This window comes from Carassius auratus, chromosome 41, assembly GCF_003368295.1.
Source record: "Carassius auratus strain Wakin chromosome 41, ASM336829v1, whole genome shotgun sequence".
Lineage (NCBI taxonomy): Eukaryota > Metazoa > Chordata > Actinopteri > Cypriniformes > Cyprinidae > Carassius > Carassius auratus.
This window is the reverse complement of record NC_039283.1, coordinates 8,264,774-8,408,952: the sequence shown is the minus strand read 5'-3', so window position 1 is coordinate 8,408,952 and position 144,179 is coordinate 8,264,774. Positions and strand designations below refer to the sequence as shown.

The following is a 144,179-nucleotide window of genomic DNA, read 5'->3' as shown; positions in this document are numbered from 1 at the left end:
TGCTGAAGGAGAGAGAGAATGCATGACAGGGAAGAAGACTTCAAAGTGACACGACTCTGTCTTCACTGGCCCATTAAAAACGAGTTGGGAGCTTGATTTCACATGAGATGTGTAAGGTGCCATCACAAAGATGCTTTTTAGTATACGCAGTGGGAATAGTGAGAGTCTGTGGGAGAGAGAAAGCGTGGGCTTGTGTGTTATTGCTGATGGTGCTTTTACATTTTGGGAATGTTGCAAAGACCATTTACAAAGGAAATGTGGTGAGCGAGAGAGAGGAGAACCATATGAGACATAGATTTAGAGATTGTGATGGAAAACCCCCAAATTACCCAGACACAATAGAGCATTCAACCACACGATAAATCAGGAGAGCTTTTCCCTTATAACGTCATAACTCAGACTTTTCACAGAATTGTGAGATATAAACTCGCAATTACGATTTATAAAGTCAAAATTGTGAGATATATGAGATAAAAACTCGCAATTCTGTTTTTTTTTTTTAAACAATGATTTATAAAGTCAGAATTGTAAGAAAAAAAAAATACCCCCCCCCCCCCCCCCTTAAAATTGGACTTATATCACGCTATTTGGACTTTATATCACACAACTCTAAGAAAAAAAGTCAGAATTGAGAGAAATAAACTCGCAATTGCGAGAAAAAGTTAGAATTCTGATTTTGTTATATCGCAGTTCTGACTTTATATCTCAGAATTCTGACTTCATAAATCGTAATTTGGAGTTTATATCTCAGAATTCTGTGAAAAAGTCGCAATAACCTTTTTTTTTTTTTTTGTGACAGAAACGGGCTTCCATGGTTTCCTAAATGTAGTCGTAAGTCTGTAGACATAATTACTGATAAATTCTGTGTCAGTGGGAATTGACGTACACTGTAAAAAAAAAAATGTATGGACACTTCCGTCAACATTAAAGTGCAAAATTAACATTTTCTTCTGCATCATAAACAGAAAATCCGTTATGCTGAGGTGTCAAAAAAATTATAGCATAGGCCTGTCTTTTGTAGCAAATAAATCCAGCGCAATATATAAATTGAACATGGTTTATTTTTACCTCATGTAAAAATTTAAAAGTGCGTTCAGTAGCTTGTATTTGCCTCAAACAGGTGCAGACAAAAAGATTATGACATCAATTAATTTAACAATATGTAAAGCACCACTGAACATGCTTGTATTGTAGAACACTTTCTAGTTTTAAACAGCAACAGGCAGAAGAAAGAAAACATTTACAGGTTTCTTGTAAAGCGTTTGAAAATAAAGAACAAAGATTCATCCACCCATGCCTGAAATTTCAATGTTAAACTAAGAGAACTATACAATCTAAATTAAGCGCAGTGCTCCAAGAGTTTGTGTGACTTTAGTTTCTCTTGCCATGTGCCAGTTTGAGGCACATGGCAAAAAAAACAACAACAACTCAAATTGTACATGGATTCTAGAAGTTGTTTAAACATGAGTCTTGGAAGTGTAGGTTCCCTTCATCTGAACCTTTGACCCTCATTCAGGATTTCTTCACAGATAGACTGTAAATGATCAAAAATTAAATTAATGAAAGTAAAGTCCACGTGCAGAGCAGATTGATATTGAATTATGAAGTTCCAGTTCAAAGATTGCTTATAAAATGATAAACTTGCATTTCCAGTGGTCTCCAATTGCATCGGTCACGTGATCTTGTCAACAGTGTTTATATGATATAGAGATAGTTCACCCAAAAATGAAAATTGTCATTAATTACTCACCCTCATGTCGTTCCATCTTCAGAAAACAAATTAAGATATCTCTGATGAAATCTGAGAGCTCTCTGACCCACGGTGAATGTGTGTGGTGCTGTTGATGTAGACCCCGCATGCACTGCACCTTGTTTACAGGCAAATTAATGCACACCCATCCGTAGTGGTACTCTCGTTAATGGTGGCAGACTCTCCCAGGAGAGAAATCATTGAATAAAGTTGTTATTTTTGTTTATTTTGCACATAAAAAGTATTCTCGTAGCTTCATAAAATTACAGTTGAACCAGTGATGTCACATGGACTATTTTAACGATGTCCTTATACACACTAAAAAATGCTGTGTGTGTGCACTTGGATGGGTTAAATGCAGAGCACCAATTCCGGATATGGGTTACCATACTTGGCAAATAATACGACTTTCAAATAAAATTAAACATAACATATAATAATTTATTTCGAAAAATTATAAAATCAAGTAATAATAATAAAAATATACCAGCTGCTGGACCTACTGATGATCGATAAAATAAAAAAAAGTGTTTTACTCATTACAAAAAACAGTTTTTAAGGAGGAGAAAGTGTGCAGAAGAAACTATTAAGGACTTGTGTTACAAAAACTCTCAAATATGAGCAGAGGGCTTTGGGTAGTAGATGTCATATACAAAGAAAAGTTTGAAATACAGATCAACTGCTTGTAGTATCGTCTTCTGTTCCATCGCCTCCCTGTTTAAAATAATAGTTTTCCTTATCACCAAGCTCCAGGACATGTGGATTCTGGCTTGTCTCATGATTCAAGTGCAGCACTAATTAGTGCCAACCTTAAAAGAATAATAAAAAAAAAAAAAAAAGTTCAGTTAACATGCATTGTGATGATATTTCATTGATACACTCACTTTACAAATGAGTGAATTTAAATGAGTTAAAAGATATAGCAAATTTAAATTGGTTAAAGTGATAATTCACCCATAAATTAAAATTCTGTCATCATTTTTTTATTTATATATATATATATATATATATCTTTTTGGAACGATTTGTATTGTACAACGTGTGTCTTATACAAAATAAATAAAGGTGACTTGATTTCACAGGGCACTTTAATTTTAAGTGTTGCTTTTACTTACAGGTTGAATGTCAGGAAGGGTTTTAAAGACAATTTCTGCACAAATGCCTTTAAATGACAAAAGTACAGAGAAAGCACAAGTAAAAAAAATAATAAAAAAAAAACACTAAGCTTACAGTTAAAATTTTAAAAAGAGACAGATTAAACCAGTTTTCACTCCCTCCAGAAAATTTGTGGCAATATTTGTGGCTAATGTGAGTAAATTTTACCACCCTTTACCCTTTGACTGATTTGGAATTGTAGGGAGGAGCAAAAGTACACTGTAAATGAATGCAACAATACACTTATTTCACCTCATTTGTCTTTTTTCATAATTTTTGGAAGTCAAAAACTTATGTATCATTAATTTAAATAGGTTACTTACCTTGAAATGTTTCCATTAACAGGCAGAAATTCTATTGTTGCAATTTTTCCCTCATGAAAAAGTCCATTGTCTAAAACATAAGTATAAACACATTTAGTACAACACATTTAAAACACACATCAATCAATCTAGCTTCATAAGAGAAATTGCTGTAATTCTAGGGTATTCTGATAGATGCATAACAATATTCAATATGAATAAACCATAAAAACACTATTACTGTACAATTAATTAGTGCTGGTGCGCTAAGATGAATATGGCTTCTGTTTCAAACTTTCACATTTCACCAGACATTTTTATCAACTTTAAGTAATACTTGTCTAAAAAGTTTTGCAGCTAATCTTTTGCTGGCGAACAAACAGTAATAGGATTCCTCTCTGGGGGAAACAAACGGACTAAAGGGAATAAAAACTTTTATAATGTATAAAAAAAATATAATTAACGTATCAGACACCTTATTTAATGTTATACAGTTATATGCATCATACGATTATATTAACAGTTACTTACCCTTCATAATCAGGCAGGCTGCCACTGATGTCCGCGCTGAGTCGCTGACTGGACCGTTAAAATTTGAAACGGAGTGAAGCGGGAAACATATTTAACCCAACAGTTGGGTTATAACTAAAAATAACAACAAATTTTAAGATAACTCAACACAATGACCCAATATTTGTAACCCAACGGTTGGGTTAAAAAAACAACCCAACATTTTTTTATTGTGTACTACGTTTTTTATACCTTTATCGTGGTAGGGCTATTGCTGTCTATGGAGGATCAGAAAACTCTCAGATTCCATCAAAAAAAAATTACAATACAACTTCAATAATAAAGTCAACTGAATAAACGACTCACTTACTATTTTTTGTCAGTGTTGAACATCTCTAATGGTGAATAAATATGGAAGCATATGGGTATCAAAATTCAGTTTGAAATATACAAAAATGGCAATGCAATACATAAAATGGTAATGTAGTTCTGTATTTTAAATGACATTTTACCATACATGTGTCCAAAATTTTGTTCAAAATAAAAATCATGTTATATAACTTACGTTTGCCCTTTTCTACATGTTTTTAAATGTAAATTAAAAACATTTTAATACTTTGTAAGTTGAAAAAATTTAATGTATTACCCAAATTGATTAGATATTTTTAACATGTCCAAGCAAAAACTGTAACAATTTAACACTCCGTGATGACTTTAGTTTAAATCAATGTGGAAAGCCTTTGGTTGACGGTGAATATTGACATATTGTGCATCTTTTTCCCAAGCCCCGCCTTGATATAGCCTAATGATTGACAGGTCAGGACATGTTACATTGACTTTATATTCATTGCAAGGTATTAAATGAAAACGCAATTGAAACATCTCATAAGTAAGTGTCAATGCATTTAAGAAGAATAAAAAAAAAATTTAAACCACTATTTTGCTACCCTTGTGCTACCACCAATGCATTCTGAAATTCTCACTGCATTTTGCTACAATTATCAACTATGTAAACTATATAATATATATTTGAATTTCCATTTTGCACTAAACATCGCACATATGTATGGAAAAATGTAAAATTAAATACAGAAATACATTGCCATTTTGCCCATTATATTTCTAAATTGATTTTTGATATGCATAGGCTTTCAGAAATTAAAACTGTTAATAAATAAAACAGAATACAAACCCATGATAAGAATGCAGGGGGTGCTTGGGATGAACAGTACAGCAATCAGCAATTACGACCTATCCTTAGAAAAGAAAAGAAACACCATGAACTGCTGTCCCTTTAAAACATGACTCACATGGACGGACATCTGACACATCCCAACTCTTTACATCAGTCAAGACTTTTTAACTTTTTAAATTAACCATTTAACTTAATAGTCATTTTGACAATGTGTGCTTTTGTCTGTTTAAGTGTGAGAGAGAAATAGACGTGCTCCTGGCGCACTGTATGAAGCGGCTTTCTCTGCGCATGCAAAACATGTGTGCATTCACAGACAGCGTGTCAGTATTGTTAAATAATTAACTTATCGTGTGTGTGTGTGTGTGTGTGTTTAACATAAACAAGCCAATAAAATGTCTAAATCTACCTCATTTGACATAAAATGTGTTATCCTTGAAGAACTGTCCAAAGTCAGATCTTCACCTAGTTAATGTACATAATCTTGTTTAAATAAAATAAAATAAAAAAAGTCATAATGCTGTCTTCTTTTCTTGACAATAACTCTGCCAGCTCCTGTTGAAGGCATACAGCTCTCTAAACACAATTGTACAGCACTTCAGATTTAATGTTATAACAGCTGCTTAACATCACCTCAGTAATGTTGATATGCCGGATGCTTTATGACACACTCTTTAACAAATACACCGCATCAACAACAATTAAGTTAATAAACTTTTATTTACACAACTGAAAGTGAACACTGTAGCAAGTAACGTTACTTTCACATCGAGTAACGTTATGATGTGACAGTATGCTAAAAATGTTGAATGATACAGCTCCGACATTCATTTGTCAAACAAGCCAGGCAGCAACTAAGTTAACGTTTACATTTAACAAAATGTTCATTCAAAACAGAATGGTTCACCAAACCTGAAATCCAACTTTAAAGTGAATGTTTGACCGAGACTATCTCCAGGAATAATGGAGCTTGCTCAAAGTATTGTTTTCGCGCTGATTGTCAACTGAGCTTCTTGTTGCCACAATACAAGGCATAATGAAAAAAATACGGAAAAACACCTGTAAAAAGAAAATACAGGAAATTCCTTTCAGTTATTATGGTATATTTTACTTTATTTTTACAGACTTTTTTTCACAGTGTATACTGACCAGAGATTCATTTTGTCTGATAATATTGCAGCAATCAAGTCATGTGCGTTTTCTATCAGTGGTCAAACTTCAGTTTGGGGACAAATTCTCACTATTAATTATGACTTTTGCCTCAATAAACTCCTAATTTGCTGTTTATTAATAGTTAGTAAGGTAGTTGTTAAGGTTAGGTATGGAGAAGGATTAAGGGATCAAAATTATGGTCATACAGAATAAGGTATTTACAGTACATATGTTTTAAATGTACTGATAAACAGCCAAAATGTTATTAATATGCATGCTAATAAAATGTAGTAAATAGTGACAACTGGTCCATAAACTAAAGTGTTACCCTGTCAGCTATTTGTGACCAGAACTTACAATGCCAAATGCGCAGATTAATCACTCTTTTGATTTAATAGCTCCAACAGGTTTGCAAAAGGGTCTGGAATTGTTTGCAGTTGAGTTGGATTCATTCAGACAGTTCACACATGCACTGAAATAGTAAAAGGATATTTTATAAGACAGAAAACATTTAAATTATTTTTTTTTAAAAGCTAAAGAAGGCAAGAGTATAAAAATATGGGAACACCTTTTTGATGAGGAGCCTGTACCGAGTACTGATGAAATGCTAGAAAATTCTGAATCAGACCTGAGACATAAAAGTCTTGGGAGTGAATTATTTTGACTTGGGTGAGTAAGCAACCACCAAGCAGTGGCCCAGCACCCATCCAGAACGCCTTAGCAGCTGCAGAACAATGTGCTAAAAGCAATCCTGAACACTAGAGAAACCAGAGAGCCATTTTCATTCATGTCAGCAGCAGGTCATTGGCTGCCATGTGACACCCTCAGAACCTGCAATATGCAATCTGCCATCTTTGCTAATGGGCACATTTGTTTTGAGCCAATCACCTGAGCTATAAATGCCACAAGAATGCATTCTGTTCCAAGCCCTTCAAGAACAACTATGGTGTTAGTGTATGAGCTGCCATCAAAGACAGCAGGGAAAAATATCAATTTCATACTTTCAATAGCCATCCGTATTTAACTTGGCTACTGGTAAAACATCTATTATCATAAAACATTCAGAATTTCATCAGAATGCACATTTTTGAATTCACACTAGCATTGGCATTGCTATGCTTAAGCCCTGAATATCTTTACTGTATCCAGCAAATATTTTATTTTATTATTATTAATTACATAAGATTTTGATTTTGCAACAGGTTTTTCACAGATTCGCCATGGTGACCAACAGAAAGCTGCTTGGTGTATAAGTGACCACAGTCAGCTGTGCTTTTTGCATTGCTATACTACTGACAATAGACAGTTTTTTTTTCACATCATTATACAGTGTACACCTGACTACGAAAAGCCTGAAAAGACAAACGCCTTGTGTTTTGAAGTTTGGCTGAATTAATTTTTGGGACCTTTGGGATTTTTTTCATTTTATTTTTTTCTATATTATGATTACAGATTTAAAAGGGGGGGGGGGGGGTTGAAATGCTATTTCATGCATACTGAGTTTTTTACACTGTTAAAGAGTTGGATTCCCATGCTAAACATGGACAAAGTTTCAAAAATTAAGTTGTACGTTTGTTCCGGTTGGTCACAAGTTTCGGAAAGTTTTTTTTCGAGTATGGGTCTGTGTGACGTTAGATGGAGCGGTCCCAGACATTCACAGAGCACAGAGCACAGACATTCACTGATCAGAGCGAGAGTGAAATTTCACAAAAGAAGTGTGTTTTTGGTTGCCAGGGCAAGACAACCCTGCAAAAAAAACAGCATTAAGGGACCAGTGGATGGAGTTTATTTTTACAGAGCATCAACAGAGTTGTTCAAGTGTTTTTGTTTGTTCCCTGCATTTTGAAGATGCTTGTTTTACAAACAAGGCCCAGTTTGACGCCGGATTTGCGTATCGTTTATTACTTAAGGATAATGCAGTCCCAACGAAAAAGGGTCACGATCGTGTGTTGGAACCGCAGGCGGTGAGTAAAACTGCTTCAAATATCTCTGTGTTGTTAACTTAGCTATCGGCATGTAAGCACATCCAGTAAACAACATGCGATGTAGGCATAAAACTGCACTTTCCGAATGTACACCTTAAAAAAAAAAAAAAAGAAAAAGACGACATAAAGTGGAACTTAGTCATTTTCCAAAACCGCTAAGCAAAAATATACAGTTTCAATACATACCACATAGAGACGTCCTGCTGTAGTCGTTGATGCTGCTGCTCTTGTTCGATTTCAGCCTCTGGATCTGATTCTGGATCATAAATATACGCTAAATCTGACTGTTAGCCATGGTTTGTTTTGGATGATGTTTTTTTCTTCACGGTAATGTCACAGCTTCCAAATGCTCTCAACGCAAAAGCCTACTCACGCTTGTGATTCTTTAGCTCCGCCCACACGTCACGCCTCTAGCCACTCGTGTTTTTCCGGGAAAAAACGGTACAGACTATCTTTCTCTTATAAATATAATAAAACTAAAGACTTTTTGGAGTTATGAAGGATGCAGTACTACTCTATAGGTACTCAAGATTAACAGGATATTGAGTGAAAACGAGCATTTCACCCCCCCTTTAACATTTAATGTCTATACAATTGTATTTCCCAGTGGTTTGTAAAAATTTTGTTTCAACGGCTTTCTGATATCTGCAGGCTATTTTCTGTTGTCATTATGACAAAGAATTGTATTAATCTTTTGTATTTTTAAATTGCAATAATAATTATTTATTACAGTAACTGACCCTAAAACCCAGTGCCCAGATTGATGTAGTTATGACATCTACCAGCAGGGGCTAACGGCCCAAACCAGCATCCCTATGACCTGCTTTTTTGGGAACTTTGGTGAGAGCAAGGAGAACACTTTGGCCATTTGGACCACACTTAGTAAAAGGGGCATTTTCTCTTTATTTAGAATTTGGGAATTTGGATTTGAGCCATTGGAATAAAAATCATGTGGCTCTTTCTTTGTTTGAAAGTCACTCTAAAGCCCAAGTAAACGCTTAACCTATTAATTTATCTAATGTAGTTTACTAAATCATTGCTTACAATTTTTGGAGCGAAATAGCGCAGACACTGGACAAGTATGAAACTTTCTAATGCACATGTGTCAACCTACTTTGGGCTGTCAGGCAACCAAGAAACTGCATAGACCTTAGTTGGGGTAGCGGCATATTTCATTTTTGACAGGAATTAATGATAGAAGTACAGTTTTTAATGGAGATTACAATTGTTTATTTCAGTGTATGTTTTAATTGTTCCTTTATACAGTGCCTGCCACAGTAAAGACTGTAAGTAAATCCATCCCTCACAGCCTCATTTTTATCCATGTTTAAGTTCATTATGGCATCTATACTGATTAATGTCAGTAGCAATGCATTTAAAACCAAATAGCAGTGCCTTGACAACCACAACACTACAGCAAGTTTATAGAGATGCGGTCACATGGCAAAATGTCCATTGTCTATCGTCAAAAGTTTAGCGATGTATGAAGCACAGCTCACAAGGAATTCACTTTCAAGCCAAACAGCTTTCTTGTGATCAATGAGGCGAATCGGCATGAACTTGAACTCATTGAAAAATTTGTGTAAGGAAATCTTTCACCCTTGTGTGAAATTCCCATTCGCATAAAAAGACTTGTAAGTGATAATTTGTCGAACAATGATATATGTGACAGCACCTAAAGGTAACATGCACAAGCACGCACAACTCAGAATGTCTTGTGAAACAAGAATAATACACTCAAATTTATTCTTTATTGTTCCGTTTGATAAATTATTTTATTTTTTTATTCCTAGTCAATAATAATAATGGTAATGTCAGGAAGACATGCTGAAAAGTCATACATATGTTGGCTCTTTCTTTGCCCCTTCTTTCTCTTCCCGTTATATTTGGTGTCTTTTTGCCAGTTGCTTTTGTCGCGTCAACACGAGGGTTCAGGTTTCCTCTGTTTCATCACAGTACAGAGACATTCACTTGATATTTGTGGCTTAGTGCTTATACAGGCCCTGCTGCCTTCTGTGCAGGATTAGGGGCCGGTTGTCAGACACACGTCTTGGAATAACAAAGAGGGCAGCGTGTGGGGTCACTGGAGCAGTTTGGGTTGCTGTACCCTCTGTAAGGCCAGGTGTCACTGAAAATCCCAGCACCACAGTAGGGGTCATGCTGTCATGTGTTTAAACAGAGGCCAGCACAGCCATGTCCAAAATCTGAGGAAGGTGAGGGGTAAGTGTCTAGATCCCTCCCTGACCCTTAGAACTACTGCCACAGACAGCTGTTACAGGAGACACTAGGTTTTTCTTTTAAGGGCGGTGGAGTGTCTCTGGTGTCTAAACAGGTTGTGTTTACTGGGTGTTCTGGCATTAGCACCTACGGCCTCTAAGAGTCTGTATTGTGGTTGAAGTTATGACAGCGAGAAAACATAAACGGCTTTAAAAATGTATTGATACAGCAGCTTTAAAAATAAAAAGAGACATTTCAAAGTGGTCTGGTGAATTGGAAATTAGTTTTATTGTGGAAAGTGTAAATTATGGCCGCTCCTTGTGTTCACTATCTGGTTTGTTTATGATTCAACAAACACAGGGCCACATTTATAATTGCCAAATGTCCTTTTTGCTCATCTTTGTTTGTGCTTATGGTGAAAGTGTCTGGGTGGGGGTGTATGAGCTGTTCATATTTTTAGAATGATTGAAGTACATACTTTTTCTTCTTATGAACTCAGTTTGGCATGTTCATAGGTTATAAGAGTGCAGTTTTAGCCTTGGGGAGCACAGCCATAAGTCTGAATGTGTGTGTGTGCTGCAGTTTTAGCCGGCGGGTTAAAGAGACAGGACAGAACAGGTGTTTCTCATGTTTGAGTGAAGAGTTCTTAGCGTTAAACAAAAGGGAAAGTTGCATCCTTACAACACATGAGAACATTTCACAAGAATTATAGTGTCAAATACTTCTGTACTGCATATGAAAGTGACATTTTGAGTGCATACTGCGATTGTGTTCTCTGTAAAGGACACATTTGGCACAAGGCACTTTATAAGGCTAGCACCTTATGGAATGGCCTTTGTGCCAGGAGTGTGTCTATGATGCCTACAAATGCTGCCTAGATAGGCAGCTCACTGGGGTTCGGAATAAAACATTTTACTACAAAAATTAAAGGGGTAGTTTACATGAGAAAAAAAATAATATTCTGTCATTATTTTTTCACCCTAATGTCAGACCCATATAAACCTGTAAACACTGGTCACTGCGCATATATATATATATACCACATAAAATATGGTAATTGAAGCTCAGTCGTGCAAACCTCATTGGTTAATGTGCAAGGTCCCGTTTTTCGCGCTTTTTTGAAGCTTTGATTGTGTTTACAGTGTGCAATATAACATGTGTTCATGTTTCACGTGTAAAAAAACACAGTATTTTTCACACAATTCACCTATCTGTATACCGCTGTTTTCACTGTCACAAAAATGGGCTGATGACTTCCTTGTTCTATAAAGTCTTTCCTTCAGAAATACGTATCGAGTTCTGATTGGGCCAGCGGTTCCTGTGTTGTGATTCGACAGCTCAGCGCACGTGGCCCTCCTGGAAACGCGATTGGACTAGTTGTGGAGTAGTTTTGAGAAGCAAGTGGGCAGGAGCATGTGCTGGAGATGTGCTTATAATCACAGGAGCGTTTTTACTAACGAGATGCACATGAAAATCGCATTCGTTTTTTTGCACACAGCCCTAACATCTAGTTAACAAAGCTACAGCGTTGCCCTTTGTGTAATAAGTTACAGAAACTGTTAAACGCACCAACTTAAATAATAAAATACACTTACCGGCTGTGGGTCCATAAACAACGGCTTCTCCAGACAAAGAGGGAACTGCTCCATCTTTCAAGAATAATCTTTTTGCGAATCCGGCATTAAACTGATTAAGGAAGTTATCCTCAGCAAGCTGTCCTCAGCAAAATGTGCTGCACATAGTTTTACATGTGGATTATAATTTTCGGGAACTGAGTTAAACATAAATTGTAACCATTAATCTCCGAGTACAGCATCCCTGGAAAGTCCAAACAAAGATGAATGAATCCGAGATGAAAATTTCAACGACATGGCAAACACAAACCAGCTCTTCCTTCTTCTCCGTCGGAGTGCAAAAAGACCACGCCCCCTTTTTGTGAATTCATGTGGGCGGAGGTCAGTCTAAAAACTGTTTTAGTGACATCATTGCTGCAGGAACTAGAGGGCTGTAGTCCAAACAAGTCGTTTTTTGTAGGATAATTCTGTTAAATAAAATATCTTGCTTGGCATTGAACTTTGAGCTTTGGAATTTTACAGATATTATTTATACTCTAACAACAACATTACACACTAACTAAAGTTTAAAACATGGGATCACGAAGATGGGGACCTTTAAGCATGAACGTTTTGTTTGCATTGACTTTCAATTAATATATATATATATATTAGGGCCGGGACTCGAGTAAAAAAATTTATCTAATTAATTAGATGCTTTGTAATTAATTAATCAAAATTAATCGCATTTTAATCGCATATAAATATTTGACCTGAGAACAGTGAGAAGTATTTTTTTCACATGGATTTATAGTATACCATTGATTAACGACTAAATGCATAAACTTAAGCAACAAAATATTGTTTATTTTTGTTCAACCAAGTCTAGCAGACCAGTGCATTTTTTGCCATTAAGTGTAGCAATAGCATATTTAGAAACAATTTAGAAATAGTATATTTCAGATATTCAGGTAGCTTATAGGTGCTGGAACCTTCTGTAAACAGTTTTGTAAGTAAAACACAATACTGTCAAGTACATTCAGAACATTGGATACCCTGACTATTAGAAAACATCTCTCTGTTGCTTCAGAGGCCATAACATACTCAAGGAACTCTCAATAACCTTGGCCAAAACAATAAAGAGTTCAACATAAAGTGCCAGTTGCACCAACAAAATAATACATAGTTCAACATAAAGTGTGAAGTCCATGCTAGCTGCAGTATGTTTTGCGTTGAGGTGATACTTGAGGCTCGATGTGCTGCGGTGATATGCGAATGCACCACCCCACCTTTAATAAAATCCACCCTTCGGGGAACCTTCATCCTCGAGTCGTGACCTTCTTCACCCCGCCACACTGGTGGAGAATGCGGGCAGGACAGTAAAGAGGACATCGACGACCCATCCCCACACGTTGTTTCTACTGTTGGACTGGTTTGGTTTATTTTTCTTTGTTTTTTTCCCTCCCAGCTCCTTGTCTCACGCATCTTCTCTGGTTCCCCACGTGGCACTCCTCCCCCGATGATGAAAGAACTGCTGAAGCACTTCACCAAGGTGAGCATCTGCCAGAAGCAAATTATGGAGCACATGGCCTCCCGGCAAGGGGAAAACGAGCGTGAGCTGGACGCGCTCCGTCTCGCCGCTGCCCCCGAAATCCACTACCTGACTCCCACATCCAGGCTATGCAGCTATTTCCAAAGATGTCAGTGCACGATGACGTAACGATGTATCTCCAGATGTTCGAGACCCAAGGAGGAATAGGCATGCATTGTTGCCCCACTGCTTGCGGGAGAGGCTCAATGGGAGAGGCTCAATGAGCATACTTAGCGCTTCCCCTGGAACAAAGCACCTCCTACAAGGACCTACGGAAGGAGATCCTGGGCCAGATGGGGCTATCTTCAATCAATGCCGCCCAACTCTTCAATGAGTGGACCTTTGACCCGCAGCCGACCTGTGCTTAAGCCGCTAGCCTCTCCCGTTTTGCCCAGCACTGGTTACTGGGCGGGGGTTCCACCATACACCACGTAGCTGAGCGTGTTGTGGCCGATCGCCTCTTGCGGGCCCTTCCCCGCCCTTCGGGGTCCGAGAGATCCCTCAAGCCTCCACAGGCTTTACGCCATTCGAGCTGCTCTTCGGCCGACAACCCCGCAGTATGCTTGACATTGCCTGAGAGGCCTGGGAACAACAGCTGGTGGTACACTGCACCACCGTAGAACACGTGCGCGAGATGCCCAACTCTCGGCCGCCCAGAAGTCAGATCTGCAACACCTGGTCAGTCAGTTTCCGGATGTGTTCTCCCTCCAGCCTGGGCGGACACACGTCTTCGAACACGACCTCTGCACACCACTGGGGACCATCGTCCTGCAGCAGCCCTACCATGTCCCGGAGGCTCTGTGACATGCCATCGAGGAAGAGGTACAGGAGATGCTGAGGTTTGGGGTAATTGAACCATCACGCAGCCCATGGTCCAGCCCCATCGTCATGGTTCCAAAGCCTGACGGCAACCTCCGCTTCTGTAACGACTTCCGCCACCTGAACAAAGTCTCCGAATTTGACTGCTACATAATGCCCCATGTCAACGGGTTTTTTGGACCGCTTGGGAAGGGCCCAGTTAATCTCAACCCTCGACCTCACCAAGGGCTACTGGCAGGTCCCCTTAATGGTACAGGCCAAACCAAAGACGCCCTTCTTTACCCCAAGAGGCCTACCTCGATGATGTTGTCATCCATTCAGAGAATTGGGAGGACTATATCGAGCAGCTGCGGAGGGTGCTGATTGAACTACTCCGGGCTGGCCTGAACGCCAACCCCCGGAAGTGTCATCTGGCCCTCGTCGAAGCGAAGTACCTGGGGTACCAGGTAGGTCTCGGCCTCATCAGACTGCAAGAGAAGAATGTGGCAGCTATCCTCTCCGTGCCGCGGGCCACCTCCAAGACGCAGGTACAGGCTTTTTTTGGGGGGGTTGGCGGGGTACTACCACTGCTTTATCCCTAACTTCTCCTCCTTAGCTTCTCCCCTGAAAGACCTGACCAGGAAGGGGCAGCCGGAGAAGGTCCGGTGGGCCCCCGAGACAGAAGCGGCGTTCCACCGGATAAGGGCAGCCCTCACAATGGAGCCGGTCCTCTGAGCCCCCAACTTCAACCGCCCTTTCCTGCTGCAGACGGATGCATCCGACACTGGGTTGGGAGCCGTCCTATCGCAGGGCCACGATGGTGAGTAACACCTGATGATATTCATAAGCCGAAAGCTGACCCCTGCGGAGCAACGGTACGCCACGGTGGAGAGGGAAGCGCTGGCAGTCAAGTGGGCAGTCTTGGAGCTCAGGTATTACCTTCTCGGCCGCCACTTCACCCTCATAACCGACCACACTCCCCTACAGTGGATGGCCTGGGCAAAGGAGATGAATGCCAGGGTGACACGGTGGTTTCTTGCGCTCCAGGACTTCAACTTTACTGTGCAACACCGAGCGGGAATGGCCAACGCCGACGGACTCCTCCCGGATTTGGCCAGCTTTCGAAGGTCTGTCAGGGTCCACTCCCCAGCCTCCCCCAATCTCCCCGCTTCTCCATAGGAGCAGGACAACGCTTGGGGGGGGGGGGTGACACATGTCCCGAGCTCTCGTCAGCATCGCCCTGGAAACACAGCAGGCTCATCACGGGCTGAGCGGCCACACCTGCGCCCCATCAAACTCTGGTTAATTAAACCCGGCAAACGAACGCAGAGGTGAGAGATGTCTCCGCAAGACTCGGCTAACCCTTTCTTTCCTTGTGCCTACAGAGAGTAGCGTGTGACCGCCAGCCCCATCGCACACGGGACAGCACAGACAAACACTGCACCAGCACACCACTGTCGAGGAAGCCGAGCACCAAGCCGCCTCACATCAACGCCAGTTCACCACCCCGCCTTTAATAAAATCCACCCTTCGGGCAACTTACCTTCATCCTCGTGTCGTGTCCTTCTTTACCCCACCACACTATATATATATATATATATATATATATATATATACTCTCTGTATATATATATATATGTATCTTCTGCCCATGTGTGGATTCTCTGAGCCCCTGTCCTCAAATAAAGATCTTGTTCTTCAGATACAATGCAAGTGTGTAGTGTGTAGTGTGTAGTGTGTTGTGTAACGGTGCCCTGCTAGTGTCCTGTTTACACAGTGGGACACAAGCGCTCGTAAATAAGGAGAAGTGGCCTTGCAAGATGAAAGCTACAGTCTGTTGTCTGTTCCCTGCCAACCTCTTATTAAAAGCCTTTTACATGTAAGCAGTCCAGCTTGTAAAACACAAAGCATACCCTTGCCTTTTAATTTGACCTGTTTTCCCCTCATACTAACTTACTTGCTTTTGTTCTTTCCTGATATTTGTAATGTTTGCTCATGGTAAGGTGCAGCAGGCCCTTGCTGGTATGCAAGTTAAAAGAGGGTTTTTAGACATGTATTAGTGGGGGTAATCATGTCCATAGATTATTAAACATCCTACTGAGTATAAACTGTTTTTGTGAGAATTTTCTTCTGCTACTTGATAATCATCTGACAAATTTGCTAAGAAAATCACTGATACTTGGTGAACAGGTTTTTGAAAGTAAAGAAAATAAACTGTTTTGCATCTTGACTTTTTCACATGGTAAATTTGGTATGGGAAGAATCGTTTTTCCTCAGCTTTATGCAAAAGAGCCTTCTGCTACTGTCATATATCAAAAAGAAATTATGAATAATGAATATAATATAATCATGTGATAATAATCTATGTCGTTTCTTATGTTTATGTCAGAAGACAAGGCAAACTTGTGTGTAAAGAAAGAACAATTTCCGTTATCTCTCTATGTGTGTGTGGGTTTTTTTTATGCAAATGAAACTGTGAATGAAAGTCAGCAAGATGAGTTGTCAAATATTTTATTCCAATATTCTCACAGTGCCTTGAAGTGTTCGTACTTTTCATAAATTCATACTTTTAGTCAATACCAAACCATTCATTATTTATTTCAATTCATTTAAGTTTTATTTTCCAATATATCATTTTCTTCTGTGGAACATCAAATTTGTGTGTGTTCCACAATTTGCTACAGGTTTGAAATGACATGAAAGTCAGTAAATGATAAGGAAATTAGATAATTAGCATTTTGAGGGAAATTTCTATAACATTCCTTTCCTCTCCTTTTTGTCAAAGCATACAACATAGAAATATAAATAACAAAGGCTACTTACTTACTTAAAGTTTATTAACTATGAGGACATGGATGTCTGTTGTTTTTATGTAAAACTAATGATAATGATCACAACTCTTACCCTTAATGAAAATAGATATCCTAAAGGGAGTTTTGGTCAGATGTAGGAAACTTCTGGAGACAGATAAAGTAAACCTCCATGCACACACACACACACACACACACACACACACACACACACACACACACACACACACACACACACACACTACTAGGACTCAATAGGTTGTGTTTATGTGTATGTTTGACCTATATAAGCATGAAAGGGAAAGCATTGATTGGAGTTCACCTGCCCTGACCCATAACAGAAATCACCTTTCCTCATGAAAGCACTCAGTTTTCAGGCCTGGGGCCGAGGGACGTTCTTTGAAGTGACACTCTAGCTGTGTATGTTTGTTGCAGGGAGAGAGTGAGAAAGGTAATACATGAGAACACACAAAAAAATACATTCTTACATTCTTTCTAAAAGAACAATAAAACGTTTAGGTAAATGTCTTGTCACAAGGTGTATGTGAGTGTGTTGTGTGTGTGTGTGTGTGTGTGTGTGGGAGGTTTAGGGCCCTTTTGTTACGGGCTAATGAATGTGCTTTGTGTGTGGTGGTAGTAATCTGAGTATTTCACACTCTCACACAGGATTGTTTTGCAGAGGAAAATGGAGGTTCTTCCTCCACGTGACCCAGGGTTCACAGATTTCCTCTGATGTGTGTGGCACAATGCATGTGTCTGCCGTGAGTTCAGCCTTTTGCTCAGGCGTGATTAGCGTGATTAGTCAGTAATAGAGACACATCAGGGTAAGGACACATCACACCTGTCCTGAGGACAAGTGATCAGTTATATCAACTCTAAACTTCCAGGCTGACATCTTTCTCCTAGTGTCTGTCTCCTCCGGATGTGCTGATAGGGATGAAGGAGATAGATGGATGAGGGTCAGGAGAATGAAAGAAAGAAGGAAGTGTGTTTCTTTGCTGACAGAAGAGTGATGCACAAACTGAAAGGAGTGGACAACATATCCACAAAATGTGTTTGCATGATTGTTTTAAGTTTTAGTATTGTAGTTATTAGTAGATTTTTTTTAGTTTCAGGTAATAAAGCTGAATCATCCAGAATAAAAAATAAAACACATGTGCAGAGTTGTTTTTGTTAATATATTGAAAGCATTATTATTTAAGTTAATGTTGTGGTGCAATTGTTCAAGAACCAAATAGAAATGAAAAATTACAAAAAAAAAAAAAAATTATTCGCAGCAAATGAAGACATTTGCTTAAATCAGATTTTTCTTCAAAGTCAAGATCTCAGTATGAGCTCAAACATTTTGAGAACAATTTATTTCATTTGAGGATTTACTTGAAACATTTTTACTCCAATTTTGCTAGTAAATTTCACAAATAACTACAAAAAACTGCAAGTAATATATTAAATGTATGATTTGAAATTAATACAATTAATTAAATGGATACTTACTAAAATAGTAGAGATTTTTTTGTAAAACTCCAATAATCTTTGTTTTATGTACTTTTCTCTCTCTCTCTCTCTCTCTCTCTCTCTCTATATATATATATATATATATATATATATATATATATATATATATATATATATATATATATCAACAATTACCTTGATTTCTGTCTTTTTTGTTCAAAACTGATAATTTTAGAAACTTCTTAGACAAATCTGTCAGTGAAATTACTGGGTACTTTTTTAGCTTTAAACATGAAACCACTGAGAAATAAAACTATCCTTTGAAAAGTACAGTTAAACATGTTTTTGTCATTGTTCATGGTGATTCAAAAAAAGAAAAGCTTATATCTGAGCGCAAGTTTCTTGAGTGTGTGTGCAGTAGCTAAGTGTGTGTTAGTCGTCATGCAGAGATGAGTGTGTGTTCTGCTCTTATCTTAATGGAATCTGAGGGTGGCTGTTTGTTTAGCTGAGGGCTGGGGTGTGGTAGACTCTATTACAGGGCCTTTGTCATGTTAACCCGCGGCTCAGCGCTCAGCTCCCCGCTGGGCCGCAGCTCTTTTGTGTGCACTACACTCTCAGCGGGGCTGTCTACACTGCACGGCAGGGGCAGGCTGGGGGCCGTCGTGCCCCTGCGTCAGGCCCAGGGTCTTGTGTGCTCTGCGGGGTCCCTCTGATTAGCAGCCCCTCGACCTGCCTCTGTCCCCTGGCTCTGAGCTTCCGTGTCCCTCCTTTAGTACTCAGCCCATCCATCACACGCCCTGTTTATCCTCAGATCTCCCTCTCTCTCCTGCCGATCGAATGTGTGAGGTCACTCCGTATGGAGAGCGAGAGCTGTTCTCAGACTAATTTGAGCGATTTAGGGATAAGGATTTGTGTTTGGCTGGATGATGTGCCATTTGGTGCACCCCAATCCCCATTTTAATTCGGTCTGCTTAATAAAGCACAACCAAAACCCTTCAGGATTTGAAGAAGAAACTTTATGGTCTTCTTCACAACTGAGACGGCATATATACTCTAAAACCAAAAGAAAGATTGAACATTTATTTTATTTAAGGAAATAGTTCTTTTAACATTTTTAAATTCCAATTTTATTTTCAGTAGTTTGTTTTAGAATATTTAAATACATTTAACCCTCCAAATTATTTTTTCTATAAATTTGTTACATTTTTTCTTTGCGCAAAACATTCTCATTACTTTGATGCAAATAATAATTATAATAATAGTAATAATACAATGTTTAAAGTATTTATTCATCATGGTAGTATTTGTTGTACAGCAGTTGTTTATACTCAATAAATAAATAAAAACACTATAATACATTAATGATAACTTGATGAGATTCAGCAGTGAAATTGAATTCAAAAGTATTGAAAAGTGAAACAATGGAAAACATTACAATATTTTAGGGGGGAAATATGTTTCATTTTATTGAAAACTATGTCCTGTTACGATGCAAAAATTATTATATAAAAAAAAATATATATTTATTTATTTTTTATTTATTGTTTTTAGTTTGATTTGAATCATTTGACCTTGACATGTTTTTGTGAAATTCGTTCATTGTTAAATCCATTGAAAATGACAAATTATGATGCACCAGTTGCACAGATAAGGCCGCCTTATCATTCTGAGGTCGCATTGCTTTCTCTTTCAACTTTGAATTGGAACAGAATACACAGATAGTGTGTGTGAATAGAACAGCTTAAACCTGTCTCATGGTGTCTATGACTGGAGTAACTGTGTTTGTGAATAAACTTATTTTGCTCTGATGAATAATGTGTTGCGGTGATTATAATGAGAGGTGTGGTCTTAAGCCGGGCTGGACTGCGGGCCAGATTTGAGGGGGATTTGAGTGGCTGCAGACACTAAAACATATGTCTCTCTAGAGGAGGTAACAATGCTAATTTAAGAACAGTAGCCCATTCCTCGTAAGAGCCCTTTATGATGACCCACAAGCAAGGGACACAGTCAATAAGCCGAGAGAAAGGACTGAAATTAGAAAGAGAGGGAGAGACTATGTTAACAAGTTTCGTCTCAAGGGTAAAAACACCACATTTATTAATGTTTCTTATTATAAGCTTATATTTTCTCATGGGTAAATATCAGGATCAGCATGAGATGAGTAATCAGGCTAATAGTCATAATCAGTCATTTTAATTGAAATTATGAGTTTAAAATGATTAAGGGAAAATATGTCCATATACAAAAATACACATTATACACAAAAATACTTTTCTGGGATAATTTGATAAAATTTTATTTAATAAACATAAATGATGATTGCTATACATAAGATTAAAATAATATTTTTATTCATTTGCTAGGAAACAGTTTTACAAAGAAAAGTGCTGTGGACTTTTGTGTGTTTGTTTAATTGTGGCCAGTTCCCCATAGATACTTACTTCGTACTACATCTCCTAAGACGCTATGGGAAAACTCCTTTTTCTCTGAATACTGAAGCCAGTGAATTAAAAACGAACTAATGGCTTGGCAGCGGATCTTCATGAGCCTATAGTGGCAGAGCCTGCCAAAATGGGCGGGGCAGCTGGCTTTATTAGCGGGCACTTTGCCATAGGATCCTCAAATCTTCGTAAGATCTTCACTCTACGAGAGAAGACCTACTTCCTACCCCTTCTACACTCTTCAGCCACCTTCAGCGTCTGCAGCAGCTGTGGTCTTCTCAGTCCCCTAACGCTATCGGCTGATTCTTACAAGAGCAAATTTCTGAGAAATTTCCGGCACTGTTTCAAATGCTGTGCCGCTACTCTCACTCGTGCAGGGCTCCCCTGCACGTCACTGATGATCACAGCGAGACTTACTGAGATGGAATGTCCTCATTGCGAGGATATGGGCCTCACTTCTCTTGGCTCGCAGATAGCTTTCTTTTCAGAAAGCGACTCCACCCCTAGCACTCTCCCATGCTTTCATTCTCCTGGAAGCCTGTGAGGAAAAAGTAGTAGGGCAGAGGATCTCTGTGCTCGATGACGAGTGAGCCCATGCCGGCTGAGCCCTCACATGCCTTACTCTCGCCACGCAGAGAGGCTACCCCTGTCATCTTATCTCACTCAGACCAGCATCGTTCAGTGTGAGCAAATGTGACGCCATGGACGACAGTGGATCTCTGGCTGCTTCTGGTGTGGAGGAGCTGTCTGGCCCCTCTTCGTCCGCCCTCACAATGAGTGATGACACTGAAGAAAAGGAGTATAACAGACTGCCTCCCCTGGATGATTCAATGGCCGCACATCTCTGCCTGATCCTGGCCACTGGCTGGAAAGCAGCGACTGTCCACCTGTCCAAGCCAGACATGCTATCTCGGAGTGAATGCTCCACCCACATACCATTCAGAGAATCTGGGAGATCTTCAAAAAGACAGAGGTTGACCTTTTCGCCTCAGAAGGCAACTCTCACTGCCCAATTTACTTTTCAAAGGACATGGATCCTCCGTTACGCTTTTCCCTCCGATCACTCTGATCCCACAGGTAATCATGCAAATCATTGAACAGAAACACAAGATTTTGTGCTCTTTCGGTGCTTCCTCCTTTGGATGAGGACCAAGAGCTGAATTTTAAGAACTCTAGATGCTGCATTTAAGTTGCAGTAGCCCTTTATTGTCACTAGTCACAAGTACCAGCGAAATTAGCCATTAACCTGTCCATACATACATACATACAATATGACAAGGGGTTAGACAGGACAGGAAGACAGGGGACTGAGGAAGAAATATAGCATAACATTAGGGAAGCGAGGAGAAAAAACAACAACAACCAGTGTATGCTCCTTTGGGAGTACAGTGTGAGAACAGGAAAAAAAAAACCTCAGCAACAAAAGCACATAATCAATACAAACACATGACTTTGCAGCTGGGGATGGAAATTGGGGGGTCTTGTCCATTCGACATTACAGCGCTGGCCACAGACCCGCTTCTCAGACTGGCAGTACAAAGCGGTGAAGGTGAGGGATGGGGTGGGGGTGAATGCATAACTATATATGTGTACATGTGTGTGTATGTATGTATGTAAGAGTTTGTGTATTTGTAAGCCTGGAGAGTTACAATTCAATCTAGGTGCCTCAATCCGCAGATTGTGATAGCGTCACAGCAAGTTGCCATGGAGACAGCCTTGATCAGGCCCAGACAGAGTGAACAATCAACAGGTGTCTGGGAAGAGGGGGGAGGAACGCAAGAGCCTCTGGCTGCAGTGCCCATCCAGGGGAGTTATTATTCCAACTGGCCAAGGACAGTGCTGGTAAAGGGAGCTGAAAGAAGATAAGATTCAAATTGTTTGGTCTTGGGGCAAGTAGCCGCATTCCAATTTAACGGTCACTCTCTTTGTCCATTCTGGTCTCCAAATCCCTCCATTTTCTCCAATTTCCTTTCCAAAGCCTTGAGCTTCTTCATGATGTTATACGTATTGCGGTTAATAGTCTCATGCTCAGTGCTGACCGCTCTGCCCACTGCTTCAGTCATGACGGGCAGCCTTTTGAGGCTTTGGCCAGCTGTTTGCATTTTCTGAACTTTTTCGATAACCCAGGGCAAAGCCTAATCCAATCAGCAGAAGACCTGTTATCATGGTTCCGATAGGTAGATATCTTCAATGCCCTCCATGGAAAGAGCCGCCAGAAACACGACCCATCACCTCTCCCATGCATCCATCATCTAGCCAGCTGTGGGCAGTCAGGTTCCCCCAAACCCAAGCTTCTCGTCGAGAAGATGATGTAATATGCTTTGAGAGACCAGTCGATCAAATCCATGGTTTTCAGTTTTGGAGAGCAGTGCAGAGAGAGTCTCTCAGAGACAATAAATGAGAAGAGAGAGAGAAAGCAGGGAAGGCAAGGTTAGGAGAGGGAGAGAAATGCGCCCGCCTCCATTGAGAGCAAAGAAGAAGAGCTTTTTGGACGATGCAGATGTACTTCCACTAATGCCAACAAAGTTTTCTAAGCACTAATAGAGAGATATAAAAAATTACAATCAGGTCATTTGTAACTCTAATGAGAGCAATCTCAGTACTATGATACAGTATTAATCCTGACTGGAAATCCTCACAGATACCATTTTTTTCTCTAAGAAGGAATACAATTATAAAAGGATAAGGAAAAGGATACTACCTTTTCTAGTAGTTTGGACATAAAAAGGAGAATTGAGATCGGTCTGTAATTAACTAGTTTTTTGGGGTCAATTTGTGTTTTTTTTTATCAGAAGCTTAATAACAGCCAGTTTGAAGGTTTTGGGAACATATCCTAATGTAAATGACAAATTAATAATAGTCAAAAGGGGATCTATGACTTCTGAAAGTACCTCTTTTAGGAGCTTAGATGGATAGGGTCTAACATACATGTTGGTTTAGAAAAAGTTTATACAGTTCTTTCTCTCCTATAGTAGACAATTAATGGAATTGTTCTTCAGGGGATCTATAGCACACTTTCTGATGTGATACTGTAGCTGACAGATGCATGCATGGATGCAGTTTTATCTCCGATAGTATCGATCTTGGAAGAAAAATAGTTCATAAAGTCTTTACTGCTGTGCTTTTGGGAAATATCATCATCAGGTTGATGCTTTATTTTTCATTAATTTAGCCACTGTGTTGAATAGAATCCAGGGGGTATGTTTGTTTTCTTCTTAAATAGACTAAAAGTAATCATATCTAGTGGTTTTAATGCTTTTCTGTAGGATAGGGTACTTTCCTGCCAAGCAATATGAAATACCTCTAGTTTTGTTTTCCTCCAGCTGTGCTCCATTCTCCAGACTGCTCTTCTTTAGGGTATGAGTGTGCTCATTATACCACAGTGTCAGACTCTTTTCCTTATTCTTCCTTAAGGATAAAGGAGCAACCGAATCTAAAATGCTAGAAAAGGGAGTAAAAGTACATAGTTTCTGTTACATCATCAAGTTGTCTTGAAAACGTCCATGAGTTCTTCCTCATAGTACTTCCCAGAAACTGGTGGCAGCTCACCCTCAGCTGCAGGAGTGTGGGCAGTTGAGCTAAGCCCTTGATCTCCACCAAAACTCCCTCGGGAATGGATGATGTTGCCGGCTCATGCACTTGGTCAGACAATCCGAGAGGCTCTGGATCCAGGGCGACAATAGGCTCAGTAGAAGTTAAGTGAAGTGACATTCAGCCAAGTATGGTGACCCATACTCAGAATTTGTGCTCTGCATTTAACCCATCCAAAGTGCACACACACAGCAGTGAACACACACACACACACACACACTGTGAACATACATCCGGAGCAGTGGGCAGCCATTTATGCAGCTGGCCCGAGATTCGAACCCACAACCCTTGGGGTTAGGAGTCAAACTCTGTAACCAGTAGGCCATGACTTCCCCACAGTAGTGGTGATGTGCGCTGGCTCACATGTTGCAGCAGGCTCAGGCTCTCTGTCTGCGGTGGGCTCTGGCTCCGTGCAGGATGACAGCTGGCTGGTCTCTGATTTGGGAGTGGGGTGGAGATGTCCTCACCAGCGGGGCAGATGGAGAAGTATAGTCCATTATTCTCCAGCACCCACACAACACATGCCGTGAAGTTGTCCCAAGGACCAAAAAAGGGGTGAAAACTGTAACTGCAGTGGGTCCATTCTTCTGTTATGATTTGGTGAAGTACAAATGTACAAGGATGAAGGAGATCAACAAAAAGATATTTTAACTATAATATTCAGGAGACAGATAAATAAATCCATATTAGATCAAGGGATGACCATTAATGAGAATGGACAAAATACCAAACAGGAAGAAGACATTAAATAAAGCAGCTGACGAGGGGAAAACAGGTGGAGGGAGTTAACTAATCATGACTAATGAGCAAATTAACCAAAAACCATAGAAACAAACAAGGCAGGAGAAAGGGAATCACAGAAAACTTAACCAAAACAGATCATAACAATATGAAGTTTGCACAAGACTAGATAGATTATGATCTGAGATATCATCACTTGGCTGCATATTTTTAACGCCATTATTATCTATTCTCTGTGACAATATTTAATCTAGAGTATGAATTCGACAGTGAGTAGGTCCTGAGATGTGTTGTCTAACCCCAATATAGTTAAAAATTTCTATGAATGCTGACCCCAATACATATTTTTCACTAAAAACATGGATATTAAATTCACCAACAATTAAAACTTTATCTGCAGCCAGTACCAACTCGGATAGAAAATCAGAAAATTCTCTATGGTGCCCTGGTGGCCTGTATACAGTAGCCAGTACAAACATCACAGGGGATTTACCATTAAAACTTGTTTCTCTGGATAATGTTATGTGAAGCACCATTTCTTTAAATGAGTTATGCTCTGATAAATACTGAAATTTTTTTATAAATCATAGCAACATCTCCCCTTTGACCTTTTGGACACAGCTCGTGTTTATACAAGTAATCATGTGGGGTAGACTCATTTTATTTGTTGAACATCAACTAAATCAGACAGAACTGAATTTATAATGGTAAATTTGATAAAAGTGTTAACTGTGTTAAACATATTAAAAGAGTGAAGAAATACAAACAAAATCAATGAAGTTGTAAAATAAAATAGATAGCATAACTCAAATCTGCAGAGCGAAATGAGACAGAAGGAAAAAATGAGACACAAGGAAAACATTTGTTTCAATACTTCTGTGTTCTCTTGTAAAAGTATTGAATTCCCCTCAGACACTTTACATTTTCTCTCCAAACACTTGCAGACTCTCAAAAGCATTGCGTGCGCCTGGACTGAAACATATTTTATCTCCCACATCATATTATTTCCATCACAAACATTTTTTTTTTTTTTTTTCCCAGGGAAATCAAAAGTTTTGCAAGAGAATGCAAAAGCACTGAAATTATAATTTCTAGCATTTGTAAATCGCTTCTGAAACTCTAATGAATACACATCTAGGACGTTTTTTTCAAAGCCTCTATAGTTTGTCCATTTAAGTTGTTTTTTGGGCTGTAAAGAGATCCCATTTATAATTTATATATATATATATATATATATATATATATATATATATATATATATATATATATATGTGTGTGTGTGTGTATATATATAGATATATAGTTATATATATATATATATATATATATATATATATATATATATATATTTATATATATATATATATATATATATATATATATATATATATATATATATATATAGATATATAGTTATATATCTATATATATATATATATATATATATATATATATATATATATATATATAGTGTTTTTTTGTTTTTTTTACAGACAGCCTTGAACACTTTGACCCTAAAATGTCTATAACATTGTTTATTCTTGTAATCTGTGCATGGAGTCATTAGGAAAGCAGGCAGGGTCAGTTTGGGCTCAGTGGCAGTGGAATATTAACTCATTCTTCTGGCGTGTAATTGCACCAGACTTCCACTGTTGAATGGGTGGAGTTCATTGTCTTTGTTTGTCTCGCTCTGGGCATCTGCTTTCGCTGCAGTGTTTTACTCTTTTACAACTTCTGTGGTATTTACAGTGGAGCCACTCAATGCATTCACCACATTCGCTTTGCCACTCTCACCCCTCTTATCTTCCCTCTCTTTGTTTAAGCATTGATTTCAACATTTCTGTTTCTCTCTCACTCTCTTTTTTTCTCACTGTTTCTCTCTTCAGGGCAGGCATTTGGATTTATGGGAGCTGCTCTGTGCCCTGCTGGGCCAACAGCTTGCCCCAGTCTATGTCCACCTTGTCCCCCAGGCCTGCAATTGTCTTTCACTAATTGGACAGAAACTTTGATGCTCCGATCTACTATGGACAACGTAACCCATCCATTGTTCATCCGTCAATCAATACATCCATCAACGAGTAATCCAGCAATCAATCACTCCAGCTACTCACATTCACTCACAGTAGAGACAAACTATAATTTTCTGTCTGGCATTTCATAAGTGGGATGTTTTGCATAGTGGTCTGCTCACATTGAGAATCTTGCTCGTCCAGTGCTACAAATATATAATTAGAGTTTTCTCTTTCAAAGCGCAGACATCCTGGCTACACAGAGTGCTGGAACTATCAGGACAAACTCTTTCACAGTATCGTGTTAGATGTTTCCTGTGTGATTTCCAGTCTTTTTATTTAGAATTTTACTGCCAGTTTATTGAAGGAATACTTCACTCCAAAATGTAAATTCTGGGTAAAACTTTGACACTCACAATCTCACAATGAGACATTGTTAAACATATTGTATGTTCACGCTACATTGTGTCGTTTTGTTACAGATTTTTTTGCGCTGAATATTAATTTGAAGGAATTTTCCATCTTTTTTTTTCAGGTGTTTACCTGTATTTTGAATTTAACACTCCATTGTATTGTGTTTTATAGATAACAGAAATGCACATAAAATTAACAGATAATTTCCCAGTATTGAACAGCCAGTAATTTTTGTTATTTTGTGGATTTATTTCTTACATTGTACTGACTATAGTATTTAAAGGGGGGGTGAAATGCTCTTTTTCACTCAATATCCTGTTAATCTTGAGTACCTATAAAGTAGTACTGCATCCTTCATAACTCCAAAAAGTCTTTAGTTTTATCATATTTATAAGAGAAAGATAGTCTGTACCGTTTTTTCCCGGAAAACACGACCGCCTGGAGGTGTGACGTGTGGGCGGAGCTAAAGAATCAGGAGCGTGAGTAGGCTTTTGCATTGAGAGCATTTGGAAGCTGTGACATTACCATGAGGAAAAAAACATCCAAAACAAACCATGGCTAACAGTCAGATTCAGCCGTATATTTATGATCCAGAATCAGATCCAGAGGCTGAAATTTAACAAGAGCAGCATCAACAACGACTACAGCAGGACGTCTCTATTTGGTATGTATTGAAACTGTATATATTTGCTTGGCGGTTTTGGAAAATGACTAAGTTCCACTTTATGTCGTCTTTTTTTTTTTTTTTTTTTTTAGCTGTACATGTGGAAAGTGCAGTTTGATGACAACATCGCATGTTGTTTACTTGATGTGCTTACGCGTCGATAGCTAAGTTAACAACACAGAGATATTTGAAGCAGTTTTACTCACCGCCTGCGGTTCCAACACACGATCGTGACTCTTTTTCGTTGGGACTGCATTATCCTTAAGAAATTAACGATGTGCAAATCCGGCGTCAAACTGGGCCTTGTTTGTAAAACAAGCATCTTCGAAATGCATGGAACAAACACAAACACTTGCACAACTCCGTTGATGCTCTGTAAAAATAAACTCCATCCACTGGTCCCTTAATGCTGTTTTTTTTTTTTTTTTTTGGTAGTCTGTGCAGGGTTGTCTTGCCCTGGCAACCAAAAACACACTTCGTTTGTGACATTTCGGTCTCTCGCTCTGGTCAGTGAATGTCTGTGCTCTGCTATACGGGAGCGCGCGCTCTTCCGGCAGACGTGCCCTCAGGACCCATATAAGGAAATTCCGCTCCATCTAACGTCACACAGAGCCATACTCGAAAAAAAACTTTCCGAAACTTGTGACAGACCGGAAGGAGTATTTTTGGAATAAAAATACTCCTTCAAATGTACAACTTAATTTTTGAAACTTTGTCCATGTTTAGCATGGGAATCCAACTCTTTAACAGTGTAAAAACTCAGTAGAACTCAAAAATTAAATAATATCAGCAAAAATTAAATGCATTAATGAGAATGAGATGCATTCATTAAATAATCAGTTTATTTATTATTTGCATTGAAATAGTATAAATAAAAAAAAAAAATAAAAAAAATAAACAAAAATTAAACATCCATTCAAGGTTTATGCTATAACGGCGAGGGTCAGTAAATAAGAATTTTCATTTTTGTGTTAACCTTGGTTCCTGAAAGTATTGTTCACTGGAAATCTTCACAACATCCAACCTTAACAAATCAGCACAGCATCGTGGACACACTTGAGTTCAATTGAGAAATAGCATTGCACTTTTTAGATCCGGTGGCATCGGTTAAAACAGCTCACAGGAGGGAAAGATTGCCATTAATAAAGAACGTTGCATTTTTGGGAAGAAAGTAAGCCATGAAATGACATAAATAATGAAATAAATTGCATTTTTAAGTGAACGATTCCTTAGAATTAGACATAGATAAAAATGGAATCACACCACTTCCCCTTTGACCTCTCAGTCTGATGCAATGTGGACAGGAAATGCCAGAACAAGCAACAAGTGATAGATATAATCACAGGAGGACATAAACAACAAGCGTGGGAACAAGACGACAAAAGTCTCTCAACCTCATAGAAAGTTGGTAATGATGGTGACTCATTCCTGGCACACCCTTTTCCAAGAATCTTCACTGTTTGCTGTGTCTTTAATGATGCTGCCCCCACCATCAACCCCGTCCTCCTCTACGTCCCACCCCAAACCTCTACCTCTCCAGCTCCGGGCCCTCGGGTGCGCCTCCAGGCCCCTGCTCGACAAACGGCCTTTTCTGATGTATTTTGAGTTGTCACACCAGCCCCCATTTATCTTCTCCTCTCCTTCCTCCAGTTGATCCATTAATTTGGGATTTGTTTGTAGAACAGGCCCTGTTCATTTCCTATTCTATGCAAACAAAATGTCATTCATTGAAATTAGAGATGAAAGGAAGGCACGTTAATAAATTACCCTTCTTTCTTTCAGAGATAAACCACATTTTTACATACATCATAAATCATTAAACAAATCTGTCCAGGTGAATCCTATAAAGAAGAATACAAATTGAAAAAGAAAGACAACCGAAGGATATTTTTAGGACCATTTCGAATATTTGAATCTTATTATTTAATGGCAGCTAAGCACATTCCACATTGAAATAAATTACTATCAACTACACAACTGTAAAACTTTCATTGTTACTTTTTGTATTTTTTATTTTTGTATTTTTTAATTTTATTTTGTATTAAATGTATATATACTGTATATATATATAAATATATTTATAATATATATATATATATATATATATATATATATATATATATATATATATATATATATATATATATATATTACAGAAATTTTTTTTTTTTTTTTTTTTTTTTTTACAGTGTGTTTTATCCACAAATGCAGAACACCAAAAACAGATACACTGACATACACACTTCATGCTCTGTGGGTGTTCAGGTCAATAGGTTCTAATGGATGATGTAACTGGCTTTAACACGGCTCATGCTCACGATTCTCTCTCTCCCCCTTAGCAGCTTAGCGGAGATCTCTTTTTCAATCCAACCGTACCTCATGACAATGAGGGGCCACATGGGGCCAGCCGGAGCATATGGGTCTTTTTACGTAATAACTCATCCATTCTTTAGTTTCTTGTGATTAAGCTCAATTCTGCGACACAGGTCCTTCATATTTCTATTAATATTTGGTATGATTTTAAGTGGAACCCACTGTATTTTGTCATTGTAAAAGTCTAATAGCGTCTTCAGGCTAGATTTAAATGTTAACCAATCAGAATCCTAACTAGACAGTTATTATCAAGTTTAACTGGTTAATCTCCATTTCCATTTGTTTTTAGAAAAATCATCAGCTACATTTCTTAGGGAAGTTTGCTAACGTGTGTGGCAGTACAGTGGAAATGCAAAACAAGGCAAAGGGTTTCCAGGGGTGCAGATGACCTCATGTGTCAGGTCATGTGACCTCTATAACCTTCCAAGCACATTAACCCTAAAACCCAACACAGACCTGGTGACTGTTTCTCTCACACTAATCCACACATGAGGTCCATGTCCCTAAAAGTTTGGTTCAAATACAGTGAGCTTCTTGTGCATCTCTTTCCCCTTCATAAGACGTATGCACACTCACACTAACTCACATGTGTGTTGTGTGGAGACAGATCGGCGCTGGGGAAGGTTAGGGTGTTTCAGAGGTGATGTTACTCAGATGAGTTTTAATCAGGGAAGGCCTTGTCCTGGACAAATTTGTGGCCCCTCGTCCTAATTCATCTCTCAGACTCCATCCTTGAGTTGTCTCTTGCTCTAATGAAAAGGTTCACTCCAACTGAAGGTCAACAAGACTCGCCTCATCACTCTCTCCTCCCCTCTCCTCTCCTTTCTTTCGCTAAAATGTTATTTTCTCATTTCTGTCTTAAATGCACAAACCCGTTTTTGAGGCTTATCCTGCCATTAAAGGGTTAGTTTAGTGGAATAAGAGACATTCATGAGCAAGTTCATTCGTTTAGCACATTTCCCAAATACCACTAGTTTCACTTTCACTTTGAATACATTTGTTTAGATTAGGCATTTATAATAATTCCACTTTAATATGTGTTTGTTGTATACTTTATTTTATATTCCTGTTCTAATGTAACAATAAAATGTGACTTATCTGTGTTTTGTGTTTTATCTGAACAATGCAATTTCGATTCATCAGCTTATTTTTTTAATAATGCGGTAACTGAAATAGATGGAACAAATTAGTATACCTTTGCCATGATTTAACTGCAATGAAGGGACAAACCATGGCTATTAATTTGTAAGTAGCCTAATGTAAAATTAATTTGTATGTGATATCTATTTACTTATTCTTTGTATTTTATGTAGGGCTTTGTAGATTTGAGATGTGCAGTGGAGGGATTTTCAGTGAATAACAAGCAAAATGTAGTTTTGGTGCACACAAAAAATGTATTGTAAATAACGGGTCATTAATATTGCAATACGTTGTGCTTTTATGATTCATTTCAAATTTGAACTGCCCAGTGATTGTTTGCTTTAGTTGTATAGAAAAGAGATTGCACAGTTTTCAGGAAGATAACTTCAAGCAACATTAAATGAGTAAATAGTGACAGTTTTCATTTTTGTATGAACTATTGATCATGCTTGGTATAATTCTTATTAATGGTAATTGTTATTTTATCGAAGAGAAGAGAAGAGAAGAGAAGAGAAGAGAGATTTCCCCAGAGTTCAATATTTGCTTGATGAACTCCTTAGGGGAGCGATACAGCATCACTAGGGTTCCTCCCACACACACACACACACACACACACACACACGCACACATTAGTCAATATGGCCGTGATAACTGCGGCCCCCATCTGTTGCAGGCTAATCAGACTTCAGCCCCCCTCACAGTGAGATGACTTTATCAATTAGGGGTAACCAACAGTTGTCAGAATGCAAATAAGGACTGGCATCAGAGTTGTTTGTATGTGTACAGTATGTGTGTGATCCCTGGACGATTTTCTGGAGAATATGACACATTATAACACATTGCTGCTGTGAGAAGATTTTATTAGAGATTATATTCGTTTTGTCAAACCCTCCCCTTTTCAAATTCTTTACTGCCAGTGTGTGTGTGTGTGTGTGTGTGTGTTCAAATGTGTGTGTCTGACCTCCTCTTGACAGTGGGGATACTGATGAAACATTCATCAAGTCCTGCATCCGTCATGATGGCTTCAGAGTTTCTGTAAGGAGAACAGGGACAGGGCCAATGAACACACACATCACTGCAGAATGATGAATCCCTGTATGAAACGCAAACACACACACACACACACACACACACACACACACATGCTGCTGCTGATACAGTTGTTTGGCTTGTTTTAGAGTTTGCAGCTTTTACTAAGACTTGATTACCAACCAGAAGAACAATATGGTGAGTCACAGACACCCGCTGCACACACACACACACACACACATACACACACACACAATGTTATACACAGGTACATATATATGTGCATATGCACATACCAACAGAACTAGCTGCTACTGATTCCTCGAGCAGTTGTTGCTGGCACAGGTGTCGGTGATTCACGACTAAAAACACAACAGAAGTTTAAGCCAATGAGTTTTGAACTGTCAACATGTATCTCTGTCATCTTCTTTGGCCTTTTTCTGTTTCACCTTGAGTCGTGGATTTAGTTTCAGTTTTATTGGCTCTAAATTTGGTGTGAAGTGCTGCTGACCTCTGACCCATGAGGTAGGAATAGAGCAGCTGTCAGGGGTCAGGTATTGCAGCTCTATTGTCCCTGTGAGCTTCTGTCTGTGTGGTAGGCCAACACACTAGAGTGTTCACGCTATGCTAAAGTTTTTTCTTTTATTTTGAGATGATGTTCAACATTTTTCACAATATTCCAAATCGTAGTATTTTCCTTTAAAAAAAACACTGTCAGATATTAATACATGTGGTACTGAATGAATGCCATAGTCATATACCATCGTATTTAAGCACTGAATTACCCTGGTTCATATCCAAAACGCCATGGTAGTACAATAGATCTTTTCATACTTTTTTGATTAATAGATAATTCCCAATGACATTTTAATTCCTTAGACATTACCAATAGTTTCATAACCAAGGAAACAAATTCTTAGTTATGTTTTATTCAAATCTCAAACATTTTGCCTAAATATTTTGCCTTAACTTGAGAGGGTGTTATCATTGGTGCTTCTCCAAAAACACCTCACAGAAAAACCTTGGATCAAACATTTGCTGCAAATTCATTCAAATTAACTTGGAACATTATTCCACAAGTTAACCACAAGTGGCTCAACAGAACAGTGCAAGTTTATGGTATTTTGTGTGTGTGTGTGTGTGTGTGTGCGTGCGTGTGCGTGTGTGTGCGTGCATGTGTGCGTGTGTATAATGACATGGGTATGACACAGGTATTACAAGGAGAGGGTGACTCATGAGGACATAACCCATGTCCCCATTTTTCAAAACGCTTATAAATCTTTTTTTTTTTTTTTGGAGAAAGTAAAAATGCACAAAGTTTCCTGTGAGGGTTAGGGTTAGGTGTAGGGTTGGTGTAGGGCAATAGAATATACAGTTTGTACAGTATAAAAACCATTACGCCTATGCCTAAATTGTCCAGCAAAAAGCTTCAGTGGCAAACTTCTGTTAAAAATTAAGTTTGCTACTAAAACCTCCAGAGACGAACTTATGTTTGGTTTTCAAAAAGTCTGTAATATACCTTACGACAGATAAATAACTGATATACCAAACAGTCGATCAAATCGCCGTGTTGGTAAGCCTTGGTGTTATCCACCATTTTTTTGGTCAAACTTACTAAACATTGTGAAATGTACAGTATATTAAATTTATTTAGCAAATTCCCAACATTGTCATAAAAAGGTATGGGTATGATTAATAACATATTGCAAATTCTAGATATACTTTTTTGAAAAAGTATTGAAGCATTGCGTAGAACTATGTGTTAGACCACTTGAACAACTAAACTTAAACATTTTCAATGATTGTCCAAAAGATGTTTTTAGAAAGGGGAAAATTTTCATTTTACAATTTATTTTACACTTTTACACACCTTTAAATGAGACTATATACATGCAATCAGTTAACTAAAAAAAAAAGCACACATTAATTACCCCATTTTCATATGCAGAATGTGTCTGTTACACAATATTCAATATTTATGATTAGTCGACCATTCATCTTACTGAAAATTGGGTTGATTTCTTATTGTAAATTCACTGTTGTAAGGACAATTAATTTCAAAACTCTACTCAAATATATTCCGGTTTGTTCTGGCCATTCCAAACAATACCACCATTTTTTTCTTCTTTTTTTCATGAGATTATAAACAGCATTTGAAGGTAAAATCACCAGATCGTCATCGTTGCTCACATCAGTGAGCAAACCAACTCAAAACGGCAGTTTGTTTACTGAACATCGATCGAGGACGGACTTATAATCGCTGTCATAAGATCAGTTAACTGCAAAACTTGTTGTTATGATCCACAATAAAGTATATGATCTGCATTAGTGTACAGTATATTTGTGTATTTCCATGTGTGTTTTTATAATCTGAGCTCTGTAGTGATAACTAGAGGACATGCTAAATTGAAAGTTGATACCAACTGTGGGGTATAATGGTTAAAGAAAGAGAGCGGAGAAAGGAACTCTGTGCGTGCGCACGTGTGTGTGTGTGTGTGTGTGTGTGTAGCTTTCACTGCCAGTTATAAGTGTGTGTGAGGGATAGCAGCAGAGAGAGAGAGAGAGAGAGAGGATTGAAATGAAAAGATGAGAGCTGTGAGGGAGTTGAGTTACAGCACACAAGGACAGAAAAGAGAGAAAGAAAAACAATGGCGGTCGTTAAAAGGGAATGTGGCAAGTGTGTGGCAGACGCCCGCTGAACCGGTGACCCTCAGCTGCTGTGGAGCTGGCTGTCTGAGGGCCGCGGGGCGACAGGTGACGCTGCTTACGTTTGCCAGTTTGGGATGGCTGGAGTGGCTCAGGTTTCACACCAATTCACACAAAAGGATGGATCCACCACACACACACACACACACATACATGCGGGGTCACACTTTCTACAAGCATGGCAACACATGCTAAAAATATAAACATTCACATTAGAACGCGTATGCTGTGTTAATGTGCCACTGGTTTATGGATAGTAAAGCAGAATCACACTCACTTTCAACACCCACACACACACACACACACCATTGTTTGGCAGTCGTCCAGTGAATACTACAGCGTTTAGTGATAACATTATCACAAGTAGCTCTCGGCAGGGAAAACCAGAGGATGAATGACGTTTTATTACGCCAAAACATGCAGAGCCGTCAATCCACCGTATCTGTGTGTGTATTCATGTTGAGACACACCTACATGCTATTCTCCGAGAGTTTGACTCTTGGAAATGATGGCAGATAAGTGTGATTTCCAAATTGAAAAGTTCTTAAAAGAACCATTTTTCTAAGTGAAAAATACATGTTCATTATCTGTAAAACCCCCTTTTTTCACTATAAATATCCATTTAATTGAAAGGTTTTATGTGTGTTAAAGATGCCAATAAAGAACCTTTATTTTTGAGAGTTGTTATGTGTCTTTCTTTAATCAGGTCGTCCATTGAAGGATCTTGTCTTGTGCTCTGTGAGTCACGTTCTCAAGCCTCACTGTTACACGCAGCACACCCATATCACATCTGAGCATATAAAAACTCATGAAATATCTGTATTTCTGATCTTTAGGCTTTGAATCATCTCGGTGTGTGTTCTCTGTAACCATTTGCTCGAACTCTTGTGTGTTCCTCTTTGTGTTTGTCAATTTGAATCAATTTGTAAATTCAGCTGTCAGAGGCATTCTGCCACCCATCAGACACACACACACACACACCCTCGCTCTGACTGCCTGCCGGAGTGTGTCGGTCTGATGTTATTCTAGCGCGTAATGACTTTGTTCAGTGTGTGGGGCAGTTGTCGTCTGTGTGTGGGGTTCTGTGCTGCTTCTGACACTTTTCTCTCTGATTTCTCAAGTTCAGTTAGCTTCACTGACTTGGTTAAATGCTTTGCATTGCTAAAACTTTAGTAGCATTACATAAACACTTCCATTCAAAAGTATGGGGTCAGTATGTGTATTTTTTTTAAAAATCAGTACTTTTATACAGCGAGGATGCATATAATTTAAAAAAACTCCTCATTGGAATTCTGAAAATCCACAAAAGTGTTCACAAAAATATGAAACGACGCAACAGCACACTAAGAAAAGCCATAAAAATATGCTGCATTGTACCGTGTTAATATGAAGGAGCTTTCTGTAGTTAATTTTAAATTTTTGCAGGTAATTTACCCGTCATCAAATTTTGAATTACACATTTTATTGTGTTGTGTTTTAGGCTTAAAAAAGAAAAAAATTATTTGAAATAACCCCCCAACCACCCCACCCCCGCAAGCCTGGACATTTTATATATATACTGTATACACACACACACACACACACACACACACACACGTATATATATATTATTTCATCTTCTTCAGAATTTTAGTTTTACAGTGCCTTTTCAAAATGTATAATAAATAATACAATGAATATAAATGTTTCTTGAGCAGCATATCAGAATATAAGAATGATTTCTGAAGATCATGTGACACTGAAGGCTGGAGGAGTGATGCTGAAAATACAGCTTTGCATCAAACAAATAAATTACATTCTGAAATATATTCAAATAGAAAATCTAATACATTTTGATATTTGACAGTGTATATTTCACTATTATTTCTGTATATTGATCAAATAAATGCAACCTTACTCAACATAAAAAATGTAAATAAACTTTCAAAACCATTTTAAAAAATGTACAGACCCCAAACCTTTAAATGGTAGTGTACACACATATTTATAGATTAATTGTACAAAAACTGTATAGGTGACCCTAAAATTTAACTTATGCATATATTAGAATTATACATAACATTATATTTTTTCTTGGAACAATTCTCAGTATGCTGTAATGAGGTAAAATAAAGTAAATCTCCCCTGTGTTACGACGGTAAGTAAGGATAAGCAATGATACATACATCCAGTTCAGCTGTCAGGTCAAAGGTCACTTTGTTACAGCGTATTAGGTGGTTTATTCCTGATACTTTTGTTTCAGTAAAGAGATCTTTATAAGTGTGTGTTTGTGTGTATGTGACCACAAGCTTGCATTTCTTTCCTCATTTGATCAGGCTTTTGTGAATCACGTCGCTGTAGGTCTGAGCCGCTGACTCACGGGAGATAAAATGGGTGTGTTTTTGTTTTCTGAACTGGTTGCAGGATCAGAATCTGTGTGTTTTTGTCTCAGAGGTCAGACTTCCCTCTGTTCTTTGTTGTAAGGAGTTACATTAATGATTATAGGTTTTGCTCCCTTTGACTTCCTGTGTAATTAGGTTGCGGCTAAATCGCCACCAACCATCGGCGGGTGTGTGTGTGTGTGTGTGTGTAAGTCGTCATTTTGTCTCAGATGAGTGGCGTCACTGAGCTGTTCAGGTGAGGTGTGACTCATTCAGAGTCAGGTAGAAGGATGTGTTAAACACAGGGGAGCTGTCGCGTCCAGTCAAACAGTCTCCATGTGTTTGTCAAAGGCTGTCCTCCAACAAAGCAATCAACACTCAAACACACTTACGCTCATTTTCTTCTTTAACTACTGTGAATGCGAGTTCATGCACTGTTGTCCTCAGGTTTTAGAGTCCTGGGTGTGTGTTTGCTGTGTGTTTGACATTTTCCTCTTGTACTGTTATTGATTTTGTCAGGTTAATTGAGTTTTAAAGGGACAGTGATGATCTATGTCCTCCTGCAGGGCTTACGCTTGGGTTGTGGAGTGCCGCTGTAATTACAGGTCTGTTGTCAATTTTCAACAAATTGTGGGGATCGTAGTCGCTCTCTCTGACACATGCACGTTTATAGTCACGCATGCACACAAATGAAGACTTATGCACACACACAAACAGATATTTTTAGCTACTTGGTTATGTAGACTCTTACTAGACTCTAGAAAACTTTGGCAATCAAAAAAAACCTTGTTCAGACTGTCAGTCCAAGTCTGAGTATTTGTGTATCTGATTGTAATTTGATTTATTTGGTTTGCTGTCCAAACTGTATTGCAACTGCTCAGATTTTAGTCTTTGATGAGTTCATCGGCGTATTCGGTGCGACATTTAGGATATTTCAGCATTTCTAATTGTTTATCTGAATGAGGGTTGCTTCACTGCAGTGTTTCACAATTCCCATTTTATTGTGTCTGTGACAAGGAAATATATTTCTGAAAAATGTGGGTTCAGATCAAGGACAACGAAAGAAGTGGGCTATAAATGGGAGTCACCATTGCACTGTGTGTGTGTGTATCAATGAAATCTTTTTCTGCCATTGCCCGCTAGATGCTCATGATTTGGGGTGACCTGTCGGGTCATAAAGAGGGCATCCAGAGGTGGATGGTGGGGTAAATCAACACCCCACTGCTCCACGCAGCACTTAGAGAGACCCTCGCTGACCACCCTCAGCAGCTGATGGATAGCAGCTATCTGTCTTTATGGTGACATGAGAGTTCCTTTGCATGCCCTCTAAATATTTACTACACCGGCTCCAATCAAAGGACAATGTCACAAGAGCTCCATTGTGCCCATAGAGAGAGAGGATATTGAGTCCGGTTGAGGAACGAAAGGTCACTGATATCATATTAATTAGTTCCTCCTAATTCTGTTTTACAACCCCTAAATTCAAAGCTTGCAACTGTTATAAACACTTTCCCGTCGTAAAGAAAAATCAAAAGTGAGATCTCTAACATCTCAAAAATTTCTCCTAGACAGAAATGAGCTTACATTAAGATCAAATGGAGATTTTTGCTTGAGTGTCCTTCTTCTCAAACGTGTCTCCTTTAAAGTTTCAGAAGAGACACACTGTGCTCAGATTTGATGTTTAGGTAACCTCATGTCTGTCTAGCAGAAACATTAAAGAGACAAAGATGTGTCCGTGATTGGCTACACTGATCGACAATGCACAAAACACAATGAATTAAAAAACGATTTACAGAATACAAACCATAATGCACTGCATAGTTTTTTTTCAAAGAAATGCTATAATTACAGCTTTAACTGAGGGTGCTATTGATTTTGTTTGAGCGCTCTCTAACCCCGCAGTTGAACCGGGCAGGTACACTAGTGTTACATTTGTTAAAAAGAAAGTATTGATCTTATACTAAACATCTTGCCCTTTTAGAAATGTGCTGGATATACAATCGCTGCTATTGTGGAGGAGACATGGAGACGAAGGAGCACGGAAAGAGATATGAACAATTAACAAACCAAATATGGAAGTGCATGGAGCAGACAGAAACACACACACACACACACACACATAGCAGGAGAATTAGACATTCAATTCCTGATAAAGACAGATTGCACAGACTCGAAATTAAATGCACAGGGTACAAGGATAATAACTAGACACACCTGGAACAAATTAGAAACGATTAGGACAGGAACGGGAAGGACCAAATAAGGGCATGGAAACACATGGGGCGTAAAACACACAAAAAACAAGGAACAGAGTCTGACAGTAACCCTTGATATTCTGAAATGTTCAAATACTATTTTAATTACATAGTATTTACAATATTGGTAAAAGTTTACCGTTTCTCCTAAAATAAAATGGAAGACATCTTAAGACAAAGCTGATTATCTGACTGAGACATATAAGAGAATCAGCTCTTAGTGTCCTGAGTGTAGAGTCACCTGTCAGAGTCAGAGTCCTGTGGGCAGCACATCTGTGTGAAGGCACATCTGTACTGCAGATAACATGAGTTTGAGTCCAGCTAATGGTACTTTCCTGTTCCTTCCTCACCTGTCCAATCGTTTTCCGTCCCTCCTCCTACTGTCCTGACCATGAAAAGTGAAAAACACCAATGTGATCAAGAGAAAGAGCAACCTGTAAAACATTTTTATAATGGGTTCTTGAGAGAGAGTACAGCAAGACAATGAAGAGATCTCCCGTGTTTCTCTCAGTGCATTCTCATTTTGGATTTCTTTCGCTCAGATATTTTTCATGTCTCAGTTGTGTCTACTTTTATTTCTCCTAAAGAATTTGAGGAGAAACATCCTAGACACAGTTGATACTAAAATGAGAAGTACATGAGAATCACAACTAAGGCTCCTGAGTTTAGAAAGAGCAACCACTGAGCAATACATTTCTCCTATGGGTTCTTAAAAGGGCATAACATTTATTCAACTCTGCATGGAATTTCTTTATATATATATATATATATGTCAGACGTCAGAGTTCATGCCTCCAAAAGGTCTACTTTCCTCAATGACAGAAATGGTCAAAATTGTTTTTGAAAGAACAATCCATAATGATTCAGGCTTTTATAAAAGATCGGCAGGAGGAAGGTTTTACTGAATGGATGGAAATTTACCAGAAGAATTAACCAAATGAAACATTTGTCAAGCAGAACAATGCTGAAGACTGGTTCAAAACACACCTCTGCAGTGACTGATCACATTAAACAGTGCTTGTGCTCATGATTTGAATACAGCCAGAGTCCATTCATTGCCATCAAAACAGTAAACCTTGTGTTTTGCAATGTCAGATGATCCATGAGTGTGTGTGTGTGTGAGAGAGATATTATCATAAAAAAAAAAAAAAAAAAAAAAACAGAAACACATTACTCCAACGTGGAATCTGCTCGTTTACATTTCTTATGTTTTAATTCTATTTTATTATGATTTAATTTGTTAGCCATAGTTTTTTTATTACAATATTATAATCATAATTATTTTTATAACGTAATGCTGTTTTCTACATAAAAAATTAACACATTCATTTATCACTGTATAATTAGCATATGTTTTAACAAATTCAGTTATATTGGCTAATTAATTTGTTCTATGTTATTGAATAAATCCTTAATCAGCGAGTTGGTGATTTGACGTAGTAGATAGTGTGTTTGTATGTGTGTGTGTGTGTGTGTGTGTGTGTGTGTGATCTCTCAATAGGAGCCAACGGTGGTTTAAATGGACTCATTGTTCTGGCCACTCTGATGAAACGTGGCTCCTGGTTACACACACACACACACTGTCATATCCATCACTTGTTCCATCTATCACACTAACACACAACTCTGATCCCAAACACTCATCATATGTCATTTTAAGCTGATTAATGTGATCTACACTACTATCTACACCAGGAGAGTAACAGTAATACTAAACATGTGACATGCAAACAGTCACCATTTTGAAAGCAACACACGCAAGACACTTCAGAAGATAGTCAGGGACATCTGCTTGATTGCTTTGTGATATAATATAAAGGACATTAAGATTTTGCAGAATTCTGCTTTAACCACATAGTGTAGAACGTATTTGTGACACATGGTTGCTAAAATAAAACTCTCTAAAAATAAATCTAAAAATAAAACTGCTAAAATAAATCTGTCTGTCTGCAGTGCTTTAAAACCTTTATTGATATGTGACAATGAAAGCCATCATATTTGGTTATCATGGAGATTTGTCTCAAGGCACCTGATCCATATTAAATTAAATTAAAACTAAATGTATGCATTTAGCATATAACAAGTGATGTTTTTTTTCTCACACATGGATGTATTATTTGAACTACAATAACCAGGCAGTGACCCTGAATCCTTCAAATGTGTCATCTCATAATACTTCCAAAATTTATAATATATCTCAGTTATTATATTTATTTTAATTAATTCTGTTGCTTTTAATTTCTATTTTTAATAGCTTGCATACAGCATGTTCAATCAAAAAATAAAACATTAAATAAAAGGATCTGGAGTTTTGAGAATTCATTTTACATGTGCACATTGCAACACAAGCGCGCTCTGACTCCATGTCTCAGGTGGAGGTGTGCAGACAGCTTCTCCAAAGACTTGTGTGGCAGAGATCCAAACTAAATATTTCCCAACATTCGCATTCACAGCACTTCACACGGGGTGCTGATGGGCCAAAGGGCTTCCCTACTCACTGTATGAGTGTGTGTGTGTTTTCAGATAAACACTGAAGATAATGGCAGGTCTTTTTCTGATCATCTTTTGCTAATCAGATCTTATTAAAAGGTTAAATGGTTAAAAAGCATTTCCTCCTGAATGTTGATGAAGTCACTGGTGAGTAAAGAGAAGAGCATGTGTGCTTACAGTGTGTCTGACTTTGTTCATCCTACATACGTTTCTCTGTTGCTTTGATGGGGAAGTGTGTGATTGTGTATGTGTGTGTGTGTGTGTGTGTGTAAGGGGGTGGCCAGGAACAGTATGTCTGTTTCGTGTAAAGATCTTAGACGCAGAGAGGAGGGCATGTGTGTCGGTGGGGCAAACTCATTCAACATGAAGTGTATTATCAGCTCAGCAGAACGCTGCAGTTAATGCCTGTACCAATGTTTGTGTGTCTACAACAAACTCATTTCAGTCAACTACTGTCGGGAAAGATTTACATGCCATCATCACAACAATAAAAATGCTAGAATAACTATATATTATGTTTAATACATTATACCAGGTATTGATGATATTTTGTTGATTGTTTTCTCTGGAGCTGAATGGGAAGATAAATGCCTTCAACATTTGCTTTAGCTTGGATTTTGTTCTCCTGCTGAAATGTTTGCTTTCGTAATGTCTTCAGATAATCCTAATGAGGCTGATTTGGGTGGAGGTTTGTGTGTGTGTGTGTGTGTGTGTGTGTGTGTGTGAACAGAGATCTCTGAACTCTGTGTATATCTGTAGGATTAAAGCATCGCTATCATTCACCGACGTTTCTGGAAACCAACAGGTTAAACAAACAGATTTCCATTCATTATAAATGTACTTAAAGTATATATATATCTATTATTCATTTTATCAATGTGTCAAGTCAATAAACTGATCAAAGCCTAGACACATTTCTAATACTTAATTTCATTGGTTTTCTAATACATACTTTTGAATGGCTTCCTGAAATTATTCATATATAAATGTCATTAAATAAGTGAATGTGTAGTCTTATTTTTGTAATGATTCTTAATGCATGTTACATACATTCCTGACTGTTAAAACGGTTTAATGCACGTCTCACTTTATAAAGATATCTAGAATAACAGAATCAATTCTCCCCAGAGTTTAATGTTTTTATCCCTGGATTCTCTTGAAAGAAGTTTAATTTTCCGTTATCATTACCGTCAAATAAATGAATCAACTGCAATGATTACAATTTCCATGTAGCAACTGTATAAAGTCTAATAATCATTATAGAATGAACGATCTGATCTATATCCATTTACTCATTGTCAGTTACTGGAGCTGATTCATTTATTTTACTATTATTCATTTTTTCCATCTCTCTGAAAAGCAGTAACATTTCCCTGATTTCTGGTTCTTAGGTTCTACCCAAATGGCATGGCATGTAAGCAAACCCTCAATCCACTGTCGCTCTAATCCTGAAAATTGAATCATTAATATAAACAGTTTAATAACACATGTGCCACATTTAGCATGGTCCTCTCTGAGTTTAGATAGTCTCTGTCTGGTTACAGTATTAATCAGCACGCCGCCCCCTCTGCGGTGAACGTTGTAAGGAGACAGACATATCTCCAGATGGCTGGTTTGAGGAAGTGGAGTTGAAGCGGAGGGATTAGAGCTCTGTTGCCCCGTTCCCCCACATGAAAAGGGCTGGGAGGGGTGTCATCTGCGGAACGTGCGGCACACGTGCAGATCAGCTTCTCTGTGGCACGTGTGCACACACACACACACACACACACACATGCTCGAACCTTCAGACTTCAGACAGGCTTAATACGCCTTGCCTAATATTTCATTTGTGGTGGGATGTGCTTAGAATAACAGCCACACACACAAGCAGAGGAAACGTACACTAGATTTCTTTTAACTAAGTCATCACTCGATTTAGAGAGAACCCTGATTAAATGATTTAAAGGAATATAGCCCTGTTTACACTGTTTTAGAAGGACTGAGAGAAGTAAATTAGATTAAAAAAGCACATTGGTTTCACATATCAGTCTCTGGCTGCTGAGGACTAGCAGAAGATTGGATGTGGTCGTCAGCAACTCCTATGTTTGCGGCTTCAAGGATGTGAGCACTTACACTGCACAAATTTGTCATTCCTAATCTCCAATTGGAACATTTCTATTTGAGCTGCAAGAACTTTCTGCACTTCGTATCTTCCGTTTTTCTTCCTCTGCGGTGCGGGGATGTTATGAGCTGTCTGTAAAACTAACAGCTCTGTTGATGTTCCTCTGCCCGCTATTGTTTTCGCTGGTTTTCTTTCAGGCCACGTTAAACCCTTTATACAGACAGTATAAAGGTCCATTTGAATTCGACTTCAGAGATGAGAGAGTCCTCCCTGCCCCCTGGCCTCAGCTTGTCCAGAGAAAGAGAAGGTGTCTGATCAAGCCCTGGAGGGTTCAGCCCTTTTATGAGTTTGGAGTCTCTTAAAGTGGATCTAATTGGGGATGGCCTTGGCCGAGACCAACTCTCTTCTCTCGGATCCAGCTTTCTGGCAGGTCCCCGTTTCAGCTCTTTCGTTTGAAGGTGGATTTCAGTGTTTTGGTGCTGGTCCTTCCTGGACTTCTTATTGAGTGGGTTTCAGTGTAAACAGCTGTGGACCAGATTGGGGCGGGTTGTGGGCTGAGCGGGTTCTGGGCAGCCCTTGGGGCTACAACAATCTTCTGGGTAGTCTGCTGCCAGGAAATAGTAGGCTGCGACTGATGTGGTCAGCACTTTGTCACCAGCTGAATTTCGGGTGGGTGAGAGTGTTTTTGTGTGTAATGAGGGTTTTTGAGCATGTCTGCTGAGGGACAGGCAAGAATCCTTCAAGAATGTTTCATTACAACTTCATATCCACCTAGAGAAAGAGAAAAGTTTACAAGAGAACGTCTCTGATTTTAAGACTGATCAACATAAGATCCCAGAAAACAGGTTCCTATGAGTTTGTAGTAGCGTTCTTAAGAATTAATAATGTACCGGAGGGGGTAAGTATTGTGGGAAAGAGTGTAAAATGGGAGGTAAAAAAGGAACAGGGACGCCAGTCGGCTCCCAGTAAACGGCCTTAGTGATTGAGTCACCGTCACAGGACGTCCTTCCTTCACAGGATGAGAGCGAGGAAGACGCATAAACATGTTCACTTTCCTCTTCAAACAAGACTTCTGGGGCTTGGGCCAAAACAGTGTCGTGTGGTGCATCGCAATATTTCAAAGACTATTTTGGTCACTTTTTTCTCTTTCATGAGGGTCTGTGTTTGAATTGACTGAATTAAAATGGCACTAAAATAGAATATAATTAATAAAAAAGAAAATGCACACCGATTATAACTGATTTTAATAAGGATTGTTTAGAAAGTACATTTTATAGAAGTATATTTTAATAGAAAAATGCAACAAAAAAAAAAAAAAGGTGTCAAAAGAAAGTAAATGTAAAAGAATCTCAGAGATGCAGGGCGGTTAGTGCACACATTTGTTATTATTTGTTATTTTCTCTAATTATTTATCTTCAATAATGTGTGTGTGTGTGTGTGTAGCAGTGGAGTAATTCTAAGATCTATAGGCGGAGTCAGTAACACCAAGGTGGGAGGAGATAGTGGGCAGGGCCAAAGTGCCTTCAACAAGTCAAACATACATTCTCAGTCAGTCAGTCAATCTCAGGCAGTTGCAGGAGAAGTCACTTACCATCTGGACTAGCAGTGGGACAAGACAGGAGAACTGTGAGCTGCACCTGTCCCATACACACTCACAAACTCAGGGGAAAGATCACACACAGCCTCTATGTGTGGCTGGGACCAGAGCGTCCTGGTAAGTGACATTTCTGTTAACTGTATTTCTGTGTTTTTTTGTTTGTTCGTTTGTTTTTTTCTGGTAAAGCAGAGAATGCGTTTTACAATGGAACCAATTGTTTCTATTATTTCAGAAATGAAATATTTAGAGCTTATTTAGTTATTTAGCAGTTATTAATTATATGTGGTGCTACTGTTTTTTTGTTTTTGTTTTTTTGTGAGGTAGAAAAATAGTTTTATTGGTTATTCCTAGTTTCTAGGTGTTTTCATTTAAAATTCTTGACTGTGATAATTCAGACATTTCCATTTATTTCAGTTAATTAAAAAAATCGTAGAAATTTTTTTTTCTGTTATGTAATTCATAGAATTTTTTTTTGTATATTTAATAAGTGTACGTTTTTAGCTCGAATAAATGTAAACTATACATATTTTTTAAGTATTTTTTCCCTACTCAACATAAAATATAGTGTTATATTATGCATGTATATTTAGTATACATACATCTGATTTCCATGTTTGTTAATGAGGTGCTTTTTAGTTTCAATATGAGTTTTGGTTCTACAGCTGTCCTACACACACGATTCTTTCTAACAAAAAAACAAAACTGTTTTCTGATCTTCAAGAAAATTGTAAAATGTTAATTTAATAGACAATGCTCGGCTACAATTTATATTGATCAAAAATCTACTTTTTTTTTTTACAATCAAATTACAGCTTTGTTAATTTCACATTACTGTTTGTTTTGGAACATAAATTCTGAAATTATTAATTCTGTAAACTTTAATAAAATGAATTAAAACACTTTGCAATTATAAATACAAACAGTTTTAAATTAAGTTTTTAGTTTAATTGGAAATGTAGTTTTAAATTGAATTAAATTAAAACACTTTTAATCATCACTTTTAAGTGGTTTTAATAAAACAATCTCAAAAAAGTCCTGAAGAGGTAACTACATATTTTACCTTTTGAAGTTTGGTTGAAGTTGTGTTGGTTCGCTTTGCGTCAAAGTTTTTCCTCTTTTGTTTCTGTTTCTCACACACACATTCTCTGGGATGGATTGATGTGCTCTGCCACTGATTCCAATTTTAGCTACATTCAGATGTAGACGGACTTCCTTCCTCTGTTTTCCTCCATTTGTGACTATTTTTTCACTCAGAGAAGAAAACAGGGAGAGGGTAAGGCGCGTGTTGATAGACAGAAATGAAGAGTAGGACATGAGAAGAGAGATTGTGATCAGTTCTGACCTTATGAACGGCTCGGGACGGCTGTTGTCTTTAATTGACTTCTTTCTAGTTTTTAACGTGTAAACAATTAAGCTCTAATTTACTCAAAAATATTTCAATTCTAATTAATTATATTGTTTGGTATAAAAGAATATTTGTGCTTAGTTTGAAAGAAACTAGATCACTTATGTAGTTATGTAACCTTTTTACTTGGATTATGTTAAGTTCTCTTGTTCTCACAAGCCGTCATCATCTGATGAGACGACACATTTAATTCCAATTCTTTTTTTCTTTTCTCAGGCTGCTTCTCATCACAGCTCGGCCATGTTGACTACTGAGGGAGCACCCTACACCGTGGACAATGAGGAGCCCAAGATGGATGTAGAGGATGTAGATATGACAAAATGGACGGAGGACGAGTTCAAAGAGAAGTGCACGTACATTGTAAAGGACCATACGTGGGAGGGTCCTCAGGAGAAGCCAGAACTCACTCGGGCCGAGGCGTCCTTACCCAGAAACCTGGCCTTCAAACACCCAGCAGACTCTAAAGAGGTATGACATGACGCCCGGCATTACGCATGATGAACTCATGGCCTCGAGGCTTCCTTTTTGAAATGTGCCACAAGATTCATCAGGTTACAAACTGCAGTCCTGCATGCATGCCATCTGCTAATAATTGTTGTCTGCTCGTATGAATGTACTGACGGTAAATCTACAAACCCGCCTTAGAGTGTCACATTACCGAGAAGCGGGTTTAAGCAGAACTTTGGATGGTTGTGATTCTTGTTTAAACAGCGTGTCCATAAAGCTGCACCTACTGATCATATAACTGGTATTAATCTTCTTTATCAGTACTGTCAGGCCAGTTTTTAAACTTGTTTTGTTGACCCGTCTGCGTCCGTGCGCTTTATAATTTCTAGCTCACATTGTTTTACTCAGCTAACACAAACATCCATACATCAGAGCAGCACATGACAAGCTCCTCAAGCGCCCGAGTGCCATCTATCACACTTGTTTAATCTGCGGCAGACTGCCATGTCTGTGTCCGTGACAATCCACAAACACACTACTTTCCACCTTTCTAGCGCTAATGACGGCAGGAGCTTTGAAAGGGATTAGGGCTCTCTTGTTTTGAAAGTGTTTATAGATCAATGCGAACAGGGTTATAGATTTTTTCATCAGTCGCTCTGTCCGTCTTATCTCTTCCTGTGAGGAAAAAAGCGTGCCTCTTTTATGAGCACGTACTTATGAGGTGATAAAGAGTTGTTCAAGAAACACCTGAGGTTCTTCACCTGAGTGAAGTCATGTGTTTCGCAGACGGAGATTATGATGATGAGAGAGTATTGATGGAGAGATTATTTCATTTAAGTTCTTCAGATCTTCTGATAGAAGATCCAAACATATCTATTTAAAATATTCAATATTTTGTCTTTGATTTGAAAACTCCCATCTATGTTTAATACATTTACTTATTTGAATCGATTTTGCAGAATCAATTTAATCTAGAAAATCCTGTCTGGTCTAAAATATAGTGATATTTCTATCAAACAAATCACCTGTATGGTTCGGTGTTGTGAAGAGAGGTCAAGCTTCGGCGATCTCCTCAGAAGAAGTGTCTGTGTGGTTAATAAGAGGTGAAGCGGGACAAACCAAAAGTCTCTCTCGGCCTTAGGACACAACCTCGATGACCTTTAGCTTCCTGTAGCTATCAGGAGATGTGACGGGTGAAGAGAGGCATGGCTCCATGTCTTTCAAGTGCACACATCTGGCTGACTGTCAATTAATTACCCCTCACACACACACACACACACACACACACACACACACACTCCTTGTCTTGCTAATACTGTCAAGCTAATTTAATGATGCTTGCAAACTATTTTTCAGAAAATGATCAAATTGTGAACTGTACTGTAACCTACCTCTTTTTTTAACCACCTGTTTACCTACCTCTTTTTTTATTTTATTTTTTTAACCAGGTTATTGGTGTAGTCAGCAGAGAATACATTCCCAAAGGCACACGGTTTGGCCCCCTTGTGGGAGAAAGTTACACTGCAGAAAATGTCCCCAAAGATGCGAACAGGAAGTACTTCTGGCGGGTGAGTTGTTTGGTTTCAAAATCTTTTAATAAAGTAGGAGCGGACAAGAAAAAAATAAATACCAGGTCACTTCCTGTTCCACTGACTGACTTCCTGTGTGACATCATGGGCTAGATGGTTATGTAGAAGCAGTGAGTTTATATTCTCAGAGCGACCAGAAACTGCTGAGTAAAGATCTGCTGTTTTGGGAACTGCATTGCTGCCCTGGTGCTGAATGACTGAGAGAGCACTGATACGTTCCATCATCTTTATTTGACTGTGCAGCGCTCTGAGCGTGTGGGACAGGAAGTGCTGAATGACTCGAATGCAGTTCTGCTGCTGTGAATATATCTTAAGAATATTTCAGCTTTACAGATCATCTGTGTCACTGCAGTTATCCAATGAGTTTGACCAGTGAAAAAAGAGATCGCATTAACTGCTACTACAATTAAAACAAAACAATTCACTCTCACTCCTCTGTGACTCGCAGCTGGCGTCACGGAGAAAGTGCAAAGTCAACCCGCTCTGGTTTTGTGTTGACTTGTTTTCTGTCACTTCCATATTGTTGCCAAATCAAAGATCCCCAAGTGGAACAACTCTGGTCTTTACCTACAAGAAACAGAACTGATATCATTCTTTCCTGTGTTACTGTCAGTCCTTAACCATATGGTGCAGGGCAGGTGATTACATAGTCACCGGTTAGAGAAAAAGTGCTACAGGAAGTGTAGTGTCGACATTTCAGAGGGGAACCTTGTTTGTGACGTCTTGAAAGTGTTCCTGGAACTTGAAAGCTTAGTATAGACAACATACTAAGACAGGCGTCCCCCGACCACACTTTAGATGAGACCCAAGATTGCATTAGAGAGCTGGATGGAGATACTCTGAGTCTGTGAATATTAGTGTGGGGGCATTTGCTGACTCACTGTGAGACTTTAAAAGAGCAAACCCCATTCGTCTGTCTCAAAAACATGAGAACCTCACTAGAGGACTATAGAACACAATAGTTGGTAATTCGTAGTAATTGGTCTTAATATATATATATATATATTTTATTTTTTTTGTAGATATACTCAGATGGAGAGTTCCATCATTTTGTGGACGGACTGGACGAGGAGAAGAGTAACTGGATGCGTTATGTGAATCCAGCTCATTCCCAGCATGAACAGAACCTTGCTGCCTGCCAAAACGGCATGAACATCTATTTCTACACCGTGAAGGCCATTCCTGCTGATCAGGAACTATTGGTGTGGTACTGCCCTGAGTTTGCCCGCCGTCTCAACTACCCTGCCTCTGGAGAGATTATGATGCAAAAACTCAGTAAGTTCACAAAAATGCATATATTTGATGCCTCACTATTTGCCATAGACCTAAACACAGATATTTGTTCCTTGTTATCTCAGTTTAAGTCAAGAAAAACATGCATTTTCCACTATAGAGATGGACCCTGTAAGCATGGTGCAAACATACCAGCTTCTTACCTTTCATCTCTGTTAAGATCGGAGTTCTTTGAACTTTTCTCTGCTTTCTTCCACTACAATGTTTTTGTTCAGACTAATTACTAAGAATGGGAGTGTAATGTTGCAGCCATTGGTGTTTGAGAATGTCCTTTAAACATGAAGGTTTGTTTTGCCCAACATACGAAACCAGCAATAAAAGTCTCGAAGCTGAAAAAGACGAGACAGAGGGAAAGATTGATAAAGAGGTGAGGGGGGGATTATAGGTAGGTGAACAGGCCAGTCAGTGTGACTCCTCTCCCCAGAGTCATGCGCATACCCTGGGGGCCACTGGATGTAGCCGACCCCTTGAGCTCAACACTCACACATACACAAGTATATAATTACACCTAGTCAGTCATGTCTGCTGCCTTTCTACCTGCAGCCTTAGGAAGGAATAATAGCCACTGCATCTCAAAGCAGAACCTACAGAAACCTGGTGTCTGACTCACTGTAACAGAATGGGCTGATCTGACTGACACAACCTCCCACATGAAACTGATTTAGACACTGACCTTCTATTTCACTAGTCCTGTCTGGTGTAAAATGACGGCAACACCAACATGGATCTTGAGTCCTTTCATTCCTTTGCCTCATGAGGTGTGGGAGGAACCTCTTCATTTGTTTGCCACTTTAAGAGTAAAGAGAGGCTAGTAAGAGCACACAGGAGAGAGAGAGAGAGAGAGAGAGAGAGAGAGAGAGAGAAAAAAACTCCATTGACTAGTTGAACTTCCTGGCGGCAGGGCTTGTGCTGACAGATTGATATCTCTGTGATCGCCGACTGTTTGTTTTTGGCAAGCTCTCTAGGGAGGAACAGAACTCATACTATCTGTGGAAGAGAGGTGGGAGGGGAGAACTGATAACCTCTCGGTTTGTTTACACGTAGATGCCGGGACAGAAGGATAGGGGAGTAAAGAGTACAGATCTTCTTTTAAGGGATACTTATCATGCACACACTCACATTCACACTTGAATTCTACACAATTAAAGTTCAGTGAACAGGAAGCAGGAAGTTATTTAATTGTTTACATCCTTTTTAAAGAGATTAACAGTGAAGCATTTCAGATATATGGAAAAGTAATTTTCAAATTAGCTGCCCACCTTTCATCAAATGCGAGTGGGTGGAAGGGTCAGGGAGGTTTATGATGGGTCTATTTAGCCTAAATCTGATAAATGTATTACTCCATATATGTTTTATTCATATTTCACTCCTCATCTGATTTTTTTTATGTGAATTCTGTGAAACCTTTTAAGTTTGAGACTGTGCAGAAATTTGGGAACTCGTTTAAGATTAATCACTAAATAGAATCCATCCATGGTCTCTGTGGATTGTAAAAGGGAGGAGATCTAGACTTGAAGATCCCTATTAACAGGACGCCATCAGTCCCCCAACACCCACCCATGAACCCCATTAGATATTATCAGTGCATCCATCCCACCCTGGCCGGGGCGGCTGTCAGGCCTCACATCCTGTCTGTAGACCCTAACACAGGATAATTTATCAAACTGTCACACTAAGTGAACCACTGGGGTGCTTTGTTGAAATTTGGTTAAAGAAGAGCTGTATCCTCTGGGACAGTAGAACTGATGTGCCCCTTAAAATAACATTAACTGGAATTGGTCAGGGATTGCGATTGTGACAAGTAATGTATGTAAAACATATCACAAACAGACCTGTATCAATGAATGTGAATTAGTGAGTAAATGATTAACATATTGTTTTTATTGTGTGTAAACAGAGCAGAGCCTGATCGAAGCCACACAGCAAGCAACTGAAGTCAAGCACCCAGTGAAAAGAGAGCACAGTGTTTCAGAGATTTTGAAAGATGTACTGAAAGAACCCAGCAGACCACTTCCCACCCGTCCTTGCTGCCCCAGCAGCCCAGACCGACCTCTTTACCCGAGTGCTGTCTATCCACTCCGCCCTTCCCTAAATGGAGACTTTGTAAAGACAACCACAGTATTTGGCCTCCCAAACCGCTCACACAGACAGTGCACAGTGACACCCAGCCCTTCAGCACACAGCAGTCCGGAGAGCAGTCCAGAATGCAGTCCCAAACCAGCATCCCTTGATCCAAGAGACACCCTTCTCTCCTTCTCTCCAGCACTCTACAGTCGTGGCCTGAACCACTACCCAGGCTACTCACCAGCAGGCTCAATGCCATTTTACCCTAACCCGCACTACTCACGCTACCTCATGCCCCATTACCCTGTTAGTAGTTTAAGTGGGTCACATACTTTAGGTGGTATATTTCCACACATGTACCCCTTTTATAGCAGCATGGTACCTTCTCATGTTCCCTTCCCACATGGCATGCTTCCATCCGAGGGTAGTCGACAATTTCTTCTTCCACCTGACTCTCCGGTTCCCAAGGACATCCTGCTCCCAGCGGCCACTAGTGCCTTTTCTGCAGCCACTTCTCTGAAAGACAGACCAGTCCATGGTCATGGGCACCCTTACGCTCCCGCTGGTAGGTCTCCAACAGCCGGCTCTGCAGCCTCTACAGGACGTGTTCCTACCAAGCCTACCTCAGCAATTCTGAGTGGCAGCCGCTCAGATGATGAGGTGATCAATCTCAGCAAGATGAAACGAGGTTCCGCAGGATACAAAAGTCTAGATTACCCACTTAAGAAGCAGAATGGGAAGATCAAGTATGAGTGCAATGTCTGCACCAAGACTTTTGGTCAACTTTCTAATCTCAAGGTAAGCAAGAAAACCGTGTCTCCCTTTTAATGAAAAGCATATGTGTAGTACCCAGCTTACCTGTCTTTATTTTCAGGTGCACCTGCGAGTCCATAGTGGTGAACGACCCTTTAAGTGTCAGACCTGCAATAAAGGTTTCACTCAGCTGGCCCACCTGCAGAAACACTATTTGGTCCACACAGGAGAGAAACCCCACGAGTGCCAGGTAAATGATAACAACAATTTCAGTTATAACCAGTCATTTCCTTCTATGAGTACATTTGTAAGGTCTCTGCTCAAATAAGGATGAGATTCTAAAATTCTGCTTTCACCTCACAGGTGTGTCACAAGCGTTTCAGCAGCACTAGCAACTTGAAGACCCATCTGCGACTGCACTCTGGTGAAAAGCCTTACCAGTGCAAGATCTGCCCCGCCAAGTTTACACAGTTTGTCCACCTCAAGCTGCACAAACGGCTGCACACGCGAGAACATCCACACCAATGCCCGCATTGCCACCGCAACTACATCCACCTCAGCAGCCTGCGCCTCCACCTCAAAGGCTACTGCCTAGCAGTCTCTCCTTCTCCCAGCTGCAGCCTTGATGAACTCCACCGCGTCAACGAGGAAATTGAACACTTTGACATCAGCGATAATGCGGACAGACTGGAAGAAATGGAGGGGTTTGACGTGGAGAGCATGGTAGAGAAACAGATCTTTGGCCTGCTCTGGCAGGAGATGGATTTTAAGACGTCTTATCACAAAGGTAGCACTGGAGGAGACCTGCACCCCCCAGCACCTGCATTATCTACATATCGTCTGAACGAGCATGGCAGTGAGGCCTCTGTCATCAAGGTTCATTGCAGCAGCCCTATCCAGCTCCAACCTATCAAAGTTAAAAAGGAGACAGAGGAGGCCATGGAAACCTAGCCAGCTAGAGGCTTGCTGACTGTTTTCCTGACTAGCTGTCTAGGCCAGGTTATGGACAGCCACAAATATACATAATTCTTCTCGAAGAATCAGGCTATGTCCTTTATGTTCAGGGACTTCAGTACTCAGGGCTAAGACATTGATCCAGTTCACCAATGGTCCAGTATGTCCTACACAAATTAAAAAGACAATCATATTCTTTTATTAATATTATTATTATTGCTATTAATATTATTTGCTCTTCTTTGTGTTTATTTTAGTTTGTTAGGTAATCTATTTAATTTATTGTCGAACACGTCATCTTTCGCAACCAATACATGAAAATAATGTTTACAATGACTGGTTAATTTGTTGTAATTTACTGTTTTATATATTTTCTTTTACTATATTCTTTTGTTTATAGTAATTGTAAATAGTGTCCCAGTTGACTGTGATTTCACGTGTGACTGCAAAGAGCTCACCACATTCAGGTTTATTTTTAATGTGGGCTGAAGTCAGAGGTAGACCTTTTGTTGAAGGCATTTCTTTTTTCTTGTCTTTTTCTTTTTTTTTTTTTTTTTTTTACTATAGGAGAGGTCAGAGAATACATATCTATGTGTACATGTTTTACATAACATTTATAACCTTAATGTTGAGCTCTACACAATTTAATGAATACAAAAAGGGCATATTGTGTATTACCAACAACTGTTACCTCAAATGTCAGAGTGTTTGTGTGTGTGTGTGTGTGTGTGTATGGTGTGTGCTTGAATTGAGAGACGTCAGAGGCATATGTGATGTTTGTTTTGCTACTTGAAGAGGAAATCAAATGTCCCAATGTGCAGGTCTACATGTGGTCCAAAGAATAGCAGTCTGTCTAGTTGTCACACACAGGCTGTGAGACTGACACCGACTCTGCATTTTCTTACTTATGCGTGGCACATTACTAAAACCAAAATGATAAAGAAATGAGAATGTGGAAAAGATAACCAAAGTGGACTCTATCTTTAATTTTCAGAGATGTTTGCAAATGCAGTGTGTGTTTCTGCAACTGTCTGCTCTGCGGGTCTGTGATGATGTTTATGGACACTCCACATCACTTTGGCCTTTGTATGCACTGGTTCTTTTTTCTTATGTTTGTACTTTTTTCCTTGTTTTTTAATGCGATTTTGTCCAGCGGTATTACTAGGACAGTTTATCAGCAGCATGTGCTGTGAGGTAGTAGTATCTCATACACTTTCTGTCCTGAAGTATGACCAAAGTCTACACCTCATCTTCAGCTTTAAATTAAAGAAAGAAAGAAAAAAAAAAAGACTGTCTTTGTTTACATTCTGGATTATGTAGCTATTTAAGTACAGTTTTGACGAAATGTAAATTATAATATAAATCTTCACTGATCGAATACATTTTTGTCACTTGTGTGTTTTTTCATTATACATGTAAAACAGGGCTAAAGGCACATATGGCACAAAAACTCACCGCTGTACTTTCTAAAACATCTGATATTCATAATTCATGTGAAAATTTGATGGATTCTTGTAGCGATTGCAGGTAGCAGCATAGTCTTTCTGTGCTAATTTGATCTATTTTAAGTGTATTTATGTAGCAAATGAGAATTGTTACCATTAAAGAATACATTTTGAGGCAAATTCCTTTTTAAAGTTTGTTCAAGTTAATTTAACCAAGTTTTAATAACTGAAGAATATGTAAAAGTATGGTATTTGGGGTAAAACACTAGATATAGTAATGCTAGATATAGTGCGATAAAGTGTAAAAATGATATTTGGCAATTTATCAACCTTTAAACAATTTTCTTATCTTTTTTTTTTTTCATAATAACACTTCATAATGGCAATTATTTCCAGTAAATGTTTATTTATATAAGAAACTAGCTAAATAATTTTTTTAATGTATTTGCAATTAAGTGCAATATAAAACACCCACGAATAAATTCAATTTTGAAAATACGGAATGGTTCTGATTCCTAAGTACTTAAAATACAACAAACTATCCTTAACGGTACATTAAAGCAATAGTTCCCAAACCTGGTCCTGGAGGCACCCCAACACTGCAAATTTTGCATATATCCTTTCTCTGAGTCTCTACTAATGAGCCGATGATCTGAATCAGGTGTGTTTGATTAAGGATACAACATGCAGTGTTGGGGTGCCTCCTGGACCAGGGTTGGGAACCACTGCATTAAAGACTCTGGGGTCTGCGGGTAGCTCCAGGGGTTAAGTAAGTAAAACAACAACCCCACGATTACAAGATGCTTCATTTGCACTTCCGATGAATAGATCCATGACTAGGCAGACAAAAGAAGTAGTCACCAAATCCAAAGTGTAAAATTCCACACCACACAAATCATGACACTCTTAGTAACACCAGCAACAACAGGCTTATAAATATATCACACTATACACACACTACGTCACTGCAGTAATGAAATATATTAAGAGATCAAGATCTATTATTAATGTAAATAATTGTTTGTCTAGCTGTATAACCATGGAGGTTAAAACAAGAAGTCTATTTCAAAATGTTTTCTGTTTAATGAAAATCTGTCAGAGCCGCATTTATCCAGATAGTAATACAAGTGTAAATAATTGGGTCAGTGACGGGCCGCACTGATTTGGACTTCCACAAGCAATACATATCATATATTTATATAAAATAGGTTTAAAATTATATATATGCTTTAATCTCACATCATTTGTCCTCCTCACTGTTCATAATTGTGTGAAAAATTCAAAAATAGGTAACTTTTACACTATTAATGTGGTCAAATGTCATACAGTCAAACGGAATTCACTTAAAGTTATTTAAGAGAATTGCATTTAAAATGATTACAAATATTTAAAAATGATAAAGTTTTTCATTTGGCATATTTTTTTAAGTCTTAAGATAAGCATATTAAAGTATCAGTAAGATAGACCTTTAAGAAATGGCATTAGTTTCTAAAACAAATTGTTCCGCAAAGACACATTTTCCCTATGTCATACGGTAAAAAAAAGTTTGGAAGCCATTTTGGAACTGAATATTAATGACTTAAGTCATGTGACATGTGATGACATCACTAAGAGGACCCCTGAAGACCAGCCAAGTTGAATGTAAGTTTAAGATTTTGCTCCCAAATTTCAGGTAATTTCACCTTTTCCAAGTGTGTTACCATGTGTCACAGATTTGGGTGTCATATGGTCAAACGTCAAAAAAGGGTTTAATACATTTAAAATTGGAAAAAATATTGATTTACAGATGAAATATAAAGTTTAAAAGTCAAGGTAAAGTGTAATGGTGGAAGGAGGTGGCCAAGCAACTGCCTGTTATAAATGGCAAAGCATGAAACTGTCATAAGGGCAAACAAAAAATGTTGTCATGTATTACATACAGTCATGCCCACAAATATTGGCACCCTTGGCAAATATGATCAAATAAGGCTGTGAAAATTAATCTGCATTGTTAATCCTTTTGATGTTTTATTTGAAAAATTCACAAAAATGTATCCTTTCATTGGATAATAAGAATTTAAAATGGCTGGAAATATCATTATGAAATAAATGTTTTTCTCTAATACACATTGGCCACAATTAAGGACACCCTTTTTTTAAACCTCCATTTGCCAGTTTCACAGCTCAAAACTGTCTCCTATAATGCCTGATGAGGTTAGAGAACACCTGACAAGAGTGTTGATTAAGGGTGTTTGGGCTTTGTTTTCCCTCCACTTTATATTTCTGTGAAACAGGAAGCAATGGCTGGATAATTTCATGTTTATAATCATGCTGGAGTGCTCAAAATTGTGAATATGAATGGGAATATACTTCAGAGACATTTTACTCATAAGAATTTCTAGGGGTGCCAATAATTGTGTCCAACAAGTATTTGAGAAAAACATTAATTTCATAATGATATTTCCCCTCCATTTTAAATTCTTATTATCCAATGAAAGGATACATTCTTGTGAATTTTTTAAATAAAAAATCAAAAGGATTAACAATGCAGATGAATTTTCACAGCCTTTTTTGATCATATTTGTCAAGGGTGCCAATATTTGTGGGCATGACTGTATAGCACCGCCTATGTGTTCCTTGTACTGAAAGAGAGTTGAGAAAAGAAATGTTCCAAGTGTTGGGAATATATATTCTATTGTTAATAAAAGGTTCACTTGAGATGCCTTGTGTTTCTTTGAAATCATTCTGAATTGACCTACATCAATTTATTACATTAAAAATGCAATGAAACATTGAAATTGTACTATGTCATACAGTAAAACAAAATTTGTCATATGGTAAAACATCGAATTTTAAAATAAATAAAAATAAATACTTTGTTTGTTTACATGGTTCATGAAAATAATGGAGGAGAGCTAGTATGATATATATATATATATATATATATATATATATATATATATATATATATATATATATATATATATATATATATATACATAACTTCAAGGCATTTTTGATTAATTTCTAGCAAAAAAATAGAACAAATGTCCATAGATGACATGCTGTAGTCGTTAAAAAACAAAATATGTAGTATTTGTGGTGTAGGTGTTTATATTTTGCAACTTGTTATAGAATACTTACTGATCAACTATTACATTCTTGGTTGTATTTATTTTGTCATGAATATCAATATTAATTTATTTCTAAAAATCACTTCGTTTTACCGTATGACATTTTCAAGGACTGTATACAAAGAAACACATTAAAATGTCATATATTGTTATTTTTTATAAAGGGCACTTATAAAAACAAAAAATATACACATAGATTTACACAAAAAATGCTAGATTTAATTTGTCTTTTCATTTTTATTTTTTTACTGTTTTGAAATTCTAAAACGTCACTGACCCAATTGAATCTAGGCTGTGAAACCTGGCTGTCAGAATGGGATGTTTACAATGCGATTTCATTGTTAAGCAGATGTGGTAATACAACGCTTATGCAGTTCTGGTTCATGCGTGTCCTCTTCCTAATCCAGTTCTGAGAACGCTGACTATATCAAATGGAATCCCTTTCAGCTCTACCCAAATTGGACATTTATAGGCCCCATGTGAGTATGTGGATTACATGATAATTGGCTTTCTTCATTTCCCGCTGTAAGATGATGTCTGAACCACTAAAGCTAAAAGGGGAAACACTCAGTTACAGATACAAGCTTGTTTTCAGAACATCAACCAAAGTGAATGAACAGAACAGCAAGTCAGAATCTACTGACGTGGTCATACTGTTTAAACCTAGAAAAACATAAAAAGACAGCACAGGCTTACGGAGTAAAAAAAAAAAAAAAAAAAAGAGTCTCTACCTGCATTTCTGGAAAAACTCCAAAAACATATCTCCTTTACATAAAAATAACTGCAGTTTCCATCTTAAATGAAGACTAATGGCAATAAACACTTTCATTTCTTTAAAACACAAATTATGACTACAGGGGTAGAATACTCATTAATAGATTTAGTGTGTTTTTTTTAATGTACTACAAACACTTCCATTTCTATCAAAGAATAAAGCAAAGGAATTACTTTCTTTAGCCAACTATAATAACTGCTGTTAGTTAGCACTGCTTTATTCAGATGTTGTTTTTTTTATTACAGAGATGATTGAAAAACATATGAACAATTTTTTGTCGCAATCATGTGTTTACAGTCTTCACATTTCATCAGTTCCTTTTTATTTAGCTAAAGCTGTGATTGCTTTGGCTACGGTGATAGGGGAATGCCTTTATTCAAATTTGTTTAGATATACGTTTTTACTTCTACAAGTACGTTTTGGACTTTCTTCCAACTGCAGCTACACCACTGCTTATTTTCACGACTGAATATTAGACTTGTTCTTTTTCAAATTGCCTTGGAATATACAACTAATGTAATAAAACACTGACCATGCTTTTAGTGCCACTCACTAGACAGTTCACTTTGAAAGTGTCACAAAACCTGCAGAAGCAACGGTAAACAAGTCTTTATAAGTAGAAGTTTCAGTGATGTTTTCAAATGGATTTTGCTGTCGGCCCTTGGTTTTAGTGACACTTGGAATAAAAAAACATAATTAATAAATGGATAAAAACGTGTCAGCTAAATGGTAAGACTTTTGTAAAACAAATAACCATCTTTGTCTTTACACAACCAGAGTGAACAAAAAACACATCAGGATTGCTGTAAGTCACTTCTGATGAATAAAAAAGAAGGAAAAATGAAAAAAAGGACATAAAAAAATGCCCAAAATGATCACAGCACCTTGGGGTCCCTCAGCACCTGTCCATTAGGAGCCAAGGTTAATGACAGGTTGGCTCCGTGTGAGCGAGAGGGTGAAGGGGGTCTGGAGAAAATTAGAGGGCAGCTCATGTTAAGAGAAGAGAGAGTTTTGTTGTTTGTTCCCCAGTGATAACCCCCATTCTCCACTCAGCAGCTCAGTTCCAGGTGTACTTTCGAGTACAAGAAGGCCGTTCTGATCGGACAGAGGGGAAAGTTGTCTTCTGACACCTCATATAACTTAACAGGGCCTGACTGAGTTATGGCCTTTGAGTTGTTCTTTTATATCCCAATCAGCAAGCGTAGGGGAGTGGACGACGCAAGAGTAATGTGGATAAAGTCTGTAAAACACATATGAGAGAGCTGAAGGAGACATGAACCCTGTCCGCTTCCTCATTAAATTAACTTCAAAGCGGGTTCACTGCCTAAAACGGTCAAGCCTTCACCTACTTCCCATTGAGGAAACCAAGAAATGAAGGGAAGGAAGAAAGAAATGAGTTTAAAAACAAAAGCAGGACACTTTTACGACATGCATCAGAACAAATGTCTGAAGGAGAGATGACAGAGGAAGACGCAGAGGAGGAGAGTGGCTCCTCTGATCTTTTAAGTGAGGGGTTTACTGGAATCAGCGAGTGGGTCTAGGATAGCTCTTTATTTAATGAACACATGAAGAGTGCTCGGCTTTACTTTGATGTCCACTCCGCCGCCACACAGGAGAGACCACCTCCCAAGCCTTCTTCCTGTGTGCCTGAGAAAACTAACGGCACTCGGTCCTGCCCCCAGATGAAGACCACGGCACTGAATGAGACTGAACTGTAGGTCAGAAAAAATAAAAAATAACACTGACAGTTCACATGGGATATTCAGGAGATTCTTCCCATTGTGAACAAAATAATTATGAATTCAGAGCTTTTGTTTTGCAAACCTCAGATTTTTAGTATTATTTTCACACAGCTTGGTAATCTACAAAACGTAAAACTTTGCCATTAATATCACAAAGAATCTGGAATGAAAAGAATCAATAATCTGATTTTACATAGATCAGCATGTAGATTTTCTAAAAAAAAAAAAGTAAAAAAAACTTAAGATACTTAATTCGCTAGTTTTAGTTCAATCATGGCCACATTGTACTAGTTTGTTCACATTTTAACTAAGTAAAAATGAAGGGAAAAATGTAAAGCATAGCCAAAATTTGACTAAAACAATGGAACAAATTAGTAACACAAGTTAATAAATAGTTCAAACAAATCTGTAGTTAAAGTACTTTTCATGAAATGAAAATGGTATGAGTTAACTCTTTTTAGCTACTACAGACCTCCCTGAATTTTTTTTTTTTTTTTTGAATCTCCTTCTTGACCCATTACTTGTGGGATAATAATATAATTAAAAAAAATAATAATATTAAAAAAATTCAGGGAGGTCTGGATGGAGGCAGATCCGAATTTGGCCTCGTTGTCAATTGTAGGAAAGGAGCAGATTTAAGCAGACTAAATGATTGGAGAAGTCTTGTCATTTTTCTAGAAACTGATCAAATTATGAGGTCAAAGAAAGAAAGAGCAGCTAAATTTTTTTACAATAATATAACATTTTATAGAAAGCATATGGTGAATTTTCATTTCATTCAGAAGAAATTACCATTTAGAGCCAACACTGCATAGCTATAAAATATTGTTTTAATTAAATCCATTTAGAATGAATTTAGCAAAGACAGTTTAGCAATAACCGCAATTAAAATGGTGCAAGAAAAAGCACATTTGAACCATGTTGTTAACCGTTATTAGTAGTGAGGAGTTGCAGAGTCTTTATTTCTGTGATTATTCAGAATCATACAAGGAATGATATAAACATCTTAAGTTTGTACACAAACAGCACAGTCTGCTGAGAAGTCGCCTGGTGGTGGCGTAAGCTCTGTGGTTTTCCCCACTTCTCGGTTTGGGGTAAAACACTCACCGATTCCTCTAAACGAATAATCACTATCAGCTGTGTGTTGTCTGCAACACTGATCTACAGTCCCCACATCCCCCTAAACACAGACGGCCAGTCTGCCTTCAGCTTGGAAATAAAGGGGGGGAATACTGTAAGGTTAATTTGCTGGAAACAGTCTGAAAATGAAAATGTATTTGTACAGGCTCTGACTTTTATATTATACATACCCATTTCAAAAATCTAATATTGGCTCTAAAAGAATAAAACCCTTTCACCAAGCAGATAAAGCCCCCCAGCCACCGGAAATTAGAAGAAAGTAAAGCATATCTTTAACAGTGTCCGGGAAAAGAGTTTCATTTGTGCTATATCCCACCAACATATGTCTGGGACTGTGACTAATCGGCTCGTGGTATCATCACTTCCACCAACATGTGTGATCCCCAACACAGCTGCCAAAACCAGACACTGACGCATTTAATCCAGTGAATCCAGTCACCGATATTTGTCCCTCAAGTCACCATTTTTCCTGCGTTGGTTTTTATGCAAGAACTCCATCTAAATTTTACACCTCATCTGACCCGGATGCTTGCATAAAACATGTTGATGATCAAGCCCCATGTTGGTCGTGTAGTAACACCAAACAGGATTCCTCCTAATAATGAAGAGAGCTGAGAGTCCAAGCGTACGTTACTCATAAATTTGAGAGTGGGAACGGGAAAGTCAAAGAGTTAATGTGGGAGTATAATCACATCACAAGCTTGTGCAAATGTAAGAATGTAGGAATATTAAAGGCAGCGAGAACACGGGACCAATCTGAGAGCTGGAAATGAACCAAGAGCATCTCCTTCATGTGAAGTGCACAGGATTCTGATGTTTAATGACCATCACTCTATAAGGCCACTGCAGGGATGAGAATGAGAAAACAGGTGTGCCATCAGAACATTTCTGCAAATCTTTTATCCCTAATTCTCCATCACCGGACGACTGGATCCTCTGGAATCAGTCACTTGGTGCTGGGATGATGCTGATGTGGAGAAAGTTGTCTGGGTGGCTCAAGTGTTCGCTCAACCACTGGATGGGTGTTTCCAGCAGCGGTTCAATGCCGTGAATCATAACTTGGAATTTCTTTGGCTCGTCTGGAATGAGTGTGAAACAGAGAAAATGACAATTATTCATCAAGGGAAGTACTATTCAAGTAAATATGTGTGTTAAAGCTCAAATATACAAGAGGTGCACAGTGCTGCTTTCATGTACAACAATGTAACTCACTGCTTCATTATAGTACGATGCATTTTTTTGAGAAATTAACTAGTTAATCAGTTACAGCTTCGATATTAATTTGTTCTTCGTTGAATTTCTATATTTACAGATTTTTTGTCCAATCACAGGTTCCCTCTTACGTCGTACTCCTGGGTTCCACCAGGGTAATAAGGCACTTTTATTTTCTTGACAAACTAAAATATGATGAAATTTGTATCTCTATGGAATGAAAGATACACTGTAGATTAACGTCAGACTCTAGCTTCTGGCTAATATATGTGCCCTCTATCCATAATATTGCTTTCTCCAGCTGTCTTGTCTGAATCAGGAGAGAAATATGCACAAGTGAAAACAGTCGAAAAACCGTTCTAAACAAATATGTCCGTGGATTTTGGTGTGAGACAACAACAGGACATTTTCTCTAGAGGGAGCATTATTATCGAATCAAATTTTAGCCAGGATTATTTGGGGATTATTATGATTTTAATCAGCTCTTTGAACTCTCATTCTGATGATACACTTACTCATCCACTGGAGAGAATCCAACGGTGAACAACTGATGTAATACAAAAATTCCCCCAAAACTGTTAAAATGAAGAAACAAACTCATCTACATCTTGGATGGTCTGAGAGGGAGTGCATTTTTAGCACATTTTCATATTTTGTCGAACTATAAATTCTGAAATTTTGACTGGTAATATCATTTTTTGACATTTTACAATTGTTATTTCATGAAATGTGGAAACTACATAACCAGATATTGTGAGAGGTTCTATTGTCAGAGGAACCGCAGCATGGTAATTACTGCTATTCTCCACTAATTTATCATCTCATGCACAGAACAAATTGACCAAGTTCATACTGTGTAGCTAGTTACATACGACTGGGAAATTGAAGGAAACGCTAGAGGCAGTAACATTACCCTGTTGACCCATGGAGGTTAAATGACTAATGCAGTTGGATGGAAGGAGTTTCAGTTTGACAGCAAGTGATGGTTCAGGCATCAGCATGTGCGCTGGATGACCTTCTCACACTACTGAACTGCACTGTGACCTACTGGATCATTTGCATATTAACACATACAGAATGTAATGCTGTTTGGCCCTTGAAATCTTTCAGATAAACAAGACACTATCTCACTGCATGAATCGCCATATGAAAAATCATAAAGTTTCACTATAGGACACAAAAAGCGCAAGTAAACACTCTCTCTCAAACACACACGAAAGCAATTCATCATGTCTGCTCAACTTAGTCCATTTATCATGAGTCTGATGAGTTTAGCTCTGGGCTGGAGAGGTTGGGGACACAGATAACGTGGGTGCAGGAAGGAACTTCTCATAATAATGCATTCTTTTGTTTATTAAATGAGTGGTCAAAAAGGCATGGCCTCAGCTTTCCCTCTGTCTGCTGTCAGCTCAATTATCTTTAACTAGATTCATGCATCATTTGCGCTTTCATTAGGCAGAGCTGTCAATAAGGTCAAAAATACAAGTATTTTTCTATTTCTGCATGAATCAAGTAAATCTCTTCATCTTTCAACTAAGGAAACGGTTTGGAGAAGATACTTAAACCTTACTGGATCCCCTGTTTTTTTTTTTGTTTTTTTTTGTGACTTACATATAAAAAAAAAGTAATACATTTTTTTTTTTAAAAAGATCATCATCATAATTAGCAAATCCAATCTGGCCACTATCAGATTTCTATGCAATTATTTATTTCATTACATATTTTACTTTCTTATATTACCTACTGACATTTAGCATTTTTTATTAGGTAATTTGCTATATATACAAATATCTTTAATAATCTTTATTATTTTGGTCAAAATTGAACATTAAAATGTCTTGATGGATTTCTTTCTTCTAAAAACACAACTATACACTTCACAAGATGTTAAATAACGGACACAGACATCACTATACCAATAAATATATATTTCTAATAGCAGATCACATCTGTCCAATATAGGACTTTATCTATATGTCCAATGTTGTTATTTTTATTTATTTATTTTTTGCTGCTGCATATTTTTCATTCTGACATTACTTACAGATAGTTTTTTTTGGTGTGTATATATATATATATATATATATATATATATATATATATATATATATATATATATACACACACACATACATATACATATATATATATATATATATATATATATATATATATACACATATATACATATATATATATACACATATACACATATATATACATATACACATATATATATATATATATATACACATATACACATATATATATATACACACATATATACACATACATATATATACATATATACACATACATATATATACATATATACACATACATATATATACATATATACACATACATATATATACATATATACACATACATATATATACATATATATATATATACATATATATATATACATATATATATATATACATATATATATATATATATATATACATATATACATATATATATATATATATATATACACATATACACATATATATATATATATATATATACACATATATGTTGCTGTTTTCCATTTAAGATTAGTGGTGGTTGTTAATTACAAAAAGAATGAACAACTAAAGTAAATAAAAGTTTTGTCATATCTTATTATTATTGTTACAAGACACAAAAAGATTCCATGATCAATGTAAGTGAATAATAGCCCATTTAATAAAATCAACTTAACGAGAAACAAATGAGCGTTTTGGTAGGTGTTCATTGTACGCGTTCTTTAAAGTGGATAAAATATTTATTTGATCCCCTGCTGATTTTGTAAGTTTGCCCACTTACAAAATACATTTTTATGGTAGGTTCACTTTACATATAGAGACAGAAAACCAACCAAAGAAAAAAAAAAAACATAATATAAAGGTTAGAAAATTGATTGATGAGTGAAATAAGTATTTGATCCCAAAGCGAAACATTGACTTAGTACTTGGTGCAGAAACCCTTGTTGGTTAGCACAGAGGTAATATGTTTATTTATAGTTGATCACCAGGTTTGCACACATCTCAGGAGAAATTTTGGCCCACTCCTCTTTACAGATCCTCACTAAATCCTTAAGGTTTCTTGGCTGTTGTTTGTCTACTCACAGTTTCAGCTCCCTCCACAGATGTTCTATAGGATTGAGGTCTGGAGACTCCATGAACTTAATGTGCTTCTTCTTGAGCCACTCCTTTGTTGTCTTGGCGGTATGTTTCGGATCATTGTCATGCTGGAAGACCCATCCATGACCCATCTTCAGTGTTCTCACTGAGGGAAGGAGGTTCTCCTCCAAGATTTTACAGTACATGGCCCTGTCCCCTTGATCCTCATTGCGGTGAAGTCATCCTGTACCATTAGCAGAAAATCAACCCCAAAGCATAATAATGTTTACACCTCCGTGCTTGACTGTAATGTTGTTGTTCTTGGGGTCATAGTCAGCATTTCTCTCCCTCCAAACACGACGAGTCGAGTTAATGACAAAATGCTGAATTTTGGTCTCATCTGACCACAACACTTTCTCCCAAACCTTCTCTGAATCATTCAGATGTTCATTGGCAAACTTTAAACAGGCTTGTACATGTGCCTTTTTCAGCAGGGGAACCTTGCAGGCACTGCAGGGTTTCAGTCCATTGTGGCATAGCGTGTTATCGATAGTTTGCTTGGGGACTGTGGTCCCAACTGCCTTAAAGGGATCCCGGGTATTAAGACATGTATACCTTAATATAACATAAATTATGTCTCTAATTAAAATATGTAATAGAAAACCCACAAAAGACGCATGTTATAAAAAAAAAACGACTTTGTTTTTACACTATGGGGGGCGCCATTATTTTAAGTGCTACCCTACAACAGGTTTAAATGCATCTAAGGTCAGAAAATACATTTTCTCAGAATATACATTTAATATTATAGGCATTTGCCAATGATTTTGAAACGACTCGTTCCAAGCAAGTTCGGAGCACAGTCTCACACTGCTCCGGGGGGTGAACAAAAGCCTCCTGTGGCGAATTGATGCATTTTTGTAAGAAAGATATCCATATTCAAAACATAATATAATAACATTGATAACATAATCACTTGAATCTAGCTTGCGCTCACTTTTGTAAACAGAAGCAGTTCCGGGGGAATGACGTATGAGGTCAACTTTGTGCATACGCCGCTCAGAAGTGATGCACTCAGAAACACAGCAGAGAGATCAAAACAAAACAACGGTCACTAATTAGAAGTACAAAACGAGGATTTGCGGATGTTGGTATTCACGAGACTCACCGGCGCATGTGCAACACTGACCTTATACATTATCCACCTGGAGCTGCTTCAGTGTACAACTTTTGGCGCAAGCTATTAAAGTGATTAATACGTTTTGAATATGGATATTTTTCTTACAAAAAAGCTCTTTTTATGAAAGGGCGCTTTTTATTAAAATTCTTTTGGACTGAAGCAATGCAACACCCCTGACTGCAATGAAAGATCAAAGACAATTTTTAACCCTGACAGGATTCGTCTGAAAGAAGAAAGTCATATACACCTATACATAGTCATATACATATACATGCCTCGGGGGTGAGTAAAACGTAGCCTAATTTGAATTTTTGGGTTAACTAACCCTTTAAGGATAGCTACATTTTAAACTGCAGAAGAGATATTTACAAGCTCCTTCTGTGTATTTCTGGGCTGGTCCTTCACCTTTCTCATGATCATCCTTACCCCATGAGGCAAGGTCTTGCACGGAGCTCCAGGCCGAAACAGATTGATGGTTATTTTGTATTTCTTTCATTTCCAAATAATCACACCAAAAGTTGTCTCCTCCTCACCAAGCTTCTTGCCAATGGTCTTGTAGCTCCGTCCAGCCTTGTGCAGATCTACAATCTTGTCTCTGACATCCATTGACAGCTCTTTGGTCTTGCCCATGGAGATGGAGAGGTTGGGTGGAAGATACAGATTGTGTGGACAGGTGTCTTATACACCTAACAAGCTGATATTAGGAGGAACTTCTTAAAGTGGCAGGACTAATCTGTGTTCCACTCGCTCACTTCACCAGTCTGTGAGAGCCAGACTTCTTGCTGGTTAAATACAAATTGTCAAATACCTATTTCACTCACTGAAATGGAAAAATAAATCTTTAACCTTTATAGAATGTGTTTTTTTTTTTCTGGATTTTTGGTTGGTATTCTCTCTCTCTTTATGCATTAAAATAAACCTACCGTAAAAATTACAGACCTTCTTTTTTTTTTTTTTTTTTTGTAAGTGGGTAAGCTTACAAAATCAGCAGAGGATCAAATAAATATTTTCCCACTGTATAAATGATGACAGTTGTAGATGTTAATTAGTTTTCTGGGTAAGTCAGCATGGTCTTTTGTGCCTCGCATTAATACCAAGAACATTGAAGCAACAAACACACTGGGACGGAGTTCTATATGTTCTCATATGACTAAACATGACCATTTCAAACACAAGCACACACACTTCCATGAACAAAACATCCACGTAATAAGAGAACTGACTTGAAGCCAGTTTAAGCTGCAGGGCTATTTGGAATTCCTTAAAAAAAATGAGGTTTGGAGATATCTAAAAACCTTTACATGATAACTAAAAACCCGAACACAGCTCTGACCTTGATTTTTTTTTTAATTGTTAACGGTCAAACAGGACTCTCATAGAGAGGACTAAACAATCCACTGACCCTGATTTTTAAGTCACACAGTAATAGTGTGAGCAGAAGTAGTAGCTCATTCCTTGAAGTCCTGTTTGTGTGTCTGCCCCCGTGGAGATTGTAGGGGTGTAAGGTGGGTGCGTCCCCAGTGAAGTCTCAGAATGACTTTCAGAATGAGGGGAATTCAAACAACACAACCTCAAATAGTAAATGAACACAACATGCTTTCTTCTGGCAGTTATAACATACGCCCACAGAAAAGCCCTAGCGTGGGTTGGCTCTGGACCTCTGCCACTTTGGGAGTATTTCACTCAACCATGACCAACTTCTTTCAAAGCTGGTAGTGAAAAAGCATACATTTCATCAATTCTCGTATTATCTTCTTTGCTGATAAAATATTAATATCTGTTGTAGTGACCTGGCCGTTGACAGTCCCATAGTTTTCTGTTTGAGTTAGAGGGTTTCACTTGGTGCCTATGAAAGATTATGCATGGCTCAACTGCCAAATTTATCCCATTTAACAATCTCTTCTTCACTTTTGGCTTCTAGCTCATTAGAGACGTTCTAATGGGCATAGTACAGGGAGCTGTTTGGAAAAAAGTTACCCCCAGCACTAAGGCGCCATTCATTTATAAATAGGTGGCCACAATCCTTTAAAGCTGCTGGGGGGAAAAAAGAAACATTTTTATATTTATATATATATATATATATATATATATATATATATATATATATATATATATATTTATATATATATATATTTATATATATATATTTATATATATATATATTTATATATATATATATATATATATATATTTATATATATATATATATTTATATATATATATATTTATATATATATATATATTTATATATATATATATATATATATTTATATATATATATATATATATATATATATATATATTTATATATATTTATATATATAAATAAATATATATATATATATATATATATATTGCTCAGTGTTGTCTGGAGTCCAACATTCTGTGAAATATCTTTGTGTTTGACAGACTTAAGAAATGCAAACAGATTTGGAACGACATGAGGGTTATTTTCATATCTGGGTGAAATGCCCCTTTGATAATACTGTTACATGACTTTTGTCACAGGTTTCTGTAACAACATCCAGTGCAGTTTTTTCTTTCTTTCTTCTAATTATTTTAAAGAGGCAAAAAATTTAACATGACATCACATGAAAACAAAGGGCTGTAAAATCAATTAATCGTGATTAATCACATCCAAAATAAAAGCTTGTCTGTTCATGATTTAAACATGATTTATCATCTGAAACCTGAATAAATAAGCTTTTGATGTATGGTTTGTTAGAATCAGACAATATTTGGCCGAGATACAACTATTTGAATATCTAGAACCCGACGGTGCAAAAAAAACAACAAAAAAAACAAATTGAAATATTGAGAAAATTACCTTTAAAAGTTGTCCAAATGAATTCTTAGCAAAGCATATAACTGATCAAAAATTAAGTTTTGATTACTACAGTTAGAAATTTACAAAATATCTTCATGGAACATGATCTTTAACTAATATCCTTATGATTTTTGTCATACAAGAAAAATCTATAATTTTGGCCCATACGGTGTTTTTTTTTTTTTTTTGTGGCTATTGCTAAAAATATACACCAGCGACATGGCACTGGTTTTGTGGTCCGGGGTCCATTATGTGTACTTTGTATATTTATATGTATATATAAAAACACACATACATGTATATATTTAAGAAATTCAATATTTTTATGTATATATATATATATATATATAAAGAAATATGTAACATATTAATAACATACATGTAAATATGTCTTAAATATACACATGTGTATGTATTTATATATTCATATAAATATTGACAGTACATACAAATATATTATGTAAACAAACTTTATATTTGATGCTATTTATCAATTTGACAGCCCTAGGAAACATTAGTTATTGAAAATCCTTTCTGGTAAATCTTTTAAGTCCATGACTGAGCGTAATTCTTGAAAAAGGTTTTCATGTGGTAAACAGAAACTCGAGCATGCTTGCCTGACTCACAAGAACTAACAAGATTTGTTCTCATGTAACACAAGTACAGCTGAGCTTCCGTTTACCAAATGAGATGTGCTCGATCTATGTGAACTGATTAATTTTTACATGTAAATAAAAGCATAATTTACACCTGTTCATCATGTAAATCAGCCATGGCTCTTTCTGAAGTCTTGGATTAAATATGGATTACGTTTACAATGCAATTATGAAATCAAAGTTTTTAAGAGAACGGATAGGCAAATTGATCAATGGATAGACAAAGCTCTTAGATTTCAAAAAGATTTCTAAATCTTTGGTTCAAAGATGAACAAAAGTCTAGAGTGAGACTATGACAATTTTTACTTTTTCAAAATATTGCAAAATATGACCTAATGTATTTGCTTTTCCATTCATTTATAGTTAATAATAATAATAATAATCCATTAACACATCGTATAAACTGCCTAGAAGTACAAAGACCTGTATATCCAACATATCAACTTCCTTAATCTAAGCTATTCAATTCTTAAAAAAGGTCTCTGATTTCTAACTTTAAGATGAATCAGTCATTAATCAGTCTACAGAGTTCATAAATTTTTGAGTCACTGACCCTTTTTTTTAACCACGGGATCGCAGCCACTGAAAGTGTTATTCAATGTCTGTAATGGGTTGAGTAGCGAGATGTGCTGGGGGTGATGGAGGTGGGCGGGCCAGCTGGAGGTTTCCCCACTCGCAGAGTGGGTTGACACGAAGGGCTGATGGGTGGGGGTTTTCTAAGCAATTCATTTATTTGAAATAATACCACACATACTCTTCTTCACTATAAAACCTCTAAAACAGAACACGGGGAAATTTTAGACTACCATGTATTGCCGTTTCGATATATATATATATATATAAAATCTTTATCTTATTGTGAAAAGCGTAGGAGAGACAGCACCATATGAGCATGTCTCCATGTTTACCAAAAGTTGTCAAAATCTAGCGATAGATTCCATTCCACTCAGTGTCTGAGACATACAGATCGCTATAGTATGGCACTGACAATACATGTCAGTCTGGCTAAAGCATTTTCTTTCGATTTGTGGGAATCCCCACTTCATTGCAACTATAACAGTACTGTAAATCATCTGTGGCATTAAGCCTTTATAAAACAGAAAACCTCATCTGCTGATAAAAGGGGACCTTTAAGTCACAAAATGCAGTTTTTCACTCATGTGTAACTGATAAATGATTAATCAAGTCAACACTGTGATAAGCAGCTATGATTCGAGACCATCTCGAGAAAAGGTATTTCCCCAAGCAGAGATGTATTTCCTTGTAATCTCAACACTTCGCTCTGAGCCGTTGTCAAAGCAAATCCCATATCTGGAAGAGACAGACTGATAACAAAAAAAGAGTAGCACAAAACAGCACTTTCTCTTCAACCAAACCACCAGGCTGCTCAGACTAAGCATGCAGGTCTTGAATTGGGCTGGAAGCAGCACAGATGTGCTCCGTCATGCGGGCATCTCCACCAGCAGGTGCTCTGTTTGTCACTGCTATTGTCTGCTTATCTACTTCCTCTCAGGAGAAACCAAGACTCCCCCTGTTTTGGCTGTGGATTTCATTCATGCAACCCTGATTTGTCTTTTCCTATTTCTCATCTCTTCTGTAAATCTCTAGATGTTAAAGATTTGTTTTCCTCTGGTGTCTTTTCCTCACATCTCTGATTCCAACCTCCTGTGAGATGTAAGTCTAAACTTCAAACACGTTTTCATCAAATAATATCAGTGTGAATTTTTGTCATGTGGATCACCTTCCGCACTTATGGCAGCAGGAAACAGCTCCTTCAGCAGGTCTCCCAACGTAAGCGTGTGGCCCTCAGGAGACACTGGTCGGAAGAGCTTTTGGATGAACGGTCTGTCACTCATCGTCTAAAATGAGACAAATATGAAACCTGTTAGAATGATTATGACAGTGCAAAGTTCTCAAAAAATACAGGATCTGAAGATTGTGGAAGAATGCCTATAATCGCATTTTTTTATTACTTATTTTGATTTCGTTTTCAAGGCATCTGTTTGTATTAGTGATGACTGGATCCTGGTTATATCCACAGATGATCTACGGGTTGGGCGTAATTGTAATAAAAGTATGAAAATATAACATTCTCATTAGTTGCAGTTCCCGGGTGCATGAGACAAATTATTAAAAGGGTTAGTTCATCCAAACATGAAAATTAGGCTGCATTTTACTTCAACCTCGTGGCATCCTAAGCCCATTTTACACTGCACGTTGGACCCGGAAAATTGCCAGGTCGCCTTCTGTGTGAACGCAAACACCTAGTAACATTGCCGCGTTCAGTCCCGGAATGATCGCAGTGTGAACAAAAGCCAGAACTAATGCCGTAAAGGGTGTGTCGTAGTGATGACGCAGGTTATCACGTGACTCTTTTACCAGGTGTTTTGAAGTAAGATCAACGTTCGCGATAAAAAAAAAAATATGTGCAAACTGTAATGAAGCAGAGATCAGTTAGTTCCTCACTTTCCGCGCTGACGCTGAGATTGTTCACCAGCTTAAGTGAAAGTTAACGTGTCTAGCGTTTTCGACTCGTACATTACACGTCACATCCTGATGTCACGTGTCGTTACGGGACCTTTATGGGTTGAGTGTGAACGCACGCACATATTCCGGCTAATCACTGGCAGTGTGAAAGTGCAAAATCTAGCCACCCGGGAATAATTTCGGGGACACATTATCCGTGCATTTTCAGGAATCGCAGTGTGAAAGGGGGTCTAGATGTATATGGCTATCATTTTTCAGATATATTAATACATGCGCAAAGTTGAACTCAAACATCATGCTCCCGGAACTACTGTTGTGCACAACTGTTGGCGCACGCTAGATTAAAGTGATAATTACGTTTTGAACAAGGATATTTTTCTTACGCATTTTGTAAAGTTTTTTTAATGGATGGGTGATTTTTATTTAACTTCTTTTGGACTGAAGCAATGCAACACCTGCAGACTGCAATGACAGAGCTTTTTTTTTTATATAACTCCAGCTAGATTCGTCTGAAAGAAGAAAGTCATTTACACCTAGGATACCTCAGGGGTGAGTAAAAGGCAGCCAAATTTTCATTTTTGGGTGAACTAACCCTTTAATAATGGAAATATTAACTACATTCTCTAAAACTTAATTAACTATTGCTGCATAATAAATTCATCAAAGTGGTACTGTAATAAAGTAATTTCATGTCAACATTTTGCTTTACTCATCACATACCAGGGCATGTAGGTGGCACTTGGATTCATTTAACTGTGATCATTCATCAAACAGTAAACAGTAAATCAGTATGCATGTAAAGTATGTAAATCATTCAATTAATAACTTCTGCTAACAAAAAACTGAAAACACAGTCTACATATGTCTACACAGTTTTCAACCAGACTGGGAAATTACCACTCCGCTTCACATTATCAATTGAAAATGAAATTTGAGCTTATTTGAGCAAGACGCACCCAACCCACAGCAATGTGTAAGGCCAACAGCATCTCAGAATGACTGATCCGAAAAAAGAAACAGGAATTTTCAGACTGTTGAGCGATTCGTTACTGTTTTTTTACACACTGTCATATTAAATATAAATCAAATACATTTTATTGACCACAATATTACTGTGAGACGGGATCTCAAAAACTATATATAACTGTAATATGATGATCAGAAAAGGGTCGGTGTGGATATCTAAATCAGAGAAAATCATAGGTTTAGGTGGGTGGATGATTTATTTTCAACAGAGGAATTGGGTGATGTTAAAAATGAACGGTGCATCTCTAGTTTGTATGTATCTATGCCCTGTATATGCTGAAATTCTGAAACAATAAAAATGGTGATCAGAAAAAATAAAAAATATTTTTTTTTACCGGTATATATCTTACCAATATTGGAAAGTTAAACATTCAGATCATCAAATAGCACATATATATAGCACACCCTAACACAATGACTACACACACCGACCACCTACACTCAAGTGAGTACACTTTTCCTTTGAGTTTTTTCTCAATTTCCATTTAGTTTATGTTATTTTAAGCTAGTCAGCATCCGAGAAATGGCATCTACATAATTTCAGGGTACCCACTTTTCACACTAATTACAAAGTGCTGACAGAAAAATAATTCATTCCTTAACTTCGACAGTTAGAGCTGTTTTTAACCCACACTAGTTGGGTGTAATGTTGTGAATTGCTGAATAAGATATTGAGTGGATTGACAGCCGGCAGTCACGCATAGTCTTTCCTATGGCCTTGTGCGAGCAGGCAAGGTGTCGAATGCTGGACAGGATCCAGTTTTCAAACACAACTTGCATGTGGTCATTGATGCAGGGTATCATTCTGTAAGATCTGGACCTGTGGTGACAAACAGCGGCCTGACGAACAATAGGAGTCAATCTTGGGGCTGTGAAAAGGAAACTAGTGACAACGGCTCAGGTAGTCCAGCTGACACTGACACCCTCAGGTATCAGGAAGAGAAGGTGTCTCAGGATGCTACGGTCTCGATCAGGTTACCAGAAAAACTGACTCACTGCTCACTTGCACCAAGATCATCTCTACAGTCAGAGAAGAGAGAGTGTGAGAAGTGACAGCTACTACGTTGCATTTTTAAACAGCCGCATTAATTATTGACCCCAGCATTATCCAAAAGGCTCCTGATACTGATGAGAAGTGTGATACTCTGGGTGCCGACACTTTCTTTTCAACTCCTCTGACACCCTAGCTGGCAAACCAGCACATGAACCACACAACAGACATCATTAGCCTTTCTCCAAAAGCAAGAGGCCAGAGAAGAGAGATGCTCTCAGGTCTCAGAGCTTATGATCAGAGGCTGTATCTACATTTTGAGAGTATGCAGATAATTATAGGTTCTTTAAGCAGTAATCGGACTGTAAAATAAAGTAAGTCACTCAGGCAAGGCAGTACCCCTGAAACTTGTTTTAAAGGAATACCCCACCCCATAATGAAACTTTTGTCATCAATCACTTTACCGCCATGTCGTTCAAAAACTCATAAAAGCTTTTTCCTTATCGAAACACAATTTAAGATATTTTAGATGAAAACCGGGACTTTCTGAGAGCTTGTGACTTTCCCATGGATTGCCAAGTAAAATACACTGTCAAGTAGGGCTGCACGATATTGGGAAAAATTTACATTGCGAAATGTAATCTAATTTTTTCTTACAAACAAAAATGGGGTGAACACACTTACATTCTCATTTTAAATGATTTAAACATTGACACCATCATGCCAATTGATTAATAATATGCGCGAGGGAGAGAGAGCAAGACTGTTGTTTGAAGATGGTGAGCTTGCGGCCGGGGCTCGCTCGCTCGCTCTCTCTCTCTTTCGCACTCTCTATCTCTCTCTCTCTCTCTCTCTCCACGAATCACATTCGCCAAGGGCCGGGGAGCAGCTGGTCCGTACAGTTAATGAATAACGGATCAACTACGACAGCCTACATTGCACATCCTGCGATGTGACTATCGTGGATTCGTACATCACGATATCGATGCTTAAACGACACATCGTGCAGCCCTACTGTCAAGTTCCAGAAAAGTATGAAAGACATCGTCAGAATAGTCCATCTGTAGGGCTGGGATAAACTATTATTTTTTAAACGATTAATCTAGCGATTATTTTTTCAATGCATCGATTAATCTAACGATTAATTTTTTCAGACCGATTCGATTTCGATTATCTCCCCATTAATTGACTACTAAAAATTTATACATGTTGATTTTCATATCTGAATGAAAAAAACATGAATTCCTTAACATTGCAATATATGTTTATTGCTCTTAAAATTACAAAATAAAAGACTGACTAAGAATGCATTACTTTGCACTTGTATAGAGATAGCATTCAATAAGACCTCGAAGCCTTGAAAACACATAGCTTACTGAAACAAGCTTACTGAACACATAGGGCCTAGGTTACTGAAAAAAAGTTCTTCTTTCAGTTGAAAATAACAACAACTCGATGTCTAGCATTCAATAAAAAAGGTCACCCAAAATACATGTTTAGAGCAATTGAAAGAATACAGTAACCAATGTAAACCTGAGGGCTTTAAGCTAATACGGAGAGTGCTATTCCAAAAAAAAAAAAAAAAACAGTGGGATCCAGCAGCCTGTCATGGAGAAGAAAAAAAATCTCTGAATGCTCCACGTGAAACTTTGGCGTTCCGCCCTTTTTCTGTCGTGTTTAATGATTTTGATTAATATGCACAAGGGAGAGAGAGAGAGAGAGAGACTGCCATCAGTGGTTCAACTGTAACGTTATGAAGTGACAAGAATACTTTTTGTATGTGAAGAAAACAAAAAATAATGACTTTATTCAACAATCAGTCTCCATTGTGTCTCTCCACATCAATGTAGTAACATTTTGGAGAATATGAGCTGAACGCAGGCAGTGTACGCTCTTCTGTGTCAGCCGTGCCACAAGAATATGTTTTCTGCAAGTATTTATGCTTTAATTTTAATGAAAAGAGTGCAGCTGACAGATTTCTCGCCGCTTCGTAACGTTACGGTTGAACCACTGATTTTGGGGTGGAGTATCCCTTTAGTGAGATGAGTGGTAATAGTAAACTGAAACAACCATGTCATTTTTAAACATCAAAGTTAAAACATTAAAGTGCTGAATTATTTGAATATTAAATATATATATATATATATATATATATATAAAGACATACATTTTGAATGGAAATATTCAAGTTCATATATATATATATATATATATAGGTTCATATATAAGGTGTTTAATTCAAAAACAAACAAAAAAATTGTTTGAAAATGTCAACCAAAATATCAATCCATCATTAAAATATACAAATTGTGAATTCAAATATTCAAATAAACATTTAAATGAGTATCAAATAAAAACAAATGTTTGCACTGTGGATTTAAAATATTTAAGCTCTCAATTTAATTAAATACTGAAATTGTCAAATCCAACATTCTAACGGCTGACTTTAAGGTAATTAGCTGAATGTAGCATTCTGGGGCAATTCATTTAACTACAATTTAAAGAATTCATTTACAACAGCTTTGTTTTAAAACATAACCAATAGAGCAGGGCTACAGAGTATAGATATAAATATATCTTTGCAATTGTTATATATATATATATATTTTTTTTTTTTTAGATTTATGTTTGCTATGGTCTCCCACATTCTCCTATAGAAATTTACCCTGCTATAGTTTACTCCCCTGCTCCAAATCTGGGCATGTTAAAAGGGTCTAAAGGACAAAGTAATCAAAAGCATTTGAAAACATTTTGATCATTAGGTGGTGTTGCCCCAAATTTTTCGGGTACTTTCAAAGCATTACACATGAGTTTCAATATCATGATTTTAGGCCAAACATTTTAAGCTATTTGCCATATTTCTTGAACAGCAGGTGATGATTTTCCAGTGTTTAGAAAATGACGAAGCTGGTAGAAACAGACACAACATGATAATTCCTTCAAACATAAAAAAAATGAATAAATAAAAAAGCAATTATTTTACATCTTTTACATCTACATACTGCTGTTTATTGAGTTCATTGTCATTTCATGTGTCTCCATTTTGTTGCGGCCAAGATTTCAGATCATAAAAAATAATAAAGCCTTTCAAACTAAACATAACTGTCATTTATTATAATAATAATAATAATAAAAAAAAGATCACTCTCCTAAACGTTTTTGAATGTTTTTCACATACACAAAAAAACATGTAAAAAAAAAACTCATAAATTGTGACCCAGGAGCACAAAACCAGTCTAAAACTGCTGGGGTATATTTTCAGAAATAGCCAAAAAGAAAAACTGCAACAACATTGTATGGGTCAAATTTATGGATTTTTATTTTAAGCCAGAAATCATTAGGATATTAAGTAAAGATCATTTTCTATGAAAATATATCCAAACTTCATTTTTGATCAGCAATATGCATTGCTAAGAATTCATTTGGACAACATTAAAGGTGATGTTCTCAGGATTTAGATTTTTATGCACCCTCAGATTCCAGATTTTAAAACCGTTGTATCTTGGCTAAATATTGTCCGATCTTAATAAAACATAAATCAATGGAAAGCTTATTTATCATATTGATAAATCATATCATATACATTATGATGTATAAATCTCAATTTTGAACAACTGACACTTAAGTCTGGTTTTGTGGTCCAGAGTCACAATTGTCTTATAAAGTCATAAAGATTTCCATTTCACTTAAAATTTCTACCATTTCAGCTACTTAAGTAACTTTTTGTCCCATCAGTATAACCATTTACTGTACTGTAGAAAGTAAATAAATGAGGAAATACCTGATATATTCTAAAGGGGATATAGCGGAAGCCTCCCTCTTCGGTAGGATACTCCATGAGTTTACGATTCATGGCCCAGAACTGGTCGAATTTATCTGATAAAAGCAAGCAATTGTTTTAATCAGTGACAGTAACTCATGTTTCACGTTGATTCTCTTTCAAATTATGCAGCACAGTAATGTACAAACCCCTGTGAATTTCTTTCTTCCGTAGGACACCCTTAGTCACCATTTACTTTCAATGTAAGGAACCAAGATGCAATGTAAGTGAATGGTGACTAAGGCTGTCAGTCGCTAACATCTGCTTAGCATCTCTTCTTGTGCTCCACAGAAGAAAGAGTCAAAGTGAGTCCGAGTCAAGGCCCATTAACAATACAAAATATCTTCAGCTATTTTAGCATCCACAACAATGGACAATAAGATTCTGTTTATTATAAGTGCATGGGGTAGTTTTGCTGTCTGGCCCTTTAAATGCTTGAGCACTCGGACAAACTCTGACTGACTGTCACTTAAACAGCTAACGTGTTTACTGTTAATCAGCTGAAAAAAAATCATTCTGAAAATGATCCCAACATTATCATTCCTCTGTGTTATCATCATTACAGCTGTGATGAAGAGAACTGTAATGATTTATGAAGTTGTATATAATAGCGTTGAACTTTAGAATAAACAGGCATGAGATTTCTGAGCAGAGCCGTGTGTGTGTTCGGTCACATGTGCAGGTGAAACTGTTACTTTCTCTCATCAGAGAGGACAGCTGTGACAGTGCGTTATCAAAACATCTCTGCTTCTGAAACTTACACCTCTCTCAGTTTATCTGCAGCTTCACATTTTCACCTTTAAATTAACTACTGAAACCACTGCCTGCATCGCACACACTAATTTTAAGATGAAAGTGTGGGTTTGAAGTTACTGATGGCATTATGTTTAAAAGAACACTCCACTATTTTTGAAAATAGGCTCATTTTCCAACTCCCGCTAGCACTTTTAACTTAGCTTAGCATAGATCACTGAATCTGATTAGACTGTTAGCATTTCGCTCAAAAATGGCCAAAGAGTTATTTTCCTATTTGTCGCACCCATGGTACAGCAGCTAAGTTCCCTGATGGACCAGAAAATGTTTTGTTACCCGCATTCTTCAAAATATCTTCTGTGTTCAACAGAATAAATAAATTCATACAGGTTTGGATCATTTTAAGGGTGATTAAATGATGACAATTTTTGGGGTAGCCTATACCTTTAAGGCAAGACACTACAAGTAAAACCTTTTTCTTTTCAGACACAAGACAATTTGAAGGGTTTTGGGCTATTTTGCTTCCCTAGCATTTCTTTTGTACAACTAGTGGAAAGACAACATCCACTTTGCACATTTCAGTGATTCTTTTATTACACTATTTGGATCTGTAGATTTCTATTGCAATACATATTTTTAAAGCCAGTTTTCTTAAAATAAGTATTTTCTCCTGCACTAAGCCAGAAATCTCCTTTTCCATAATGCAACAAGCTTTACAATTTTATATATTATGGTTTGTACAGATTTGTTATCTTAACGAGGTTAAGGTTAAAAATAATAATAAATTATATATATATATATATATATATATATATATATATATATATATATATATATATATATATGTGTATATATATGTGTATATATATATATACACATACATATATATATATATTTTTTTCTAGCTGTTGAAAGTATTCATGAAACACCCCATACCCACCCACAAAAAAAAAAAAAAAAAAAAAAAAACACACACACAGACCAACTTTAACTTTAATAGGCAATCAAAATGAAACGAGTTGAATTTTGAACCTGGCTTTATCCAATGTTCAGATTTCTGTTCAAATTAGAGCATATTTAATTAAACAATGTCTAATTTCTGTAACATTTCAGAAAACCTCTAAAAAAAAAGAATTGTTTTACTCTACAGTGATTAACCCACTGGGAAAACGTGGTTGTGTCTTGCCTTAACACAGAGTATGCACATGAGTAGTGTTATCCGGTCAGCAGTTCTTACCGTTCTGCAGACCCATCCACAGTTGTTTATGGTCTTTTTTCTGCATGTCGTTGATGACCTGGCTTTTGTGTTTGAGTGCATCTGCCTCTTTAATGCATGACATGAAATGCGCTTCTATCACTGAGTTCGATGCGCAATGAAGCAAGTCGCGTTCTGGGAAGTTCTGCAAAATAAAGGAGATCGCAACTGTGGCATATCAATAACATAACAGAAAAAAAAAACTGAATGAATGAATCAGTCTACACACCTTAAAGTGCACTGTGACGTTCCAGGGCAGAGCTGTGTTTGAAGCATGAAGATCGAACAACACGCCAATGGGATAGTGCCTTCAAATGATGAAAATAGCACGTTTATAGTCCACAAAGCAAACACATGAGCAAAATCAATCACTGAGTAACTCAAAATATGGCAAAAATCAAACCGCTCTCATTCCTCAAGCAAGCAGATCTCATCTATAAGCCTTGTTTTATCCTGCCACCTAGTGGTGCAAGACAAAACTACACCTAAAACTCAGTATAAACAGACTAACAAATAAAGAGCTGCAAGGATTTGAGAGTTTATAAATCTATAACAAAGAATAAACCAGATCTATTAAAAGTGCTGGGTGAGATTTTTTTGTAATAATTACATCTATGCACCAGCTAAGAAACTGCCATTGAGACAGTAATGTACACAGCAAAAACAAGTCCAGGGAGTAGGGAGGTTCATTTCTGTTATTTTTCCTAACCGACAACCGACGCTCATTAACTGATTATTAACCATTAACCGACAAGATTATTTTAAATTAGAAAGGATAAGTGTCTGTGACCCATTAAAAATACTATTAAACATATAAAAGCTAGGCTATAAATAGCAAATAAATAGGCCTATACAAGAAATATAGTTTTACTCAAATAATAAATTACGAAAATGAGCGAAAAACAAGTCAATTGTTATCACCTTACCGCCATGATGTAATGAAAAACATTTTGTTTAACGTGGATACTGGAACGCGAGTGAAGAGGGGTATAATAATAATTTAGTATTCAAATACATTGCGAATATGGAAACATTAGATTTTGTGTCTAATGAGAGACACAACGTTGGTTTCAGCTTCATTTTAGCCTAAAATTGAATTGTTTTGGCTTTATGTAGCTATAATGTCTTATATTTTTTAGATAGGCTGTTAATTGAAAGGATTTGTTGTGGAGTAAGGGGAACTAAAACAGCAGAGCTATGTTTACAGTGTTTCTTATAATGTTTGTAAACATTTCATGTTGGCATTAGGCCTATTTATGAAATAAATAATAAAATGTGACTTATTAATAGGCTTATGTTCTTCTTTCACTCTAAAACCAATTTTTTTATACACGTACCGTAGCCTGTTTTTGACTATGCGGCAAACCTTTTTAAATAGTTGGATAAATTGCTGAAAATAAATAAATAAATGAGTTTTTAAACCATTCAACTGATTGTATTAATTGGTCAAAATTCTTTACGCTTTGTTAATGGTTAACTGGTTAAAATGAACATCGCTACAAGGGAGCGTCCCACAAACCAAAATCTATATTGTGGTTTGCTGATACGTTTTCGGAGAGTAGCCAGTCTTGTGTAAGTTGAAAAGCTGAAATTGCTTACAAAACCTTTAATAAAAGTACAAGAATGTATCAATTATATTGAACATAGTAGACTTTTAATTTTGCTGCAACTTATTAACCCTATAAAGCCTAGTGTATCATATTACACACATTTCTAGGGCCTCTAATCAAATACGATCCATCAGGCTTTTGAGGAACATATATTTGAGTTGTTCCGATTCCGATACTAGTATCGGAAATATCTCCGATACCACAACAAATTCTGGCATCGGCATCGGCGAGTACATGAACCCATATACCGATCCGATACCATTTTCTTAAAAAAGACCTAGTTATGACCGCAAGCTTTGCCTAACCGCTGCACGGTTCTTCTTCGCTGCTCAAAATGCATTGAAAACACAGGAAGTTGTGCTGTGTTGCCACAAGCAACCCCTGTTTAGAGCAGCGAAGAAGAAATGAAAACGCGTTAGCAGCCCTTATCTATATATGACTGGATCACTCATCACATTCTAAACTGCCAAAACACAGTGAAGCCGCTACTATATTATAGATCAGTGGTTAGCAGTATGTCTCTGTAGTACCGGTAGTTACAGACTCTCGAGTATATTCAGTACCGGCAGCTGCGTTCAGTCGCTTCCGTGTAAGTCAAAGCGCAGGGCTCCAGACAGTAGCCGAATATATACTAGTGTCTGTGAATATTAAACTGCAAAATACTATTTAAATATTACTCCCGCAAAATCTACATCTCTGTGGGTGACTGGCACAGATGCGCGAGAGCTCGCTGTTTTGTAGTCTCTGCTGTGTGTCATGAGGACACGAACGCATAAACCGTCACTTCATGAGAATTTACCGTTTCATTTGAGAATACTGTCATATCATAAACACAGACACTCAAAGATCTTCATGGCAGCCCATTAAAATAAATGTTTGGTTTACATGAGTAAATTGACAATATATAAAGCTACTGTTGTAGCCTACAGTAATAATAATACGTCTCTATAATAATAATAATTATGCCTAGATGGTTGCTTGTTTTTTACTTGTTTTGTTGTAAAGAGATTATCTGATTAATAGATCTTTTTTGTTGCAGTTTTTTTATACAGTTATATTGTAAAACTTAAATACCTTTTTTAGTTTGCGGTGTTTGATTTTTGGCTGCATTTGAAGTTCTTTTTTGCATAAGAAAATAAATAATACTGTCAAATTCATGTTAGATAATAAAAATACTGTAATAAATACAGTAGTTCACCATGTATTTGTTCATGTTTTATTGAGGGATCTGTCTGAAGCACACCATAAAAAAATTCTAGCAATTTACACAGGGCTAGTAGTATATACAGCTGTATATACAGATATACACCCAGGTATCGGATCAGTACTCGGTATCGGCCGATACCCTGAGCCCAGGTATCGGAATCGGTATCGGGAAGAGAAAAAGGGTATCGGAACATCTCTAAGTACACCTCTCAATCATCAACGTACTGCGTCACATTATGTGTTTTGAAACTACAAAACTTTGATCATAAAACGAAGCATTTCTTCTTAACAAGACGTATTATTGGGAGTAACCGATTGCTTGTGTACCTCAATTGGCTGAGTAGCTGTGTAAGTGGCTTTGGATAAAATACATGAATGTGGAAATGAAAGTCATGTGCAAAAGTTAGTTTAGATTAAACACATTGACAACTCGACTAACCATTTGAGAGGCGTTCCCTCATATTCAAACCACATCTCCTCCACGTCTTCAGCCTTCATGACTCGGAGGAAGTGTTTCTTGACTTTATCAGTGACTAGCGTCAGGTAACTGACCCGTGGGAGGAGCAGCTGACAGATTGACAGAGAGAAGCAGCACAGGTCAGGTGACATGAGACGAACTGCTCTACAGCTGAGAGAAAGAAAGTCGGACTCTTAACTGACATAGTAGGGTTCTGCCTCTCTCTCTGTGGTTTCCTCTGGAGACAGGGTGAAACAGGCCGGGATCCTGCCGAACCACACATCTCGGAGCACGTCCTTGTCATCTGCCATTATCGTCTTTCTCCAGGTGACACATATAATACCTTCAGGTGCCGAGCTGTTTGAAACACAGAACTTCATCAAGATATCAAGCCGTTCTGACACTAGGTGTTTATATATGATTAAACACTTTATCTGTCTAAACATGCAGAAACAACTCAAAGGAAGCCACGTGCACTTAAGAGTCCCAAAAGCAGATAGGTGGAAAAGTGATTCTTTTTTGCAACTCAGATTTCTAAATAATACAGAAAAATATTAAGAAGTAACCTAAGAAGACCAATCAGAATCTGAAGATGGTTATTCATATGGCCACGAATAATTTGTGCTTGATAATTAACCATTTTAATTTTTATTAACTTTACTACTTTTTTTTTTTTTTTTTTTACTACTGATGGAACCTTTGAGGAATTGTACACATACACACACACACACACACACACATATATATATATATATATATATATATAATTACATTTAATTTAATAGAAGGGTTGTCAGAGTTGTTCATTTGAGATATTTAGTCAAATGTTTTAACATTTTTACTGAATTTCGACACTACAATTTTATAAACACTCATTGAAAACCATGGCACAAGCAATTATTTTATTCTATTGATAACCCAAGTCTTTAAATATGCTAGATGATTTTAAACATAATAAACAATACCTTTCTGAGACAAAAAAAATGATCTGGGAAGAGCCATAAACATAAATACGTATAAAAGTCTCTTTTCATAGATCTCTTCACGTGCTCTAAAGAATACAGAAAGCACATAACGTATTCATCGAACGTTAAATGGCTGCAGAAGTTGTTATGTTTAGAGGAAATGAAATGTAACGTTGAAACATCAGATTTAATAAGTGAAATAGGCCTAACGTTACTAGCTCTGCTAACATTGTGCTAATGTTAGCATTTAACACGATTTACCATGACAATCGACAAACTGTAAAACGATCTTCTATAATAAGATATTAGAGATATTTACTCATCTTTTTGAGGTTGTAACGTTAATTATGATAATGTGAGTAAATAAAGCTAGCACGGACAGAACAGCATTACACACGTTGAGACACCTTTGGAGCTATAAACGATACCAAAACTCCCTCGAATTCATAAACTACTGCATCCAAACCTTAATAACAGACAGAAAACAGAATAATAAATTACATTCAGTAGATGTCGACAGAAAGCACTGGAGTTGAGCTCATCTTCAACGCCAAGAAGCGATGTCAAGATGGCACAGACCTTCAAATTAAAAGTCTCTACATGTTTATTTATTTTCTAAATAAACGTCACGGTGCGTTCAGTGTGTTTCACAATAAAAGTCCCAGCCGGTGCGTTCATTATAACTGTCTGCCATACCTTTACACAGTTCTGTTCTGCATATAGTGATTGTTTTATTTATTTATTTATGTTTAAAGGTGCTGTCGAATGACTGATTCAGTACCGATTTGGACGAGACTAACATCTCTCAGGAAGTTCATGTGCTATGATTGCTTGAATGTTTTAATGACTTTTAATTATTTATTTATTTATTTTAACAGATAATTTTAATTATATATATATATATATATATATATATATATATATATATATATATATATATATATATGTGTGTGTGTGTGTGTGTGTGTGTGTGTGTGTGTGTGTGTGTGTGTGTGTGTGTGTGTGTGTGTGTGTGTGAGAGAGAGAGAGAGTATGTAGCATACTCATATACGAGTATGTAGCTTACCTTATATTAAAATGGCCAACAAGAATATTCCGCGATTTAGATCTGTTTAAATAATTGTACCCATGAGCATCAGGGAAAGTAAGCCATATCCTTATATTTCCCATCATACCTACAGGTTTTATTTTAGTTTTAACCTAAACTTATTTATTTCAGTTTTCTAAGTTTTCAAGTTCACTTTTTTAATCTAATATTTACACTTTTTTTTTTATTTTAGCTTTATTCCAATTATTTAAAACTGGTTTAATATGTTTAGTAAAGAAATTATACAACAACCTCCAATGTTAGATTTTAATAATGGATTAAAATAAAAAAAATTAATTAATCAAAGTAAATTCATTTTGAGAAGCTGTTACTTTTAATTCTCTACAGCTCATAGTATAAGATCTGACATTTTTAAATTATGATTTATTGTTAGTGGGCAGAACTGATTAAAACTGACATACTGACATGCGTACCTTCTTCAACAAGTAAAACTGTTTCATTTATGCCTAATATATGTGCAACACTCAACATTATGTTGGAGAACGTAACGGATAACTTAATATTATAAAGACATAAAGTCTCATAAATGTATTTGAGTCATAAATGTTGTAAGCATCAATAGTATGATGAAGAGATCCCTTCAGTCCGGGAGATGGCGCTAAATGAATGGATGAAACAATGCGCATGCGCTGTAATTTCAACCGACACTGCGCATGCGCGTTTTGCACATGGAGTAAATTGCTGATAGTATTTTACAAAAACATAAGCCGTTCCGATTTTGTTTTCTAATAAGAGGTCAAAACATTTTATTTTGCATTTAATATTCAGACAGAATTTATTGGCTGGCGGTATTGTGTAGTTAATATCTTAATATCTCTGCAGGTCTTTTGTGCGCGTTGATCTACGGTTCATTTGAATTTCTGTTCTTCACTACTAGTAGGAGAGTTCAGAGGAGTGATGGAGGCTCCTCCGGTCACTGTGATGCCCGTCACGGGTGGAGCCATTAATATGATGGAGTATCTCCTGCAAGGTAAACTTTTACTGGTTTAGAAATATAGCCTCATTGCTATTACTATATACCTCTCAGTCTTCTAGATTATACTGTTCTGGACAATATTTCGTGTTTTTGCTTTCTTATAATACACCTTTCATTGTTTAATGTATAAAAGGAGCGTTGGATTGATTTGAACAGAAGCATGTATGGAACCTCCACCATAGGGGAAAAATACATCAACAAATAACTAAATAAAGCCAATTTTGATTTGTCATCTCACATCTCTTTTGACTTTTTTTCTTTCAAAAATTTTAGTTTATATTTAATTCTGCAATACATTTAATTTATTAAATTCATAGAAGATAAGCCAGAATTGTGAAAGGAAATAATCAGAATTGTAAGTTGAAAAGCCGTAATTGGCTTTATTTATTTACTTTTATTTATTGTGAAAAAAGTTGCAATTAACTTTTAAATTTTTATTCTGTTGCCGAAGAGAGAGAGCGAGAGAGTACGAGAGAGATTAAAAATAAATAAATTGTGAGATGTAAACTTGAAATTGTCACTGTTAATTTTTCGCAGAATTGCACACCAGTAAGTTGATAACTTACAAATATCAGCTTATTAAAATAACCTATTGACACGCACATCAGTAACCAAGCTGCAGTTACATGACTTTATCAGGTTAAATGAGGTTATTTCCCTTTAGTGATGTCAAAATATAATCCTTTGCGTTTCTGACTCCGATAATTCTGTGTTTGTCAGTTGTGATGTTGAATAAAATTTGGAACATGTCTGCACGAAATTTACAGCTCATATTATCCTCTCATTATATAGCAACGTTTTGACTGAACTACTTCTGCTGCATGAGAGAACACTTTTATCATTTTATGAGTCATGAAAGAGTGCTTTTGTGATATACTGTGTTTCCTTCTTTCATTACTGCAAAAATGTTGCTATATCTAAATGCTATTAAATCTGCACTAACAATGCGTTCCTGTATCGTATCACACATGCTAACTTCAATAAAACGACAGAAAGCAGGGTATTGCATTTACATGTCGCACAAAATCAGGGTAAGAGGCAAAAATACTACCTGTGTTGACTGGTTTATGATTAAAACATTTATGAGCTTACTCCGATAAAAGAAAACGGGTTACTGCGTAGGACTGCACGATAAATTGAAATGGAATCGAAATCGCGATTCGGCAGAAGCTGATATTGTCATGCGTATCTTTCAGTGGCTACGTTTACATGCACAACTTTTGGTTCAGTCGGATTGGATTCATTCCGATTGATGAATCTAATTGTAGTGTTTACATGAACGCAAAATAAAGTGATCGGGTTGATGTGAGCGTTTATATGTTGCAAGCTTCAAATCTGAATTTTTTATTTTTTATTTTTGCATGCTCACACAGCACAAATATAGAGTTTCTGTTTGTAGATAACCACTCTCCTACACGGATTCTTTATTTGTTTTTAACAGCAGAATTAATATTTATTTATTACATGAAGGATTTTTATCCATTTATGGATAAATATAAGCATGTAAACCACCATGCCCTGCTGCTTATATTTATCACGCAAAAAAAAACAAAAAAACAGTTTGGCTCCACTTAACAGTTGCCAAATGATGGGAGAGTTTTATAAGGACAGGACACACATTTATACAACCCTTTATTCAAAAGTAAGAGCGCTTGTTCCCCGTGTCACATGCGCAGACCTTTCAGTTTCATGGTTCAATCCAGTCGAGTGTTTACATGCACTCTCAATCGTATTAGAAGAGGAATAAAGCACCCCCTTCAATCCGATCAAAATTGAATTCCGATCGAGCTCAATCGGATCGATTAAGGTGTTTACATGAAGGCTTTTTTAGTCCAATTTAGCCGTCAATCCGATTACAAACGGATTATTTGGTTGCATATAAACGTAGCCAGTGAAGCACAGTTCTGTGATCAGTTAATCTCCCCCAAAGGCCAGAGGGCGCTCTCCCACTGAAACTCCAAATACACCTTGCAGAAGAAACCCAGGAAATGCCTATAGCGGTAGCTGGATTAACAGAAGATTTAACTGCTTTTATTAATTCAACGTGACTAATAAACACACAATTATGATAACATTTTATTAATTTGAGTTATTATTGTTATAACTTTCATTAAAATAAAGCATATTTATAATGCAATGACTTTATCACTGCTTAGAATGCTATCAAATATGTTTTGTGCCTTATTCTATGTAAGAAGCCACATCATCTCACAGAAAGGTTTATTTCAAACACTGGACTGACGTTATGAAGTGAGTTTGGAGTAAAAATATGTTATTAAATGGGGTATTTTCACATGCTGCTAGTAAATGCTGCTCAGATGGAGCAGCATTTACTACACAGAGCCGTAGTTCACGGAGAACCTATGCAAACAGGTGTCATTATCGCGAACAATTTCTTAGATTTAATAATCGTGCAATAAAATCGTTTGCGATTTGTTTTCCATGCAACTCGTCAGTGAACTACGTCTCTGTGTAGTAAATGCTGCTCCATCTGAAAGCACATGATGATGATGATTTACTGTTAATTACAGAACCGGCTTTTCTAACAAAATGTGCATGACAATCGCATTTGTTTAATCATACAGCCCTATTACTGTTTACATGACCATGTTTATGCTTCATAACCGGTTTAAGAAGGTGCATGTAAATGTGCTCACTGTCACATTAGTTATGGGCTTTTAAATTTAAGTAAGCTGTGTGAAGTTATGTCTTCTGAATTTACCGTTGTGTTGATTTGTTCGGCACAGGCAGTGTCCTGGATCAGGCTCTGGAGAGCCTCCTACATCGACTCAGAGGTCTGTGTGATAACATGGAGCCTGAGAGCTTTGCTGATCATGAGCTGGTGTTTCTGCTGAAGGGTCAGCAGGGCAACCCGTTCATGCTGCGTGCGCGCCGCTCGCTTCTTCACCCCACTGCCCCTTGGCATCTGCGCTATCTAGGTCAGCCTGAGGTGGGCGACAAAAGCCGGCATGCCCTGGTGCGAAACTGTGTGGATGTGGCTGCCTCGCACAGCTTACCGGAGTTTCTCAACGAGATGGGTTTCCGCATGGACCATGAGTTCGTGGCCAAGGGTCAGGTGTTCCGGAAGGGTGCGATGAAGGTGGTAGTGAGCAAACTGTTACGTGTCCTTGCGTCAGGAAACACGGAGAACACAGAGCCGCTGTCTCTGTCGTATCTTGTGGAGCTGAGCGTACTGGCTCCTGCGGGACAGGACACTGTGTCTGAGGACATGAGAAGCTTCGCAGAACAGCTGAAACCTCTGCTGCACCTGGAGAAAATTGACCCTAAAAGACTCATGTAGTGTGACTTGATTTCATTGGTGGCTTTTGCTTGTATTATTTTGATAATGGGTATGTTATGCTATTGATTGATAAACATTCAAAAACATTTATTTTTAGTAACGAAATAAAATTCCGTAATAAGGAAAAAAGTGACAAATAAACCTCTCATTTGATATTTTTCAGGGGAGAAATGTAGTGTATTAAAAACTAAGTAAATAGTATGGTTTGAAAAAAACACTACATTGTTGTAGTTTTTTGTAAAAACAGTTTTGTTTGGTTCAAATCAATGACATGTATTAAAACAGTAGAGCTACAGCGCCCCCTGAATGATGTCAGTTAAACTTGCGCTGGTGTTCAGAAAAGTTGTGTTAAGTCTGTTAATAAATTTCCCATTCTTGTCATGAAGCTGCTTCAGTGAGTCCTTAAACTGACTTTTTCTCATCCCAGGAAGAAAATTTGGCTGCTCAGCCACAACAGAACATATACATTGTTGTATATTGTATTTGATTTTCATTTTACATCAGATTTTATGTAGCTGATGTCAGTTAATAAATAATCTTTAATCTATTTTGTATGATGCATGATAAGGTTCTTCACCTTATTATTTGCAGAGAAACAAAATACCATTCCATAAGATGCATTCCACGGCAAAACCCAACTTAATCAATTGAGTTTTATTTATCTAATACATTTTATTTCTTTGTCTTTCAATGTATTCATTTAGTTGTTTAATGTTTTGTTAACAACATTTATTTTATTACACTTGTGTGTTCCTTGTGTTGATAATACAGTAAGAGTCTCTACAAGTCAATGATATCACTTCATAAGTAAAGCGTGATTTAAAGTCAGAACATCAATGGTTACGTGAATACCAATTGATACAATGCCCTGAGCAGGATAATATCATAAGAGTGAGATCACGGTTATTGGTGCACATTTCTTGGTTTCTGTGGGTGTATTGTGTAATGTTAATGTGTTGGGTGGAGACAATAAAATACTTGTATGTGGATGTTTTAAGGATTTGGATTGTGGTGAATTATGTGACTCTTGGGATGTCTAATTGTGTTTCTACCCTTAATCCTTTAATTCTATCCTTTTTTGCATGACTGATCTAGATGTTAAACAAGGCTGTCTTCTGTTTTAGCAAACAGCAAACACTGTATTTGGAATGAACACAACTGTCATGCCAAAACAAAGAAGAAATTGACTCACATTTCCTCTTCTTTTTTATAAATGATCACATTTGATCATTGTTGTCCTTAATAGCATAAAAATGTATTACATGTTCCATTTAACTGAAATAGGTGACAACTGAGAAAACGTAGTGTATTTTATTAGTATCAACACTATATAGAGAAAAAAAGAATTACACCAAAATTTTACATTATTTAATTTTATAGTTACAATATCTCTGCTATTATAATTATATTCTCCCATAACTTTTAGGAATTATATTGTGACACCATGAGAAACAGGTAAAGAAACACTGAAAGGAAGAAGCTGAATGTTTAGAAATTATCATTTCAAGAAATCTGAAGCACTCTTGCATACTCTATTTTTTGAGAGCTGTGTGTGTTTTTCTGAATGTGTGAATGTGTTCATTAAAGGGACACTAAGTAGGAATTACTCCCATCTAGTGGTGAAATTGTATTTTGCATTCAAACTAATTTTGCTCTCCAGCGCCTCGCTTTTTCAAATGCGCGTTGCATCTACGGTAGGCGATATGTACCAAAAAGCTTTGACGGGATGTCTTCTAATAGCACTTCGTCGAGTTTTCCTTCAGGTGAACAGGTGTGTTATTTCAAACAAACTGCAACATGACAACTAACAAACGAATGTTACAGTATGAATTACTGACTGTGGAAAACATGAAATATTGTAATTAGTAGTTATGTCTAATTTATTCGTTATATTTTCTGAATTATATGCATTGTTAGATATAAAAAAAATATTATAATATAGATTGTAACACTGACTTACCTGTCGAGAAGAAAACTGGCCACTTCAGCGTCTCTATTGAAATCTTTATCAAGCATTAGCTCTTTCCACCTAGAAAAAGCTTCCCCGACATTAACTCTTGTTTTCTGTAATCTACGGTCACGTTTCCTTTTACGTTCTATTTTTGACTGTTTTGGCGACTATGTTTTCTTCTCCTGTGGCGCGGCATATGTATGGTCCATAATAAGAATGCAATCCAGACTTTTAAACTTGCCGGTGCAGTTTCAAGCGCCTCTCACTGCTCTGCACCTGCGTTTCTGGCTCTGACCGAAAACGCGCTGTGGAAACGCGTTGGCTTAGTACTTTTTGTCCCTCTCTGCTATTATAGTTTTGCAAGATGGCGGAACTACATGGAAGCCTCCGTCGACCTACCCGTCCCATGTATATAAAGATAATAAATTCTTCATTTACAAGGATTAGTTTAAACATTGGCATAGGTATTTGTACACCATTGAGGGCATATTTATGAATAAAAATATTGATTTTAGATAATAAAATACCTAAAAAGTTACTTATTGTCCCTTTAATTTGTACTCATTGATTTGAACTATCCAAAATGAGTAACATTTTATTTAAAAAAAAGTTTTATTTTGTATAAAGGGGTTAAAAACTGTATTTATTTATTTTTATTTTTTAATTTTTAATTTCAATTTTGCTTATATATATATATATATATATATATATATATATATATATATATATATATATATATATATATATATATATCAGACAACATTATAAGCTGTCAAACACGTGGGGGATGTTGTCACATTTCAATTCAGGATTAATAAAGAACAAGTATACACTGGTGAAATAAGACTCCAGACATGCGAAATTAATGTGGAAAATAAGTTGAACTTAACTAAGGGTTACACAAACTAAAAAAAAAAAAAAAAAAAAGGTGTGTTGTTTATTACTGGAAAAGACACAAATCTGACACACACACACACAACCACCTTTGACCTTTGATTAAACATCGTCCCAGGTCCTACATTGTAGTTTATTTGTGGAAAGTGACAGAATATAACAGAATCGGTTGAGTTGATCTGAAAATATAAAGAATCAGGTTAACGCTATATAGCCTACAATATTAACGAGTAAAACAGAATATGTTGGGGACGTTACCAAATATACGACATTCATGATGCATTGTGAAGTTTTTAGCTATCAGTACAATGCGAAGATCTGTCATCTGTTGCTGCTCCAGTTTTGCTTGTAATAACCTCCATCGACGAGGAGGAGGACTCTGCTGCTGCTGCGGTCGGACTGAGTTAAAGCTGGGATGGAAATAGAATACGAGCCGCTGTCTAAACACATGCATCCATTATTTCTGCAAGCCAGTCTCACTTCAACATGATGCGCGCTCGTCTACAGCATCCTTCTCTCTCCTCCTCTGTGAGGTGGACCCAATGAGGCGTTTCTGAGAATACAGTATCACCTGACGACGTCTACCTGGCATCGGCTTATTAAGAACAGATGAAGATGATGATAGAGGAGGATGAAGCGGAGGCTCATCAGGTGGATATGGAGTCGGATTTGCTCAGCAGACCTCGTTCATGCATCTGGACGAACGACTTCTCATGTGAGGTGAACGCGGATCTGTCGCTTAATTTCTCCATATTTAAAGTAGATTCGGATCATGTTCCGTCACCGGCGTGCAGGAGGAGGAGGATGATGCTGGACGCCGGAGGATTTCACGACTTCACGGGAGCCGCGCTGCGCAAAACCAAGGCGTCCTCGCGACGCAACGCGTGGGGAAACCAGTCGTACGCGGAGCTCATCACCCGAGCCATCGAGAGCACACCCGAGAAAAGACTCACCCTGTCTCAGATCTACGACTGGATGGTCCGATATGTGCCCTATTTCCAAGATAAAGGAGACAGCAACAGCTCTGCCGGATGGAAGGTAACACAGGATACATGCGTGCACACAACAACCCCAAGTCACGTTTGCTGGTCAACTTACACTAACAAGGTTCTTGACCTGATGATTTGCTCTAAAAATAGTTAACACTCCACGTGAATTTGCCATACAATTACATGAAATGTAATACGTGCACTATTCAATATGTATTTTATATAAACTCACATACTACTGTATATAATAATACAGTACACAATTTGAAATAATACAGGGTGCATAATGAGTAAAAATTGTTCTTACCGTATTATTGTAAACTCATCTGTATTAAGAACCCCATATATTCCAGAAACTTTTATTCATTTGAGATTCATTCATTCTGGATAGATTGAGTCTTGTTCTTAAACTCTGCTTGTTTCATACAGAGAGAAAAATATAGATATATATAGTGGGTGTTAGAAAGATAGGATGTATGCAAAATATTGGGGTATAATACAATGCATATTTTATGATACACATACAATTGTTCGAGTGTGTTTAAGTGGATGATGATGGAGGACAAAGCATTTTAGGAGGGAAACCTCTGCATAATGCACTCATGCACTGTAAGTCTCCCACTGCTCCAATACTCTGCAATCAGACGGATTCATTCCAAACACGTTGTAATGTGACACCTTTGTAGTTTTCTTTTATTTCATATTGGAACTTCACACTTTATTGATTTACAGTTACAAGCACCATATTTCAATTATAATTTCAATAATTCAGATTAATAATTCAAGTGCCTCTCAGTTAGAATTTTCCATGAGAAAGGATTTTTTTTCTAAGAGTTGTAGGGCTGTCTGTTGTTTGTTCGGTTTTATTTTGTCTGGCCCTTATTGTCTTTTGGCACTTCTTCAAAACAAGAATTTCAAGAATTTTTAAGGCATAGTTTGTAAAGTTATGTAACCCAATCCAAATGGTCAGCTAACGTCTTTTGTAGTATTTGAAAGTTGTACTTTGTCAGTGCTTCATCCAATAATGATTCTAGCAGAAAATATTTGAGCATGTTTCAATTTTAAATTAATTAATAAATTAATAGCACACTCGGAAACTAACCTTTATGCAGGTAAGTGAAACCCTATTGAAGCATTCAAACATCCAGTTTCCTAACGATTGTTCTGTGTTGGGTTGTAAAGATGCTGGAGCCCATCCTAGACCGGGAAACACCATGGATAGGCTGCTATTGAATCTTATTGCCAATCATATTTGTGGTTGCATGTAAATAATAAAAAGGTTTACTTTTAAAGCTCTCCTAACTTTTCTTTTTGGCTTAATTGCGATGGGGAACAATTTGCATCCCTGATATATTGTGAAACAGGCCACAAATATAACATATTATATTATTTCATTTGCTTATGACAAAAGTACTGTTTGTCAGAAACACATTGTCTTAGATTAACTGTGCTGAACTGAGTGTCAACAAAAGACACACTGAGGATCCCTTGATAGCATCAATACTATGGTTCACCACTCGGACTGTGCTAGAAAAAGAATGAGTTAGTAGCCTCACAAAGGATCCTCAGTCTGCTCAGCCCTCATACAGTAGTTCAGGGCTAATGTAAGCCCATATCATTAAAATGAGGTCTTCAGAGGTGTGTTGAGAGGGAATTAGCTGCATTATCATAGTATCAGCCACTGCCTACGCTGTAAAAACCTGATGAGACATGTCCCACATGATGGAGGCGATCTTTATGCCTTTCTTAGCTCAAACCTGACATAAAAAAGCATATCCTACTGTCTTCAAATTTCATGAAAATACATTTTTTTAATCACACAGTGACTATACATTCATAGACAGTTCTTGTTTAGCTATCAATATATCATTGAAAGTCTCATAGATATTACTTATTAATAATATATATATACATACAGTGCCAGTGTGTGAACTGCCGACACAGTTCTACTGATTTAAGAGGAAAATAAAAAAAGAGATAAAAATGTTTATTTTAATTAACACATATTTTAGATTTATTTAAATCGTTATAACAGTGTTACTATTATATTTATAAAAGTGTTTTTTAAATATAAAAATTTAAAAGTTGTCCTGAAAGAATCAGAATGACAAACAATAATTTTAGTGACAGCATCTGATTATAAAACAGAAATTAGACTTGTGTTACCCGAACCAGTTTTTCCTGAATATTTTTGAATATTGTGATGAACTATAGTATAAAACAATTGGTCGTAGTTTCTAAATAATTAGACATCATCACTGTTATGAACTTTAAAGTCTGTTGAGTGATACTTTCAAATACTCGTAAATGATGACAAAAAGATGCTCTTTCATTTATTTGCTCTTTCGCTGTGGTCTGGTTTAGTTAGTTAAATAGTATATGAAGAGAAATGATAACATGACTTGAGGCTGCTATAGCAAGCGGGCAAACCCCACATGATAGAGACAGAGACTATAAGTTATTTTGCTCTGTCTTGCCTCATTGCCTCAAAACAGTGATTTTGGGGCACCTTGTACAATAGATTTGTGTGAGGAACAGATGCCTTCAGTGCGATGACACTGAAGAAGAAAAAAAGAGGGCACCACTAAATAATGGCAAGAAAACACATCTTTCTATAAGCTGTCCTTGTGTGCTGCACATGCACACTTGTCCAGTGTGGTCAGCTTTACTGACTAACGACTCCTAAATGAGCCAGTTCTTTTTGGTGAGTCAAAAATACACATTGCAGTCAGTATAACCCAATTCCATTCATTTGTGAATCATAAAATTACTACTTCTCAGCTTATTCAGAGGAACTCTGGGAAATCTAATCCATCTGCATAAGATGTCTGGGATTGCCTTATTATTTTCTACATTCTGTTTATCTGTACCTTTGTTGAGTAAAGTAACATTTGCGTGGCAATTCTCTGACTGCCTGCTCCAATTTATTCAAGGATATAGACTTTTCTAAAAAATAAAATAAAAAACATTGCTATCATGGGAATTAATAACAGAATTAGGTAATAACAGAATTAGGTAGACTCTACGCTTCATTTATTAGATTGAAACGTTTGTCAAACAAATTTTATGTTGGTTTGGAAAAATATTTTCTTAAAATGAAAACAGTTTGATGTTAAACTGTCTGGATGGATAGATAGATAGATAGATAGATAGATAGATAGATAGATAGATAGATAGATAGATAGATAGTAAAACAGTAAAAAAAATCTAATATTTTACAGTCTGATTTTTTCTGTAGCTATCACTCGTTTTCTTTTTGCATTTTTAATAATTATTTTTATTTATGTATTGAGAAATTAATACTTTTATTCAGCAAAGAAGCATTTAGTAGATTAAGAATGACAATAAAGACACTTACAATGTTACAAAAGGTTTGCATTTCAAATAAGTGCTGATCTTTTGAACTGTCTATTTGCAGAAAAATACTAAGAAGCAACAACTTTTATTATTATTATTATTTAAACAGTTTTAATTATTTAAATAAAATGATTTATTCATTTCAAACTAAGTGCAAAAAATGGATATGCATAACAGTAATTGCCTGTCACAAAAGAAAATTACTCTCTCCTCATTATTGCATTTTAAAAAAATGATTTTAATGCCCTTGTGGGTGTGTGCATTAAGGCTTTTGTGATTTTTAATCCACCATTTGAAAGAATGTTATATTTGATATTCTTTTCAGAAACAGGGAAGGAAGGTGTCTGTGTGTGTGTGTGTGTGTGTGTGTGTGTGTGTGCGTGTGCGTGCGCGTGCATGTGCGTGTGTGTGTGTGTGTGTGTGTGCGTGCGTGGTGCATGCGTGCGTGTGTGTGTGTGTTTGTGTGAGAGAGATGGCTGGTAATGTGCTGCCAGGGTATTGCGTGGTGGGTCAGTATGGGTGCCAGGCAGTCAGTCAGACTGTAATGTGAAGTGACTAGAGTGTTATTTATAACATGTCTTTGAGGTCTTTAATGGTGCAAGGCAGCTGGGCAAAGAGTCAGGAGCCAATGAGAGAGAGAGATGACAGACACTGGAATAAAGAGAGAGCAAGCAGTTTCACGTTTTATATGTATAAATACAAAAACAGTTATAACATCTGTTATAACATCCTGCAGTAGCAACACAAGGTCATGGCTTCAGTTCAGTTGTGTACCTTCAGATAAAAGCATTTGCCAAACACAAATGTCTGGCAACATTGTTGACATGATTGCACAGACACTATTGGAAGAGAACTGAACTGAGCTGGACGATGACATCACTGAATTAACAAAGAACTGATTTTAACTGATAAACTGAAAAAAATGTCCTCTTGAAATATCAGCACATTTTTTTCTGTTTAACACTGTATAAGCTGCTTTGACATTATCTATATTGTATAAAGCGCTTTAAAAGTGACTTGACTTGAGAAAATGTAAGATCTGTAATTGTCAAAAATTTACTTTCACAGAAATACAGCTGAATGTTGTTCTTCAACCAACTCAAGTATTGTGTTTTGTATTTTTATATATTTATCAACATATATATAACCAATAAGCTGCATTTTATCAAATTATTATGCATTGCAAACCCTAATAAGTTGCATCACAAAAACTATTAAGTTAATAAACTCAAAGATAAAATTGTTAGAACTTTGGATTTTGATTTTGTACACAAGCATTTGCACATAAATATTGAGTTAACTAACTAACTAAATACAATTTGATTGCAGTCATTATGGTACTGGGGGTAGGCTTCAGTTCCCATTATCTCTCAACCTGTTGATTGGTGGTTGCCTTATATTTGCAAGTTAATCCATAACATGTATCCATGCATGTGTTTAATCTATAAATGTATGCCTGTCTTCGTGGTCCGCGTTTTAGTGGTTCTTTATGAAATGTGTCTCGCCGCATGTAAGCATACATCCAGTGTGTGTTGAGTGTCTGTGTGTGTGCTGATGAACTCAGTTGGAGACTGAGTCCTCAGGGAACAGCTCCTGTTAATAATTCAGACATGGCTTATTATCAAGCAAGTGCAGATTTCATCTTAATTGCAGGCAGTCTGTTCTGCTTCGTATCTCAGGAAAGCATGTATGCCTAAATGTTCAGCTCTGCACACACAAGAAACGGCCTCCTAATCTTCACAGACCTTTCAGAGGCAGAATAAAATAACTCCCTTGCAATGACAAACTGATGTTAATTGATAAAAATGTCTAACAAGTCACACGCCATTGTGAAGTTTAGTGGAGTGTAATCTTTCGCACTTTAAAGTGTATATGTATATAATTTAAATACATACAGTAATTCTTCTTAAAGAGGCAAACAGACACAGGAAGTGTGCATATATGATGGGACCCATTCAGTGTATATGAAGAAGAGGAGGGGTCAAAGAACTGATCCCTGAGGAACCCCAGTGACCAGTTGATGTGCTTTGGATACCTCCCCTCCCCAGGCCACCCTGAATGACCTAACAGTGACATAGGATTCAAACCAGCGAAGTGGATGGCATATCTGCGCATGTATATTTATGACTTGAGGCCTGTTCATGGAAGATCACTATAAAGATACTGATATTGTTTTAAAATCATAATTTTAAAGAGCAGCACACACAACTATCCACACCACAACTATAATGATAATGGCACAAAGGAATGTTGGAAACACTTTCCAACTGATGAACAATAAAAACACTGACAGCCAATCAGAATCCATCCTGCTTTAAATAAATGAAGGCAAACAACACAACTCCAGCACATGCTTAAAAAAAAAAAAAAAGAAAGTCATTGTGTGTTGGTGTGGACCCTAATGTAGTATTATAGTTATTGTTTGTGGTGTGAACAGGCCTTTATAACCATAATCACAAACCCATAAAAACTCAGACAGGAAAGTTGATCTGCTGACACTCAGTAAATTAAGGAACACAGACACAGCTGGATCATATTTGACTAATTCTACTGAGGGTTAAGACATTTTTTTAATTTATTATTTTAAATAATGGCGCAAATATAAGAGTAAATTTACTTCTGCAAATCTTAGTAAATCATGTTGCTTGATTTATTTAAAGGGGGGGGGGGGGTGAAATGCTATTTAATGAATACTGAGTTTTTTACACTGTTAAAGAGTTGGATTCCCATGCTAAACATGGACAAAGTTTCTAAAATAAAGTTGTACGTTTGAAGGAGTATTTTTGGAACAACAACTTCCGGTTGGTCACAAGTTTAGCGAGGCTGAGCACAGACATTTCACTGATCAGAGCTAGAGACCGAAATGTCACAAAAGAAGTGTGTTTTTGGTTGCCAGGGCAAAACAACCCTGCACAGATTACCACCCCCCCCCCCCCCCCCCCAAAAAAAACAGCATTAAGGGACCAGTGGATGGAGTTTATTTTTACAGAGCATCAACAGAGTTGTTCAAGTGTTTTTGTTTGTTCCCTGCATTTCGAAGATGCTTGTTTTACAAACAAGGCCCAGTTTTACGCCGGATATTCATATCGTTTATTTCTTAAGGATAATGCAATCCCAACGAAAAAGGGTCACGATCGTGTGTTGGAACCGCAGGCGGTGAGTAAAACTGCTTCAAATATCTCTGTGTTGTTAACTTAGCTATCGGCGCGTAAGCACATCAAGTAAACAACAATGCGATGTTGTCATCAAACTGCACTTTCCACATGTACACCTTAAAAAAAAAAAAAAAAAAAAAAAAAAAAGACAAAGTGGAACTTAGTCATTTTCCAAAACCGCTTAGCAAATGTATACAGTTTCAGTACATACCACATAGAGACGTCCTGCTGTAGTCGTTGTGGATGCTGCTGCTCTTGTTAAATTTCAGCCTCGGGATCTGATTCTGGATCATAAATAAACGGCTGAATCTGACTGTTAGCCATGGTTTGTTTTGGATCATGGTTTTTTCCTCACGGTAATGTCACTCAGACGCTCTTAAAGCAAAACTATCAGACTATCTTTCTCTTTTAAATATAATAAAACTAAAGACTTTTTGGAGTTATGAAGGATGCAGTACTACTCTATAGGTACTCAAGATTAACAGGATATTGAGTGAAAACGAGCATTTCACCGCCCCCCCCCCCCCCCCTTTAAATAATCCCCGCCCTGTAAATTTTGTGTCTGAAATGGAAACACTTACAAATGACAAAGAAAACCTAAAAGTTTCATATAATCATGTCATTTATCATGCAGAATATGTTGGGTATGTCCTTTTACTGCTTTCATTGTAAATTATTTTATTTTATTTTTGCAAAACTATACATTTATACATGGTACGGTAACTTACATTTAACAAGCTAACAGGTTTTTAACAAAAACTAGATCTAGCATGTGTGTTTTTGTTAAATCCATGTGAACATAGAGTGTCCCATTTGTTATTTTATGATTCAGAAGTGTGCTCATAAGTGCCCTGTTTGCACTGTCCACCCTTCTGTAAAGCCTGCACTGGTAGACTTTATAGCAAACGACTATCTGACAGTGAGGACAGCGAGTGCTGTGGGCATCAGGATCTTTGAGACAAGGCAAAATATGTGTGCTGCATCTTTAATGTGCACTGACTCAGAGCTGTTCAGGTGACAGGTGAAAATTTGGTTAGGAGCTGAGCGGTAGAGTAGAGCAATAGACCTAACAGACAGACAGGCTATGCTACAGAAAGTCAAGGATATATAAGAATGGAAGAAAGCTGACATAGATTTACGATTTAAGACTTTAAGTATAGGGATTATTATTCACTATGGAGACTCAGGCGTGTTCTGGATTTGACATACAATGGTGACATACAATAGCTTTTTAGATCCAAAGGGTGACATCTATCAGTGTCAATTAGGAAAGGGTTTATTAACCAAGTACTTAATATGAAGTCAAACCAAATCCAAAACCATAGGAAAGACACCATAGAACTAGAAATGCAGAACTGCAGCAGTGGGAACTAGATTTGAACAGTGTTCAGCAGGGGTAAAACGAGGTGCTCACGGTTGAGATGTGGCCATGTGCTTTTTTATGAAAGTAGGTCAGTCTGAAGGCTGAATGTTTGCTATTCCATCCATGTAAACTCTGAGCTCAGAGTCGCAGATAGCCCCACATGAACCCATGCTTTTTATCTCTCCCGTTATACAATTCTTTGTTCCATCTTTCATTTGTTCTCTTCATCTCTTTTTCCCCAAACCTCTCTGCTGTTTTTTTTTTCACTGGCACATTTAAGATTCAGCCTTTTCCAAAATTACTCAGTCTTGTTTCTATTTAACCGCTATGTATGTCGCATGAATAGCTCTCAAACAAACATGACAATTAAGATGTCATTCGTGCACCACATGTGTTCCAAGCCAGGGTGCCTTTCTTTCATCTGCTAAACATAAACAAAACATTTAGCAAATTGTTCACTCTACTTGTTTCCATACAAATAAAGTGAATTTTGACCAGGAGAAAACAGGCTCCAAAAAGGAACATACTAAACATTTATTTTTAAGTGAAACAGTTGGTTTAGTAAGCGACCGACTGAAATGTAGGTCTTTTAAACCTAAACTTGGGTGAGTTTTCCGATAACGTTTTCTCTTAGAAGACTCTGAAGGTATACAGTATCTTAACTAAAGGTATAACTTTTCTAGACGTGTTCCCTGAACTATACCTTAGGAAGCTGCTTGAGGTACAGTATACCTTCTTATGTGTGCTGCCCATGGTAGTGGTGCTGAATTGGTTGATATCAGTGGCTCGATGGATTATTCAATGGATCATTCACTCTATGCAGGGGCTGTGCAGTACATGAGAAAGCAGTGTTCTTTATAAAATAAGCTTTGATTTTAAACAAAGGCACAGAAGTCTTTCATGTTAGAATGCAACAAACTTGCGTGAAACTCCCTACCACATTAATTCCCTTTAAATTAAGTCTAATGTCAATTTAATTATTTGCATGAAAACACTTCAGTCAGCCTTATTGAACAATGGGTGTATTACAACTTTAGAATTATATTTGTTTAGGCTGAGATGTAAGGAACTGTGAACTGTCAGCAGTGATAAGGTGTAGCTAAGACTGGTCCAGACCAACCTTATCAAAGTATGGCTTACAGAAGGTATACTTAACTAAGAAAGTTTTGGGAAACACGTATTAACTATAAGGTACAACTAACTTAAGAATGACGTAGTGTTAAGAAGGTTTCGGTAAACACAGCCCTGTGTTACATTTCCTGATAGCATTGTCTCTTAGTGCGCTATGAAGATTCTTAACGTATATCTTGACTAAAGGTATACAAATTCTAGGCGTGTTGCCTGAGCTATACCTTAGGAGGTTGCTTTCTTATGTGCAACGTTACCAGGTACTGTCTATGGGGGTGGTGCTCAATTGGTTTTAAATAAATACAACAAACTCTTTCTGTTAGAATGGAACAAACTTGCTTGAAATTTGTACTTCTGCTTTGTGACATGAAGTACATTACATCAGGGAATAAACCAATAAATAAAAAATATACACCCAGTTCACCTCCAAGTGGTCACCACATAAAATAATGCTTAATAATTTAACAGCTTTTAACAAAAGAAAGAAAGAAAGAAAGAAAGAAAGAAAGAAAGTATATAATTTACAAGTTGAGGTATAACTTAAGAACAACTTAGCGTTAAGAAGGTTTCGGGAAATGTAGCCCTGGTCTGTTCATCATATACAGCTTTCTTATGTAAATTGATGTAACACATTAAGTGTTCTGTTCTACAGACGAAACAAAGTCTTACCAGTTTGGAATAACATCAGGATGAATAAATAATTGAGTAAAAGAGTTTTCAGTTTTGGGTGACCTATTTTTTACAATAATTCTCATACTTGCATATGAGTCATGCATCCTAAACTTAATCAGATTATTGCCTTTCTTCCCAGAAATATTCACTGGTATTTGCCCAAGTCATTCAACTTGGTACTTATTCGTGATTCTGAAGTCATGTCTTGAGTAAACGTCTGAGTGGTGCGTATGCGATCATTGTTGGCTCGGTTGACAATATGACAGTTGCTGCTCTACCTTGCATTAAAGGTCAGAGTTTGTGGCCAGGGGGCCTTACCCTTTTCTTCTTTTCTTTTCTTTAATATTTTATTTTTACAGAAAGAGAGAGAGAGAAATGATGGAAAGTAGAACAGGGAATCCATGATTCCCGTGCCACCTTTCATTAGATGCAATTTGTCCTTTTTGACATCCAGAATGTTTCAGTTATGGATAATAAAATAAAATGCAGGGTTCAACAGCTTATCCTATACCACAACATTGCTATTAGAGAAGCCCCCCAAAGATACTACTTTTGATTTAGAGAAAAATATATGAATATAGATAGCAATTTTAAAATGAAGACATAAATAAATTGAATGCAACCTCATGGTATTTGAAAGCTAGATGAAGTAACTGGAGCTAGTGCGGTATGCTGCTTGGTCATAATGGTCATAAATTAAGAAGAACAACAAAAGTGAACTAAAAAAAAATAATACTGCTCAATAACCGTACAAATCTAAAACTTTTATTAAAAGCTTGTTAAAATGTAAACTTTACTCACTTGCATTATTTTAAACTGGAAGGTCCAAAACCTGGAAACCCGGAGTATGCATTTTAACATTCCCTCTTATATCTTATATAAAAAATGAGGTATATTTATAATGCAATGCTAATTGTTTGGGGGAAAAGAGCCTGTATCACAGTATAGAATTTGATCAAATAATATATTTTCTGTCTCATTCTGTCATAAGAAGAAATAAATTAGCAATTTCACATATAAATACAACTGAACAAATTAATTAATTAAGAAAAAAATGTATTCAGTCAAGAACAGAGAGTAAATTTTCTGTCTTTTGTTTTATTATAGAGACAACAGCATTCACATTTTCTTAAGACACAACGGCTGTGTACAAGGACATTTTGGCATATTTTTGTGTCTATCTGTCCTATCAAATGATAAAATCCATAGAAGAGGACTCAGTATCATGCACTTTACGGGTGTAACGATTCACTCGTTTTCTCGATGCATCGATTACAAACCCTGACGATTCATATGCATCGATCTTAAAAACATGATTTTGAATCGTAAATCGCCGATCTCGGACAGCAATCGATTTAAAACGCTAAGAATCAAATGAATCGCGATTTCAATGCTTTCAAAATATATACACATTTAATTACTACAAGCACTGACGTGTGATCTCTCCTCAGGACTCGTGGCCAGTAATATGAAAGTGAAGTAGTTTTACTTTCCTGTAGTTTGTCAATGGCTCTCTGCATCTTACCGACAGTGTTACATTACATGAGCAGTCGAAAGCTGTATTTATTGCATGGACAGAGCACAAATGTATCCCATGTTTGGTTTGATTAGTTCCCAGGTGTGTCTTTTCTATTCCCCATGTGTTCCATGTCCCTGTTAATTTAGTCATTCCATCCACCTGTGTTTCCCCAATTATCCCTTGTACTTAAGCCTTGTCCTTTCAGTTCAGTTTTGTCGGGTCTACTAACCACTTACGTGTGTCTACCGCTGTGCTTCATGTTGGATATCCCCTGTGTTGGATATAATAAAAGCCTTATTTCGTTTATCCTCTGCTCCGTGTTCCTTCCGGCAGTGTAAAACTGTAACAGAAGACCGACCTTAAAAAGTTTAAAACTGCGTGTTTTCCCTCCATTTTGTTTTCTGTTTTTTCAGTCTTTTCTTTCCGTAGTATGTCGATGGATCCCCTCTATAGCCCCAAATTCCTCCTCCTCCTGCTGGAGCAGGAAGGACGTTCTCTTGAGGACCATACCAGATGGTTTCTTCTGCTAGCTAATGCCACCAGCTACCCGGACCACATGCTCTGCTCCTTCTATAACGCCAGCCTGAACTCCAAGTGCAGAGCGTTGTCGTCCGAAGATGGTCCTCGGGAGGAATTCGCCGCATTCGTAGAGTGGACTCTGGTGAGAAATGGGTCATCTCTCACTGTCTGCCCAATGGAGGATCTTGCCAGGTCCACTCTGGACCCAGAGCCCAGCCTACCATCTCCCCACGGTACGGGGCATAAGCCCGAGCCCACCGATGACGGAGAGCCAGAGAGCAACCCATCAGACCAGGTGCGAGAGCCGGCGACACTGCCCACCATGAGTTAACTTTAATCAAAAGTTAAATAGCTATTTTGTGAAAATGAGATGAAGTTTTCACACTGAAAGAGAAGTGCCCGCGCTCTCATAGATGTGCTAGGCTTTATCTGCAGCTTAACTGAATAAAAGCAGAATGAACTGAAACATTAAGAAAAAAAAAAAACAATAAATAAAGTTTATGAATGATGCAGTGCTAATTGACAATTTAATTACAGTACAGAAACTATAAATTCCTAGTAAAAAAAATAAAAATTATAATTATGATAATACATAGGCTCCATACATAAAATGATTTTATTTGACATTTCTGTCACTTCTGAAATGATGGGTACACCCCTGGTGTGACAAAATGTTAGCTTATACATTATACTTTTAAAGCTCTTTTTTTAAATGTTGGCTTACATACATTTTTTACGTATGCTATGTCATGCCATAGCATCATTAAACTAGTATCTAACAATGGACAAAATGTATTTTTTTTTTTTTTTTTTTAAACTATGGTTCTCTAACCATAAAGGCTGGTGTAATTTGCCCCCTGCCTAAGCATTTAAAGAATTTAGGAGAAGCATTTAAATAATCCTGTGAATGCACTTAGAGTGCAGAATTAAATAGTTATAATCAAATCGATATCGAATTTAATTGTGAATCAAGTTTAATTGTGAATCAAATCGAAAACCTGTGAATCAAATTGCTGCCTACCCAAAGATTCACAGCCCTAACTATACAGTATGAGAGGTGGCTTTCTGTGTGCATATCTTGGATGTATGTGCAGCAGAGAAAACAGCACACAAGTCTTCTTGACTTGAATGGTTTACATTTCACATTAAGATCACCTTTTTTGTCCACACTTTTGTCCACGAAATAAATCAACTAATACAAGGATTTAAAGAATCACATGTGCCACAATAATGTTGAATCTTCAAATTCAAGACCTCACAAAATAATCTACTAGTTCCAGATATACTGACTGGCAACTTCCAGGGAATCAGGATTCACAGGATATGTACATCGTTTGGGAAGCAAATTTATCAGATTAGCAAAAATAACTTTTCTAAATTAAAATAATCAATGGATTCACATATTTTTGGAAGGTTCAACTTTCACTTTACCTTAAATGAGACTCAATAGAAGTCAAAACCTGCCACAGCATTCTTTTTTAAACATGCACTACCAAAATTTCCCCCAGCCATGTAGCAGCCATTTATGCTTTAACTTATTAGAACTTTTACTGCAGACACTGGACTCAGCAGTCTGAGCCGAAATGCACATTAATATTTCAGTGTCTCGTGTCCAGGATCTCAGAGATGAATGCATCTCATTTGTTTCTCTTCTTAATCTCTAAAAGTATCTGCCCTTACTTTCTACTTTGCCTTCTTCACTCTCTCTCTCTCTCTCTCTCTGGTGCACTAACTCGAAATGACTTAATAGGGCTTCTGTTTTGTTTCGGGAAATAGCTGGCTGTTGGTGAGAGGGATGGACCTCTGTAATTATGTAAGGCAAGGCAAGTTTATTTATATAGCACATTTCGTACACAATGGTAATTCAAAGTGCTTCACATAAAAGAGAGTAAAATAATAATTAAGAAAAATAATAACAAGAATAAAACAAAAATGTACTTATTTAATAAATTTAAAACAATTACAAAATGATTTTACATTAAAAAAAGTGCAAATATAGTGCAATCAGTTCGGACATTGCACAGTGCTCATTCATTAAATGCACAGCTAAACAGATGAGTTTTCAGTCTAGATTTAGTTGTGAATACTGTTTTAGCACATCTGTTCTCTTCTGGAAGCTAATTCTAACTGAAAAAGAAATAGAAAAGGAAAATTCTGGCACATCCAGCTATTAATTTCATCAATTCATCAATAGAGTCTATGGGGCTGTTCATTTTTTTTTTTTACATTGATCTGTAGATAATGCTCGTCACACCAGCCCACAAACGCTTCTATAGCAGCTTTGTTGTCATCAATACTGCAGTCTCTTGTCAACAATTGCAATATTACTATGTCATCTGAAAACTGTATAATAAATTGATTTGATTGCTGACTAATGCAGTGGTTTGTGTACAAAGGAACCAGAAGTGGTGAACATACGCATCCTTGAGGGGCCCCTGTACTATTTACTACAACATCCGACAACACTGAGTTAAATTTCACCTGTTGTGTCCTATTTGTTAAAAAGGAATAATACCAATTAACTATAAAAGGATTAACTTGTAGATTTATCGATTTCTCTAACAGTTTATGCGGTTGGATGGAGTTGAACGCAGAACCAACATCAATAAAAAGCAGCCTGAGGGCATGATTTTTTTAGAATTGGGATTACAATAGATTTTCTCCAAAGCTCTGGTACATTATCAGTATCAATTGAGAGCTGGAAAAGGCGATGCCAGGCTGATGTCAGCTCCTCAGCAAATATCTTTAAAAGAAAGCATGACATCCCATCTGGTCCTGTTGCTTTACTAGAGCATACATTTTTTTTTAAAACCCTTGTAACATCCCCTGAATATATTAATATTCTATCATCATTGATGTTACAGTTTACATTCCCTAAAATATCATGACATTCCTTAAAAGTGTCTGTCTCAAATCTCATTTAAAAATTATTCAATTCATTTGCTTTATCAGTTTCAATGATGGCGAACAATGGCTTCTTTTTCGGGGTCATGTTGGTCATTCCTCGAATTTAATTCCATAGTTCATTACATTAGTATTACATCTTGCCAACTGTTGTTCAGCCAGTATATTGTATTTGTGCTACCCTTAGTTGCTGGTTAAGTTTCTTTTGTGCTGCTTTAAGTCCCATTGTATCCCCCAACCTATAGGCCATTTTTTCTTTTTAATGCAATGTTCAGTTCCCCCTGTAACGTATGGTTTGTTATTCGGATACTTCTTAATAGTTCTTTGAGGGATAACTAGATCCACACAAAAGGAAATATATGCGTAATTGTTTCAGTGACCATATCTATATTTGCATTTTGATAAAAAATTTCCCAATCCGTACAGAGGAAACATCCCTTCAGCTCCTCTATACTATCACTTGGCCACACCTTAACCACCTTTGTAACTGGTTTACTTGTCTTAAAAACTGACCGATAGGTGGGAAGCAAATGAATAACATTGTGGTCAGAATTACCGAGGGGGGGTCTGGCTTTACCTACATAAGCATCCTTAATATTGCCATAACACTTGTCAAGGATGTTATTTTTCCTCGTTCCACACTTCACATATTGAAAAATCCCTGGTAAGGATCTCTCCAAACCACATTGATTAAAATCACCCAGAATCTATACAGGTGCATCAGGCTTAATCTGTAACTGCTTATGAGCACAATCAGCAATTTGACTAGCTGCCCTATATGAATGTTCCCACTAGGTGGAATGCGCACTGCACAGACAAATATATTAGTGAACTCCCTTGGCAAATAATACGGCCGCAAAGTAATACACAGTAATGCAAGATCAGGATTGCAAATGCTTTCCCCAACCACAAAATTACGGCACCAGCTTTAATTAATATAAATACAGATACCCCCTCTTCTTTTCTTTCCAGAGTTTGCATCTCTGTCCAAGCGTAAGTGGGAAAACCCTGTCAATTTGTATTAAACTGTCTGGTACATCATTACACAGCCACGTTTCTGTAAGGACCATCAGTCCAGACTCACGCTACTCATAGCAGACTCCAGCTTGTGTACGCAGCTCTTCCATCTTGTTCCGCAAGGAGCGAGGATTACAGCGTAACACTGGCGGCAAAGGTAGTTTGGAAGCTCTCCTGACACGTTGCCTGACGCCGCCTCTCTTGCCCCGCTTCCTAACCTGACAAGACACTGGCACGCCACTACTCCGCAAATCCAAAAGCTCCAATCTGCTGTATATCAGCTGTCCAGTATCCACAATCCTGTTTTTAATTCCTTGCACCATGCAGCTAGTCAAAATTAGCCCCATTACGGTGAGCAGTTTCCTATTTATCAGTCTTTGTGGTCCCCTGTTCGGGCCAGCTCTCTCACATAATAATTTAAATGGCCACTGTACGATCAGAAAACTAAGGTTAAACAAAGCCAACAGAAACACATTCAGTGATGTCATCATCTCAGTTCAGTTTAAATAGTATCTGTGCAATCATTGGCAATCAAGTCAACAATATTGTTGTAAATGAAGTGTCCCAAACTAAGCAAGCCAGAGGCGACAGCGGCAAGGAACCAAAACTCCATCGGTGACAGAATGGAGAAGAAATGTGACCGCCTCCATCTCTACCTGCAGACTGAGCTTGTGCGTCATCTTCGCGCCAATTATTCAGCCAATAAAGTGTAGGCCTATCTATTTCAAAATTATAATACTATATTAATCAAAAAGGTTTAATTGGCATCTTTATTTCAAACGACTCAATATTTATATGTGTGTATATATATATATATTTATATTATTTTTTTTTTTTTTTTTTTTTTTTTTCGCATGTAGCATTGTTTGCAAAGGGTGTAATTTGTATAATAGAATAAAAAGTTGTCTGCATAATCATGTAGCCTAAATGTCTATAATAGCCTATACACCAGACACTGTAACAGAGCCTCTTTATTTGAATAACCGCTTAGACGCAAAGTACTCTAGGGAATTAGTTTTTGCATCTTGGGTGTTGAAACAGACATGACATGGGGCACATGGTACAGCACCACCGAGTGTAAACCCTTCTGATATTGAGTCATATTCAGGGTTGTTTCTGATCACTCTCTTTCTTTTTTCCGCTTCCTCCGATAAATCCCTTTTTGGTTTCTTTGCTGGCCCTGCCATGACTTTGGTTTTATGGCTTGCACATTAGATTGTTTCATCTTATAGTTAGTTGTTGGATAACTAAACCCTGGCTATGAGTAAAGTATGTTACTAAAGCCGTAAAACAGGTTGCAATCTTCCGCTGGCAGGACATGGGCAGGGCAGTGTGTACCAACCTGAACATGAAAGAGTGTGGTTCTAGCGGCTAGGAGGATGATCAGGTAGCAGTGGTAATATAATTCATCTGGTTAAGAGGTGTTTTACCGCTGAAATAATTTTAGAGACATTATTTTAAGGTCAAAAAACTACATAGTGATGCTTTAAAACTTTGTGATCATTGTTTGGTTGGCAGCTCATTTCTTTAAAGCTAGTGTTATACTCACAAATGAATCATTGATTGATTTACCCTTACCACATTTTTGTCTACCCCATATTTTAGCCTGTTTAAATCCCTAACATGCTAATTAATCTATTTGAAATGAATCCCAAAATCATTCCTTTCTCAGCTATTACTCAAGTCAAGCAAACCTGTATTTTTTGCTTTCTCCCATCATGCTTGAGTGAATCCCAGACCCTCCCCCTAAATTCACCCATGTTACTTCCACAGGGATGAGAAACTGGGTAGGAGAAGAAAGGCTGCTATAGCAACAAGAACCCTCCCTTTCTCATGGGTCTCCTTAGCAACTGGTTGCTTAGAAGTATAGCTCCAAGTGTGCCCAGTGTGGCTAGCTTGCATATGAGTGTGGGTTATTACTCTGCATAGCATGACTGGAGCATGGCATATAGCCTGAATGTGGCCTTTAAAGTGTCTGAGTTTTATTTATTTATAGGATGACTGACTTTAAAATGAGAGCTGACAATGTCCAAATGGTGTGTGTTCATATGTAAAATGTACACATGCAGTTTTGTATGATTGAATAGACATAAAATCTGAATTCTGACAGAATCTAAAATGTAAACACTTTCATCTATATACAACTTTATATGTATAAATCTATATGAATCCTCAGTACTGAATCCCAAGAAGCTAGGTTACTGCTGATTGTAACCAAGTTCATTAATCAAACACCATCTCTTTATCAAACCATTTCTGAGAAAGATATTTTTAATGGCAAATTTATTCTTAAAGTTCAGTTCAAAAAACACATTATGTGTATATTATTATAATATAAATTCTTCCAAATGTACATCAGCCAAGGGTTTTTGCATTGACATACAGAAGAGTGCACGTCACACTGATAATTCTCCATTTTCCATGCTAAACACACACCTCACATATTTGCTTTTATAGAATTAAATAATAAATTATGTGTATTAAATTGTGATTAGAGGTGCACTGACCTTTACGATTAAGGAAATCAGATTATTATTATTACTTTAAATGAGATTATAAAATATAAAAAGGGATGCCTGTATTAGTTCTTACACTGTCAGAAATAAAGGTACAAAAGCTAGTACACCATTGCACCTTATTTATCCCTAAAGGGTGCATATTGGTACTTAAAGTGTCTGTACTGGTATCTAAATGATACATTTTGCACCCATAAGGATGAGCCAAACTGGCACAGGATTCAGGATTTTCCAATCTGTCTGCTTCTCAGATGCTCAGTTTATTTGGTGGCACTATTTATACCTACCTAACCCACGATGACTAGCACCCACACCCACAGCTCCTGCGGGAAACACAGTCTGCTCATGGTAATTAACATACATCCAGCTAAGAATCACCCACCACTTCCATTACCCCTTCAGCAGACACTGGAGGGAGCACATTTCTCTTCTAGGGCTGTTAATATTATTGTGGTTCCATGCATTTCAGAATAAAAGGGCTGTATTATGTTGCTGTTTGGTGTGCAGTCAGTGCTAAATCTTGACCACACTTTTTTATTAGTGTCTTTAAAGGCAAGGGGACACTGTATATTTTTATTGCCCTACTATAATACATAAATTATCTCAGTATTATTTTTTTTGTGGTCGGCAATTTATTTTAAACCATTTGGCAGTAGATTGAAAATCCATGTTGATTTCTTGGAAAGATATATAAATAGTTATTTTAATATTAATTTATTTATCATTTAATAATCTTGTAGTTATTTGAAGATCCTACTTCACAAAAGTATTGTCATTAATTATATATTTGTTATGTCTGCTATGTTTCTTTGTGAATTTTTTTTTTCTTTTGGTTCTTCCCTGTAAATTCTAGTTTCTTGGAGAAGTGTCTTGGAGACATTGGCACAGTTCTTCTGGATTTAGTCTGTGACAGTTTGTTCTGTTTCTTCATGTTATTCCAGACAGACTGATGATGATGGTGAGATCAGATCTCTGTGTGGAGCACTGGCTGCTGTCAGACTCCTTGTGCAAACATTACTAGATTATTTGAATTAATGGCAAAAAATAATGTTTGTAAGTGTAAACTGATATTTCCTACTGGCACACTACTCCAAAACATAGAAATAACTGACTTAAAAATATTTTTTGTTGGTGAAAATACTGGTGGCCTAAGACTTTTACACTTTTTCCTGGTCAAGAGATTTTCTCCATACTGACCGTCCATAACGGTATTATTGTATTGTAATGTAAATCCAGTTTTATTTAAATCTCACATAAAAAAGTTTAATAAGAGTGTCACAGAAATCTGCAAAAAATGCACATCCTTATTTATTTAATGCAAAACTAATGGTATAATTATCTAGTGAATTATAAGCAGCTAATGTATTTGCATATTTAGAATGGTAATCTCTTCTGTATCGTCAATGGATAAGAAAACAAGTGTTAATTCCCATCAGCATTAGCCTTTTTCATTTGCTTTGGGCCCTCCAAACCCCAAAGTCTTCCTGGACCTCAAAACTCCTTTTTCCTTTTATAAGCACAGATGCACAAATCTTTTTGCATATTTTTTTCTCCAACCGCATGATTTGAAACTTTTTTTGTTTGTTTTTATAAAAACTGGAAAATTTGTCAGAAGCCTAATGAATGTCTTGTTGCTTGTTTAGAGCCTATAGTTAGCTTTTGTAATTCTGCCAGCTGTAATTAGGCTTCAAAATGTAATTAAGATTCAAAACACCAACCAGTTGGCCAACCCAAAATACTTTAAAAAATATATACGTTATTTCAGCACTCTATGGTTTAGAAGGATAGTGAGCAGGTCAATGAAGATTGCCAGCCTCAAGAGATCATCATAATAAAGATGCAGGCTGGGTGTGGCTGGAGCAGACAGATGGGTGGTAAATGGTGTCAAGATGGTGGAGTCTCATGTTGGTGCTTGTAAGTATCTGGACCTCTGGGACACATTCCCTAGAGCAAATGAAGAGCAGCCGATTCATTAGCAACTAAGCACAAAAAAAAGAGCTCCAGCTGTTGTAAAGCAATCTACTTAACGCAGCGTGAAAGTAGGGAAATTCATAGATGTTAGCTTTCTCAATAGCAAACTGCTCTCTCGTCCTCAGAAAAAAAAAAAAAAAATCTGTTGTAGTATGAGTGCTGCATTAACAGCAACCACCTCTTACTTACCTCTTACTGGAATTCACTGTTATAAAGATATCTTAAAGTGAGTAGCTGTACACTTGCTTTTGTTACTGCTGTAAAGCTTTTTGTGGAATTACATACCAGGTCACCCAATTTACATATTTCCAGAACATAACATTTGTACGGTGTGTGGGAAAGAAACAGAATCAAGTTGCCTTTATTAGAAGTCAAAATGTCAAAATGATTTTGACAATTTTTATTTCAAGCTAAAATTCGCATATACAGATGATTTAAGCATACAGAAAAAAACTAAAACACATTTAGTACACTTTTAGTAACTTACCGTGACATTAATCCTAGACTAAGAAACCATTGTTTACTCGCAGCTAATGGTTCCAAAAACACAGTTTAGAGTTAGTTCAGTTTAGGCATGTGCAGATTGAGAAAAGGTTCTCAGAACAACAAATCAAGGAATTCTCATGCCGCTGCCTGAGCAACGAGCCATTGCTAGAGAGAGCGACAGAGCTGTGGATCACCTCTCTCCTAGAATGTGTCCTCCAGTGCCCGCTTCTTGAAAATGACCACTCTCCCACCTGTCCAGCCTCCCACACCGCTGTCATCCTCTCTGCTCGCCCTCAGCCCACCATCATTGTGGTGCGAACCCCGAAGGACTGCCATCCTCCTACTGTAATGCTACTGTAATTAGCATTTAAAGCAGTTAAAGAATTTAGTAGAAGAATGTCATGGATGTCCTGAATACATCTGAAACTAAGAGACGTTTATCTGAAGTAATTTAATTTAGCAACATAACCTATTCTTGATCACAAAGTACAGTTGTCAGGGTTTTGGCAAGGGAGGAACTCAAGTGCAGACAGGATTCTCAACACGAAGGGTTTATTGATGACAAAAGGGGAAAACAAAACCCACGAGGGGGAAAACAATAGCTAGGGTAAAGACTAAATAACCAAACAAGACTGGGCTGACCAGATAAAGACACTAAACACTAACTATAAACAAACACTCACGGTATTACAAAGACTTCTTCAGGGATGACAAGGATTAACTCACGAGGCTGACAGATAGCAACATATATGTGGAACAGTTTGAGGAAACAATGAACCGACAAAAGACAGAGCACACTAGGAGATCTAAATAGGGGAACTAATCAAGACACGACAGGTGGCACAGATAGGACAATCACGACAAGACTAGGATAACAAGGGGGGCGGGGCAAGGGAACGAGACAACACAAGCACATGGCCCAAAGACAAGGCCATGTGCTTGTACACAAAACACGGGTCTGTCATGATCCTGCCTCAGGACTAGAGAAAAATCAAGGACACTAGGGCAGAATCATGACAACAGTAAGTTTCTGTGGTTAACATACCCTAAAATTTACCCTTGTAATTGGCACTGAAAGTTTACTTTATAAGTTACTGTATATTAATATGAGGAAATGTTTTTCTTGTTAAAGCACTGGGAAAGGATATCAAGTGAGACATATGCCAAGGCTACCTGCACACTGGAAAACTAACAACAAAAACACTCTAAGTTGTCTAACCATATTTGAAGACTTTAAACTCTTAATCAACAAATAAATGAACTCTGGTTAGAAGATGTACCAGTACATTTCAGTCATAAATAAATTATGAGCTCTGAAAATTTTATTCGCAAAAGATGAGGTATTTTGTTCTTTCAGGGCGTACCATGAGCTGTTATTAATTAAAAGTCCCTGTAAGTGTTCTAGTTGAGCTGCAGAAAGTGGAAATGTTGACTTTATAGCCTTTGACACAGCCTCTCTTCTCTTGTCTAACAGGAGCAGACACAGCGTCAATGCCAGTTAGTTTTCCCCAGCAGTTCTTTTCTACTGGTGGGGCAGGAGAAAGTATACAAGAAATGCCTTGGAGAGAAACTGCATGATATCTTACCTCTGGGATGCACCCATGCTGTCTAAATGAACATTCAATATATCCCATTATTGAACAATCTGTTAACAACCATTAAGTATTCAACACATATTCAAAGTCATTGTCATAGTACCCTCTAATGAGTACAATCTTTGCTTTGGCAGTGAGTTATTCACCCAATTTAGTAATAAGTATTAGCATTGAATTATATGTAATACCCAGGACAATTATTTGGAATATCATAGAGAGATAGTGTTGGCAGTTATTTTCTAGAGGTGTTATTCACATGAACATCTGAAAATTACTGCAGCTCAATAATAAGGATTCCTGTCTGTCTGTCTGTCTAAAACCGCCACAGATGACTCAATCTTGTTTCTTCGTGTTTCCATGGCTACCCTCCTTGTATTGTTACCTTAGGAAACCTTTTGTGTCAGATGTACCTCTATGAGACCTAATTCTTTACTTGAAATGACCAGAAGATTATGCTCTAAATGAAAGAATTAAACATTTATTTTCTGTAAATTCAGATTAAAGTCTTGTATTTGTATTGTTTTAATACAAAACATTATGTACAGTATTGTTCAAAATAATAGCAGTACAATGTGACTAACCAGAATAATCAAGGTTTTTCGTATATTTTTTTATTGCTACGTGGCAAACAAGTTACCAGTAGGTTCAGTAGATTCTCAGAAAACAAATGAGACCCAGCATTCATGATATGCACGCTCTTAAGGCTGTGCAATTGGGCAATTAGTTGAATTATTTGAAAGGGGTGTGTTCAAAAAAATAGCAGTGTGGCATTCAATCACTGAGGTCATCAATTTTGTGAAGAAACAGGTGTGAATCAGGTGGCCCCTATTTAAGGATGAAGCCAACACTTGTTGAACATGCATTTGAAAGCTGAGGAAAATGGGTCGTTCAAGACATTGTTCAGAAGAACAGCGTACTTTGATTAAAAAGTTGATTAGAGAGGGGAAAACCTATAAAGAGGTGCAAAAAATTATAGGCTGTTCAGCTAAAATGATCTCCAATGCCTTAAAATGGAGAGCAAAACCAGAGAGACGTGGAAGAAAACGGAAGACAACCATCAAAATGGATAGAAGAATAACCAGAATGGCAAAGGCTCAGCCAATGATCACCTCCAGGATGATCAAAGACAGTCTGGAGTTACCTGTAAGTACTGTGACAGTTAGAAGACGTCTGTGTGAAGCTAATCTATTTTCAAGAATCCCCCGCAAAGTCCCTCTGTTAAAAAAAAGGCATGTGCAGAAGAGGTTACAATTTGCCAAAGAACACATCAACTGGCCTAAAGAGAAATGGAGGAACATTTTGTGGACTGATGAGAGTAAAATTGTTCTTTTTGGGTCCAAGGGCCACAGGCAGTTTGTGAGACGACCCCCAAACTCTGAATTCAAGCCACAGTACACAGTGAAGACAGTGAAGCATGGAGGTGCAAGCATCATGATATGGGCATGTTTCTCCTACTATGGTGTTGGGCCTATTTATCGCATACCAGGGATCATGGATCAGTTTGCATATGTTAAAATACTTGAAGAGGTCATGTTGCCCTATGCTGAAGAGGACATGCCCTTGAAATGGTTGTTTCAACAAGACAATGACCCAAAACACACTAGTAAACGGGCAAAGTCTTGGTTCCAAACCAACAAAATTAATGTTATGGAGTGGCCAGCCCAATCTCCAGACCTTAATCCAATTGAGAACTTGTGGGGTGATATCAAAAATGCTGTTTCTGAAGCAAAACCAAGAAATGTGAATGAATTGTGGAATGTTGTTAAAGAATCATGGAGTGGAATAACAGCTGAGAGGTGCCACAAGTTGGTTGACTCCATGCCACACAGATGTCAAGCAGTTTTAAAAAACTGTGGTCATACAACTAAATATTAGTTTAGTGATTCACAGGATTGCTAAATCCCAGAAAAAAAAAATGTTTGTACAAAATAGTTTTGAGTTTGTACAGTCAAAGGTAGACACTGCTATTTTTTTGAACACACCCCTTTCAACTAATTGCCCAATTGCACAGCCTTAAGAGCGTGCATATCATGAATGCTGGGTCTTGTTTGTTTTCTGACAACTACTGAACCTACTGGTAACTTGTTTGCCACGTAGCAATAAAAAATATACTAAAAACCTTGATTATTCTGGTTAGTCACATTGTACTGCTATTATTTTGAACAATACTGTATATACAGTATATAATGTTTAAGTAACTCAGATATTTTCTTGTAAATGAAAAAGTAGTCTGATTACATAACTTGCGTTGCCCCCAACTCTGATCATGAACAGTTCAGAAACCTTAATGACTTCCCAATGGCTTTTCCAGTGTCCCAAATGTCAACATTTGTTCTTACTCTGGATGACAAGCTTGGCTTCGAACAATGTTGATATTTATGCCATTACTAGATTAATTAGCATAAAAACAATTAAATTCAAGTTTATTTGAATAATGCTTTTCACGGTACAAATCGTTGCAAAGCAGCTTTATAGATTATTAAATTTCTATAGTATATTCAGTAGTAGCTTGTCAGTGGTGATGTGAAATTGATGTACATAAGGCAGAAATGTACAGTAAAATTCAGTTAATGACGCAATCCAACAGACAATGAACACTATTAACAGCAATGATTATATGTTGCAATCAAACTTGTAGCAAAATTTGGTATTTTATGTCATCTCAGTTCTTTGTAGGGGCTGGATCTAGACTGAAGCTTCCTTCTATATTGTCTGAACCCCGAACGTATAGGTTCAGTGAATGGCATAAGTTGGGGGTGAGTCTGTCTGTTTATCTCACCAATGGTCTGTATAGTTGTGTTTACTCCTTTAACCCCGAGTGGCTAATCCATTTTTTTTTTTCACATATATTTGCTTTTTTGAGGAAGTACTCATGTAAACTTACATGTTCAAGTTTATTATAAGAAAACTGTTTTAGAATAAATAGTTTAGAATAAAATAGAATAAAAAGCTTAGAATAAATAGTGCGTGAGTAAAACGGAACCTGTCGATTCTAACTATATAAATTAATACCTAAATAGATTTTTAGTTCTTAAACATCTAGGAACAGTTTTCGTGCACATGCTTTGAGTGTGCTCAGAAAAACCACATGTCAGAACACACAAATATAATGTTTGAATAACCAGCAAGGCTTTAAAGCGGATGCAATTTTTTTTTTACTTTTGTAAATAAGTGCAGTGCCCCATGGCAGATTGGACCTCAAGGGCACTTTAGTGCAATACCACAAAGGGTCAGGAGCTCAATCCCCTCTCACCCACTGATTGTGACTGAACTTGCAATTCATCTTTCCAATACTTGTCCAAAAGTGTATAGATTTCCAAAACTAGTGATGCATAGGTAAACTGAAAATGTCAATATTTCATTGAATATACTTTAATATCCCTAAATTATTATCTTGTTCATAGGATACACACTATATTATATAAACAAGTACATTAAAAATATCTATTTTTCAATGACGTGCTACAGCGATTTTAACATTGTACTGAACTTAACATGATACAGGTTGTGAGTATATTTTATATTTCTGTTGTAACTATATTGTTCTAAAACTCTTGTCTTTTTTGCTTCTTTCTTTTTCTAGAACTCCATCCGCCACAATTTGTCCCTTCACACACGTTTCATCCGTGTGCAGAATGAGGGAACTGGCAAGAGTTCCTGGTGGATGCTGAATCCGGATGGAGGGAAGCTGGGAAAAGCTTCCCGCCGTAGAGCTGTCTCAATGGACAATGGCAACAAGCACTTAAAGAGTAAAGGGCGAGTAAAGCGTAAGAAAATGGCTGGCAAAGCAGAGCAGGGTACAGAGGCATTTTTGGGGTTCTGTAGCTCTCCAGAGCATTGCAGTCCCACTAGGAAGTCTGGAGCAGGTGGTGTGGGGGCTGGGGAGGAGTTTGAGACCTGGACAGATCTCCATTCACTAGGCAGCTCTTCAGCTTCAACTCTTAGTGGTCGTCAATCACCAATTCTAGCCAAGGTGGAATTGGGGGAACCTGAAACAGAGAGGATATCCTGTTCAGCATCTCCACACCTGTACCCCAGTCCCTCCTGTGCCACCTCACTTGCATCACTCTGTCCTGCAGATCTCAGAGCAACAGTCAGCTACCAGCAGCACTCATCCCCATGTAATAAACAGCCTTCTTACCAATACACCAGTGGAATGAAGGGCCAGGGCTCTAGCTGCGAGACAGTTTATGGCCAGCCAGATGTGGGCATGGTTCGGCACAATTCCTCCATGAAGAATATTGAGGAGAACTCCAGTAGTATGCAGGCCTACAAGGGCACTCTCCAGGGTTTTCTGACCACAGGACCCCAGTTCCTTGTCAAGGACATGATACTTGGGAAAGAGAATGGGGTTCACTCAATGTTGGTTGCTCAAGGATCCAGGGATCTGAATCACAGTGAGAATAATGAACCGACCACTAACCCTTCCTCCAAACCATTTCACAGACACAGCATTATTCAGAATTTGACCCAGAACCATCAGCCTGCATTGGTCCACTCTCAGCCCAGTGATGGACACATGCAGTCTTACATACATAAAGCCCCTTACCTAAATAGTCCCAGGGTCAATGCACATCTTCCAGCATCCACCACTCTTCCCCCAAACCCTGCAAGCATCTCACATGACTCCTGCCACCTTGCTACAGCTCCATACCCACAATGCCATCCCTATATTTACACAGATCCATATCAACACAGTATGGCATATGAACTGTACCGCCAACCTCAGGGGACGGGGACAAGTTACCACAACTACCACCACCCTCATCAGGTCTATCCACATGAATGGCTGCCAGCAGACCTGGATATGGATGTATTCTACAGCAGCCTAGACTGTGACATGGAGTCTATACTTTTACATGACATTATGGACCCAGGAGAAGAAATTGATTTCAATTTTGATTCCTCACTGGCTCAAGGAATGGGCATGGGATTTGGTTTTATGGGCACACAGCAGAGCCACAGCAAACAGAGCTGGGTTCCTGGATAAATGCCACAGAATCACTGAAGAATGTTTTCTTAAGACATAACTACCTACATGCCAGCCAGCAGTGGAGTCCAAACACTCCACCAAAATTCAGGTGAATACACTGTGCTGATTCTGAAATGAAAACAAGGTAGAAGTATCTCTTTTGAAAACTGACTTTGAATTTATGTTGTCTATTTAATACTGCTTGTATGTCCATGTTCTATGTTGTGTGTCCATGTATTGAAAACTACTCTGTTCCATTTTCTGTGAGATTTGCTGACTGAACCATGGTGACAATCTAAGCTATGTTACAGAAGCCCCTTTCACACTGCACGTCGGACCCGCAATATTCCCGTAACATTGCCTGGTCGCCTTCTGTGTGAAAGCAACCACGTCCCGGAATTGATTACCGAATCGAACCCGGGTCGGGGACATAGTAACATTGCGGTAATCGATCCGGAACGAGCGTTGTGTGAACAAAAGCCAGATCTAATTCGGTATCGAAGTGATGACGCGCGTTATCGCGCGACTCTTTTACCGGCTGTTTTGAAGGAAGATCAACATTCGCGACGAAAACATGCAAACTGTAATGAAGCAGAGATCAGTTAGTTCCTCACTTTCCGCGCTGACGCAGAGATCGTTTGCTTGCTTCAGTTAAAGTATAACGTGCCTAGCGTTGTCGACTCGTACATTACACGTCACGCGCTGATGTCACGTGTCGTTACGGGATCTTCAGGGGTTGTGTGTGAAAGCACGCACATATACCGGGTCATCACTGGCAGTGTGAAAGTGCCAAATCTAGCGACCAGGGAACAATTACAGGAACACTTACCCCCTGTATTTGCCGGAATGGCAGTGTGAAAGGGGCTAAACACTGTTTTGTTCTTCAGTCAAAACTATCTTGTGCACTTTAACTACATTGAAAAAATCCATGTTTATAATTTCACCCTTAAAACTCAAGTGTAGCAAAACCTGGACCCGTATCAATTTTTGTAAACAATTCCTCATGGGTGCTACAGTACATACTGCCATGTGTATGTGGTGTTTCAACGATTACTCATTCTTATTCTCCATCCCAAATGTGTCTCTTGTCTTGAATAAAGCTGGTGGATATTTAGCGTGGTCTGCCATTGTATCAAGAATTCTTATTTTATTCCTCTAAGTTTGGATGTCTAAACACCATGCTTCATTCAGAAATGCTTAATACATTATATTATTATTATTATTATTATTATTATTATTATTATTTTATTTGCTTATTTTAGTTAGTTAATAGATTTTTGTAATCAATTGACCAGTTTACCTCTTTGTGACTTTAAACCCACAAGCATAGACCATATACTGTTAATGCTTTATGACTATAGTACTGTGCTAAATAGCTCACTGCATTACACAATTATAAAAGGAAACTCTACTATGAGGGTCATAAACTACTTGTATGTTGATACAGACTTATGATAAATAAAAGGCTACAGTCTATGAAACTGATGAATTAGAGAGATTATTTCGAAAGCTTTATGTATATGTGTCCTGATACTTCATGTTGCTTTCTGAGTTTGCAACATAATCATTGTTTTGTCACTGTATTCTGACTCTTATTTTGTACAAACAATATATTGAGAATATTGTTTTATAGTTTTTAAAACTTTAAAAGATGTTTATTGATTTTGTTGCTTATTTCTTTTTTAAGAGAATGTTTTCATGTTTTGTTGACTGCTAAATAAATGAGAAGATAATGCTGCCACATGGCTTAATCAGTTTGTGAATTTCTTTTCTGTGCAATAATACATCAGGCCTTTAAGAAGCTCAGATATGTTTATGTGTGATCATACAGTAGAGTATGTGAAACTGACATGTACAACTCAAAGAATTAAACAACATAATAGAAAGAATAACTCAAAACGGTTAATGCACATTGGTTGCATGTGCAGAGGATTGTACACACACATGATTAGGGAGTTATGTAGTGTTACTGTAAATAAGCTATTTTACACATTTAAATGTATATGATCGATATATAATGTGTAGAATAGAATGAGATGTGAAAGAGAGCATATAAGCTAGTGTGTGTGTGTGTGTGTGTGTGTGAGAGAGAGAGAGAGAGAGAGAGCGAAAGAGAGAGAGAGAGAGAGTGATGCTGCTGATGGGGGTGGGGTGGTAAGCAACTGATGAAGCTTATTATCTCCTCTGAAGCTGGAGTTTGGTCACATCTGTCATACTCCTGTCTGAGGAAGTCATAGAGGGAGTGTGTTTCTCAGTACAGCCATACTGTCTTCTCACTAGGGAACTTCAATCCCTCCCTTTTTGTCAGAGACTTGTGCTTTAAATTTACTCAATGCTGTCTATCCCTCACAAGCAAGGAGAGGAAGGCTCAGATGTGCAGGAAAATGTTGAGAGACAGATATGAAAGAAGTTCTGTTTATTTATCCTATTAGCTTACTTGAGAGAACACCCTACAGTTTATTATGATTTTAAAGTGTACTTACACATCTGTAGTGCACAACTTATGAAGGAGAAAAGTGTTAGGGCAATCTTTTAGGCTTTATATGTATTGTATTTTGAATTATTGAGTAACAAGAAAAGTTCAACCAATTGCAAAAAGATCTACCAAAAATTACAATTCTCTATCCAATTGCATCCTTGTGTGGTTTAAACAGTTTTTCTTTTCTTTTTTTTAGAAAATGTTTTGAAGAATGTTCACAATGTTCTTTTTCACACAATGGAATGGATATCACAAAAGTGATCCATAAATTGTCACTTATTGAAAATACTCTGCCATAACTCTAAAACATCACTTGTATCTCTGATACTCTTAATGAGAACCAGTAGTCTTTGATTTATTTTTGGCTTCAGGCTGTTTCTCACACAAAGCTACTGCATGGCTTCAAAAATCTTGGAATACAGTGCTCGAGTCATATGAACCATGCTTATGATAATTTAGGGTGCTTTTTTGTTCGTAATGGGCTAAACAGCATCTGTCCAACCACTCTATGGGTTTACAATTAGGATAGTGAGTAAATGATGATTATTTTCATTACTGAATTTTTCATGAGTCAAAAGAAAGAATTAAACAATTATTATTTTGAGGAGAAAAGCAAGACAGAACAAAGAAAGTATGAATGTTTTTCCTAACTCAAACAATATATTTCCTAATATATGAATGATCAATATATTAAATAACAGTATATTAGAAAGTGTAAAGAATACAATGTGTGATATATTTACTTATACATCACAATGTATGTAATGTTTACCATATAGGCTATGTAACTGTATTATGTCAAGTCAAGTCACCTTTATTTATATAGTGCTTTATACAATACGGATTGTGTCGAAGCAGCTTTACAGTGTTTAATATGACAAAACATGTGCTGACAATGCAAGAAGACAATAGAAAACAGTCAGTTTATCAGTTAAAGTCAGTACATTGTTGATTCAGTTATGTCATCATCCTGCTCAGTTCAGTTCTCTTCCAGTAGTGTCTGTGTAATCAGGTCAATAATGTTGCCAGAAATTGTGTCACCAGATAAGCAAACCAAAGGCGACAGTGGCAGGGAACCAAAACTCCACAGGGGAACTGTCTCTAGGGTTCGTCTAGTTGAGATGGTTTCAGATGACAAGGCTGTAGAGGTCATCTCTAGGTATGTAATATATTGCATTATATTTTTCAGTACATTCCCATATATTTTTGTTATGTACAGGTTTAGTATATGGTAGTGTGTGGAATTGTGTTATTTTATCCAGACAGCAGTCCAACATTATTCACTGTTATTATCCAGAATTATCCTCTTTAATTTTATAGTGCTTTATACAATACTGATTGTGTCAAAACAGCTTTACAGTGTCAAACAGGAAAAGTCAGTTCATTGATGATTCAGTAATGTCATCATCCAATTCAGCTCTCTTTCAAATGTGTCTGTGCAAATCAATCAAGTGTCCCCAATTAAGCAAGCCAAAGGCTACAGTGGCAAGGAACAAAAACTCCATCAGTTACAAAAATAGTGAAAAAAAAACAAGCAGGTTAAGTTGGGGGGGGGCGATGTAAAACCAGCATGGCGTGTTTAAATTCCAGGCTGCAACACAGGTACAGAGGATTCATCTGGTTCTCGTGGTCTTGTGCCTATGGTCGTCGAGGTGATGAGGTGTACACACGGGATCGGTCTCTGGGGCGCATCTAGTTGACATGGTCTCCACTGACATTCAGGTTTGCAGAGGTCATCTCTAGGTGCTGGTCCACCATGTGGCCTAGATATGGACTGGATCTGGGTGGCTACGGTGACCATCTGATCTGGATATAGACTGGATACATATGGCTACAATGACCTCAGAATAAGAATGAAAAAGATTGCATTTAAGTTTTGAGATTGTAGCAGACATAAAGGACTATAATGCGATATGAGCTTGCTCAAGTATTGAGGAGCTAAACCATTCAGGGATTTATAAGTAATTATCAAGATTTTACATTTTTGCTGCATTTTGGACCAGCTGGAGTTTGTTTAGCGTGCAGAGCAACCACCAAATAAATCAATATAATAAATCTAACCTTGAGGTCACAAACGCATGAATTAATGTTTTTTTTTGTTGTTGTGGTTTTTGTTTTTTGAATTTTGCAGTAGGAAATAATTGATTAACTATTGATTAACTATGTATTCAAATAGTTTCGCAAATTTGTAGGTTTCATCAAGCCGTGAAGAAATATACAGCTGAGTATCATTAGCATAACAGTGAAAGCTAAACACCATGTTTCTTGATGATATCTCCCAAGGGTAACATGTAAAGTGTGAAAAGCAATAGTCCTAGTACTGAGCCTTTTGGCACTCCATACTGTAGTTGTGATCAATTTGATATCTAATCATTTACTGATACTAATTGATGATGACCAGATAAGTAGGATTTGAACCATGAAAATGCAATTCCACTAATGGCAAAATAATTTTGTTTTCTACTCAAAATAATGTTGTGGTTGCTAGTGTCAAATGCAGTACTTTGCATTTAATATCGCTTTTGTGCAACTTATTTTCAAAGAACTAAAAAGAAAAGTTTCAGTAGAAGAAATTAAGACAAAGACAAAGTTTCTTTAAAGTGGGAAATGTCCAGTACCTGATGGTCCTGTTTGAATTTTCTAATCATCCATTTCCTTACGAACAACCTTGTTGATCGTTGACTGTAATGGAAAGAAAAAAATTTTTTGCAACAGATTAGTTTTTTTCCATTTACAAAGAAATGCATTTTGATTTAAGATGCTCTGGGGTGTGTTTCCCAAACGCATCGTTAGCCAACTATGGTCGCAAATTCCGTCGTTACCAATGTAGTTCAACGATTATGTGTTTCCCAAAAACATAGTTCAAACGAACATTTGCAAACTGCATTGCAAACTTGTTTCGTTGGAATGACCCTGGTGTGTTTCTAGGTGCGGTCAATATATCTCTCCTCATGACGGCCGTGATCGCTGTGTCCCGTGTCTGGGCTATCAGCACAATGACACTAAAACCAGAATGACGTGGTTTAATTCCAGGCTGCAACACAGGTGCAGAGGATTCATCTGGTTTCTGTGGTCTTGTGCCTATGGTCGTCGAGGTGATGAGGTCTACACAGGGGATCTGTCTCTGGGAAGCTGTCGATTCCAACAACACTGCATTCGTGGATGACTTATGTTCTCATTGCGGGGACATGATCATCTCGGCATTAAGATTGAGACTCGATTACCTTAAAGGTACAGAGTCTCCTCTGCCACACCCCGTTCTAGTTTCCCTTCTCGTAAGAGGGCTACTTCGGCTAGTGGCCAGGGTGATCTGAGGGTTACCGTGTGGGGTTCCCCGGCGAGCCAGCCTCCTCAGCCGGCCGGACCTGGTTGTACTCCTCGCGACAGCCCCTCCCTGGCCAATTCCTCTGAGGAAGCATCTTCTTTCTCTGAGATGGGGCAACCTCTGGCACCAACGTCCCGATCTGTGGAACCTACATGTGTGGGTTCTGGATGGTTCACGGAAGGTTTAGGTACCTTGCGACCACAGGTGGTAGCTACCATCACTTCAGCTAGAGCCGTCTCCACCAGACATGCCTATGCTTTGAAGTGGAATCTCTTCATCACTTGGTGTTCTTCATGGCGTGAGGACCTCTGGAAATGCCTGATAAGGTCAGTGCTTTCCTTTCTTCAGGAGGGGTTAGATCAAAGGCTGTCTCCTTCCACCCTCAAGGTCTTTGTGGCTGCCATTTCGGCTCACGATGACCATGTTGAAGGTAAGTCTCTTGGGAGGCACGATCTAATCATCAGGTTCCTGAAAGGAGAAAGGAGGCTAAATCCACCCCACCCCCTTAGCAAGTCCCCTCTTGGGACCTTGCAGTGGTTCTATCGGCACTGCAGAAGGCTCCCTTCGAACCCTTGCTCTCAGTAGAGCTAAAGTTTTTATCTTTGAAAACTGTGCTCCTGATGGCTTTAAATTTGGTAAAGAGGGTCGAGGACCTGCAGGCTTTTCAGTTGATGAAGCGTGCCTGGAATTCGGGCCAGCTAACTCTCACGTTGTCTTGAAACCCCGGCCTGGGTACGTGCCAAAAGTTCCCACCACTCCTTTTAGGGAACAGGTGGTGAACTTGCAAGCGCTGCCCCTGGAGGAGGCAGACCCAGCCCTGTCACAGCTCTGTCCAGTACGTGCGCTCCGCACTTACATGGACAGAACTCAGTGCCTTAGGACTTCTGACTAGCTCTTTGTCTCTTACGGAGGCCAGCAGAAGGGAAAGGCTGTCTCTAAGCAGAGGTTATCCCACTGGATAGTGGATAATACTGTCCTGGCTTATCAGGCTCAAGACCTGCCATGCCCCCTAGGGCTGAGAGCTCAGGAGTGTAGCTTCCTCCTGGGCACTGGCACATGATGCCCCGCTAACAGACATTTGTAGAGCTGCAGGCTGGGCGACACCTAACATATTTGCAAGATTGTATAATCTCCGTGTAGAGCCTGTGTTCTCCGTTCAGGCCAGTAAGGACCTGATCGGTGTCAATCCCTGTGTGGGACTAGGTGCCTCCATGTGTTGTGATTCCCCTTTCTGGGCAATCCCACATGTGTATCTCCACAGTAAGTCTTTTCGTAGCATGTGTCTTTCCCTTGGCAAGCCCCTTGCCAGCTCTGTCGTTGAAACTTCCACCCTGCGGGCTGGTACCTCAGAGTTCATGTGTATCACCACCTTTTGGTTGATACCTGCCTTTGTAAGTCCTCCTACGAGCAGACAGCCTGCTAACATACATCCAGCTGGAATATACTACTCAGGGTATTCTGTGTTAGCTATAGGCCCTCACTCATGCTGGCCTCACGGCAGGGTGCTATCACTCAAACGGGGATTTTGTAAGGGATCCCATTTGTCTCTTTCTGACGTAACGTAGAACGTGGCCGACTGAAAGGAAACGTCTCGGTTACATATGTAACCCTCGTTCCCTGAAGGAGGGAACGGAGACTCTACGTCCCCTTGCCACATCGCTGTTCCGCTGAACAGCCGGGTCAGTGGCTCGGCTCCTCACAAAGACTTGAATGCGAGTTGCTCACGCTGCTCCTTATATACCTGCTCTGCGGGGTGGAACTTGTGATGCAAATTTCGAAGACCAAGGTACTCGGCGTACCATTGGCTCATTTTGTAACCACTCAAAGGTGATTGGGTCTTTCGGGCAAGATCCCATTCATCAGTCTCCATTCCCTCCTTCAGGGAAAGAGGGTTACATATGTAACCGAGACGTTTTTATTTATATGTGTTAAGATCTTTGTTAAAACATTCCAAAAGGCATATTTCTCATATAATAAATATTGGTTAAACAGTGTGTTAGAGCTTTTCACTTATATTAAATGGTAACACTCAAATCACAGTATTTTTATAGTAAATTAATGTACCCAAATAAAGTCACAAAAATGTATAAATAAGTGAGTGATTTTGTTGTTTTTACAGAATTGTTGTTTTTTAATATATAGAATACTCTCTGCAAATGTGTTTGTGTGTGAATGTACGTATATATAGAGAGAGAGGGAGAGAGAGAGACACACACACACAGTATATGAACAAAAGTTTGCAAAAGTATTTTGTTTAATGTTTTTTAATTTAATGCATATCTGCAAATAAACCAAATATTTAACAGAAATTAGGTCAGATTAAACAAATGGATTAAACTGCAATGGTGGCGAAGAGGATATCCACTGTCTCCCAGCAGCCAGCTATCACCAAATCCAAGCACCTTCTTCAGCCACCTGGCAAACTGAAGAAGTGGACCACACAAAAGAGTCATGTGTGCTTCCATCACCCACTGTCCCACCCATCAGGCCATCACCCACCACCTCCATAAATTTCCAACAGCATAATAATGCGGAGCAGCTAACAACTGAATTTAAAGCATTGTTTCTTCTTACTGGCCTCTGAAGATGTGAAGCCTGATTCAAGAGGACCAGGCAGGAGGGGGCCTAATGTTGAAGGGCCAGACTGGAGAGGGTCTGATATTAGAGGCCCAGGGTGGAAAGGGCCTGATGTTGAAGGGCCAGGCTGGAGGGTCTGATATTAGAGGCCCAGGGTGGAAAGGGCCTGATGTTGGAGGGCCAGACTGGAGAGTGTCTGATATTAGAAGCCCAGGGAGGAAAGGACCTGATGTTGAAGGGCCAGGCTGGAGAGGTACCGATGTTGGAGGCCTGAACTTTGAAGGCAAAGGCCTGGTTGATGCACATGTATCTATACCTCCAAGGATCCTTCCATTGCAACAGGGCCCAGGATGGCCAAAACTTTATCTTCCTCTGTAGGGAGAGGAGGAACTGAATTTATACCCCATCAGTCTTGTTTACTTCCCTCTTTCATGCCGCAGCCCTCCGTTTTGTCACACTTGCAAAGTCCCTCACTTATTCCTGACTTCTTCTGGGCTTTGTTCGTATCCATAGCCAGCATCATATATATTTGAGTGATTTCTGCCTAGATTAAATTTTTGTCAGCATTTGTAATGATGTTTTGAAAATAGCTGGACTTTATTATTTTCCACCTCCAAAAGAACTCCAGTTTTATGCTTTCAAAATTGTTGTTTTCGTGTAATTTCGTGTAACACATGGCAGAATGGCAAGGAGAATTAAAAAGGAAAAATTGAGCAAAATAAGCAACAGGTGTCCACAACACTACATCACAGTTTTTCAAAACCCATCATTTTTTAAGTAGTTTTTTAATAGGTTAAGTAGCCTATCAATATTAAATAAGGAATAGTATTTATATGAAATTGTGAAATTATTGACATTGGGATCAGAAAAGAGCACATTTTTAACTCTGTGTATACAGTATAATTTATTGCAGAACAAATGAATGATTCGTTATTACTCGACTCCTACGTAACGTCATTTCGAGTCGAAGAAAAGAGAAAATAAAACCAAATTACTGTAGGTGGCGGTATGTGCTCATGGCACCAGTGAGCCATTAGATCAAAGAAGAAGAAGAAGAACATTGGCTCAAACCAACGTAGTTTGAACCATGGATCTGCGACTCTGCGACCATGGTTCCGGGAAACAGCTGTGACTATATAGTTCATTTCCATAACGATGCATCGTACTATGATGGTTAATCAGGGAGTTACGTAGTTGTATGGGATGCGCAACCCTGGTCATCCCATCAAGTTTCAGATAAAATAACATTCAGTGAAACTGAAAAAAATACAGCTTTTGTTACGTTGCTGGCCAAGTGCCAGCAGATTATTAATTGGAGGTCACAATTTCCCTGTCTCAAACTTATTTCACTTTATTCGTGCTTAGAAAAGGTTAAGGTAGACTTTCCAAGATGTTCCTCAAAAAGTTCCATAAAATATGAATGCTTTTATAACTTTCTATATAACTTTTCTAGAAGTCCATATCTAATTCATAATTTCTTCTTACTTCTATCTTTTTTTCTGAGTGACAGATTGCCTGCTTGCAAAAACCAAACTGGCTTGTGACCTGACAGGGCTTATAAGGTAAACTACTGCATTTAAAGAAGTGCACCTTATATATAGTAGGTAGATGTCACAGTGTCTGGTCTGTGTTTCCCTAGGTTTCCACTAGTGGTCTCACTTTCCCATAGTCACCCCACTGCAGGCACTATATTTCCCACAAAGCCTTTGTCTCTTTCATTACTGTTAAATGCTCATCTGTTAATTGCACTCAGCAATTGGATCTCTCATTTGCTGTGTGCATTCGTAACAGAAAGACTCCATCATGCCCAGATCCAGCAGTGTGGGATTTCATATCCGTTCCCCAACCACCATAGAGGAGCGGATTGGGGAGACTCTTGAACCTAACCACCCTCCGTCAAAAGGGGAGTGAGGTGGGTGGCTTGGCTCAAGTCTTTTGGACAATGGCAGTGGGGCTGGGTTATAATGATGAGGCCCTGAAGGACCTATTTAACAACTGCCTGGATGACCCTTTGCCTGGGTGGGAGATGAAGGGGCTGGAGGTCCTGGACTTTTGGGGGTTCACCAGTTACCTTCAACATCGTAGTCAATGGTATACACAGACCACAGCCGTCTCTCCAGACACGATGGCCGCCAGCCCAACGCCACTGCACAAGATGGCCACCAGCCCAGTGCCACAGCACCAGGTGACTGCCAGGCTAGAGCCACTGCCCAAGATGGCCGCCGGCCCAGCGCCACAGCACCAGATGAGCGCCAGGCCAGAACAACTGCCCAAGATGGCCGCCGGCCCAGCGCCACAGCACAAGATAGCATCTGGCCCAGCGCCACTGCACAAAATGGCCACTGGCACAGTGCCACTGCACCAGATGGCAGCCACAGGTGACCGTACAGAGTTGAGTCAGGTCCCCACTGACCAGGTCCCCGTGGTCCCTCCAGACTCAAGTCAGGTACCCATGGTCCCTTCAGAGTCGAGTCAGGTCCCTGTGGTCCCTCCAGAGTCAGGTCAAGTCACCATTAACACTCATGAGTCAAGCCCAACCACAGTTAGACCTCATGAGTCAAGTCAAGTCACCCTTGATCTTCCTGAACCCAGTCAAATCACCACGGATCTACCAGAGCCTCTTCACATCTCTGCTGAACTACCAGAGCCTCTTCACGTCTCTGCTGAACTACCAGAGCCTCGTCATGTCTCTGCCGAACTTCCTGAGCGTTCGTCCTATCCTGTCATGGCCATGGAGGCCATCCAGGAACTCACCGCCTTCCTGTCATGGCCATGGAGACCATCTACCATCTCATCAGGGCCACGGAGGCCACCCTTAACCTGTTCATGTTCTCTATTTCAGGCTTACCTAACCAGACTCTCCTGTGCAATCAATTCTACTGTGGTGGTTTTCTGCGCCGCCCTGGTGGGCTTCTGTCTTGTCTGTTCGGCTGTGGTGGCCCTCTGCGCTGCCCTGGTGGGCCTCTGTCTCGACCTCAAGGCGGTGGTGGTTCTCTGCACCACCCAGTCCCGTCTGCTAGGCTGTGGTGGGCTCCAGTTCCATCTGTGCCATCCCGGTGGGCTCCAGTTCCACCTGCTCCACACTGATGTTTAAATAAGTAAAGCATTTTTTTTTTACTCAAGAAACAATATGTTTTTTGTGTGTTTGAAGAGTGAGAAGAATCTTACCATTTGCCATCGAGATGTAACATTAGCTAATATGTGGTTTCATATATCCTGTGCATTGCGCTTCATTTTTCATATTACAAGATTTTGGCAAAATGTATATAAAAAAAACTGAGCGCACATATAGCTACAATAAACTTTATAACCTGTAAGTTGATGAAAATGTAATGCAATGCGATTTCTGCCTCAGATGTGGCCATGCAAGTGTCTGATCGTATAAAAAGCCACAATACAAACTCTGAACGTGCTATTTAATTATTTAAAAAATTATACATATATACATATATAGTGGCATGCAAACGTTTGGAAACCCCTTGCAGAATCTGTGAAAATATGAATAATTTTAACAAATAAAGAGAGATCATACAAAATGCATGTTATTTTTTATTTAGTACTGTCCTGAGTAAGATATTTTACATGAAATATGTTTACATTTAGTCCACAAGAAAAAAAAATAGCTGAATTATTAAAGTAACCCTATTCAAACTTTTGGGAACCCTTGGTTCTTAATACTGTTACCTTCATGATCCACAAATTTAATTTTATTTAATTTTATTTAGTTTTTTTTTTTTTGTTTGTCCGATGGTTGTTCTCAAATTGTTCACATTTTCCGCATACTGTACATTATTGTTTCTCTTCTATGCCCTGCCTTTCTGAAACGTGTTGCTTTTTACAAAGCTCATCGTTCTGAAAAGCGAGGTGTGCTCTGATTGGCCAGCTATCCAGTGCTTTGTGTTTGGCAGAATGCCTGAAGCGTGTAACGGAAATGTTACGCCCCTTACGATACTGTGATGCGTGCCCCGGTCAGAACACTGGTGCAACAAGATAAAAACAATAAAACCATTACAAACAAGCCATTTGTTGTATCTAGTGATTACATAATTTCAGATTATAATGACTTATACTGTGTTTTTACACATTGCAACGCACCGTGTAAACATAAAACCATGTCTCTATTTGTGATTGGAGAAACGTCAAACAACAAGCGCTACTCTACACCAGCGGTTCTCAATTCCAGTCCTTGCGCCCCTCGGCTCATCATATTTTGCATGTCTGTCTTTGTTAACACACCTAATGTTAATTCAGATGATCAGTTAGTTAGAAATTAGCCCTGGGCATGAACTGAATATTCCCATTGACATGGTCCCTACACAGTGTTCATTGCTCCCTACTCCCTGAGCAGGGGAAATCTGTTGAAGTTTCCCTCACTTCGGAACATCCATCCATGGATTTGTGCTGGCAATGTCTTCAAACACGGACAAGTACAATTTAAATTCACATTTCACACACTTCAATGTGTGACATATACATTTGCTTCAAACTGGAATCAAGGCAGAATATCCTGTGATGTCCACTTCTCAGGGCACTTATGTTTGAATAGAACAAACTTCTGAACCCATAAGAGAAACATACAAAATGTGCAGAGCAGGAGAGCGTGAGGATGCTCGCCGAGTTATTAGGCCATGTTTTCTCTCTTTTTTTTCCAAACCATAAAACACACCATTCTCCTTTCTCTGCAGAATGCGATATATGTGCTCAACCAATCACAGTGCACCATTCCACGCACTCTAAACAGTAATGGCGGCGCTTTGAATACACCCGGCATCCTACTGTAGTTTTACTCATTTTTGATCAACAAACCAGGGCTGCACAATAAATCACATGTGATTGTCATGCGCATCTCATCAGTAAAGCCAGTTCTGTGATTAATATACCGATAAATCTCCATTATGTGCTTTCAGATATAGTGGCATTTAATACACTGAACCGTAGATCACCAACAAGCTACACAAAATCGTGTTCATTAGATGAATCTTATTCGTTATGAATACGATATTACATAGCTTTTCAGAGTTAGTGTTTTTATTAATCCCATTTATGTTTTTGTTAATACAGCATATAGCATTATTCAACTTAATAAATATAACATGGTAAATATGAATGCACTTTTGGAAGTTATATGTAAGGGAAATGTCATTCTGGAATTTCTTTGGTCTAATGTGATGTTGTTAATGTTCTTGTTCATTCTGAATTTTTATTTTATTATTGCAATTAATTTATAGCAAACAAGATGACTCGTTGAATTCAGTTTGGGAGCGATGACTGATGAATGTATTTTTAGTACCTATATATAAGATTAGAAAAATATCCAAGTTCAGAGGCTGTAATAAGTGGATCAACTTACTATGTTGTGTATTTTCAACAGTTTCAATATGAAAAATAACTTTCATATGGATTCAATGGATTTATAGCATTCTGAAAAAAGAAAAACCTATCATGGATTTATTGCATTTTGGGGAAAAAACATTTTTTTATATATTAAATCTTTGTTAATCTAAATCTTTATTTGAATATTTAATGTTATTATAACCTAAATATACTATGTGAAAGTTTGAAACAGAAAATGGTAGTTTTCATCTTGCTACCTTCTTGGTAAAGAAAATAAATTTTTACATAAATTAATCAAAATGAATTTATAGCGTTTTGGAAACCAAACTCTTCATATATTTCCTGAAAGTAGTAGTGGTTTTGGACATACAAAAGGTTGCTGTCTGAAAATAGTAAATTTGTTGTTTTATCATGACCAAGAACATTAAGGGTACCTGTGACATTGTGTACCTGACTTCACTCAAGTTTCGCATTAATTGTAAGTACTACTTTTAATATAATATCCAGTTTTAATATGCCATTTGAAGCAATGATGTTTATGCAATTTTTCTATATTTCAGAACTTTTTTTACTGATCGTGGCTGCAAAAAAGTTAGGAAACACTGCCCTAGAGAACACACATACATACAGAGCACTTCATCTTCAGCCACACACACACTAGCCCAACTGTCATTTCCATTGCTGAGGCTCTCAAAAATTCCCAAGGTATGATTGTGCTCCCCTGCAGTAAGTGGCCTGAACTGAAAGCTTCAGTCTAGACTGAGGTGATAGACGTCTTGTTAGACTTCTTCCCCACCAGGGGCGATTCTAGGATTTTTTCAACTGGGGGGCACAAGAGGGGCCACGAATAATACAGAGGGGCCAATCTTGTGTTGTTTGAACGGTATATCCAAATCATTTCAAGAGTTCAGTAACCTTTAAAATCAGTAATAAACAGTGATACCCTATTATATTTTAATAGCAGTTATTCACTGCTCCTAAATCAAAACAATCAAATACAATTTGTATTAACTTTTCACTTTACAAAAGTGAAAGAAAAACTGCAATAAATAAAATAATCCAATGTATGAATAGTGTACAACTCACAAATAATAATAATAGAATTTATTTATAATAGCCTTATATAATATATATATAATAGCCTTATTTATATAAATGCAAAATAACATTTATAATTCATAGAAATAAATACACAATTAATTAATTAATATAATATAAATTTAATATAATAAATTGTTTTTGTTTATTATCCACATCCCATTCAATTTGCATAGCAGCAGTTGCAGTAAATTTGCATTGATGAATTAACAAAATCTACGTATGTCAAGGCGAATTAATCTTGAGCATATTGATTTAAAAATATCATATAACCATACTTTGTTAGAAAGCTACTTGTTCAAAAAGGTAGCTTTAGTTTAACATGTAAAATATGTGGATCCTATAAAAAACAGTTTAGAATAGCTTAATTAGTCCAGTGTTATTTTAGTATTAGTTATTTATTTTGCTATTTAATCATGCATTAAATATTTATGTATGACTTTTAATTTGAGAATGTTTCTGGGTGTCATCAAATGACGTTTTGTCAATAACGTCTGTGAAGGGGGGGGGGAGAGAGCTTTCCAGGGTGCAGACAGCATTCGCGGAGCACCATGGCAAATAGATTAAAGGTGTAGATAAATAAAGACCTATATGTGTATTTTGGACTTTTTTTCACCACAAGTCTGAAAGAAGACATGTTATTGAAGACAAACAGCCCCAAATCTCAAAATTGACCAGTAAAAAAAACGATGTTTTTGCATGTGTCTCACCCATAGACTATAAAAAAAAGTCTCAAGTGTGGAGCGTTAGATAAACATTGTACGATTTGTTTCGTCACCTCACTTAAGTGAAGTAGAAGGGTGGGGGCACACTGGGGGGCCAATCAGTTTTCAGGAGGGGACAGTGCCCCCATGGCCCCTCCCCTGGCTACGCCACTGTTCCCCACACAGCTGCAAGTGCACAGTGTTATCACAGCTAGAGGAGAAAGAGGGAATTCTATGAAGTGATAGTTGTGGGCTAGGTAGAGTCAGATGATGATAGTTGACATCATTGACAATATTTACACTCCATGGATCTGGAAGAGTCAAACACTGTGAAACTCGTGTTATTAGGGTCAAACTTTTGACCCAATAAAGTATTTTCTATTTCAGCTTATTCTGACCGAGAACTACCTACTTAGAAAGTAGGAGGACGGCCAAAATAGTGTTGTAGCAGGGATGTTTTGTTAAACTTGCACTTGAGATCCTGGTATCAGGGTGTCAGAAAACTAAGAATCTGGAGTACTAGACTCTGCCTAGACCAGTGATCCTCAAATCTGGCTCGCAAGATCCACTTTCCTGCGAAGTTTACTTCTAACCCTAATCAAACATGCATGAGTTTGCTAATCAGTGTCTTCAGGATCATTAGTAAATCACAGGCAGGTGTGTTTAATTAGAGTCGGAGCTAAACTCTGCAGGAAACTGGATCTCGCGAGCCAGATTTGAGGATCACTGGCCTAGACTATCCTTTCTCAGATCTTAGCTTTAATAGCTGTTAATAAGCAAATCACATGTACTGCAAAACATAATTAGAGAAAACTAATGTGTTATTAATCATTGACATAAAAAAAGTGCTTAAAGAAAACATACTGACAATATCAAAAATCTAAAAGATAAATTTACACTTAACATTTCCATAAATGTAATGCAAGTCAAATAACATGAGAATGAGAGTGATGCAACTATCTTCTTTTATAATCTGATTCTTATAGTGCACTGTTTTTTTTGTTGTTTTTTTTGAGGAACCTTCTATGTCAATTAGGATCTTTTAATACCTATTGAATGTCTTTTGTAGTTTTGATAACATATGTCTTCAAAACCCCAATCCCACCTAGAAGTCATGTTACCACTGTATAATCTGTGAGTGGAATGAATGGATTGATGATGTTAGCCATGGGCTGAAAGATACCATACGAACATAGTCAATGTTAAACTGTTACTTTTTTCAAGACTTTATTTGGAATATCCTCTGAAGCTGGAGGCATGTGTTTGGACATTCAGAAACCATAGAACTCTCTCTGTAACTAAAGGACTTTTCACTGAATGTGGAAATTCTGTGCAATGATGCTTCTGAATTGAATTAGATCCCTATTGGGCTATTCACACTAGACACAATTATTTGTGGCGCAAAAAAAGTTTTTTTCATCCTGTGTGGGGTTTTTTTTTTTTACCCCCCGTCGCTCTGCAATGAAACGGGTCATCCAATTATCCAGCCCAGATCCCCAGTAAAGAACTTGTCTCCTAGACAGCCACAGGAACCAGATGAGTCCTCTGCACAGTGTGACTTTGCTGCAGCCTGGAATTGATTGGTTGGTTTTGTTTTTCCTTGAGGAGGATTGGCCCCCTGACTGAGCCTGGTTTCTCCCAAGGTTTTTTCTCCATTCTGTTACTGATGGAGTTTTGGTTCCTTGCCGCTGTCGCCTCTGGCTTGCTTAGTTGGGGACATTTAATGTCCAGCAATATCGTCAACTTGATTGCACAGATACTATTTAAACTGAACTGAGCTGGATGATGCCATCACTGAATTCAATGTTAAACTGCTTTTAACTGAAAATTGAGTGACTAAAATAAAGGTGACTTGTCAATAAAGGTGTCAGTGGTCGTCTTTTGGACAACTGTCAAGTCAGCAGACTTACAAGTCAGCTTACAGAACTAGACTGAGAGACCATTTAAAGGCCTTTGCAGGTGTTTTGAGTTAATTAGCTGATTAGAGTGTGGCACCAGGTGTCTTCAATATTGAACCTTTCCATAATATTCACATTTTCTGAGATACTGAATTTGGGACTTTCCTTAGTTGTCAGTTATAATCATCAAAATTAAAAGAAACAAACATTTGAAATATGTCAGTCTGTGTTTAATGAATGAATATAATATACAAGTTTCACTATTTGAATGGAATTAGTGAAATAAATCAACTTTTTGATGATATTCTAATTATATGACCAGCACCTGTGGTAGTTTGATAAATGAGACTAATAAATGAGATTAGCAGATATATGTTTTGCAGAACATGCTCTTTCGTTGAACTAAAATGCTATTGCATTTCTTAGTATTCTGAATAGTCAGAAATATCCATATAATTCAAAAATAAAATCTTTATTAGAAATTAAAGCAGAGCATAAATTATTTCAAAAAGACTCAAATCAGGTGTTATGGGAAGTTTTCCCGGTTCCAGTTTATCAGCCTGATATGGCAGAACCTGATTTTACCAAGTGAGACATGTTCCTGGGACAACATCTTTGTTGACCCTGGAACAACATTGTGATTAACCAATCAGATTTGAAGAACCAGTTTATAGATTTTGTGAAGTTTATGCTTACAATCACTGTTTGGTGCTTGTACATCAGTGTCATTCATCTATCATTGCGTCTGATTTTAAGGATCACTCATAGTTAAGGTTAGGTTAAGGTGTAGGGATTTGGACAAGACATTTTTTGAGTAAAATGTTGTTCCAGGGTCAACAAAATATGTTGACCTAGGAACACATCGAACTCGGCAATATCAGGACGTGCGCCTGATATGGCCTTGCATCAGCCCGTCGGGGCCTCCATGCTGCACAGCCTGTAGGGCCTTCACTTTACATGGCCTTTCAAGGCTTCACATTACACAGCCTTTAGTTGCCTTTGCACAATATGACCTAGTGTGACCTTCAGGTAAGTCTGAATATTATTGTTTATTTAACTTAGCCTATCCTGGCCCTCCACAACATTGGCCTATCATGGCTTTTATCATTACATAAATTATGCTGCCTTTGCATTAAACAGCATAATGTGGCCTCTCAGCTCATACAGTCATTTGTTTATAAATACCTTTTCATAAAATGTAATGCTAATCTTTTGACTCCATTTTAGGATATTCAATAAAGTAAAGCCTCAACTGTTGGGTATCAATTCACACTTCTTTTTGGGTGTAGGCACCGCCCCTGTCTTCATCTTTAGGCAGGATCATTATACGACAATTCTCTAATTCTCTAATAACTCACTCACCACCATCCATTAACACTTTATGGAATAAATACCATGTAAACGTTTACCTTCTCTCTGAGTCTTTCTGACAGAAATGAAAGCGCAGCATAAATTCTTTCGGGAAGACTCTAATGACACATCTTCATTCATACTAACAGGTCAGACCAATCACTGCTTGACACCTGGAGTATATAAGCACTGGAATCTAAACTTTCATTTTCCCAGTTGATGTCGCCAATGTTACCCTCCAACCTCCCCACCACCACCAGGTTGACAATAATCTTTCTGTCACATTATTTACTATCAACCAACAGACATGTAGTGACTCTACCTTTAGCTGTTCCCAGAGAAAGATGTGTGAATGTATATGTATGGTACAGAGCCCCGCACAAGACATGCAAGAAAAAATAAATAATTGTAAGTACTACTTATATAATTGTGAGCACGATTTACTAATCTGTCCCTCAATGTACTAAAATGTGCACACGATTACTATTGTGTTCCCTTGATTTACTAATACGTGCGCACGATTTAGCAAATCAAGGGAACAAATTAATAAATTGTGTGCACAATTTATAAATCGAACGAAACAGCAAATTGAGGGAACACAATAGTAATCGTGTGCACGCTTTAGTACATTGAGGGAACGAATTAGTAAATTGTTCACACGATTTAGCCTACTATTCTTTCCTGCATGTCATGTGCAGGGCTCCATATGGCATATGCATCAGTTTATTAACATTGTTTGATATGGAGGTGCTCACAAGTTTTCAGTTTGAAATATTATTCTCATTTTATTTAGCATTATGCACCAAACTGGGAAACGATGATTGTATCTACTGTATATGTGTACATTTTGTATATGTATTACAATGTGAACAGGCTTAAAATAACTTGCCTGAGGTTGCTGATCTCTCGTCTTTGAAGGTCACACATCCCAATCTCTCACGGTCTCCATAGCCAATCTGCAGTGTCTCAGTGAGCATATACCAGGTCACTCACAGTGCCTGTCAGCCACTAACAACCAACAAATTTGACTCTCAGATGTTTTCTTGAAGGTTTGTGTGCATTAGTGAACATGCATGTCAACATGCATACTTCTTCATCTGCTCTCCTATCCCTATCTATTCTCATCTCTTCTTGGCTTTTGTTTCTCTCTGTGTTTCTCTGTGTTTTACCGTTTTCAAATCCATTCAGCCAATCTCCGGGTCTGGTGGTAACACTTTTAGCTTAGCTTAGCATAGATCATTGAATCTGATCCGACCATTAGCATCTCACTCAAAATTCACCAAAGAGTTTCAATTTTCTTCCTATTTAAAACTCTTCTGTAATTACATTGTGTACTAAGACCGATGGAAAATGAAAAGTTGCATAAAGGCAGATATGGCTAGAAACTATACTCTCATTCCAGTGTAATAATAAAGGAACTCTGCTGTCGTACCATGGGTTCAGCAGGTGCAGTGATATTACACAGCATCTGAAAATAATCCCCAGCAACTCTGCAACTACATAAACTAGCTGGGTATCCTGGAGGCTGATGCAGGACTGGTACATGGGAGAATACCTCTAGGGTGGATCAGGCAGTCCAGGGAGCCATGGCGGAGCAGGCAGACTAGGAGGCCATGGTGGAGCAGGGTGGATCAAGCAGTCCAGGGAGCCATGGCGGAGCAGGGAGAATAGGAGGCCATGGCGGAGCAGACAGTTCAGATGGACATGGTGGAACAGGGAGTTCAGGGGGCCTGGCCTCAGCACTCAGCCTGGCCTCCGTGGATGGACCCTTACTACCCCTCCACCCCCCCACCCCTCAACCCAAAAATAAATAATTGGGGAGAATGTCATTTCTGAGGCACTCTGTAGGTCTAACTCGGGAACTGTGGACCTCCTTAGGCTTGACTTGGGGACTGTAATCCTCTCAGGGCTGAAATCAGTTTATTAATGTCAAGAGGCTATCTAATCTTTTATACCTTTCCTTACATTTCCTTTTTTCACATCCTCTTCTTATCTTTGTATATGTGAAGCATTTTTTCTCTCATGCACATTTCTCTCTCATTAGACGAATGAAAGCAGAGAACAGGGGAAGCCCTCTCACCTCTTTTTGCATTCTGCCAAATTAGCATATTCATGTGAACCCACATGCATTATACATGAGATCCTGAGGGGAAACTGAGAAATGACACAGACACACACAAACACACAAAGTATAAAGTGAATGACAAGGCTGTAGGTGTACACTCAAAGCAAGGAATAAAACAGTAACTGGTCAACATATAATATATGTATATATAATTAAGAAAAATGTGTTTTGTATTTTAAAGTACATGAAAGACAATCATTTACCAGTTGTTTAAATTTAAGCCTTTAGAAGAAATAGTTG

At 37.7% G+C, this 144,179-nt stretch overlaps 4 protein-coding genes across 4 annotated transcripts; 3 read left to right on the top strand and 1 right to left on the bottom strand.

Annotated features, from left to right (window-relative positions):
• Nucleotides 1–46,277: 46,277 nt before the first annotated feature.
• On the top strand, nt 46,278–56,264 carry LOC113060036 (PR domain zinc finger protein 1). The gene is made up of 7 exons (XM_026228818.1): nt 46,278–46,498; nt 48,003–48,254; nt 49,682–49,801; nt 50,845–51,097; nt 53,013–53,977; nt 54,054–54,182; nt 54,296–56,264. Exons 1-7 carry the CDS (start codon nt 46,472–46,474, stop codon nt 54,881–54,883), a joined length of 2,334 nt encoding a protein of 777 aa, XP_026084603.1. The 5' UTR covers nt 46,278–46,471; the 3' UTR covers nt 54,884–56,264.
• A 6,509-nt stretch (nt 56,265–62,773) lies between these two features.
• LOC113060035 (autophagy protein 5-like) lies at nt 62,774–87,243 on the bottom strand. Its single transcript, XM_026228817.1, has 8 exons — nt 87,158–87,243; nt 85,895–86,048; nt 85,674–85,801; nt 82,648–82,726; nt 82,401–82,563; nt 80,372–80,466; nt 73,828–73,945; nt 62,774–64,180 (listed from the first exon to the last, which is right to left on the bottom strand). Exons 2-8 carry the CDS (start codon nt 86,000–86,002, stop codon nt 64,044–64,046), a joined length of 828 nt encoding a protein of 275 aa, XP_026084602.1. The 5' UTR covers nt 86,003–86,048; nt 87,158–87,243; the 3' UTR covers nt 62,774–64,043.
• Nucleotides 87,244–88,411: 1,168 nt separating this feature from the next.
• On the top strand, nt 88,412–92,426 carry LOC113060034 (mediator of RNA polymerase II transcription subunit 18-like). The gene is made up of 3 exons (XM_026228816.1): nt 88,412–88,499; nt 88,587–88,734; nt 91,488–92,426. Exons 2-3 carry the CDS (start codon nt 88,662–88,664, stop codon nt 92,039–92,041), a joined length of 627 nt encoding a protein of 208 aa, XP_026084601.1. The 5' UTR covers nt 88,412–88,499; nt 88,587–88,661; the 3' UTR covers nt 92,042–92,426.
• Nucleotides 92,427–95,141: 2,715 nt separating this feature from the next.
• On the top strand, nt 95,142–123,352 carry LOC113060033 (forkhead box protein O6-like). Its single transcript, XM_026228815.1, has 2 exons — nt 95,142–95,924; nt 121,661–123,352. The coding sequence occupies exons 1-2, from the start codon at nt 95,496–95,498 to the stop codon at nt 123,065–123,067; spliced, it is 1,836 nt and encodes a 611-aa protein (XP_026084600.1). The 5' UTR covers nt 95,142–95,495; the 3' UTR covers nt 123,068–123,352.
• Nucleotides 123,353–144,179: the final 20,827 nt, after the last annotated feature.

Excerpts from the sequence above, each read along its gene's own strand:
- LOC113060036 (XM_026228818.1), top strand. The coding sequence starts at position 46,472 with ATGTGTGGCTGGGACCAGAGCGTCCTG. Across the intron at positions 46,499-48,002 it reads GCTGGGACCAGAGCGTCCTG|GCTGCTTCTCATCACAGCTC; the intron begins GTAAGTGACATT and ends TTCTTTTCTCAG. Across the intron at positions 49,802-50,844 it reads ACAGGAAGTACTTCTGGCGG|ATATACTCAGATGGAGAGTT; the intron begins GTGAGTTGTTTG and ends TTTTTTTTGTAG.
- LOC113060035 (XM_026228817.1), bottom strand. The coding sequence starts at position 86,002 with ATGGCAGATGACAAGGACGTGCTCCGAGATGTGTGGTTCGGCAGGATC. Across the intron at positions 85,802-85,894 it reads GAGAGGCAGAACCCTACTAT|CTGCTCCTCCCACGGGTCAG; the intron begins GTCAGTTAAGAG and ends TCAATCTGTCAG. Across the intron at positions 80,467-82,400 it reads GTGGATGGGTCTGCAGAACG|ATAAATTCGACCAGTTCTGG; the intron begins GTAAGAACTGCT and ends TGCTTTTATCAG.
- LOC113060034 (XM_026228816.1), top strand. The coding sequence starts at position 88,662 with ATGGAGGCTCCTCCGGTCACTGTGATGCCCGTCACGGGTGGAGCCATT. Across the intron at positions 88,735-91,487 it reads GATGGAGTATCTCCTGCAAG|GCAGTGTCCTGGATCAGGCT; the intron begins GTAAACTTTTAC and ends TGTTCGGCACAG.
- LOC113060033 (XM_026228815.1), top strand. The coding sequence starts at position 95,496 with ATGAAGATGATGATAGAGGAGGATGAAGCGGAGGCTCATCAGGTGGAT. Across the intron at positions 95,925-121,660 it reads ACAGCTCTGCCGGATGGAAG|AACTCCATCCGCCACAATTT; the intron begins GTAACACAGGAT and ends TTCTTTTTCTAG.